At 38.1% G+C, this 117,758-nt stretch overlaps 1 long non-coding RNA gene and 1 pseudogene across 3 annotated transcripts; one reads left to right on the forward strand and one right to left on the reverse strand.

The window, feature by feature from the left end:
* Positions 1–6,364: 6,364 nt before the first annotated feature.
* Positions 6,365–20,577, forward strand: LOC100408828 (inhibitor of growth protein 2-like; annotated as a pseudogene).
* A 22,238-nt stretch (positions 20,578–42,815) lies between these two features.
* On the reverse strand, positions 42,816–116,613 carry LOC118154488 (uncharacterized). 3 transcript variants are annotated; one of them, XR_004744429.3, is made up of 6 exons: positions 116,452–116,613; positions 115,648–115,720; positions 78,578–78,712; positions 63,825–63,894; positions 61,166–61,248; positions 42,816–43,433 (listed from the first exon to the last, which is right to left on the reverse strand). It is a non-coding gene; the product is annotated as an uncharacterized LOC118154488 (long non-coding RNA). The 3 variants fall into 3 exon arrangements; XR_004744430.3 differs by having other exon boundaries at positions 61,166–61,609; XR_013526510.1 differs by lacking the exon at positions 42,816–43,433 and having other exon boundaries at positions 49,906–61,609; positions 78,578–101,853.
* Positions 116,614–117,758: the final 1,145 nt, after the last annotated feature.

Genomic DNA, 117,758 nt, shown 5'->3' on the forward strand with positions numbered 1-117,758 from the left:
CATCTCTCCAAGATCTGTGAAGGGTCAACTGTGGAAGCCTCTCTGGGACATTCTGGGAAACTGCAGTGGCTTACACAGCTTCCCTGGCTTATTGCCAGAATGCCTGGAGAGTCAGGAGGAATACCTCCATCTGTAATATGTTGAATTATAAAGTAAGTAGTTAGGGAGGCTAAGCCTTTTGTTATCTCCCAATCTCCACTCCTGGGCAATCGTGAAGTCATAGGAGTTCATTGGGTTAACTTTCCTGTCCTCCTGGCTGCCACAGTGAACACAGTGGTCATAATCCCCTGGATGGTTCAGGTGAGTCCCTTGTCTTCCAGGATAAGCCTGCCTCCCTGCCTGCAAGGAAAGCCCATCTACTGGGTGATATGGAGATGTCTGCAGCTCCTGCTTAAGCCTCCCTTTACACCTTAATCACATTAAATTCAAGCCTGACTAAAGAATGAGAAACCAAGGGAAATAACATTTATAATGTTAATAATTAGTTATTAATAGATGAATGGGCTGCCTTATACCTATGGCTTACAGTATGGAGAAGAAGTGAAATAATAATACTAAACAAAACAGCAGGATAGAGGGAAAACCTGAAGAAGTGCTTGTTTTGCACTGAATTCCAGGAGGAAAAAATGACTAATGTAAACTACTGAATAGAATCTAATTCTATTCTCTAGGCTGGTATGCAAAAGTCCAAGGTCTGAAAAGCACGCAGGGGATCTACCTTTAAGGTTCTTATTCTGTCCAGGCAAGCTCTCATTATGTGGATGATATGTTAATACCATACTCACATGTCAGGTATAGAAAGCTGAGATGGAGAAGGAAAATGAGCCTGAATTAAACCACCTCAGGATGATAGTATGTTAATACTGTACCCTCTAATTAGGTATAGCAAGCTAAGAGTGAGAGGAAAAGAGCCTGAATTAAGCCACATCAGCACTGAGACCCTTTTCATTGCTATCTCTGTATTTATGTATCATATGTCTAAAAACACAGTCGGAAATACCATACATTTTTCATGGTGCTTCAGAGATTGCTATAGCCAAGGCTCTACCTAAAGCTAAATAAGAAAACATTCTGATTTCCTATTTTTTCAGCTCAAATACCATAGTTGTTTCAGAGGTCATTGAGAAGGAGGGCAGGTATATTTGCATTATGCTTGTGGGTCGGTTGCCAAGCACAGCATCTTTCTGTTGACATAAGAGCCTGCTTTGTCTGATAGCACAGACATCAAAGCCTCCTCATGGAAAAACAACCCCAAATTTGGAAGAGGCTTTTTATAATTTCTAACCATTTCATTACGGTATTAAGGTGCATTAATTGCTTCACAGTCATGTGGATATAGGGTTGTATTCATTGACTTAAGTTGACAACTTCCTTTTTGCTAAAGCTAGTTAGGAAAAAGCACTTTAAATGGGTTTCTAATGATCCCATCAACACTGTGTTTCTTCTGATTGCTAAGTAGCTTCCTTTCCTTTCTTCTCTTTTTAATTCTCAGCTTCCAGTTCCTCTTCATTATGGTTATGAACAGCTGAACTTAGGCTCTGAAGTGTTATTTTCCTAGTCTTCTCAGAAACATGATGACTTTATCAGTGATTATGGACAGAAGGATGAATTGTCGCTGAGCTAGAGGGAGCCAGATACCACTTAGATTCCAACTAAAATGGAAGAATTTCTTTTTGGACCAATGGCAAGAAACTTTCTTAATAAACATGTGGATGGTGCCGTGTTCCAAAAGAAATGGCAAAAACAAAATTACTTAAAAACTTCAAGTTTTATATTTAATGAGTAGCTATTGTATACCAGAAGGAAATGGAAAAGCTACATCTGCCTGAAAAAAGGCACACATTAGAAAGCCAGTAAATCTGGTATTTTAAATCCCTGAATGCCAAGTTGAATTGACTACATCCATGATCTGGTCAGGTGGGAAGTAAACTCCTGTTAAAGATCCTTTTGTTGGCACAGGGTGGGTATCGTATTCACAGAGAGAGCAGATGAGTTTGTGGCCATGTGATACACAGCCCCCACCAGCTGCTATATCTAAACTACCACCAAATACTAAGAGAAAGTAATGCCACAGGCAACCAAGTACTGCAGATGCCCTTGCATTCTCTATTCTGAACCAATTTAGGCAGAGAAGAAGCCCTCAATTAGAGGTCTGCTCGTGGAATTAAATTAGCGGGACTAGCAAGACAGTCAGAGTTGAAACACATGGCCAGTCCCTTTAAGACCTTTATTTTTCATTCTTCTTTGCAGATACAACTAAAAATAAAATTAGTGAAAAGAGCATGACATCTGCTTTATTGAAAGAGTTTCCCATATATCTTTGGAAGAGATTGTTTTTCTAAAACTATACACTTTCTTCCAAGTTTCTATGATATTTACACAGAATCCACTGAGGAGTAAATGTTTTCTAAGAACTTAGGATTTCCTGTCAGAGTTTTAGACAATTCATTGGAACAGCTGTGGACAGAAACCCAGCTACTCCTGTCGTGAATGACCTCCAGTGTTTGGAACGTAAAGAACAAACACTTACTCCAAGAATTGCAGTCCTGGACAGAATATGATCTTTGCTGTGTTTTACCTTCTCATAGCAATTTACTGGAAATTAATTTGGTAGTTAGTGACCACTAGCTATTCTAGAAACTGTAAGTGAATTTTTAATCCAATCAGCACTTCCCAGGACTTACACACACACACACACACACACACACACAGAGAGAGAGAGAGAGAGAGAGAGAGAGAGAGAGAGAGAGAGAGAGAGAAAGAGAGATAAAATACTAATGGATACTAATAAAAGAGTATGGAGATCAGTTTAAATTTAAAACAATGTTCTTCATTTTTTTTCCCCCATGAATGTTTATTTTACCTTTTAGGTCACTGGTTTCCATAAATTCCCTGTGTCTTAGCAGCATGGAGGATATTTTTAAACATAGCTCTTAAGCTGGAGTGTACATTAAATATTTGTTCAGCTGATTAAAACAGTTCTACATTTATTTAATGTTTGAATAGTAAACAATTTATTGAAAACCGAAATGTCTTTTTATACATACACGTATGCTCAAACAGACACACCTCTCAATAAGAGGGGCTTCTGCTATGAGGTCTTTCAACTTAGATACTACTGAGTATAAACAGCCCTGAAGAAACACCATTTTCAGACACAAGTTATCTTCCAGGGAGGGCTGGGCTTCGGGTAGGGCTGGTCCAGGTTTCGGGTGAGCAGCCAGAGTGAATGGGCAGGAGTGACAGTAACAGGGGATGGTGAGTGGCTTAAAACCAAAATAAGAGTTTCATGCTGACAGAGACACTTATCTTAGGGAAAAAAATATATGTGGTCTCAGATATTAAAGACAGCTCAGAGGCAGCCTTCATGGTAACATTCTCTGCCCTTTACCCTGATTCATTAAAACAGAATGTATTTTGACCTCAGATAGATGGAGAAAGGCTGAGATTACTTTGAAGAAGACAAACAAACAGAAGATAAACTTTGCAGCAGCGCTTTTGCTTTATCTCTATGGAGCCTGAGTGAACCAGAGAAGAAATAGCCATGCTGTTTATCCTAGTGTCTACAATCTCCCATCCCAAGGAGATTGTACATATTACCCTATTCATTCTTATCGTATCTCTGCTTAGGAAGGCACGTGTGTTCTCTCAGTACACTCTGTTATCAAGTATGGTGCTGTGGGGTGTATTGGATAAATAAGACTATTAGCTTTTCTCATATATGGACTGTCAACTTTGAGGGTTAAAATGCAGTGTTTTAAAATTACATAATTAAAACAATTACATATATTAAATACATACGTAAATAAATACAAAGAAATATGTATTAATTCTTAAATACATATTTTAAAATTACATAATTTTAAAATTATGTAAATTTTATATGAAGTATATAAGGAGTATAATTTAATATCTTATTACTTGTCAGCTTTTTAAATATTATATAATATTTCAGATTCTTCATTCTGAAGAATGCCATTCATTGTAACATTAATTTGTAAACTCACAGTTAAATGAGGCTCTCATTGGAAGCAGGCAAATATGTGTTCCAGAATAATTATTGATTTATTATGTGACAGCACATTAAAAACAGGTCTTTGAACTAGAAGTCCACTAAAGGAGAAATGGTTCAAACATGAGGCAAAAATAAAGTGGAATATTATGTAGTGCTTAAAAGGAATGAGGTGAATTAACGTGTGTTGACATAAGGGCATGCCTAAGACACATTTTTAATGAAAAAGAAGCAAGTTGTAGAACACTGTGTCTGGTAAATGCCATTTTTTTCTAAAACAGAAGACAAACACATTCGTATGTCTACACACTTTAGAGACGTGGAACATTCTAGAAAAATAAACAAAAGACTGGTAATAAATGGTTACATGTGGAAAGTGAACATGTGGCAGGGTAGAATTTTACCTTTTTACATTATGCTCTCTGACCTATTTGACTTACATACAACTTATAAAATCTATGCAATATAGCTTATAAAATTACTAAAATATGTAAGTAAATTTATATGCTTATAAATTTAAAAAACTAGTTAAAAATAATGTTAATTAGTAAGAAGTTACTTCATATATTGAAATAAGCACCTCTCTTTACAAACAAGTTTCAAAAAGGGCATTTGTTCATGAGTCCAAAGTGACATTATACAGGTGACCAATCTCTAGGTTGGTCAAGGCAGATGGGCTATAGAAATTTTAATTACAGATTTTTGTTGTTTTGGAGTTTTCTTAAAATTCTTCTACAATAATGTTTACAGTTTGGCTTCCTTTGTTTCTCCATCATAAATAAATATAATTAACTTTTTATTGAGCATCCTCAACTCATTGGGGAAGTTAAAATTATTCCATTTTTCCAACACTGCTTAACCATGTTCTTCCCAAATGACCCTAAAGATCCCTTAATAACATTTCGGAAAGCTTGGTGGTTTTCCAGGCCCTTTAATCAAAGTCTGGCTTATAAGTGGTCAGTGTTTGGAAAGGCTACTAAGAAAGAAAGAGATTAGAGAATTCTCAGATTTTATCTTACTTTCTCCCAAGTTTAATGCTACCACTAGCATTAAACATACCCTAACCTGAATTTGTACCAGCCCTTCCCTTTCAAGGACCTGATTCCTATGATACTAAAGTATAGGAAAGACACTGGGGGAAAAGGACACCCATCTCTTCATGTTTATCTGTGGCTGATCTTTTTCTGCAGATTGTTGTTTCTCTGGCCAACACTGGCTGGTCTCAGTGCCAAGTCATCCACATACCTAAGGTGCATGTGTAAGTTTTGGAAGGGCCCTTTGGGGCTCCACACATCTCCTTGTCTTCCTCCACCCTCCACCCATCAACAATCTGCTGTTGTTCACAGTACACACCATAGCTGCTTGCTTCTAGCATTCTGTTTGCCTGTCAGACAGACTTCTCACCCTACAAGATGACCCTGGTCCAGATATCTTCTTCAGTGTCCACTAAACTCAGAGGAAACTTCAGCCTCTTTGCCGATCCCAATAATGGGAAGGCTGTCTGCTCCCCTACCTCCCCTCCTCTTCATCCTCTCATCTGTCAATTCATGTTTCCCTAGTTTAGCAAAATAAAGGGCAGAGCAGCAAGTCCACTACATAGGCCATGTCTATAGGAGAATGATGTACAGGGTCCTGTCTTTGAAGGCATCCCCATTCATTTTAAGTGATTTTCTTTGAGGATTGTTCATTTGGCTTTAAGAAAGCAGAAAAAAAAAAAAACAAAAAAAACTTCTTAACAAAAAACATAGTATTCACAAGACTGCTCCCACCACTGATTCTCATAATTTTCTCTTTTCCCCTGCTTTCTTTCCCCCTGCTTTTTCCTTAAATTTGCAGGTAGGAGAATGGGAGCTGGGGTGAAGGATGAGGTTGTAGCACCCAGTATTTTTTAGGTGACTCTTAGAAAGGTCTGGTAGCTGGGTGGCCCCACTTATTGATGAGTCATTTAAAATTTTAAATTCCATGTAAAACGTGGAATTGTTAGCTTTTCTTTGTCTTTAGCTTTGAACTCCAGCTAATTAAAAAGTCCCATTCAACATGCATTTACATTCATGTTACAAGACACTCCTTCAGGATCAAGACAGCGGCCAGGACTTAAATGTTCATAAGCAATTGGCATTGCCATCTAATGGTGCTAGGAAGAGTCATGCCTTTGGTGCATAGCATTGCTCACATCCATGACAATTTGTAAATTAAAACCTTTGTAATTTGAAAGAGAGTAACTTCTACACTTCTTTATTCAATGGACTATTATGCCAGCTCCTGCCCACGTTGCAGGAGTTGGAGATGAATGAGAGGGATAAAGTGAAGCCATTTTGTCCTTAAGAAGCATAATATCGGCGGGCCTGGAGCATGGCTGATAGCGAGAGGGGCAATAGCGTGCCGGCTGCTGAGGAAGGAATCGGGGCGGTACTGGGCGTTGGTTGGGCTCTAGCAGAGTCCGAGTCGGTAGTTGCAGCATGTTTGTGGCGATGTTTCCAGTCTCCCCCAACCAGTGAGTCAGGATGGGGATCGGCAGTTCGGCCGGTTGCGGATCCTGGCTCCGCAAACGTTAAAGGAAATTGATGATGTCTATGAAAAATATAAGAAAGAAGATGATTTTTAAACCAGAAAAAACGTCTGCAGCAGCTTCTCCAGAGAGCACTCATTAATAGTCAAGAATTAGGAGATGAAAAATCCAGATTGTTACACAAATGCTCGAACTGGTGGAAAACTGGGCAAGGCAAATGGAGTTACATTCACAGTGTTTCCCAGATCCTGCGGAAAGTGAAAGAGCCTCAGATAAAGCACAGGTGGATTCCAGCCAACCGGAAAGATCTTCAAGAAGACCCCGCAGGCAGCAGACCAGTGAAAGCCGTGATTTATGTCACATGACAAACGCGATTGAAGACTGTGGTGATCAGCCACCTAAAGAAAAGAAATCCAAATCAGCAAAGAAAAAGAAACGCTCCAAGGCCAAACAGGAAAGGGAAGCTTCACCTGTTGAGTTTGCCATAGATCCTAATGAAGGTACATACTGCTTATGCAACCAAGTGTCTTATGGGGAGATGATAGGATGTGACAGCGAACAGTGTCCAATTGAATGGTTTCACTTTTCATGTGTTTCACTTACCTATAAACCAAAGGGGAAATAGTATTGCCCAAAGTGCAGGGGAGATAATGAGAAAACAATGGACAAAAGTACTGAACAGACAAAAAGGATGGAAGATCTAGGTAGTAAAGGCCATCCACATCAGGATTATTTGTTTTTTCTATAATTTGTTTACTTTGAGAAAATGTTTTAGGATAAACGCATAAGACTATGCAATAATTTTTGATCATTAATATTAATGGTGTATTAAAAGTTGTTGTACTTTGTCTGTGACCTTAATTTTCTGCACTGAATTACCAAATATTTTAAACCAGGTAGTCTTTGGATCACCTGATGAAAGGAGCAGGGAACAGGAAGAAGAGGGTGGTATAAACATTATTAAAAAATTCACAAACCATGCCTATTTCATTTTCACTTAAAACCGCAGTGCTATATTTTGCGTAAACACAAAAGTTTCACTAGCATTTTAGTTCTACATGCTTAAAAAATTTTTAGATATAGTAGGATTTCTCTGTAAGCTTCAAATGATCTTGGGTACTTTAAAATACAAATACTATGCCATTTGAGCTCCTTTTTCCCTGGCCCTGTTTATTTATAGCTTGTTCCTCTCTAGTTTTCCAAGGAACTGGAAATACAAGTAATTTGGGATTCCAGTGGAATAATAATGCACTCTATGAGAGTACTTGCTGCTGTCTTTTCCTTAGTAGTATTTTGATACACTGTCAGTAGCCCATTTGTAAATGCCTTGCTGCTACTTTGTAGATATATTTAATCTAGTGCTTAATAAGGGAGTTGTTTTGTGTTTTGTTTTAATTGGGACAGGTAAGAGTAGTTAGGATACCAAAAACGCAGCCATTGGCTTACATTGGCAAACTTTGGGTTATGGTTCAAAGTTGAACAATTTAAAAATGCATTAATAGTATTTTCCATGTGACCCACTGCCAGGATGCTTAGCCACAGGCTTTCAGTGGAAAAGGGCATATAGTAGTCTTTACATATTGCCTTTATGTCAGAGAGTTGTTTTAAATGGTTTTGCTAGTGGTTATAGTTTATTTCTGTCCCAATCAGTAACTATACATTATTTTAAATATTAACTTCTGGTATTGGTGCTGTTTGATGTTTTCACATTTAATGAACTCATTTCATTATAGCAATGCAATTAATAATGTATTTGTAAATTGAATTTTTCCACGATTCTGATATTTTAAGGGTAAGCTGCTTGATGGATATATGTCCATATGTTTAGAGAAGTTTTGGTTTTGGGGGGCAGCAAACTGAGTAGTTCTCTAAATCTGTGTGTAACATATGTTGTATTCCTCATTTCTTCCTGATCTGATGATCTTGATTTCTTTTTGATTAACATGAAAAATCCTGTATGCTTGTTTCGGGGGGGCGGGAAGAAAAAAAGCTTTTTTCTCTTCTAAAAAAAAAAAAAGAAGCATAATATCAAGTCACCTGTTGTGTGTTGTTTTACAAAGCAAAGGAGTAAATGTTGAGGGGATGCAGAGTAGGGGAGCAACCCGAATCTGTGGAAGTAGATATGTAGGACTTTAATAGAGCAAGTGAGTTTGGTTGGTGTTTGGAAAGGCTACTAAGAAAGAGATTAGACCATCAGTTTTTAAATGTGTTTGGTAGCACCTACACCTATACAGGGATCTCAAGTTATCACTGTAAAATGGCAAAGAGAGCAATGGGGACCTCAAGAGACAAAGATGAGAGCTGTTTAAACAGAATAGTTCTACCCTTACCCATTTTACATAATCAATTTCTAGCTACAATTCCATTTTCTGAAAGTCTTTGCAGGTTTTAAAATGTGGAAACTAGGCCGGGCACGGTGGCTCATGCCTGGAATTCCAGCACTTTGGGAGGCCAAGGTGGGCGGATCATGAGGTCAGGAGTTTGAGACCAGCCTGGCCAATACAGTGAAACCCTGTCTCAACTAAAAGTACAAAAAGTAGCCAGGCATGGTGGCATGCGCCTGTAGTCCAAGTTACTTGGGAGGCTGAGGCAGGAGGATAGCTTGAACCCGGGAGGCAGAGGTTGCAGTGAGCTGAGGCTGCACCATTGGATTCCAACCTGGGTGACAGAGCAAGACTCAGTCTAAAAAATAAAAAAAAGGTGGAAACCACTGGGTTATGGGATAGAAAGGCACTAGATGCACAGCATAGGGTGTATGTGCAGATAGATTAGTCGGGTTCTGAGCATCACATGCAGGAATAATGAAATGAGGGGAAGAGCTGGGGGGTGGTGAGGGGGGAAAGTAAATTGACAAAAAACTTGAATGACTGTTTTGATTTGAAAAATTACACCACTGAAGGATTTTGCACAAAGAATTAGAAAAGTAATATTTAAGGAAGATTATTCTGGTTGTACATGACATGTCTGTTTGAATGTATGTGTCTGTATGTGCAAACATGGGTCACAGTGGGGACTCAGTCTGTAATCTTCCCATTGCAGCAGATATTAATGGTAAAAATCAGGAAACCAAACCAGTAGCTCTAACTTCCTCTCTGTTCTGTCTCTTGAGTATATATAGTTTCTTACCAAGGTGAATCCCTAAAGCTGCCTTGCCCTGAGTCATGTCTTCTAGAACAGGATGTCTCACTTTCTAGAACTCCTCAAGCGGGTCTGAGACAAGGACTCCTTCTCTCCTCTAGAATGGCCAGTTGCCCCACCTCCTTCTTACCTGCACTCCCTTAGAAAGGGGGCTATGTTATAAAAACAGGAAATCTTTTCAGGCTATAACCAAAATGAGCTGCTTAAAGTAATCTCATTGCTGCCAAATGTTCAGCAAAGCCTAAAACAGTGTTTAGGAGGAACCTTACCCAATCCCTCAAGTAATGATGTCAAAAACCACAGGATGCTGTGAGCTTCGCCACAGGGAGCCTTCTGACACATTTTGGCAGATGGCAGTGTACACGCTTCTTTTGTGCACAATGCGTCTCTAAATTAAATATGATTTTTCAAAAGCAATTCTCTTAAAGAGGGATAGAGTGAAGAAAACCTCACACGTAATGCAGCTGTAGACGGCCTTATGTTTACATAAGCCAAGAGGAAATTAAAAGTCGCGGTGCTATGGTATGTTTTTAAATAAGTCTTATGAATGTTAAATACTGAGAAAAATTAAGTTTTCACCTTCTACTGAGGGGGAGAATTCTCTGAGGCCTGGAGAACTAGCAACCTAGAATTTTAACACCATCTTATATCATTAGAATGATGAAATGACCATCCCCCAATTTGATCTGTGAATAAAATAGTTCAAGTATATGCTTATTATATTTTGTTAATTACACATGCTTTTTGTTCATGCACAGAATTTAAAATAATGAGAAATCTTTGCCTATGAATTCAGCTTCAGCCATTAATCCAAAGTCTCAAAATAGAGCTTAGTGCTTGGGTATGCAAGAGCTGACTGACAACTAGGTCTTATAATGGCTAATTCTGTCAACAACCAGATGTTTCAGAAAAAATGTTGACATTTCAAAAATTGTTGTTCCACTGAGTCAACCAAAGTGACTGGCAGTTTGGTTTTCACAGACCCAGCACACACCTTTCTATTGAGAGTCTGTATTTTTATGTATTTATTTATTTATTTATTTTTGAGCATTATGGATCAACAAAGACACACATGTCATCCTCTGAAATGTCCTTGGTCCCAACACTTATCCACTGTGTTTCTTGTGTCGCCTCATTTGCATTCTGAAACATGATACCTGTTTCCCACTGACTTTGCCAAGGTAATCTGAAAAGATTATGCATTTCAAGAGCTAAACACAAGTTGTTAGCTCAAAATCTCTGCCATTCCTCTATTTAACAAATGCATTCCGTGCAAGATACTGTCCTAGGACCTCTAGGAAAGGAACAGGAGTAGAAATCCTGACTCCCAGTTTAGATTAATTTAGAATTTGGCAGGGGGGGTGCGGTGGGAAGGTGATGGATGTAGAGCTATGCATAGAATTCAGAAAGAAACTGGAAAGTGCTCTGATGTAATATCAACAGTCAACATTTATTGCATATTCTCTATGGAACAGATATTTGGCTAAATGTTTTATATGCATTATCTCACTTGATCATATCAATACCACCACAAGATCAATTTTATTTTACTAATTTTATAGAAGCAGAAACCATGACTTAGAAAGTTTAAGAAAGTTTCTAGGTGTCACACAGCTATAATAATCAGAGGCTGAGCTAGTACTTAAGTCCAGATCTTTACATTTTAAAGGCCTTTGCTCATAATCAACACACTTTACTTTTTCCAGTGTCTCCTTATATGTACGTTTGCTATGGTATTCAGTGGCGGCAGTAAGTACTTCAGACTTGGGAGAAGATAAAAGTTTAAGAAGTAGTATTTGGCCTAAGTTCTGCAGGATTGGTATAAAGGAAGGAGAGAAGATACATTTAAAAAGAAGAAACAATGGGAGCAAAAATATGGAGCCAGGAAATGTAGGGTTTGCATTGGATAGCTGGAGAACAGCATCCCTGAAACAACGTCTCTCAGATCTTCTAATTTATCTGACTGTAGCATCCTGAACTGTTAGCCAATCATGCAAAAGCTTTCAGTTGCTCAGTCATACTGGGAACTATATGTGTGTAGGTGTGTGTGTATATATATGAGTGTGTGTGTGTGTATTCCTTCTTGGCCAATTAACAAATTTGACTGGAGAAAAATGGTTTGGCTTTTGCTGGCAGGTGGTCCAGAATATTCCACCATCAATGCATACGCCACATGACCACAATTTCTTAGAAAATGAATTTAGGCCCACTAAAAAAGAAATGAAATGAAAAACCAAACAATGAAGTGTGAACATTAGCCTCCCTTTGCAATCACTTTTTGCTTCTATGGCTAAGGTCTTTTACTTTGGCATGGTGCAGTAGCTTCCTTTCCTTCTTATCACTTGCTGTTAGAATTAGGACATGCTGTTTTCTACGTGAATTTAAATATAAAAAATATTATTTTCCTATGTATTAATGTCTAAGAGGATGGATGATTGGTGGCGTTTCCATCTAATATATCTTCAAAATGCAATGTAAACTTGCCTTGGCAAAAACAAAAATACCTTAGACTTCAAAGCAGAACTCACTGGTTACAGCTTATCACCTCTGATCCTTTGGCTTTTCCTTGCTTCATATGTCTTTGGAATTTTCTCCAATTGCCACACAGATCTTAATCAGAGATGGCATTATTCTGTTTCCCAAAAAGGTAACGAGTCACATGATGAGGATGACATAGGCCCCAAAACAGGGTCTTCCCTTTAAGTAAACTTAAACAAAAAAATTATAATTTTAAAATGCACAAGCAATTTTTTTTTAAGTAATTAGGGCTTCTTTAGCCTTGCCTCACTCTGAATGCCTCTACTGAGCCGGCACCTCTGAGAAATCATGAGGTTGGGAGATTTCCCCCTGTGACAGAAGACTCCACACGCATGGTTGTCCTCTGCTTTCATTCTTAGTACATGCAAATGAGAGATCATTTTGAACCTGAGATTGGCACACGATGTCACCTGTTCAGTTTAACCTAATAGGTAGAAAAGTTATTTCCCTTCATATGTAAAAACAAAAAAGAAGGCATAAGAAAAGTCCTGCGTGCAAAGCAGAATGCATGGATAAGACCTTCCCTTGTCCTCATATACAATGTGAGAGACTGCTGTGAATGTCTGGGAAGGTCTGTCCCCTAAAGTCGAAACTTAATCAGAACCTGATTCTGAACATTCAAAAGCCGCAACAAATTCTGTGCTGGGTCTATAGGGTACTCTGGAGTAATTGGAATTGGGAGGTTATTCAGAAAATCAAGGTTATGAGAAAATGAATTGTTAGATAAATTCATAAGTGTCTTCTTGCTAGTAACTCCTAACTGAAATAATTTTTATGGTCTTGGAGCATGCTCAGAAAGGTATCCATAGAAGCTAAGAATGTTACGTGAAAGTACAGGACGGTTCAGATGACATGGAAAAGACCTTGCTTCCCCATTCAGTATCACTTGCCCCATGGCATTACGTGAGAGAGCCTCTGTATGGGATAGGATAGTTTTCTCATTCCACAGTTTTTAACACAGAGGATGAATTACAAGAAAAGAAGATGGCTAGTATATGACGTTTTGGTGAAGAGATGAATGGGCAGATCATTGAATCAGGGAGTAATTGGTAAAAGGAGATGATTCTAGAAGTGTCCTGTGGCATGCGGTTAAAAGTTCAAGAGTGTGTATAACTGAAAAGGGTGGGGAAATACTGTCAAAAAATCTCCAGTAAAATACAAGTTCTACCAGAGTTGAGTGTGGAGTGAGAAGTTGGATCCAAACGTCGGTCTCCCAAGGAAAGGAATTTATGATGATGTGGGCTCCATGTCTAAGCCTTTTTCTTTTTTTTTTGAGACGGAGCTCCCTCTTGTTACCCAGGCTGGAGTGCAATGGCGCGATCGCAGCTCACCTCAACCTCCGCCTCCTGGGTTCAGGCAATTCTCCTGCCTCAGCCTCCTGAGTAGCTGGAATTACAGGCACGCACCACCATGCCCAGCTAATTTTTTGTATTTTTAGTAGAGACAGGGTTTCACCATGTTGACCAGGATGGTCTCGATCTATTGACCTCGTGATCCACCTGCTTCAGCCTCCCAAAGTACTGGGATTACAGGTGTGAGCCACCGCGCCCGGACTAAGCCTTTTCTTGGGGGAAATTGTTCTGTGGGAGCTGAAGACTTGGATTTTAGGTCATGTTGGGAAGATCTCTGTCTGAACGTTCTTTGCAAAGAAAGGAAACAAGAAGGGCTATCTCTTATGTCTAAAGAAAAGACAGCATTTGGGGATGAGACCCTCTAGCAGCATTGAGGTCTCTCCAAGACCTACTATAGCATGGAAGGTGAAGTTGGAATAGAGATTCACTGTCCTGGAGATTCCAGAAGTCTGAGCAAAGGTGAAGGGGTTTTTGTCTGGGTTTTCTTTGGTTTTGTTTTTGTTTTTTCTGATTGTCCCTCCTTCTCAAACTTAATTCTGAATTCCAAGATTTTAAATTGTTTCACTATGCATGTTATATAATTTAAGGGATTGAGGTTGATTATTTTACTTTCTCGTTTTTATTTCACAGATGAAAACTTTTAAAAAGTCCTCTACCCTATTTAGTCTTGTTCCTTGTCTGATTGTTAGGGAATATAGTCTTTATAGTCAAATACGAGGTACAAGAATCTTCACTAAAATACGAAAGAACATGGGAAAGAAAACAGGAAGATCCTAAAATAAACATCAACAAAGTTTTCATCTAAAATTAAAGCTAGCACACAAGAGAAAGTGGAAAAAAGGTGGACAGTTTTGGAAAATACCTGACTTCTTCTGAAAAGTCCTGATTTTTAATGTGCACAAAAGGGAAGGTCTGAGAGTGGACTAATTCTAGCAAAGTCTGAGCACCCTATAAGATTTCCATAGTTCCCTATTTAGTTTGAATCTCAGAAAATAGGCACTTATAATGAAAACATGCACAGACTCTTAACTATAACGCTGCTAGCAGGCATTGCTATAAAGCAAGACAATTTAGCAATAATGGGTGAGTAGGAAGAAAATTAAGTAGTTTGCTGAGGTACAAAAAAGAAAAAAACCCTAAGCCAGAACATATTTGGCTTCATGTTCAACTTTAAATGCAAAGTCAGTTCATTAGTGTAATTTAACCTTTTCATAAGCCTCTCAATGATAAATTCCATTAATGCATTGGAAATGCCAGCTGTTAAGAATAGCCCATGACTATGAGAGGTACTGAAAAGAGTGGGTTGGACTATGATTTCTTCCTGCCTCCTCCAGTTCAGCAAAAATGAGTGGATGGTAGGTTTTTACCTTTCTTGTCCACAGTAAACGTCCTCATTCCACTCCATTCAGCCTGAGCCTTAGGGCAAGACAGGGTTTGCAGCCATTTACTACAATAATAGCAAGACAATTTAGCAGTAATGGATAAGTAGGGAGCAAATTAAGCCATTTGCTGAGATACAGAAATGAAGCCAGAAAATATTTGGCCTCATGTTAGCTTCAAATTCACAGTCAATTCATTAGTGTAATTTAGTCCTGCATAAGCATTTGAGTGATAAATTCTACTAATACATTTGAAATGCCAGCTGTAAGAATAACTCATTGAGTGTTGAGTAAAATTAAAAGATGGGCAAGAATAAATCCTTCATTTTCGTCTCATATGGGAAGATTTATGAAGGCCTTTGAGAAGAAGCATCTGTCTGCTTGTTGTAAATTGAGAGTATTAAGGGAAAACACTGGAATATTTTGGTTACATTAGCGAGAGGAATGTATTAACTCAAATGCTTTTGAGATATTTCCCTGTGGGGTTGATGATTTCTCTTGGTGAAGAACATGTGAACTTTTAGCATACATGTCTTGCTTGGGAACAAGGCCACAGTACAAACAATATTAAATGGTATTTCGAGGAGTGGTTTCTAAGAAATCAGTCACGTGGAATGATGGTGACTTTTTATTCCATATGGATATAGTTTTTTCTATGCTTGTGAGTGTTCTCTTTCAAGCCTTCAGAGGCTCCAAAGATTTAGAACAGGTATAAGAAACAATGAACCCATATTTCACTTCCTTAGAAAGAATAATAATAATAATAATGATAATTCATTTCATCAATTTGCTCAGTAGTTTCTCTCACAGGTATCTTCAAATTGTATGCCGTCATAACAAAATAAAAGGAAAAGAAGTAAATTTTCTGAAACAACTATTACACACTAGAAGATTTGTACAAAGTAGCTCAGTTTTTCTCCAAAATTTTTCTTAAACATGTTGTATTCCCAGTTTTTAGAAGAGGAAACTGGAAAATAATCTTCCCAAGGCAACAGCTAATCAGCAGTAAAACTGGGATATAAACCTAAGTATACCTGAGTCCAAGGAGTGAGATTCCAACAGAGGTTTGCTGACAGGGGTGAGTGTGTGATACCTAAAACTGACTCATGAAAATAGGCTTCTGGCTGCATGCTGTGTGGAGTGACCAGCTCTACTCTGATCCTCTGGTGCTTCTCTCCTTGTCAATGTGCTAGTGTTGGTCACAGCTGTGTTCTTAAACTCTTCCTGCACTGAATTGTCATCCCTGGCTACAGACCCTGGAACTGACGTTTTTCTATCCTCAACTCTGCTTTAGGTTTGCAGGAAATGTGCATTAATATATATGCTTCCCAGTTCTACCCTTGGGCCCAGACAATTCTACTACTCAGAGGTTCATGCTATATAGAAGGTACAGTTCCGGCCTACCTCTGTTCTTGACCCTGTCTATTGGGGATGCCAGACTTGGTGAATAAAGATCTAGACATCTAGTTAAGTTCTAATTTCAAACAAGTTTTTAAAAGTGTAAGCATGGGCTGGGCGTGGTGGCTCACTCCTGTAATCCTAGCACTTTGGGAGGCTGAGGCAAGTGGATCACAAGGTCAGGCATTTGAGACAAGCCTGGACAACATAGAGAAACCCCGTCTCTACTAAAAATACAAAAAAGTAGCCGGGCATGGTGGCAGGTGTCTGTAATCCCACCTACTCAAGAGGCTGAGGAAGGAAAATCACTTGAACCTGGGAAGCAGAGGTTGCAGTGAGCCAAGATCGTGCCACTGCACTCCAACCTGGACAATGATGTGAGACTCCATCTTAAAAACAAAAACCAAAAAAGAAAAAGAGAAAAGAAAAAAAAAAGCGTAAGTATGTCCCATGCAATATTTGGGACATACTTATACTAAAATTGCATTTATTACTTACCTAAAATTCAAAGGTAGTGGGGCACCCTGTATCTTTTCTGGTTAGTCTGAGCCCTGCCATGAGTCAGAAATGTGAAGCTATGTAACCAAGGATTTAACCACACTCAATGAAAGGATTACCCTTTGGCCTGATCTCTGTGGAAGTGATTTCAGGGAAGAGTGTCATTTTTTGCTTGGGGACCTTCAGACTCCATGGACAATCTAACAACGTGTTTTATGAACAGGGCTTCGTGTTGCATGTTTTCTGCTCTATCTCCAGAGGAGACTAAAGATATCAACTGTGCCTCTAGGGGAGTTCAAGACTAAAGTTCAGTTATGTGAGCAAAGATGTATGTCACTGAACTCCCAGAAAAAGTCTGAGTACCAAGGCTTGGGGAGATTTCCCAGTTGGCAGCACTCTGTGCATACTGTCAAACACCTTTCATGACTGAGGGGAGTTAACGCTGTTTATGATTCCATGGGGAGAGGAAAACTGGAAGTTCTACATTTGGAAGCATCCTGAACCCTGCCCCATGCATCTCTTCCCTTGGCTACTTTTAGTTGATCTTCTTCCTCGTAATAAACCAAAACCTTGAGTATAACAGCTTTCAGTGCATTCTGTGAGCCCTTCTAGTATATTATCAAAACTGGGGGTGATCTCAGAATGCCTGAAATTGTAGTTGGTATGAGAAGTAACAGCAATGTTCTGATACCAAGTTAGAGGGCTTCCTCTAACTTCTCAGAGTTAGATGGCTGCCCTTCCTGAGTCTACCATCTAGATCGTACTACAAGTACTGGGATTCTGGAATTCCCTGCCCAGAGGGCCCTGAGCATGCTTCCCAAGCTTGTCTGAGCCTCTTTCCCAGAACTATTCAAGGGTGAACAATGCCACTGATATGCCACACCTCGCCTGGAGAATGGCTAAACCGCGGCTGATGGGGTCAGTAGATGTGGTCAGCATGTGCAGGCCTGTGTGTCCACATGCATGTATGTGAAGACCTTTCTCTTGCAGAACTGATCTGGGGTGAGAAGAGGAAGTGGGAGGGCCACAGGGGCCTTTCATTTGTACTTTCTGCCCTAGTCCTACTTAAAGAGTGAGGTGGGCCTCATCTTGCCCTCCCTTGCCCTAATTCAATTTAGAGCTTGTCCTCACTTTCTGTTTTTCTTCTCCAGCTTGGCATGGCAGTAGTAAGAGACTTAAAATGAGGTTCAGGTGGGGCCATGTAATTTCAGAACATACTCTTATTGAACAAGACACAACTTCAGTCTCATCTCCAGCTCCTCACTTGAGGGTATCAAACTAACCTATACAAAATGGTCTGGATTCTAAGATGCCATCCATCATAAAATCTACCTCTGCATTAGCAGCACCTTTTGTTGGTAGGGGAAAAACAATTTCTTACTAAAGTCAATGCATTTATTGATTGAAAGACACATTTTGGACTTCAGAAACTTCAAAATATTAAACAATGTTAACATGGAGGAGCTTTGGTATATATAGCATTAACATACTTCCATGTCACTGGAGAGTTTAAAACTTTTGCCACCCTTTGTCTCATTTAATTCCCATGCTGACTATTGTGGAGGCAGCTGGACCACCACAGCACATTCATTGTCTTCTCCCCCACTGGCACCAGGGATCTCCCTCTACTTTTTCTTTTCCCTTTGTCTCAGTATCTCGATTACTGAGACCTGTCTGTGACCTGAGAATAGGCATAGAATAACTGGTTTTCTCATTCCTCCTTAACAATTTTTAACACAGAGGATGAATTACAAGAAAAGAAGATGGCTAGTATATGAAGTTTTGGTGGAGAGATGAATGGGCAGATCATTGAATCAGGGAGCAATTGGTAGAGGGAGATGAGTCTAGAAGTGTCCTGTGGCATGCAGTTAAAAGTTCAAAAGTGTGTATAACTGAAAAGGGTGGGGAAATACTGTGAAATCATCTCTGCTAAAATACAAGTTCTACCAGAGTTGAGTGTGGAGTGAGAAGTTGGATCCAAGCATCAGTCTGCCACTGAAAGGAATTTGTGATGATGCAGCCTCCACCTCTAAGTCTTTTTCTTGTGGGAAATTGTTCTGCGGGAGGTGAAGAGTACTTGGGTTTTAGGCCATGTAGGGAAGATCTCTGAACCACCACCAACACAGCCTGGACTTGCACTTCCTTTGGTCTTGGCACCTATGATTGGCAGAAAAAGAAGCCATGGGCAGGGGGTACCATATGACTGAAATGGGTCTGGGCTTGGTACAGGGAAAAAAGGAAAAATTGGACATTAACATAGGAAAGAGCTGTGATGCCTTGCTTGAAACGGAAAGACAAGGGCCTCCACCATGTCTGCAGGTGAGAGGAGGGGTTTGGATACAGGGAGAATGGGAAACATGGGACTTTGGAGAAGCCACTTTATTCTCTGAACCTTGGCTGTCTGCTGTACAGAGTGGCACTAATGATTCCTACATTGTGGGGTTTCTGGACTACTAAATGAGACAATATGTATAAAAGTTTTCACCCATAATCTGGCACATGAGCTCATTAATTTTACCTGTTACATTAAGTTTGAGCTTAGTAGAGTTCCTAACTTAGTAGACACTCAATCAGTCCATGGCAGCTCTAATTATGATTATTGCCAACTCTTCCTCAGAAGTAGCTCTGAGCAGAGTCCTTCTTGGTGTCACTTAGAGGACAGAGAAAATGCAAGGAGGAATGAGTCAGAGACAATGCTGATACAGAGCATTTTTGCATAAACGGAGCCCGGAGTTTTTCTAGGGAAAAGAAAGAAGGGTGTGGACCTTCCTGGCTGTGCCTGGCACCCATAGAGCTGAAGCCTGGGGAACAGCGTCTGGCTCCATCCATAAACTGTCCATCAGGAAAGATGTGAAGCTGCTATGTCTCCCTGCTTTCTGCCCCACCTCCTCTTGTCTCCCATTGTGGTAGGAATAGAAGTGCTTAGAAAGCCATGGAAGGGCCTTGTGTCATCTTCAGAGAACTGAGGACAGGAGGAAGCAGCCCCTGCCTGTGGCCTGAGAGCAGAGAGAACAATGTGAAACCACGAAGAGTAGGGGTGAAAGAGACACAGGCAGCAGGACAGCTCCCTGGAAGCCAGTGAAAAAGGGGTGGCTGGGAAGCCACTCATTCCTAAGGAGGGTCTCATGGACTGACCTGTGCTCAAGGTACTCTTAGTAGCCAGAATCATTAGACAGAGAAGAATTAGAGCAAGGGTCATAGGGGTAGACAGGACAATTGGGGGGATCTGAAGTGTTCTGCTGCCATCATCACTCCTCCTGTCCCGGGAAGAGAAATGACGTGGCCGTCCCACATAGGATACACACATTATTTACCCCAAATCACCAATCATAAGCCACCCTGGCTGGATTTTATACACTTTCTATGAAAGCCTGAGCATTCAACCACTATTAGTATTAATGATTCTATGGGAAAAATGTTTTCTGACTCTCCCATTTTCTCATTTCCTCATTGACCAAGACATGAATTTCTAAAATGCAAACCATGCTCAGAAAGGAGATGGTTAATGCTGTTTACCTGAGTAGAAAAAGATGACTAGTGTCTGCTCTTTTGTTTCAGACACAAAAGCAAGTGAGGCCTTGGAACCAGAGCAAAGAGGGCCCCAAGTGCAGGCCGCACAGAGCAGGTGGTGACCCTGGAATGCTCAGTGTCCCTGGGAACATTCCCACTTTAAGTTGGACAGACCTTAATCTGCGCCAGCATTCGCATGTTAATGTCTCCCCTATTCATGCTCTCTTCCCGTTTGGTTGGTAAAGGCCTCTCTTTCCTGTAGCCATTTACCATGGTTTCCAGGGAATATCCACCCTGTTTCCAGGATAACTCCCTCCTCTATAAAGCCACATAGATTTTTCTCAACTCTGAACTCCTGCAACAAACAGGAGTCCACACTGTAAATTTTTTAGTTTTATTTTTCAAGGAAACATATATTGATGCTTTCTGAACTTGACTATTGTTATTTCAATGATATTGTCAAGTTTTAAGGGCAAGGACTGTCTTATGCTTTTGTATCTCCCAGTGCACTTTTCAATGCTTAGACTCAAGAATGTTCCTGCAGATGCATGGTTTGCTCACACGTTGACAGACAACAGTGACTGCCACCTGATTAAACTTAACCACAACCACCGCCATCATCACTGCGCACAACTCCACTGTCACCGCCTGGGATCACCACTGGTACTGGAAGTTTTGTACAGCAGTTCAAAGTTTACTAAGTGTTTTCACCTGCAGTATCACGACCACAGCATAGGGGAGATATTACTTATTATCCCATTTACAGGTGCTAAAATGAAAGATAACAAGGATCAGGTGACTTTCTATGTGATAGAGCTATAAGCTGAAATCTTTTTAGGTGCTCCCAGAACACACATGTCTGTATATTTGTGAGCATAAAGCAGTGAGATTGTTTTAAAACAAACACTTAAAAGTGTTGTTCCAATTATGTAATAAACCTCCTCAATTTTGAGTGGTGTAAAACACAGCTGTTTTCTTATGCTTCCAATTCTGTCGGTCAGGAATTTGTCAGGGCACAGTAGGGCTGGTTTGTCTCGGTGCCGTGAAACTGAGGCTTCACCTGGGTGAATCATATGCCTAGGGCCATATGGTTGAGGCCTTGTTTTTTTTTTTTCTTTATAAAACAGATCCTTGAATAATGTTGTTTCATTCTAAGTGCTTTTGTTATAACGATAATGAGGAAAATAATAACCAATTCCCTGCTGGGGCCACTGTCTGTGTGGAGTCTGCACATTCTCTCCATGCTTTCTCTAGGTACACTGGTTTCCAACCACATCCCAAAGGTGTGCATGCTAGGTGAACTGGTGTGTCTAAATGATTCCAGACTGGGTGTGGGTGTGGGATGTGGGTGTGAACATGCCCTCAGATGGAATGACAACTTGTCCAGGGTGGGTTCCTGCCTCATGCCCAAACTGCCAGGATGGACTCGTCACCCGTGACTCTGAACTAGAATACTAAATGTATGTAGAGCTCACATTTACTTCAATGATTAATATTAGAAGTGTTTTGGTCTTTATTTAGAAGTTTGATGTTTTTTTTAACCAGAAATATGCCGCAGATCTTGACTTCTGCTTATATCAATTAGTCTACAGTATAAATTAGTTTTGGAGTATGTTGTTTTCTTAAAGATACAGTTTCTAAGAACCTGTTGATGGTGTTAAGTGAGGACTTACTATGCATGGACAGAGCAGACCAGTGTAGGAGCTGACTATGCAAAGGTACAAATAGGGGTAGTGTCATTCATCAAGAAGACATCTGTGGAGATCAGCTACCAGTTATTCCAATTACATACTAAAATCACAAGTCATACATGTGTAGCCTGCCCCTGTGACTTGCTGAAAACATTACTGGAAATAATGAAGAATGTCCAAAAATCCAAACCAGACCTCTTTCCTTGCACAACTCTTTAGGTAAGAAAATCTGTAATTTACGCCTGCAGTTGCCCCTTTTTGGCACTAGTGGGTAGGCCTAAGTCAATAAGGCAAAAAACTGTTTCAGTTGGTCCTGAAGATTACAGAAGTTTCAGAATAGACAAATTAATGTAGCAAAAGCACTAGCTTCCATGTGACTAAATTTTCGTTTGTGTTTTTCTGTGTTTTTGTTAAGTAATAAAAGTAAGACAGAATAGATGAAGCAATTGAATTTCCTTGGAAGTTTGTATTTGACTTTTATAAGTGTATGGTGGTATCTACAGTAGTGTATTTTTTTAAAAATAACTAAAGTGAGTGACTGAAGAGGTGATTTGGAGTCCTAGCAAAAACAATGGACTCCAGTTTGCTACAGCAAATATTTATTGAGCAGCTACTGACATCAAGCACAGTGCCAGCCATTGGATGTATTGGACAGCAAGTCAGACATAGTATCAGCCCTTATTATCTAGTGAGGAGAACAAAACAGGCAATTAAAATGTAATGTCACACATATTATGACTGAGCAAGTACAAGGAGATGTCAGAGCACAAAGGAGGGAGCTGTTGCCCAGGCTCAGTTGTTGATAGAAAAAGAGAACCTTTTTTTCTTAAAGTCTCTACTTAAAAAAAATTGTGATGGAATATATAGAATGTAAAATTTACCGTCTTCACTACTTTAGACATACAATTTAATGGCATTGAGTACATTCAGGATGTGCACCTGTCACCGCTATCCACTTTTAGAACTCTCATCATCCCGCGTAGAAACTCCGCTCCCATGAAAAAATAACTTTCATTCCTTCCTCCTCCCAGCCCCTGGTAGTTTGTTTTCTACTTTTCTGTCTCTATAAATGTATCTACTCTGGACAGCTCATATAAGTAGAATCATACAATATTTGTCATTTTATGTTTGCTTACTTAGTATAATATGTCTAAGGTTCACCTATGTTTCAGCATGTATCAGAATTTCATTTCTTTTTATGACTAAATAGAATTCCATTGTATGTGTGTGTGTGCCCCTATGTTCATGATAGCTGTGTCCCTTAAAATTCATGTATTGGAAACATAATCCCCAATGCAACAGTGTGTGTGGCCTTCTAAGACTCTGTGTGTGTGTGTGCATGTGTGTGTGTGTATGTATGAGTGTCACAGTTTTTTTTTTCATTAATCTGTTAATGGGCATAGACTTTGGAATTGTTTCCACAATTTTACTATTGTGAATAATACTGGTATAAACATTGGTCTGTTTGAGTCTCCTCTTAAAATTCTTTCAGATATATATATATATATATGAATGAAAATCCTAAATCACATGAAAATTCCTAGCTTAACTTTTTGAGAAATAGTGGATATAACATTTTAAATTCCAATCAGCAATGAACAAAGGTTATAATTTCTCCAATCCTTGCCAATACTTGTTTTTCATTTTTTTAATAATAGATATCCTATTAGATGTGAAGTGATATCTCTTTGTAGTTCTGATTTGCATTCCCCTAATGACTAGTGATGTTAAATATGTTTTATGTGCTTATAAGCTATTAACATTTATATATCTTCTGTGGAAAAGTGGCTATTCAAGGCCTTTACACCTTTTTAAACTGGGTTGCTTTTTTTTGAAGTTATTTATATATTCTGGGTATTAATCACTTATCAAATATGTGATTTTCTTTATTTTTTTCTTTTTGAGACAGAGTCTTGCTCTGTCGCCAGGGTCCAGGCACCAGGCTGGAGTGCAGTGGCCCGATCTGGGCTCACTGCAACCTCAGCCTCCCAGGTTCAAGCAATTCTCCTGCCTCAGCCTCCCAAGTAGCTGGGACTATACACATGCGCCACCATGCCCAGCTAATTTTTATATTTTAGTAGAAACGGGGTTTCACTATGTTGGCCAGGATGGTCTCAATCTCTTGACCTCGTGATCTGCCCACCTTGGCCTTCCAAAGTGCTGGGATTACAGGCGTGAGCCACTGTGCCAGTCCAAATATATGATTTTCAAATGTTTTCTCCTATTCTGTGGATTGACTTTTTACTCTGTTGATAATGTCTTTGATGCACAGCATTTGTTAATTTTCATGAAGTCCAATTTGTTTATTTTTTTCTTTTGTAGCCTGTCCATTGGTGTCATATCCAAAAAATAACTGCCAAGTTCAATGCTGTGAATCTTTGCCATAGGTTTTCTTCTTAGAGTGTATTAGTCTGTTTTGCATTGCTATGGAGGAATACCTGACACTGGGTAATTTATAAAGAAGGGAATTTTATTTGGCTCATGGTTCTTCAGGCTATACAAGCATAGCACCTGCATCTGCTTGGCTTCTGGTGAGGCCTCAGGAGGCTTTTATTCATGGCAGAAGGCAGAGGGGAGCAGATGTGTCACATGGCAAGAGAGAAAGTAAGAGAGATCAAATAATTTTCCTCAAAGGTGTCAACACCATTCAATGAGGAAAAGACAGTCTTTTTTTTAACAAATATTGCCAAGAAAACTAGATAGCAACATGCAAATTAATAAAGTTGGATCCCAACCTAACACCACTCAAAATGGATCAAAGATTTAAATGTGAAACACAGAACTGTAAATCTATTTGACGTAGGTTGGAAGTTTGTTCTCTTCAGGGCTCATGTGGAAATGTGAGCTCCCCTGGGAGCAGTGGCTCATGCCTGTAATCCCAGCAATTTGGGAGGCTGAGGTAGGAAGATTTCTAGAGCTCAGGAATACAAAACCTGCCCGAGCAATATGGTGAAACCCTGTCTTAAAAAAAAGCATGCAAAAATTAGCTGGGTGTGGTGTGTGCCTGTGGTTCCAGCTACTCGGGAGGCTGAGGTGGGAGGATTGTTCAAGTCCAGGAGGTCAAGGCCACAGTGAGCCTAGGTAGCACCACTGCACTCCAGCCTGGATGACAGAGGAAACTCTGTCTCAAAAATACATAAATAGATAAAAGAGAAATGTGATCCCCAGTGTTGGAGGTGGGGTCTAATGGGAGGTTTTGTGGTCATGAGGGTAGATCCTTTATGAATGGCTTGGTGCCTGCCCTGTGGTAATTATTACCATGATATCTGATTATTGAAGAGTCTGGGACCTCCCTACTCTGTTTCATCAGGGTTTATTTCTAGAATTTCTATTTTATTCCATTGATATATATGTCTGTCTTTATGATAGTACCTTGCTGTTTTGATTACTGTAGGTTTGTTGTAAGTTCTTTTTTTTTTTTTTTTTTTCTTTTCTGGAGATGAAGTTGCACTCTTGTTGCCCAGGCTGGAGTGCAATGGTGCAATCTTGGTTCACTGCAACCTCTGCCTCCTGGGTTTAAGCAGTTCTCCTGCCATCAGGAACTGTGAGTCTTTTAGCTTTGTTTTTTTGTTGGTGATATAACTTATTAATTTTGAGATTTCTTAATTTTGAGATTTTATGTGAAGTTTAGGATGAGCTTTTCTATTTCTGCCAAAAAAAAATGTCATTGGGATTTTGATAGGAATTCAACTGAATATAGATAAATTTGGGTAGAATTTACATTTTAAGAATATTGTCTTCCAAACCATTAAAATGGTATATGTTTCTATTTATTCATGTCTTTTTAAATTTCTCTCATTAAAGTTTTATTTTTTATTGTACAAATTCTTACATTTTTGGCTAATTCCTAAGTATTTTATTCTTTACAATATTGTCAGAAGTGGAATAATTTTCATAATTTTCTTTTCATATTGTTCATTGTTAGTGTATAGAAATGCAACCAATTTTTGTGTGTAGATTTTGTTTCTTGTTACTTTGGTGAATTCACTTGTTCTAATAGTGTTTTTGTGGAATATTTATGGTTTTCTATGTACAAGATGATATTATCTGCAAACAGAAATAATTACTTATTTCTTTCTAATTTGTATGGCTTTTATTTCTTTTTCATGACTAATTGCTCTGGCTAGAACTTCAGTGACTGTGGAGGTGGCAATAGTGGGCATCCCCGCTTTTTTGTTCTTGATCTTAGAGAAACAGCTCAGTCTTTCACCATTGAGTATCATGCTCTTTATGAATTTTTCATATTTTTCATGCTGAGGAAGTTTCCTTCTATTCTTAATTATTGAATATTTTTATTATGAATTGGTGTTGAGTTTTGTAGAAAGCATTTTCTGCATCAATTGAGATAACTGTACCTTGTAGTTTTTTTCTTCATTATATTGATATGGTATATTGTATTCATTAATTTTTATATGTGGAACCACTCTTTCATTCCAGGAATAAAATCTGCTTGGTCATGGTGTGTAATCCTTTTAATATGTCACTGAATTAAGTTTGCAAATATTTTGTTGAGAATTTTTACATTAGCATTCATAAGAAATATTTTTCTGTGTTTTTTTTTTTCCTTGCAATATCTTCATCAGGCTTTTAGTATAAGGGTAATACTAACTTCATAGAATGAGTTAGGAAGTATTCCCACTCCTTTAGTATTCTTGGATAAATTTAAGAAGGATTGTGTTAATTACCTTCAATAGCTTAGGAGAATTCACCAGTGAAATCCTCTGGTCCTGGGCTTTTCTTTGTTGGAAACTTTTCGATATTGATTTTATCTCCTTATTAGTGATAGGTATGTACAGATTTTTCATTCCTTTATGAATCAGTTTTGGTAGGTTGTGTGTTTCTAGGAATTTGTCACATTTTATCTAGGTTGTCCAATTTGTTGGTGTACAGCTATTCATTGTATCCCCATATCATCCTTTTTATCTCTGTAAAATTGGTAGAAATATTCCTGTTTCATTTTTTATTTTATTAATTTCAGACTTTGCTCTTTTATTCTGAGTATATGTATTAAAGTTTTGTTGATTTTGTTGATTTTTCAAAGACTCAACTTCTGGTTTTATTGATTTTTTTCTATTGCTTTTCTATATTTTTTATCTCTGCTCTAATTTGTTTTATTTCCTTCTGTTAACTTTGGATTTACTTTGCTTTTTTTCCAAGTTCCTTATGTTATGATATTCAGATCCTTTTTTTTTTCAGAATGTTAAATTTATTCAGCTTTTACATTTTGATATTAACTCCCTTTTCTTTTGTGTTTTTAAGTTAGTCTCCAGTAAGACAAGGGAGAAATACATTTTAAACTGTTTACTTTGTTAAAAAAATTCATTTTTAGCTATTAATTTCCTTCTTAATACTTTTTTTTTTAAAATGGAGTCTCACTCTGCTGCCAGGCTGGAGTACAATAACACAATTTCAGCTCACTGCAACCTCCTCCTCCCGAGCATGCCGGAGCCTTCCAAGTAGTTGGGATTACAGGCACGTGCCACCATGACTGTCTAATTTTTTGTGTTTTAGCAGAGACAGGGTCTCACCATGCTGGCCAGGATGGTCTCTATCTCCTGACCTCATGATCCATTCACCTTAGCTGGGATTACAAGTGTGAGCCACCGCACCCAGCCTTAACACTTCTTATATTGCATCCTATAAACTTTGATATATTTATGTTTCAATTTTTATTCATCATAAGATATTTTCTCACTTTGCTTGTGATTTTCTATTTAAAAACATTGGTTGTTTTAGAATGCATTGTTATTTTCTACACATTTCTGGATTTTCCAGTTTTCCTTTTGCTTTTGATTTCTAGTTTTGTTCCACTGTGACTGGAAAAGATATTTAATATATGATTTTTATTTTTTTTAAGTTACTAAGATTTGATTTTGTGTTCTAACATATGGTTTCTCTTGGAGAATGTTCTATTGCACTTGAGAAGAACTTGCCTTTTTCTGTTGTTGGGTGCAGTGTTCTGTATGCCTATTAAGTTTAACTGGTTTATTGTGTTGTTCAGTCCATTTTTTATTGATTTATTTTGCTGCCTGTTCTATTTCTTATTAAATTTGGTATATTTAAATCTCCAACTATAATTGTAGAATTGTTTATTTCTCTCTTCAAGTTTATCAGTTTGCTTTATGTATTTGGAGTGCTCTGCTGTTTGGTGTATATATGTTTATAGTTGTAGGTCTTTTTAATTAGTCAACCTCTTTTTCAATACATAGTATCTATGTATTTTGTAAATTTTTTGACTAAAAATTTATTTTGCCTGATATTAGTTTAATAACCAGGTCTTTTTGTTACTATTTTCAGTACTGTATTTTTTCATCCTTCCACTTCAACCTATTCATATTTGTAACTTTACATCTAAATGGGTCTCTTACAGACACTGCTGCATCATGCTGTTTTGTCCATTCTGGTAATTTCTATCTTTTCAACTGATATTTTAATCCATTTACATTAAAAGTGAATACTGACAGGGAAGGATATACTTTTGCAATTTTCTCATTTGTATTCTGTATATCTTGTGGTTTTTGCTTCTAATTTTCTCCGATACAGCCTTCCTTTTTAGTTATATTTTTTAAGTGACATATTTTTATTACCCTCTCATTTCCATTTGTATCTATTCTACAGATAATTTCTTTGTAGCTACCATGGCAATTCCATATAACATCCTAACGTTATAGCAATCTAATTTGAATTGATAACAACTTAACTTCAATTGCATAGAAAACCCTACTGCTATACCACCCTAATCCCCTGTTATGGTATTAATGTTACAAATTTACATCTTCATATGTTCTGTGCAAAATTATATCTATGTATAATTATTTCTAGGCATTTGTTTTTTAAGTACTGCAGAAAATAAAAATTGGAATTATAAGCCAAAATAATAAAAGCCAAACTAGTGGCTTTTATATTTGCCCATGCATTTACCTTTACCTTTATCAGAGATCTTTATTTCTTTATATGGCCTCAAGTTACTCTCTAGCATCCTTTCATTTCAATTTAAAGGACTCCTTTTTGTGTTTCTTACAAGGCAGGTCTAATGACAATAAACTCTCTCAGCTTTTGTTTATCTGGTATTGTCTTAATTTCTACCTTATTTTGAAGGGTAGTTTTGTCAGATATACAATTATTGGTTGACTGTTTTTTTGTTTTTTTTCTTTCAGCTCCTTAAATATGCCACTGCCTTCTGGACTCAAACATTTCTGATGAGAAGTTGGCTGATAATCTTACCAAGAGAAGGTAAAGATCTTTTTTTTTATGTGACTAATTTCCCCTCTCTTGCTGCTTTAAAGACTCCATCTTTGGTTTTTGTTTTTGACAGTCAATTATAATGTATCCTCTTGCTGGTCTCTTTAAGATGATCATACTTGCAGTTTGTTGTGCTTCTCGAATTTGTAGATTCATGTCTTTTATCCAACTTTGGAAGCTTCTGGTCATAATTTCTGCAAATATTCTTTCTACCATGCTCTCTCTCATTTCTTTTTCTGAAATTACCATCATAATGCATATATTGGTCAACTTAATGTTTTCTTACAACTCCCTTTGGCACTGTTCATTTTTCTTTATTATTTTTCTTTCTGTTTCTGAGACTTCATAATTTTAATTTTCTTGTCTTCAAGTTGGATGGCTACTTTTCTCTCTGCTCAAATCCTATATTGAATATCTCTGTTGAATTTTTAATGTCAGTTATTATATTTTTCATATCCAGAATTTCTGTTTTATTCTTTTTTATACTTTCTATCTTTTTGTTGATATTCTCATTTTATTCCTACATTGCTTTTCTGATTTCATTTAGGTCTTTGTTCATGTTGTCCTTTAGCTTTTTTTTGCATATTTACAATAGCTGTTTTAAAGCTATTGTTTAGTAAGTTTGGTGTCTGGATTTCCTCATGGATAATTTCTGCCAGTTTATTTTGTTATTTTGAATGAGCTGTGAGTTCCTGTTTCTTGTATGCCTTATAACATTTTTAGTGAAAATTGGGTAGTTAACTATTTAAGATGGAAAACTTTGGAAATTAGATTTTCCCTCTTTTCCATATGCTCTTTTTAAAAATTGTTGAGGGCTGTAGTAGTTCATTGGTTTTGAAACTTTTCCAAATGATTTTTGAAAATACTATTTTTTAATTATGCATAATCATTGAAGTGTCTGTGTTCAGCACATGTCGGGACAGAGATTTTCTTGAATGCCAGAAACTCTTCTAGTCTTTACAGATTTGGTCTGTGCTGATAAACTCCTTCAACAATTAGCTAGGTTTGTTATGAGTCTAGGGATCTTTCTGAGGTTAAAGTTTAAGGTCTTTATGGCCTTTTTGAGCATACTCCTTGTCTGGATATGTGTGACTTTCTAAATTCCCCCATACACATTATTGCTTTTGAATGTCTTAATTTCCCAAAGCTACTCACTTCACCTTCTCTTTTGGGCCCAAGATAATCTACTATATGTCTCTCTATATAATCTCTTGCTCCAGGTATCTGTAGGTACATAGTCACCTTGCAGGTTTTATAAGCAGTACCCACCACGTTTTCTGCCTAAATTTCAGGTTGAGTGAAACAGAGATAAGCACCTTGCATCAACCTTTTAGATATTCCCCAGACAAGTGAGACTAGAAGTATGCAAATTTACAAATAAGTTCTGCTGTGTTCCCTCCAGTTTGAGGTTGGGAACTGAAAATTAATATGCTGCTTGAAGACCAAAAACATTGCCATACTGGTGGAAAAGAGGAATGGAACAAGGACAAATTAAATACCACAAAATTTTCTTTCCATTTTAAAGATGGCTTTTTCTTGATTAGGCATTAACTTGTTAGCTGTGAATCTTTGACCACATTCCAGAGCTTCTTAAAGGTGGTCTCAGTTTCTCCTTGGGTTTTTTGATGTGTTTGTTAAAGAATGAGAGATTGGAACCTCCTTGTCTACCATTTTGCTGACATGACTTGAAAAGATCAAAGCTCTACTTTAAGATACTAGTTTTGGAGCTGACCTTACCCACTGCATCTAGACCAGGTGAATTCCTATTCCCAAAGATACGTTCTAAAGTTTTCTACTTTTAAAACTGGTTCAAAAATGGTTTCCATAACATTAAGAAAATTTGATGCATTGGAATGATAGTTTTTTGTTTAGATTTTCTAACATTTCTTTTTCAAAAGTGAACATGAACCACTGTAGCTTACTGGTATTGTCATTATTATCAACACTGTTGGTATTTAACTTGTTACTAATTACTTTATAATTATAGATCCCTCCCAATAAATCTGGAAACTGCTTTTAAACACATAACTGAATTTTAATATCAGTGCATTTCAGACTTTCCATTCTATTATTCTTTGACTATCTATAGTTATATTTTTCTAGATAAATGAAGATGACTTTATTCCATACCTCCTAAACTCTGTTTGGATAGAGCTAAATTCTTTTCAACTTTTCTGAAATCAGTCATAAAAATAAATGTTCCCATGATTCATTCTCCTTAAAAATGTCTTTCAAAGATCTCTAGCAGAATTTTATATATGTAGACTTAGCAAAAAAATAAGAGATTTGATCAAAAATTTTTTCCTCACTTTGCATTTAATAAAGTATCTCTCTTTCAAACCATTGTTCAAAGACATAAAGAAATGGTAAGAAGAGTCATAGGTTCTGAAAGCATCCTCCTTTATCTTTTTAGGAAGCCAAGTTTCATTGAAGAAGAGAAGGCAAAGATCTAAAGCTATCTATATTCATAGGGGCACCCAACCAGGCCAGGTGAGATAAAAAGCAGAATGAGGGGTAGATTTCTGGAGTTTTGATATGAGGTTAAAGAAGAATACAAATCTTGTGGCTTAAAGAATATTCTCTCTAATTTTGTACTGTGCAAGATTTTATAGAAACTGATTTACAATACAGAATTATCTGATACTTCCTAATTTCAACAATGCAGCTAGGGCTGATTCTTGGGGAAGCAAAGTAGATACAATGCACAGTCGCCCTAAATTTATCTTCCCTTACTGGGGCCCTGAGGCTGCTTTTTAATAAATGGCTCCTTGCTTGGGTACCAGGTGCATTTGCTCAAGGCACTTCCAAAGATTTCACCCACCTCACATTAGTCAGCAGCTTACTATGAGAGAAATCTTCACTTTGCCTCACTGAAGGATTATTCAGCCTTATAAAACACAACACATCTCCCATTCTCAGTAGGACATTTAATTAGTCCCCATTGATTTACCAAGAAAAACAGTTTGTAAGATTTTTTTTTGGCTTTTAATCGTGGCTTTAGGATATCCACCTACTTATTGATATTTTGAGAATTTTCATTCCAGTTCCATTCCAAGTTTTCAGAGTAGAAGAGTACAGAAATAAAAAATTTCTTCAGGTAATTGAGCAGTACTTTTCAACCATTCATGTGGTATAAACTGAACTACCCACTAGAGAGACTGGGGAGAAGTAGGAAGGGGATCCTTTGCAGAGCAGGGTGTGCACAGAGTGCTGTGTGTGCACAGTCACTCAGGATTGCTTCAGAGAGGCTTCCAGGGAAACCCTGCTGTTAACCTGCAGTTATGGCACCTCTCAGCATGTTCTTTAAAGGGTGGCTTTCCTTATCCGTAGGCTCTATCTGAATATGGCTTAATTTATGGACTGGATTCCAAAGCAAAAAAGAAAATATTTGTCCATGGGTAAAAGCTGATCTTCAACTTCATTTTACTTAGGCTTCATGCAATTAGACTAATACCTACATTTTACCATTTAGGGAAAAAATACACCTCTAAAGTTTTTAGTAATAACACACCTAGCTGGACTAAATCCTAAAAAAGCTTTTCTCTTCCTCGCCTTCCAACATGTTTTGTTTCCAAATTCATATACAGTAGAAATTTATTAACTACTCCTCTGTGCCAGGAGATTTTCTAAATTATCTTAATATTTGCAATTATTCTTTGAAGTAGATATTACTAGTCTTTTTATAACACCAAATTCAGTTGCTAGCACATAGTAGAATCTCAATATATACCAAATAAAGAAAAGATAAAAAGATGAATGAATGAATTTACAATTGAGCTTAGATAGAGCTAACTGACTTGTTGATAACTATAAAACTAGTAAGTTGAAGAGTCTGTATTTTAGGTAAAAAAATGGTGGTGCTGAAGCGCATATTGCAGACCTGATTTAAGCCAGTTTGTTCATTTTTTTTTAGTTATTTGGTATATACAAGTAGCTTCCAATGGTATAAGTATGTGAGGCTATTGTTTTCTTACAGATTGTATTTACTGATGAAATCAGGTCCTAAGAATAAACTCTGCCATGCTTACAAAACACGTTTATAATCAAGTGGGTAGAACAGCAGTCAGTTGTCGTACAACCATTTATTGGAAGCTTAGTTGTACCTCCTTCTTGTCCTGTTAGACATTCTGACAAACACCTTACTCGTAAGATGAAACTTCAAGGCAAGTGCAGCAAATATTTTGACAGGAGAATAACTAATCTACCAGCTGGATCAAGGAACAGAATCATCTATTAAGTGGTGAACACAGGACTATGGAAGTTTCAGATGGTGGGGTGAAGTTACTGTCTACAGCTTTCTGTTTGTCATTCACAAGAGGGTAAAGATGGCTGTACAGCTGGTCAGCCAACTGCTCCTAAACCGCCTAGAGTGTGGCAAATGTATGACCTCATTGTTCTATACCGGCTGCTCCATTTACCAGAAAATGCTAAAGCCACCCCCAGATATAGTCATCCCTGAAAAAAGACCACAGCTGAGATGCTGGCTTCCTAGCTGGGAGCCTTTGAGGGTGCCCTCCCCTTTGGCACATCTGCTGGAAAATGACTGTTCCTTGGACTGTAGCTGTTTCTCAACCATCATCTACTTTGCTATCCCTATGTTACCCTGGAAATGGGAATAACCCAGAGTAGAAGAAACTACCAGGGTCTCCAAGCTCCTTCTCTTCCTCAAGTGCATTTATTTCTGGATAACTGGTCCTGATGGAAATCCTCAGGGTGACCACCTTCGTCCTTTTTCTATACACATGATATGTAGGGCTAGTGATTTGAACTCCCTAAGCAAGGCACGCAGTCTTCAAACCTGACCTGGTTGAGAACTGTGTCATCTTGTTCTCAACTCTATTTCTTTACCCTTCAACCAACAGAGAAGATGCCAGCACTCTCCAATGAAACACTTGGTGTTCTGTGTCTTAATGATACATTTATTTCAAACAACTTTTAAGTGCTTGCCATTGGCCAGACACTGTGTCGTAGCTCAGAACTAGGTCACTGTACAAAAAAATTAAAGACATTAGGTGTTGCAAAATAAGAAGGGCAGGTTGTTAGGAATGAACCCATACCTCTAGTGCTCTATGACCTTTGATTCCCTGAGAATTTCCTTCCAGATGCCTGAGGAAGATGTGCAAGTGCTTTCAGGATATATGGTTGTGTTTTTAAATTCCAGATGGTCCATATTACCCACCATGGTCTCTAGCTACCGTAGAATTGGACTCAGTCTTGGAACTCTCTGAAAGTAGTTCACTTGCAAATTATATTTGTGAATGTAAACATAAAAAAGACAAAGCACAACATGATCTGATGGTAGCAAACAGATAATATATGACACATTTATAGATTATTGATAGAATAATAATAATGTGAAGCCTTGAGGGTCAGGCCAGCTTTTTTTGTTTTTACTTTATCATCTGTCAGTCTCTCATATAAATGACACAATACCTATTTAACCAAAATGTCAGTTTTACCTTGCTTTGTCCTTCCAAGTTCATGGTTGTAAACCACCTGGAGAAAAACAAAGCATAATGGAAAGAACTGGGGCTTTGAGTTTAGGCATGCCTAAACTAAATGGTAGCTAAATGGCTACTAGCTTTGCCATTTAGTAGCACTGTAACTTTGAACATTTGCAGTTGGGAATAAATTTAATCTACATATTACAGGATGGTCCCGGCCTCAAAAGCTACTGTATGAAAAGACCCCTGCAAGCTGTTGGATATATACTAAAAGCTGCTAGCCATACAGCTTCTATTATTTTCTACCACATCATGGTATATTGTGTTGCTATAAGCCACTGTTTCCTGGTAAGGTTACTTTACATTTTTCCAAATAAGAGATTCAGGTATATATGTGAAGATTTCTGATCATGTGACAGCTGGTATCTACCAAGCTGTCCATCTTCATGAGATAGAGAACAGGAAGCATAACTCACTGGAGTCTGCAGCTGCCAAGCCACTCATGGATTACCCACCTTTTTATGCAGATAAATGCCGTGACAGATCAGTTATTAAATATAAAGTACATGGTGCCATATAAATCTCTGTTTCCCATTGCTCTCTCCTGGGATGAGCTGACACATGAGATGGGTTTAGAAAATTAAAGGCTGGGAAAGGGTAAATGTAGAAGGCTAGCTCTTGGCTTTATACATGGATGATTGATGAGCTAGGGAGAGGCTTAAAGCAGAGAAGAGAGTGTGTGGAGATCAGAGAACACCTACCTGGAGAGAGATCCAGATTAGGAAGGAAGGCCAGAGGAGCCTGGAAATCTGAGAAGAACTGTGTTTGACAAAGCATTTTCTAGTCTACGAACACCACTACTCTCAGTTAATAGCTGCAAGGTTTCTGGTGGTAATCTTTCAAAAGCAATTTTTGTATTTGTGTTTATACTAATCATTACTTTTTCTGTTCTAAGTAACAGAAACCAAATTAAAATGGCTTTAAAACAGGGATGTTGGTAGATATTGGTGATAAAATTTATTAGTTCAGGTAACGAAATATTCCAGGCTGCATCTAAATGTTCAAACTATGATATGAGGCATCATTTCTCTGCCTTTTACTTCTGAGTTGGCCAGTGAGGGGCCAAAGATGGGCACTAACAATTCTAGGATGCCTTTCCCCGACCCTAGCAACACCAGTAGGGAGTTCCTTCTTCATGATGTCGCTGGAGATCATTCTAATTAGTTGTGCTCACACTTCAACTGATCTCTTCAGTCAGACTTGGGTCTGTGGTCAACTAGGCTCAGTTCCAACTGAAGCACAGGCCTGAAGGGTGGTGGTGAGAGGAAGAGATACATTTTCTTATTATGATGGCTGTTCAGCAAGCAACAACAAAAGCTGTCTGCCTCAGGAGTGCGATTGCCTTTAGCCATATGGAGAAAGGGAACAAATTTGGGCAATTAAAATTCTCCATGATATACGTCCCTCGTCCACTTGGAAGGCTAGATGACCCCTTAAAAACATCACTTTCCCCCTTCCCTTCCCTCCTTCCTTTCTTTCCCTCCTTTCCTCATTCCTCTCTTCTTCCCTCCCTTCCTCCCCTCCTCCCTCCCTTCATCCCTTCCTCCCTTGACATTGGCCAAACATGTGCTATGTTCCAGGTATGGTGTTGAGTAATGGGAATACAAATGAGTAAAGATATTGTCTCTGACCTTCAGGAATTGTAGAAGTTTTCTCAGGTCCATATCAACCCTGAAAAACGTATTTGCTTGGAGTCCTTTGACCTAAATGTGAGATTCTTACAGTGCCTAGGGAAGTTGAGTAAATGACTAGAGAGCAATTCCTATATGAATCCTGTGACATGTTCTGGGCTTCAGAAGAATTTTTTAGCTTTCTTTATGTGGAGAGTCCTTAACCATAGAACTATGGCCTGCTCGACTCTCATACCTTAGGCTGTAGTGCAAATTTTTAATCACATGGTAATTGAAAATAGTTTCTTTCATATACAAGTTAATGGCAATCATTATTTCCTATTGGTTGCAAGGGCCCAAATGTTACTAAAAGTGCGCTGTATGGTGTAAAGCAAGCTTTTCTGGGGTTACTTAGGTAATTAAAATCCCAAATTATACTTGTTATATGAAACAAAAAAGTATGATAAAATGCATTCATTAGGCAAATAAGGAATGCAAGCCCTTAGTAGTAACTGAGTACCTACTAAGTGACTTAGTAGTAATACTAACTGAGGCAGCCTTGTGAGCTGAAGGCTTAAGCAAAGTACTACTGGGAAAAACTCTCCCCTCTTCATGTTAGTCTTGGAGAATTTCATGCAGACGACAGAATTTTCTGACTCCATTTAATTTTGTAACTTCTCATATTTGAACTCATATTGGTTAAATGTGTCACCTTCATTTGTATCTGTGCTGTGTTAGAATGACATTTGACACTATCATCAGAGATGAGAGACAGACTGGTAGTATGAAAGGACAAAGAAAGACAACCTGGATCTTTTCTAATTGTAGCCAAGATACTATCTCTAAGACAACAGGGCAAGACACCTGACCTTGACTTTTATGAGCCTCTGTTTTCTTTTCTACAGAATGAGGGGAGCAGTCTCTCCAGTTAGCCAGTGCTGTTCAATGGAGCTTTCAGAGATGTTGGAAGTGTTCTGATTTGTGCTGCCCAATACAACAGCCATGAGCCATATGTGGCTTGGGACTAGCTAGTATGACAAGAAAACGGAATTTTTTATATTGCTTGATTTAAATTATTTTAAATTTTAACATAAATAGACCCACATGGCTAGCACTTACCATACTGGACTGCAGAGAAAAGAATTCCTAGAGTTCTAACCAACTCCCAAATTCTGGGATTTTAAAACTAGCGTACATGTGAGATGTGTTAACTCTAGGTTTTTCTGCATAAAAGTCCTTTTAAGCATCAAAATCCATTCTGTGTTCTCAAACACTGAAGTTTCCATTCAGCTTTCCAATTTAGCTGAAAGATGAGCAAAGGTACGTGTAAACAGAAAAGCTCCCAGGGGAATGAGCAGCATCTCAATAGGGCTCTTGTCAGTTGAGCATTCCAGCAGACTCCTAGAATATATTACCCTTGTGAACTATTCTCCTGCAAAGGCAGCTGAAGACACTCTCAAATATTGCTGGGAGGCTGGAGCCTTCTTCCCAGTCTTTCCTGATGCAGGCTCTTGTTTCCAGCTCATGAGGCACACATACCTATAGTGGGACTGTACCTGTATCTGCACGAAACATGATGACATGGAGATTTAAAATCACTGGTTCACTGACCTAATAGAGACATCCCAGCCATGTATGGCAAGATCCTTAAAGCCAGACAAGAGTAAAAAGACAGATGGGAATTGCCACATTGCCTCGGATTATGTGTATGCAGGTAAGCACTTGATCCAGTTTGCCAGCTGGCAAGTGTGAATTTAAATTGGTCAGCATGCTGTTCTGTTCTGAGAGTTTGAGGCTCTCCTAAATTATCATCCCTAGGACTGCTGCATTCATAGCAGCTAGAAGAGCTGAAGGAGCTGAATTATATGTTGAGCTCTGGTTAGGTTATTCCCTGAGCAGCAGACCAGCTTTCTCCAAGTCTGCTTTATGCTTCAATGCTCAACCCATGAGCCCACATAGCTTAATGTGTAGAAAGTTACCTTGAGGGAATCACCTGGCACAAAGATTTGGTAACACCTACAAGTTGCCAATTGTTCTTTCTATCTTTTCCCCTAAAAGATTCAGACATATGCAACAGTGAAGCCAAGAAGAAGGAATGGAGGCTTTAGAGGCAGCCTGCTGAGTGACCACCCAAGGTCTCACATAGATGCCAGCCTGTCATCCTCAGAGTTCTGAGCAGCACAGAGGATCACAGGAAGCAACATGGTGAACTGCAGTGCTCTCACTTTATTCAATGCCATAAATGTCATGGACAAAGACACTTATAAGTGGCATCAGACTGAATAAGTGTTGACCCCTAGCTCAGAAGTTGTGCTGAAACTCCTCCAGGGTTGGCATTTGAGGAATTCTGTCAGGACTGGCTCCCAGTAGGGAAGCTCTCTACATCTGGGCACCCAATTATTGTCCTAAGATGTATTTTATTTCCCCTCTTCTCATATCTGGTGGCATTCAAATGGTTATCAGTCATCTATTCCACAAATATTATTGCTGACACTACCAGTTCCAGGAACTGTTTTGGCAGCAAATCAAACAAGCCTTTTTGAAGCCTATATTTTGATGAAGAGGGTGGGGTGCAGGTGAAACAGCAAATAAATAAATATTTAACAGGTTGGGTAGTAGAAAGTGTGCCAGAAAGAAAAGTGGCACAGTGAGGATGATAATAAATGAGGGGTTGCTATTTTTTATGTTAGTCAGGGCAGAATTATCTCTCATAAGAAAACATTTGGATACACATCAGATGGAAGTGAGAGAATAAACTATTTTATTAAATGGGGGAAAAGTGTTATAGGCAGAGGGAATACCTAGTGCGAAGGCTCAGAGGCAGGAGGATGTTTAGTGAGAATGAAGAGCTGCAATGAGACAATGTGGCTGGAGAGGTGTGGGTGGGGGCAAGTTAGAGAAGGTGAAATAGGAGTGTGGGTATTGGTCCATTCTCACATTGCTATAAAGACATACCCAACACTGGGTAATTTACACTTAAAAGAGGTGTAGTTAGCTCACAGTTCTGCAGGCTGCACAGGCATCTTTACGGAGTAAAAGCTTCTGGGAAGAACTCAGGAAACTGACAATCGAGGTAGGTGAAGGGGAAGCAAGCACGTTTTACATGGCTGGTGGGAAGAAGAGAGCAAAGGGAGGAGTGCTATACACTTTTAAAGCAAGCAGATCTTGGGAGAACTCTATCACAACACAGCACGGGGAGGATGCTGCTAACCCATTAGAAACCACCCTCATGATCCAATCACCACCCACCGGGCCCCTGCTCCAACACTGGGGATTACAATTTGACATGAAATTTGGGCGGGAACACAAATGCAAACCATAAGTATATATTCTTGTGTGTGCATGTCTGTTGAGTATGTGTTGAATGTGGGTCTATGTGTTGAGTGTATGTGCTGAGTGTATATATTTTCTGAGTATGTGTATGTACATATGAACATGTATGCATGTTCTCTACACATGTGTGTAGAGAGTGTGTGGTATATGTGTGTTGAATATATGTATGTGTTGAGTGTGTATAAATGTGTGTACATGTGCATGTGTGTAGTGTGTATATGTGTGTTGTGTATGTGTGTTGAGTGTGTTTGTGTATGTGTGTGTATGCATATGCGTATGTGTGTTCAGGGAAGAATGTGTAGGGGCTTACAGGCCATTGCAAAGAATTTGGCTTTTACTCTGAATGAGACAGGAAACACTGGAAGATTTTGAATATGGAACTGGTTATGTCATAACTTAATAATGTTTCACTCTGGCTTCTACATGAAGTGCAGTCTATACAGGGATAAAAGGGGAAGTGACAACCAGTAGGGGTAGCATAAGTTGTCAGAGTCTGGATGTATTTTAAAGGTAGAGCTAACAGGATTTCCTGAAGAATTGGTTGTGAGGTGTGAGAAAATAAGAGGATTCAAAGACAATCTAGGGCTATTGTGAAAATAATTTTTTACTGCTCCATCTTTGTAGATCTTAACAGAAGGAATGGCAGAAGTTTGCCTAAATAAGGTACATGGGCAGATGTCTAGGGCTTTCCACAACTGTTTTAGCAAAGAAGAAGCATCCATCAAGTCAATTTTTCTGATCCAGCAAACAGCACAGGTCTGGGAGTCAAAAAGACTGGTAGTGCATAGCCTCTCAACCACCCATTACCTTCCCTGACACATTTATCTATACTGGATCTCCACTGATTCATCATACAGGAATGCCTAAAGAATTAAATGAGGTAAGTAAAGTACCAAAGATAGGGTCTGGCATGTAATCAGCATTTAGTACAGCCATACCTACAAAAACTAATTTCTATTATCATGCATTACAAATTATACAATGTATAAAATCAGAGCAATGAGCACATTATTTTTTATGTTGGTATCAGCTTATGTTTATAAAAAGCTGAGTTTTGCTCTCCCCTTTCTGAGCCCCTAGAGAGTGAGAGGGTGAAGGAGGTGAAGAGTAGTACCCACCAGGACAAAAAATAACTCTTAAATAAAACTATTTTTTATCTCCCTTTATAGCGGTGCAGCTGCAGCCTGGGAGCTCACATCAGAGTCTATCATAAAGCAGCTTTATTAAAAATAACAATAATAATGAAAGGATCCAGGTTAATTCCAGCTATTGACCCTGTGGGTAGCACTTATACAGGCAAAAGAGAATGCTTTTCAATGCTGGTATTGATTTTCATGTATAACTCCCTCCTCACCAAATCCTCTTCTCACTGCAGCCAGCATAAAAGTAATCATTCTCTTTATAATCATTCCTTCAAGTGAGACCCCAAGCCAATTGTAGAAGAAAGAAAAAAAGTCTGGAAGGAGAGCCCTGCAGCATATCGAAGTATCTCCTTTTATGAGCAATGACTTCGAATGGCTCCAAACCCAAAAAGCTAAGTGCCCTGAAAACAGGTGAGACGTGGCAAATGCATCAGTAAGGCTGACTTTCTGCAAAATCCATTAAGGGTGTGTTATGCGGAATGGATTGTTCTGTAGCTGAAGGAGCCTTGGAATGGAGTGAATGGAATCACCTCATCTGTCTCTCTCTCTCTCTCTCTCCTTATTTCTCTCTCCGTCTCTCTCTCTCCTTCCGTATCTATCATCTATCTATCATCTATCTATCTATCTATCTATCTATCTATCTATCTATCTATCTATCATCTATCTATCTATCTATCTATCTATCTATCTATCTATCTATCATCTATCTCTCCCTCCTCCACCCCAAACACAGAAACACAAAGCTCAGCTTGCCCCACTTTTCTCCCCACCCAGACTCTGTTTTACACCTCAATGGGCCACATCTTCATGTGTATGGACACTCCAGCCCTTTTGTCCAAGTTCATTCCAAAGCCCCTCACCGTCTCAACTGGCACCCACCATCAGGGCAACCCTTGAGCCTGGGGATGCGCACTCACTCCCACAGCCTGGTATGTACTGTGGGACACTCCAGCCCTGGGAGCAGGTCCATGTTTTAGGGCTGAGAATTTCTGGTTCCTGGAATGCTCAGAGAATGATCTTGAACTACACCATGCAATACAGTAGCCACTAGCCACAGATGGCTATTGAGCTCTTGAAATGTGGTTGATCCGAATTGAGATGTGCTGTTAAAGTAAAATATACATTGGAATTAGAATACTTAGAACCAAAAAAAAAATAGAATCTAAAATATCCCAATTTTCATATTGATTTCATTATAAAATTACATTGGATAGGTTGCTAAACTTAAGTTCTTTAGTTTCTTTATGCTTTTCTCATGGCTACTACAACATTTCAAATCACATGTGGCTCACATTATGTTTGTATTGGACAGAGCTAGTCTAGACCAGTGGCTCGCAAAGTGTGATCCTCAAACCAGCAGCATCGGCATCACCTAGGAACTTACCAAAATGCAAATTCTGAGGCCCACCCCCTATTTACTGAATCAGAGCTCTGGGCCCAGCCATCAGCTTCTGATCAAGCCTCCCAAGTGATGGCAATGCAAACCTTTAGTCTAGAAGTGAGAGTGCAACTATATGTAGAGAATTGCAGAGAAAGAACCAGAGCTGGACCCTCAGAAGATTCAGTGCCCCCTCCATCCAGTTCCACACCAAGGGCAGTTCTAGTTCTGCCCTTAGCCCTCCCCACCAGTGCCTGCCTTTGGTTGTCCTACTACCTCCAAGGAGATGTATTTATTCAACGGGTTCAGTCACCTCGCTAAACAAAATCACTCGCTTAGGTCGGCAAATATTGACTCAAGCTGTTACGCTTTTATGTATTTCAGCAACTCCCAATTTCGAGGGCTCAGCAAGCAAACAAGAACAGGTACAGGAAGTGATTGTGGTGTTCGGGGCCCCTGTCTGTTTTTGTGCAGCTGATGCCTGTTGGCCACTGTGTGAGGCTGGTTACTAATGACCTTGTAAAGGAGCACTCTGCAGTTGATAAGCCAAAGGCTTTAATAGAATACAAATGCATTTTACGTTTCCACTTGAAGAGTTTATTTTAATTGTGTTTTGAAATATACTGTACCCTAAAGGCCTCTCTTTACCCAGCAATGTACATCCTCAAAATAAAACCCTGCAAAGAATGGAATGCATAATGGGGTGCCGTGTAATGGGCAGTTTTGAATTCAGTTTGAAGGAGGGCTGCTGGCATTCTTCTGCATATATTTAAATAGATCTCAGCAGCTTAGGAGGAAGAAAAGGATCTGTGAACTCATCATATGTGGGTGTAAAGAATTGGACAGTGTTGGAAATTCCTTACAGCCTTTTGTGTTTTCTTTAACTAGCCTCTTGGTTCAATTTTAATGATGAGAATAGAAAGTTTTTTAGAATTTCTGATGCTAGCTAGAATGCTGGGGGGTATAGCCAGAGGTATGAGACTTCATCACGCACAGGGTTGGGAGATGGATGTGAGAGGTATGGGGGGAAGGGTTTGTCAGCCTCAGAATTGTAGAATTGCGGGAAAGAGACGAAAGAACAGATAAGGCAGAGGAAAGCTGGGGTTCCCAAAGCCTTGTTCATTTTCCATTCCTCTTCTTTTCTCTCTTTCTTCATCCCTCCTTTTCCCCTTCTGAAATAGTATGCAGGCAGAGAACCACTGAAAGGAAAAAGGAAGAAAATTGACCCCCTGAATAAATCAAGTGCACTGTCTCCCCCTACTTCAGGCACATGTTCTTGCAAACACATCCTTACATATCACACATAGCATGCTCAGGAGGTAATGAATGCACACATACATTTGAGATATGTGAGAAGATTCTTTAGCTCCAAATCTAGAGCAAAATATCAAAGAACATTGTTGCCAAAGTGACACTGACCCTGAAACCATTCAAAGATTGGTGCTTTTGGGTTTCCTGTTTAAAGTAATCATTAGTGGGATGACTAATCAACTAACAGAAGGCACCGAGTAAGCACCATAAATACTACCATTATGGCTGCTTCTGTAGGGAAGACTTGTACACTGAAAGCACTCTGTGATTGGAAGATCCGCTTTCCTTTTTTTTTTCTGTCATTTAGACCTCAGTGATGTGATCAAAGCAGCACAATCATAATTAACCCAGTGCTTATTTTCAGTCATTTTTAAAAAATTATAAAGTAGATAATTTACATAGGATGCACCCCTCAGTAAGTTAATACTGAGAGCTCTTAGAAACCATTTCTCTCTTTCTCCTTGCTCTGCCTGTCTCTTTTTCTGTGAGTTTTTCTTCCTTGACATTTCAAATGAAACCTGGTGATGAAACAAAGTTCAGTTCACTGACCAGCTGATCTGCTGCCTAGGGATGACCCATGATTTTGTTACTGAGAGCATGTGCTAGTTGCCAGAGCTTCGACAGGAAACGCAGTTCCAAGCCACGGCCCCACTGATTTGCCCTGATTTTAGATAGCAGTCTGTGTTTTCTCAGTGCATGGTTTTGGAGGGTCCTGGGGTCCAAAGGCCCAAATAGATTAATCTGGGATGCTGAACTAAACATTCTGGGTTCAAGTCTCATCTGGGGTGCAAACACACTTTTCTAGTAGAACTGAGCCTTATGACAATTCTTTAGCCCCAGATGCTTCTATTTGAGGGAATTCAAAACAACACATTAAGTATTATGTTGAGACTCTTAAGTTACATGGATATGGATGCAGGAATTTTCTCTTCAAACTGTGATAGTTACAGACAAAAAATAATTTGAGGTAGGACTGATTCAGTCATAAATATAAGCTAAAAACCATATCCACATGATGGGTCACTTCTATAGTCAAGTTCTTCAAAGTGTCATCCCGAGACTTGTGAAACGTGGAAATTCTCATTCCCATTCCCAGTTACTGAGTCAGAATCTCCAGGGTGGGACCCACCAACTGAAGGTTAAAGTCTGAAAAACATGACTCTGGGCCAAGAGCCAGAAATTAATATTTTGTTGTTGTTGCCTTTTATTTTTCTTCCTAGATTTATGTATGTTTTCCCTCAAAGTGAAAAGAATTTTATTTAATTATAAAATCATTTATGTTCATTGTAAAAAATTTCTGATAAAGGAAAGGTTAGATAAGTTAAAAATCACCAGTAATCCCACTACTCAAAGATAACTATTGATCAACGCTATCATTTTTATTTATTGTATGTGAATAGAGACCACTCTGTGAGCAGAGGTGCTGCTTTCATAGAACTGTAAGTTGTTAACGTCATGAGGGAACCTGGAGGTTATGTGGGCCCCACTCCCTTCCATATACGGAGGAAAACTGAGTAATTAGCTCTTCATTTATATCAGGGGACAGGTCCTCCTAGTGCCCCAGCATAAATTAACCTAATAGGTGTCCCTACCAGTCTCTCCATTAGATTGAGAATGAAGCATCAGGACCACCTGTCTAAAGGGCTGGTATTCTAGAATAGAACTCTGTGTAGTTTCAAATCTCAAAGAAGCCTAAATAATGTGGGTACCTAATAAGCCTAATAATTTTCCCTTTGGGAGGAAAACAAACAGGTAAAGAAAGTGTTCAAGACCCGTTGATATTACTTCTCCATCCTGGTGAAGTAGGCTACATAATAACTACCATCCATTAGTCAGCTCTCAGTGCAGTATATATAATGGGAAGGCCATTTGTTCATCCACCCAGTCAATGCTTTAACACATTTTTTTTTGGAACATTTAGTTTGAGCCAGATATTACTACTCTAGGATAGTGTATTGGCAAGAAGAAAAATGTACAAATTAGGTGTATCATTTAAATAAACTTGAGCTTCCTTAAAAATAGTCTTATCTCTGGTGTTTTATCTGAGGCTGGGTTTTGTGAGGCTAACAAATCGTATGCCTCTTCCTTCAGTTTTAACGGCAGGTCACCAGATAAACTTAATAAGAATATTCCATCTCTTATTAAGGTGCCCAATATTTGGAGATTATTTTTTAATGAAATATCTTGTTATCATTGTCATATAACTGATGACCTTTCAAATGGAAAGCAAATGTAAATACAGGGACAGGAAATCAGTATACTTCTTTGTAAGACAGAAGAAAGAAAAGACATGCAATAAAGAACAGCAGGGTGGGAAAGTTCTGTGTAATGTCAATTACAGTTTCTGAATGGTGACTTTTAGTTTACCATATATTTTCCCATCATATGCACCATCCCATTTGCTCTTCAGAGTGTTACACTGCCACATACAGCAGCTGACGCTGTTACCCACAGCACTGGTGTGCTGGTGAAAAGTTAGCCAGTGGGTCAACACATGGTGAACCAACAGCATTCAACAAATGGAAGGTATTTATGTTAAGATCAGGATGTGTGTATTCTAGTAGAACACTTTGTGCTCCTCATAGCAAGGGCATCTAATGCCTAGAAGTAAACTTTCAGGGAAGTATTCAGCTCTGGGAAACAAAATGATCTGCCCAAAAACTTAAAAAAAATTTCTTTTTTTAAGAATAAGTGACTTTTTAGGTTATAAGGCTCCATGCCCTTAATTTATTGATGAGTAAATGGAGACTTAGAGAGGTTACATGGCTTACCCAAGGACTGGAAGCTGCGATGCCTGTAGTATTGTTTTTAGTACAACCGTATCTTGCCCAGAGACCTTAGAAAGCATGTCCACATATTATCCCTCTTTAGTCAGTGTTAAAGTTTACCTTAAACTGTGCCTTATGTTTAATACAAGGATCCAACAATTAGATGATAGTGGCAGATATGAGGTTGACTGACAGGAACCTCAGGGTATATATCGAAAAAATAATGTACTCCCCACATACTTGGTAAGCCCACTTAAACTGAGGCTTGAGATTGAAGTGGAAATTCAGGTGGGGTATAGGGTAGGGGTGGGGAAGCTGAGGGCAAGTGAGAACATTTCTGGAAATGGCAGCTGAAGGGACTTTCATAGAAATTGTTGGGTCAATTGACCTCAAAGCAAAAATTAATAATTGATTTTTGCAAGAAAACCATAACTATTGCTGGACCTCTTTACAATAGAACACAAGTTTACTATTTAACATTTTATCCCAGTTCCTAATGTATTGTTAAGACAAGGCAAGGAAAATGGTTTATAAACATATTCCACTAGGAAATGTCTAGACAGCTGTTTTTGTTCTTTTCCTCCTCTCCTTTCCAGTCATCCAAGCTTTGAATGTGAGAAAGAGATGGAAGACCTTCAAACAATAGGCCAAATAAATGTCTTTCACATTCTGGAAGGAAAAAAATGGGTCTCAGGGGACCAGTAAACTGAGTCCAAGTCGGCCTGGAATAGCCACAATACTTTTTGTTCTCTGGACTCCTCATGGTCCCTATCATATTATTTCACTGGCCTTGAAAACAAGTTCTGTGACATTCTGGGGGCCTTTATTTTTTATGGAGATTTACTGCATCCAATGCAAACCTCCTCCAGGGCTCAGGGAGATCTCAGCAGCAAGGAATACAGAACCGCTCAAATCAGGACTAGATGGGGACTTTGAAGATACGGTAAACTGTGTTTTCTTGTTGACAAAATAATCTGAAGCTTTTGTTGTGTGTTTCCATAAGAGACTTCTCAGGCATAAATCAACATGGCAGCAACAACTCCACAAGAATAAGAAACGATAAGTATAGTTTTCAGCACCCCGTAACCACTCATTACATTTATTTCCCAGTTTTCTTTGTTATGCCTTTCCTGTTCAAATCCAAGCCAGCACATTTTTGGCTTCCCAGCTGAAGCAGGAGGCACTGCCAATCAGCAGGAAATATAATACAGATAAGATTCCTATAAACTCTTTTGAACTGGTAAAATAGCTGGATAGGAAATGGATGTTAAATTGTTTACATTTGGCATGAGAAGAAAACGTTCCATTTTTAAATTCAAAGCCTCTGCACCTTTGTAAATGAAAACAAATCACATGGGTCATGTAGTGTTCCACTCTGTAAAAGCCAACAAGCAACTGATAAAAGCTTTTGTAAATCACTAACTTTATCTGGGACTTGCTCAAAAGAGTCATTGCCCAGATTAATATGATGCGGCCCATACTCTCAGTCTCTAGAAAAACTGCACATCAACAGCTGGCTCCCAGCATCCTCTGAGGAGTGTTCTACAAATAGTGGCAAGTTGCTTACATGGGGGTCCAGAAAGCTTTGGGGGAGATGCCTATGCATTCTTATTTTTTACCTTTCTTATTTTAAAAATCTTATGAAGGTATGACAGCATGAGGAATTCAAATGTGTGGTCTGAGGACATTAGCACTGCGAAAAAGCTTTCATCTTGGCAAACATTGGTGCACCCGGCTGGGTTGAAGTGATAAAATCAGTTTGTGAAAATAGAAACTAATTTTAAAAAATGGACTGTTCAATTTCAGGAAACAACCAAGTAGCTTATCCCAGAGAACAAATTCCTGCTTTGTCTGAATTTCTGTATGTTTTTGCCATTTAATCTTATTTCATATAAGCATAGTCTCGACCGTAAATGATGTAAAAATTGTTCAGAATGTGTTAAGCGAAAATAGTTAATAGTTAAGTGGAAATAATTACAAAGCTGAATTAGAGGCAGATGACTGGTCAGTAAGTCTTTTGTCATGGATGGGATGGAAAGCCTGGAATACTTCATCACTGTGGCCACCCATGTGATCAATCTATGTTTTTGTGTCGTGGTCAAGTATATTTTAGAGTCAACCATATGGACCAAGGAAAGGGGACAGACAGCAGGACTACGGTTACATGAAGTTACATACTGGCCTGAATTTTACATTGATAAACCATCTGGTTCTTATTACTAGAACAATGCTGGCTTCAGAATGAGGCAGATAGAGAAATCTCTATGGAAATCTGTGCATCTTTTTAGAACCCTTAGAGCTCTTCTGGGAGGGATATTTTATTCATCCATTCATTCCATAGGGAATATCCTGAGCTGCAATTAGGAATGTGAGACTAAAGATAGCTATCTTCATCAATGTTGACTTCTCATTTATACCCAACTAATTTAATAATTTGTGAATCAGACGATTATTTTCCTTCAAATTATAGGGTAGGTCCAATTTTTTGAAATTTCAAAATGGTGAAGCTTGCATAGGCAGCAGAGGGAGATGTAAGCACCCTGTATTAAGGGCCTTCCTTCATAGCCATTCTCCTGCCATGCTGCATCTGATTACTCCTTTTCAGAAGATGACTCATTGGCAAGATGATACCCAGCCAGTTCCCCTGTCTCGACTTGGTTTTGTAATCATTCCAGAAAGAAGGTTTGAGACCAGACACTTGTCTCTCCTTGCCACCTATTGAGCTTCTTCTAGCCAGGCACCCCACAGATTTCAAACAAGCGCTGGGCATGGAGCAAAGTCAAGGAATCAGAACATGGATGAGTCTCTGGCCTTCTGAGTGATCCTGAAAGGATACTTTAAAGTCAATAGGCTCAACGCAAAAATCAAAAGGAAGCCTGTGAACACATGGAAAAGTGAGGATCATTTTCTTTAAAGTGAACTTCACTGGCATTCCCCAGTGACTCAAGAGCTGTTGGCAGCCCTCAGGTTTGCTGATACTGCCACAGCCTGGCGGTATCTATTGCTGAGATGAAAGAGCCTGGTGTTACATTAAAATAATGATCATGTGAATGCCCAAATTTGATAGCACTGATGGGGCATCATTTTGCATGTTCGGAGAAGTAACTAACACTCATAAACTAATAGTTCTGTTTAATACTTGAACAAGTTTTACACCTGAACTGAACACAAGCTCCCATTAGCACCAATGATTTGTATTTATTGCACATGTACAAAAGTAATAAACAAATTGAACTTCTGCTATTGAAATTCAAGACAAAGGAATCACCAGACATGTTGGAGAGATAAAGGTGCTCTGAAAGGCTCATTTTTACAAGGATGAGACATGAAACCATATCTCCATCAAGGTTTGGAGGATTTCATGGAACCAGGGCTTAGCAAAGCTTGGAAAATGGTGAGGGTGGTATAAGGTAGATGGGTGAAGTAGTTCCTACCCAGAATTTGCAGAGGGGTCTCTTGAGAGGAACAGCAACAAGCAAACACTTGGTTTTTAACTAAATTATTAACAAACAAATCCCAGTTTGAAAGTTCATTAAAAATGATCATCTGGGATCCCCAGCACTGATGCAATCAAGTCCAATTTATTACTGGAAAGTACTGGGTCAGGGAGAGTACCAGGGATGCATGGCTTCTCCTTTTCATATTTAATTACGGTATTTTATCGAAACAGAGGCTGTACTCCAGTGATAGACATTTGGGGCATTTGCTGATAGAATGAATAGAGCATTATCATACCATAGCTGTACTAATGATGCTTGGCATTGAGTTTAATAAAGGTGAGTGGATAACAGGTGTTTTCCTGATGAGGTGATGGCTTCTATGAATCAGGCAAAATGTGCTGAGGCTGGGTTTGTGGCCTTTTCCTGGTAATTTTAGTTTATTGCCAGCATTAGAACAATAGCTCTTTATAATTTTAATCTGATTTGGATGTTGCAGTAGAATGCTGCCTCTGAAGTTTGTTCTCAGAGACTTTTCTTCTTCAAAGTGTATCCCTCCGGGATAGCTGTTAACTGTCTTAGTCTTGGATCCTTAAGAAGAGGACCCTGAGACAAGGGTATACATATAAGTAGATTATTTGGAAAGCAATCCTAGATAGGATTGCCAGATTTGGAAAATAAAAATGCAGGGGTTAAGATACACTTGAATTTCAGATAAACAATTTTTAGTATGTTATACTCCATGCAGTATTTGTGGTATACACTAAAAACCAAACTAAACAAAACAAAACTTGTCATTACATGAAATTCAAGTTTAGTTGGGTATCCTTTATTTCATCTGGCAACCACAGTCCCAGGAAGCTAAAAGACTAGAGATGAGATGAGCAAGGAAAGGAGACCAATGCAAGGTAAATTAATGAGCAAGTTACTGCTGTGTGCAGTTCCCAGTTCCTCTGGGGACTGTGGGAAACCATATAGAATATACTTCAGAGTTTTCCTGTCTGGGGACAATGGAAGTTTGGGGCATGTACTCACCATCTCCTTTCATCATTGCTTAAGGGTTGATCCAAGGGCTGTAAGTCTCCCCAGCCTTTCTACTTTCCCTAGTAAGGTGGGGCCAGAGTTGGAGTGAGAAGCACATTCCTGCAGTCACAGAAAACCCTTGGCAGGTAATTGTAGGTACTTGCAGTAGAACAGTTGCAGGTAATAGCAAATGTGGGAACTTGCATAAAAAGGGATATGAGCAAACTCCTGATAGAGCCTTGTTTAGTGACTTTGGGCAACTCGTGGCATCTCTTTTTGTTTACATCCTCAACTCTTGCATTTCTTTCTAGAGGCTCTTTCTTGAGGATGGTGAGTTACTGATATGGTCTTCAGGAGAAGCTGCCAGTGTTCCCAGCATGGGGCAAGGAGGTGGGGCTGCTGTTCACCCAGTTTTCCATACTATCATTGCTCCAGAAACTTTTGAAAACCCTGCTTCTGTGAGAGGTATTCTATTCTTCTGTCAGTTCATTGGAGCCTAAAACAAGGTTCATAGTCTTCCATCGGCTATGTGTCTTAAAATCCTCTTAAGCAATTTCAGCACCTGCATGGATAGGGGAGACCCTGATACCCAGGACTCCTCCTCCAGAGACATTTACTACTACTTCACCTCAGCCATCTATTCCCTGGAACACACACTGCACTGAGTCATCTGGAACCACTTCCCTACCCAGGGTAAAGTTGCCTGCTGCCTCCACCAAGTCTTATCTTTAATCTCTCTCAGTGAGTCCACTTTAGATTTTCTCTTTGACCCCACTAAGACTTGGAATGCAATGAATCCGTCTACCAATCCCACCCAGACTTCACTGTTTTCCAACCAGGTGAGAGACTGCATGCCTCACTTATGTCTTTAAAGTAGTTTTTCACTTGTGATTCTTCTAACCTGCCAGCCTAATAAAACCCCCACACTCAGTCATCCATGTCTCCATTTCCTCTATGTCTGGGCTATGGAGTCCTATTGCACAATATCATAGGATTATAGAAATGATGCCTCTAAAAAGTCATAATCGTTTTTTATTTTGAGACAGAGTTTCACCCAGTCACCCAGATTGGAGTGCAATGGCATGATCTTGGCTCACTGCAACCTCTGCCTCCTGTGTTTAAGCAATTCTCCCCCCACAGCCTCCTGAGTAGCTGGGATTAAAAGTCATGATCTTAAGTGCACCCTCAATGTTCCTGGCAATCTTCTATTTCCTAATGTGTTCTCTATCTCTGGATTTTTCTAGCAACTGTTTCCAACTTTCCTGAAATCTTCTATCTCTTTCATACAACCCTCCCTATCTGTATATCCTCAGTCCTTCAATTTCTTCCTCACTCTTAGGATGTAATTTTACCCTTTGCTTCCTACTTCAATAAGAAAATAGTAACCACTGGATAAAAATTCTCACGTTCTTGCCATTAAAATCACATATTTTCCATACTCATCTTTTCTTCTGAAGCAAATGGAAGAAGGGTTCTGCTTCTTCCTGTAGTTCATCCTTTGACATGTCCTATGCATTTCATTACCTTCCATCTTCTCTGGGATCCCAATTACATCATTTTCCTTCATCTCAAACTCTCTTTTTCTACTGGCTTCTATCTATCGACTTCTTTTCATTTTATATGCTTTGACTAACATATCCCATACTGTCCATCAACTGTTTAAATGCTCAAGTCTCCTATTTTATGAAAAATATTTTCTTTATGATTGCTTTCCCAGTCATACTTTTTGAAAAAACTGCCTACACCTGATGTCTTTACCTCTTCAACATCCATTTGCTACTAAGCTCACTGAAGTATCATTTCTGCCTCTACTGATCAATTAAAATGGCCATTGTCTAAAGTCACCAGTGAAATCCTAGGTTCTCCATCAAGTAGATACTTTTTAGTATTATCTTACTTGAATTCTTGGGAGCATTTGTAAAGGTGGACCAGCTTCTACTTTTTGAATGCTCACTTCCCTTGACTTTCTGATCCTGTGCCCTTTTGAGCCTCTTTCTTTTTCCATATTTTCTCAATTTCCTTGTGATCTTTTATACCTATAGTTTCCCTGTGAATGTTAAAGCTCCTCAATTCTCAGTCATAGACATATTCTTATGCCACACTCTCTTTTCCTGGGTATCTTCCATGGTTTTAATTCTTATCTATGAATAGCTTTCTTTGAAGATTTTAATTATCTGATATATGAATAATTTCCAGATCTTAGCTATGGGTGTTTTCCACTTGATTGTCCCATAGCTAACTCAAAATTAACATGCCAGCTAAAATAATCATTTGTCCTTTACACCTGTTTCTCCTCTTCTATTCCCTATATCAGTAAATGACACTATCTTTCACCTAATTGTTCTAACAAAATATCTGGGTGTCCCATTTTCAACTTCTCTCTCTCCTCCATCTCTCCTCTCACATCTCATTATTCAATCACTCATTGTCTTTGACCAGTTTACATCCATAATATCTCTTAAATTTCTGAACCACTGTCATCACCGTTGCTTTAGTTCTGGTTCACCCTTATCACTAAAGTGTTTTCCTTCCTCTTGCTTGATCCCCTATAAATACTCTGACTCCATAATTTAAGTTTGACTATGAATAGATTTCAAGCCCCAACACTCTCGTTTTCCTTTCTATCCCACATCTGGCCAGACTGAAATAAAGGGCAGGCGCTCCCTCGTTTGGTGCTGGTGGGAACTTGCATAGAACCCTTAACCTGGTCCCACTTCATAGCCAGAGAAAAGCCAAACCACTCTCTCTTCCCTGCTCTTTTAAGCCATTTTTGGTCATCCTTTGGAGTGTGCTCTGCTCTCCTCAGGAAGCTGTGTCAGGTGAATAACAAATCACTTTATACCCCCTTGGCGCACGTGTGTTGTCATCAGTCTTGACATTGAACCAAATGTCAACGGTCATTCTTCCTCTGCTGGTTAAGCACAACCCTCTTCAAGTGGGCCATGTGCTTTTGACTTCTGTTGCTCCCTGCACTTACATCAGTCTCTTCTTATCACCCTTTCTACCTGCTTTGATCATTTCATTTGGGAAGCCTGGTATGTTCCTTTCTCAGCCTTGCCCCTGTCTGGTTTAGGTATGCCACCCATGTCCTCTGAACGTACCGTCTCACTCAGCCTTGTCATGAAGACACGATAACATGGGAGTCATGTACTACGCCAAACCATAAGCTCTAGAATAAAAGAGGCAATAGGTCTGATCAGTTCAGAGTTGAGATATAACAAATAGGAACAAGATCCTATGGAAAGCTCAGCTGTGAGACAATACATTGTATAGTAATGATACTCAATGAGCCAGGCTGTGGTGGAGAAAGAGCTGGAGTCCTGATGCGCAGGTAAAGCATGAGTAATGAAGAGCTCATCATATTTCTTGCTTCCTTTAATTTTATACCTCCATAGAACTGTCCCCCCAACATTGAACAGCTTAAAAACTTGTCAAAATACTCATAATATTTTTGAAAAGATGAAGATGCAGATTAAGAATGCAGGGAATCATTGTATCTAATGCTTGGGATAAGGAATTCAGCACGGTGTTTAGCTCTGAGTTCCCTGGCAACTAACACAAAAAGGAAAATCCAATGTGTCATAATTCTTATTATTTGAATTATTTAAAATACCAGATGTTCAGAAAGCATGTGTTTGTGGCAGTACATTCTGAAAATAAAAACAAAAAGCAACCAATAAACACATCATGGATCATGGATTGTTACAAAATGAACATTAATGCCACAGTGGAAAATGCCTCCTCAAGACAATGAGCACCAAAATATTCTTTCAACTGGTTATATTTAGAAGTATTTTTTCCATTTTGAGATTACAAAACTATCAAGTCATAGGCACAGAACCAGAATGAGAAGAATACAGACTTGATACTTAATTCCCCTCTGCTGGACATTTCTCTCTGTTACATGGTGGTCCAAAACAGCATAGATCCAGATCTTATTGGAGGGATTGGGGTGCTATCTATCACTTCAACACATTGCTTTAGTCCATAAAATTCCTGGAGGCAGAGCTATCTTTATGAGCCATCACACAGTTTTAGTAGGACATTTGAGGTTGGACTAAGTCCATGTTTGGCTGCTTATATTAAATTGTCATTCCAAAATTGGGTGTATTTCAACAGGGCTGGCATGGGGCACTCTCATCTTTGCTATCACGAAGTCAATGACCCAGACCTGTCTCTGCATTTATGGTGCCATATCCACCCTATTGTTCACCCATGGTTAATGTCATGAAAGCTGGCTCAGTGGAAAAATGAGTGCCTGAAGTATTTGGCCACTGTATTCTAAATTCAGATTATTTATAAACCAATGCATTTTTTATTCAAAAGTTGTTTTCACACAGAATTGTTGTTTGGATTGATCTTATTTATAAATTTTCATATTGGTTCTGTAGTTAGGCTGAAATAGGGGGAGATGTTCCAGGATGCCAGGTGAAAGGCCAAGATAAGTAGGCTATCATAGCAACCAGAAAATAATTAAAACCTCAAAAGGTTTTCAGCTACATCTTCCCTGATCTTTCAAAAACTAACATTAACCAGTCTTAAGTGAGTGATGGAACTATAAACTCTGCTTTATTAAGCACATGCCCCATGGTTTCTGATGACAAGCCAGACTCTAGACTATGGCCTGCCAGCCCCTTGCAGAAGACTGCTTTTTAAATCCATGTCACATCTCCAGATGTGTCTGCAATTCACAAACCTCGACAGCTGCCCCTCTAATTATGATCCAGCCCAGCTGTGGCCAGGGTCTACCAAAGCCATTTATGCTCCTGTTATTATGAAATGAGTTTGCACTTTCAACATGGAGGAAATAGAAACAATTTCATGTAAACCACAGTTGATGTAACTATTGCTAAAAAGCAACAATACCTCCCCTACCCACGTTGAACTCTCAGTTCTGTGTATGACTCCAAATATGTACATTTCCTGCTAGCATTCCTCTTTAGCTGGCCAATAAAAAAATTCCCTCAATGTCCTGCTGTGAGTTCCACATCACTGCAACAAAACACAAATTCACCATCCCTCTTGGAAACCAGTTCTAGCTTCAGATATTGACTCCCTCCACTTTGTTTTTCAAGAACCATATCACTGTCTTTAGAGCTGGGTGAATTCCCTTTATGCTCCGCTCTCTGTAAGCAGGAGTATATAAAACCCTACTTCTACCTGCAATTCTGAGATAAGTTAGTCCCTTACTAATATAGAAGAAAACATCTAAGCAACTTTCTGGTTGGGGCAAAGGCTTCTTCAATGTCTTAGTCTGTTTTGTGGTGCTATAACAAAAATACCTGAGACTGGGTAATTACAAAGAACAGAAATTTATTTTCTCAGAGTTCTGGAGATTGGGAAGTCCAAGCTCAACATGCCAGCATCTGGTGAAGGCCTTCTTGTTGCATCATCACATGGCAGAGGAGCAGAAGACAGCAAACCCACTCCCTAAAGCCTTTTTCATAACAGCATAATCCATTTATGAGAGCACAGCCATCATGACCCAGACATCCACCAAAAGTACCTCCCCACAACATTACTATACTGGGGATCAAGTTCCTAATACATGAAGTTTGGGAGACAGATTAAGACCATACCAGTCAATATTTGGCAGAATCAGATAAGTACATTTAGCCTCACTGACAACTTCGTGTTCAGCTTCTATACACACTTTCCCACTCCCACTATATAATTCAAAATAAAAACAGTACTAACCCTTTTAAAAAACTATTATGTAAGTACTCCTACAGCATTTTTTTCAGTGATAAATACTTCCATATTTATTAATGTTAAATTTCCACTTTTTTCTTTTTTTTTTTTTTCTTTCTTTTCTTGGTGCTCCTCCAGATTTACACGCTCCCTAAGAAAAGACTTCATCTGCCTTTGTGAGGATCTCCAGTTGGCAGTATCAATGGCTCCTTAAGGCTGGGCATCCACATCTGTTGGTGCTCTCTTAATTGAATTCCAGCCTTCCCTGCTCACCAGACGCTTGTTGTTTGCTGCTATTTAGGCTGCAGGTCTGAATTATGATCTTAGAGTCCATTCCAAACTCCTCGTCTTGACCATTGATCTGTACCTTTTCCTTTCTCTTGGCCCCTGGTTCTCTGCTGGTTCCAACTCACAGCTTTGCTCTGATCTGCAATGACTAGGCTCACCTCAGTTCCCATCTGCTTATCTGGACCCTTAATCATTTCTGACTGTGAGTTCCTGGATCTTCTCAGAACCCTCAACTCTGGCTCCCATATCTGACAACCACCACTCCCAGATGCCCCCCAAAATCCTTATTTGAAACCTAGGAGTCATCTTTGATATTGTTCTTCTTTGTCCAGAATCACTTGCACAACACTCTTGGCTTCTCATAATATCTCTAGAGATCACTGTTTTCATGGGAGATTCCTGTTATAATTTCTTTTTTGAGATGGAATCTCACTCTGTCACCAGGCCTGGAGTGCAGTGGCATGATCTCAACTTACTGCAATCTCTGCCTCCCATGTTCAAGCCATTCTCTTGCCTCAGCCTCCTAAGTAGCTGAGATTACAGATGCACACCACCATGCCTGGCTAATTTTTTTTATTTTTTAGTATAGATGAGTTTTCACCATGTTGGGCAGGCTGGTCTCAAACTATTGACCTCAGGTAACCTGCCCGCCTTGGCCATCCAAAGTGCTGGGATTATAGCCATGAGCCACCGCACCCAGACTCCTATTAAAATTAAAATTGGACTAGTCCAGTCCTGTGTCAGTCCCTACTATTTCTCATACATCTGAGTCATGATTACCAGATTAATCTTCTGGGAAATACTATTTTGATTGTAAGAACCCACAAATCAAGTACATGTCTATATTCTTTTTTGTTGGCAAAATAAATTGCAAACTCTACACATAGCAATTTAGAAATAAGCCCAAACCTATTTTTTCCCACCAATATTTACCAATACTATTTATCTTATTCAGCTGGCCAACATACCATCCCTAAGATATGCTTCAAGCATCTGTACCACTCAGCTTGTTCATACTGCTCTCCTTTTCTAAAATACTTCATGCTACTGGCAGCATGGTTTTGAGTAAGTTAGATAGCCCATTAAGAGCTCCAGAGTACTACTCTGTAAAATGAAGTTATGAGACAATACAGTTTCTTTTTCTTTTCTTTTATTGGGCTGGAGTGCAGCGGTGCTATCTCGACTCACTGCAACCTCTGCCTCCCAGGTTCAGGCTATTCTCCTGCCTCAGCCTCCAGAGCAGCTGGGATTACAGGTGCATGCCACCAAGCCTGGCTAATTTTTGTATTTTTAGTTAGAGACAAGGTTTTGTCATGTTGCCCAGGCTTGTCTCAAACTCCTGACCCCAAGTGATCCACCTGCCTCTGCCTCCCAAAGTGCTGGAATTATAAGCGTGAACCACCGCACCCAGCCAGACAAGATGGTTCCTAAAATCCTTTCCAGCTTAGAAGTCCATGATTCAGAGGTAGCATTCTATCCTCATCTATATGCTTCAAGACTTCCAAGTTATTAATGAAGCCGCCTTTGTCTGCTTTCACCCACACTGAGTAATTCTTTCCTTGACTGTATTTTGCCCATTCTTTCTACTGTTCACTTGGCCCAGAAACATATTCCTTCTCATATTCCTGTTTAACTTGTCATGCTTCTGTATTTTCTCTTTAATTCCTGAATCATGGGACCCAAGTATCCCATCATCACCTTATAGTAGTGAGCACCCTATCATCATCCATTGATGGATGTTGAGTGAATCAAATCATTAGTGAAAGTTGCCGGAAAAATAAATTGGAAACACATAGGTACCGCAAGGGGACTCGTTAAATGTACTCTCACTGGTCTAATTGCATTTAATTAAGTCCCTTGGGGTATAATTGCCCCTTAGGCCATGTCATCCAAGGTCAATGTGACTCATTTTAATCAGAACTTCTCCTAGGGGTGATGGTGCAATTATACAGAATTTGAGGACTTGCATCTATGATTTGGTTGGGGCATCATTTTAATTTTGTGTCTGAAACATCTGAATTCTCAAGTGTAGGAAGAAGACTTTGTAAATTAGGCCAAACAACAGCCATTAAGGCCTATTCAAACAGTCAGTCCAGATTTCCTCCCTTGCTTTGGGCTTTCTTCTCAGAAGCCCTAGACTCAGGTCGGATGACATAATGACCTTGGACAAACTGGGTGTGGGAGGTAACTGAGGCTAAAGTGATGTAGTGCTTTTAATAAGTATGGTTGAGCTTTTTTATCTAAGAATGTACAGTAAAATAAATTACTGTGTGGTACCCCTGAGTCACCACAGTGGCATTAGCCTCTGGACACATTAACCAAGAAACTCATAAATATAATAGACTGATATTTAGATTTTACTTTTTGGACATGTTTTTTAATTATTACAATTATGGGCTGTGTCTTGAATCCATAGACATCTGTTCTTTGATGCCAAGTATATAGATTTCATGATCAAAGAAAATATTTGTAGGAATTGTGGTACAACTCTTGTCCATTTTGTCCCTCAAGTCTCCAGGAAATGTTTAAGTTGATTTAAAGATTTATCACAGCTTTTTATTACTTACTGACAAAATCTGTTTTATGTAGAAGTAAGTGAAGATTGTTGTCACTGTGTAGTTATTATAAAAAGGAACTGGGCCACTCATTGAAGAACAAAATAAAGTTTGGAAACTAGGGATATGAATTCTTTTTATTTGGAGTTGATGTGGAAGAAGGTGTTGGGATGGTGATACACAGGTTAGAAAAGATGGGTCAGAGGGAGGGGAAGAGTCACGGCACCCAGATTAGAATCTGGGCTTCATCCCTATTCTGCCCTTAACTCAGTCTTTAACCTTGAGTTCATCATTGATGTTTCTTTACCTTAATTTCTTCAACTACAAAATGGTAATCATAACTATCTACTTTTACTGAATTATTAGAATATTTTTTGAGATAATTTTTAAAGACAAAGAAAGTAAATTGCTATACATGTTTAACCTACTAGTATTAATTCTTTCTAGCTGCATTGAGAGCTGTTCTTTGAACCACTTGGAAATAGCCCATTTCAATCTCATTTTTATCTACCCAGTTTCAAAACCTAGTCATTTGACATATAAAGATAATAATAACAGCTGCTCTAAGTACAGTGTTGAGACACTGGCTGGTGATTCCATGATTCCTATTATCAAATGCATATGAAACTTCTGATATATACTAAGCACCTATAAACAAGATAGAACACATTTAATTCATTTGCTTGTATCAAGAGCCAAATATAAAAGGTCTTATTCTAGCTTTTTTGATGATACCTGACCTCACCGTTTTTAGAATGGGAAGAATTCAATTCATTATTAAAAGAGTTATTTTCTATGTGCAATTACTATCTCTAGGATGTCTCAATAATACAAAAGGGGTAATGAAAACAACAAAACAGAAATGAATAAGGATTAGAGTTTTCAACCCTGGACTAAAATCTGAAAAATATCAGCCATAGCATAGTAAGTAACAGAAGTAACCTTAAGGTCTGAATTAATCTAGGGATGGCATTAAAGAACAGCCATCAGCTTCAAATAATATCATCATGGTTGGTCCTGGTATTAATAGTTTTGCCAAGACTGTGCTGAGAAAACATGACTAAAAACCTTGGCTCAGTGGTTAGATGGGTGACCCTGGGCATGTGAGTTAGGTTGGCAGGGGTGTAAATGGTATAGATAATATATCTATCTCTGGTGTAAATGGTAGAGATTTGTACTAGATAATTTCCAAGAGTTTTTGAGATGCTTTGTTGGAAGTATCATGTAATATATCAAATAAAGCCATATCTCTGAATAGAACCAGGCACTGCTCATCATTCCTCCTCCTTTTCTGAGTTACCTTCACCAATACCTCTTTACTTTATAGGTACCATACTCCCTTCAAAGCCACCTACCTGGATGTTCACATATGAAGAATTATGTAGCATATATTAGATGCTTAGCATGTACAACCTTATAATATTGTTCCATTTTATTTTATGATTTTCCATTTCTCTGGGATTTCTGGCACTTAACTAAAGGTTTTGCATACAGAAGGCATTTAATGGATAATAATGAGCATATAATAAAGTAGAATGTATATCTCATCAACCTAGAGAGGCAGTCACTATGCATTGGAAGGATAAAGACTGTGGGAGATGATGGGGAAAGAACGGTTCTTGTCAATAGACACAATTTGTTTGCTATCCTTGCTTTCCCATATACTACATGACCATGGGCAAATTACTTGATTGCTTGGAATAATTTTTACTCCACTTATCAAATGGAAAAAAAATATTTTAGAGGGTATATGTACATATTTGTTACATGGAAATATTGTGTGATGCTGAGGTTTGCAGTATGGATCTTGTCACCCTGGTAGTGAACATAGTATCCAATAGGTAGTTTTTTAACCTACCTTCTCTCCTTCCATTCTCTAGTAGTCCACAGTGTCTGTTTTTCCCATATTTACATTCATGTGTTCTGCATCCTCTAAACAACCTTTGAGGAAGGGGGGAAATTGCCAGGGATGAAGAAATGAGAGGTAACCAAGGTGAGCAGGTATTCAAGATATCAGCTTAGTAGTATTCAAACACTAGAGAGTTTTGATCACTCTAGAGCTGAAAAATTGCATCTTATATAGTTGTGAACAGAAAGGATTATTAATGGCTTTTAAATCAAACTTGGAGCCGAGAAGAAGATGCTGAGTTCCAAATCTCATCACATCAAATGCATACAGGAAGCTGAAACTATTTTCTTTCTTTCTTTTCTCCCTGTTCCAGATGCTTGACTAACCAGGCCTAGGTTTCTCAGCAGAAACATTTATTGATCCTTTCCTTGGTGGATCCAGGTTTCATGGGGCCTGAAATTAGGAAATTTTGGAGGTTCTATATAAAGAAAATAATGTGCAAGTATATTTCTAAGACTAGCTATAAAATAAATATGTTTTAGAATAAGAAATCACAAATTTTAGAAAGCTCAAAATTGCACCCATATTACAAAATCCAGAAAAAAAGTTTAAAAAAATGCCAATGAACTACACACACCTCTTCTCTCCCACATTTTTTGCCATGTATGCTTTCATTACTAATAACATAACTATGATTTTGTAATTTTTTCAATAAAAATAGAAGCAATGGAGTTTCTTTTAGCATAATTAATCATCCTAAGTCATGTTTTTTGTTACTGATAGCAAGGATTCATTCAAATTCACAACTTTTTATTTACAATTCCATATAACATTTCAGAATTATTAGAGAGAACATTCTTTGAATCTTTTTCATATGTAAACAGAAAGATTTTAGGGCATTTTACATTTCTTTGTGTGTAACTAATATTAAATACTTGTCACTTATGAGTTTATCAGTGTCCTTGTAGTCATGGCATATTATTAGTTTTACATTATCTTTGTTGTCATTTCATTGGAAACCAACATGTATGCTGGATTATAAGAATGGCTACATTTTTAAAAATCCATGCCTTTTGGTAGAATCCTTCCACAAAACTTAGCCATGGGACTTACTTTGATAAAATATTACCAAGCATTATTTAAGCTGAGTCTTAAAAAGCATTTGGATTTAGGACTTGTTCCTGCTTGCTGTCATTGGAAACAGTGAAATGGCCATCATGAGAATAAGTACTGACCTGTTTTCAAAATAATGAGAACTGTGGCCTAGTCATTGTGTACTGCTAGTTGATGGCCAGTCAACTGCCAAACTTGCAAAGGAGGATATTCCAATCACCAGCCTCCAGATGATGCCCCCCTCCTCAAGCCCAGCTTACTGCAGACCTGTGAATGTGATTGGCCAAGACTAGAAGAAGAGTTGCCCAGCTGAGCCCAGCCCAAATCACCAAATATTGAATAGTTAGCTAAATAAATTGCTGTTTTAAGCCAGGAGATGGCAAACATTTTCTGTAAAGACCCAGATAATAAATATATTAGGTTTTGTGGGCCACCTGCTGTCTTTGTTACATTTCTTTTCCTTCTCCTTCTCTTTCTCCTCCTCTAACTCCTCCTCTTTCTCCTCTTCTTCCTCCTACTTCTCTTTAAAAATATAAAAACTATTCTTAGCTCATGGAACATAAAAATACATGCTACAGGCCAGATTTGATCCATAGGGTGTAGGGTAAACTATTAACTTTAGAGGAAGTTTGTTACATAGCAAAAGGTAATTGATAAAGCAAATAATATAAATATTTTCCCAAATGTATTCGTATGATTTATTTTTCTTCATTACTGGATTCACAACAATCCCAGGGCCTGATCATTCCTTCTATTCAAAATGTATCTCATCAACTTAGTGAATTTTTGTTTTTGGTATGGCATGAAAATCCTTGGCATGGTATGAATATCTACACATGGAGTTGACTGAATCTCACATGAAACCCAACTGTCTCCCAAGTTTAACTATCACTTGGCTATAACCCAAAAATCCTTATGGGTACTCCAATACTGCTCATCAAGGGGGAAGTGTGTTAGAGGTAAAATGAGAGTGAAAAGAGACAGCAGACTTAATCGATTATAGTTATAATATATTTCCCCATAAATTAAAATAATATGTATGAGCACGTTAGGAATCCTTCCAGGGATAGAGTGCATACAAATGATGGGACATGCTACTTCAGTGTTATTAGCTTCTCTACAAATCTACCTCTGTAACTTTCAGACCATTTAAATCACATTGGAGGAAGTGCACATGAGCTCAAGTGGGTAAGAGACACTTATTTCCCAATTCCACTAAGAGATAGATTTTATCTACAAAAATGGCAGCCTTCTCCCTGAGTTATCAGTGGTAAAAGTATTTTTAGTGTAAGTAAATTGACTGTATATGCACCATAGTCTCCATGAGAAACAAGTACAGCTAAATATTTCCATGTGTTTTTCCCCAACTTTAATATATGAGCCACATTTTTAACTTTAAAGCATCTACTTTTAAAATTTTCATTTCATAATATATTCTTGGAATTTCATTCATCAACTTCATCTATCTGCTATCTGTTTGTAACACAGGTCATAGATGATACAAAAAATTATGTCTTTGTAAAATTATTCCCACAATTTAAATGTTATTACTTACCAAAAACTCTTTACTGGTCAACAATGTGAAAGTGCTTCCCCTTGGCCAGGTTAATTTAAAATAATGTGGTCTGGGAAAAAAAAAATAAGTTTCCATGAGATTTTTCTTATCTCTGTTTCCCATCTGGCTTGCTGTTATAAACATTTAATCCAGAGTTTGCTGCCAATGTTTCCCAGAAAGCCTTATAATTGCTTAGAATTTGTATGAACAGTTCCAGTCTGGTGCACAATTAGGGATGCACTATAAAATTTTCATTGCTTGATTTAGTTGAAATTATAAGATGGATAGGGAACAGTAACACCCATAGTTGTAGACCATAAAAATGACTACTAGAAATTTGCAAATAATAATACCAATAGATTAAATTTTGATGGGTAGTTTTAAGCCCCCAAACAAAGAAATCTTACGTCCAAACATAGATCTAGAATAATTAGAGACTTTATATCGAAAAAATAAGTTGAAATTTAACATTGTACAAGGTTCAAGAGGAAAAGAGGGAAGAAAGACTCATTGCCCTGTGCTTTCTTTAGTGCAAATATATACTGATTCCTGTAAGAAGCAATCTTTTTCTCTGGCCCCCTGTATTTAAGGAAACAGAGGTAATAGTGACAAAAGGTGATTGGTATCAATACACTGCCAAGATTTTGCAGATTAATCCAATTGGCATTTATTTCTGAAATAAGCTAATTGTGCAAAAGTCCTTTCTAAAGGACTTTTTGTCATGCTGTGGAGTATAATTTCCACTGTTTCTATAGTTCTTGAGGCTCCCAAATTTCTCTACCATTGGCCATGCCATTAGAATATATTCATTAATTTAAAAGAATGGTAGTTGGTCTGTGCCAGCAAGTGTCTGTGAGTGTTTATGTTGCCAACATCTAATTGAAAAGTATACAGTCCCACACTTGCAGTTCAAATGTTTCAGCGCTGTGTGCATATAAAATTAAAAGAATAACACTGCTGGGCTCTTGGCCTAAAAATGCACTTGAGTGGAGGAGCCAGGTGAAATGTAGATAATCCAAACAGAGGTGAACTGGAATTTCAGAAACCTTGCTATGGAAGGCCTGCTGTGAGAGAACCACTGTTCAAAGTGAGAAAATGCATTAGCTGTTAAATCTATTGGTGTAGAAAAGCCAATGTCAGCAACTCACTATCACATATCCAAAAATGTTATCTATCTGTCTATCATCTCTATCTATCTATCATCTATCTATCTATCTATCTATCTATCTATCTATCTATCTATCTATCTATCTATCTATCTACTTATCTTCTCACCTACCTAATTACCTAATGAATAGAGACATTATCAGGGGCTCTACTGGTTGGTCCATCTACAGGAAAGAGGACTCAGGGGAGAAACTAGGCTATCTAGGGAGTGTAGAGTTTCCAGAGCAAGATGAAACTCACACTGAATTTATAATGGAACCTGGAGACATACAGTAGTCACATTTTGGCTCAAGAAGTCATTTAAACACCAAACTTCCAAGCCCCGAGGACTGAGGATGTTTCTAGAACTCTGTACAAAGTAAATATTGCTATTTACATGTTGGACACTTCTATTTATATGCTGGACACTCTATTACTTAATTCTCCATGAATATTTGTGTACATCCTACATCTTGCATGCATCAAACTTGATAGTTGTTTTTTTTTTAGACGCTGTATAGAAGATCATGAGTTTCATAGAGTCTCCTTTTTCCTGTGCAGTGGTGTGATCTCAGCTCACTGTAAGCTTTGCCTCCCTGGTTTAAGCAATTCTCCTGCCTCAGCCTCCCTGGTGGCTAGGATTACAGGTGCCCACCACTGTGCCTGGATAATTTTTTGTATTTTTAGTAGAGATAGTGTTTCACCATGTTGGCCAGGCTGATCTGAAACTTCTGATCTCAGGGCCTCCCAAAGTGCTGGGATTATAGGGAGCCACCATGCCCAGCCCAAACTTGATAGTTTTATACCATCTTTCTGTTGAGGTAAAAATGGCATAGTCCTGTGCCATTCTACCCTGATTTTAGTGACTATGGTGAGAAGAACAAGGTTTTCTCCTTGGTTCAATTTCAAGCAATAAAGAAAAATACATTGTGAGCAGATTCACACAATCCTAACTCTGCTATTTAATACCTGATTGATATTAAACAATTCACAGTCAACGATTTGCAATCTTGTGAGCCTCAGTATCTTCATTGTAAAATTCAGCCTAATGGCTCTAACCCACCATGCGGATTATTCTGACAATCCAATAAGTAATGATTTCTCTTTCCTGGTACTTTTCTCTCTCCAGATTAATTGCATAGAGGAGTACAGATAACAACTTGCATCTATTTTTCTTTTTCTTTTAAATTCAACCTCATGCTTTCATGTCAGGCAATTCTGTCATTATTTATTGTGCTGTATATAAGATCACAAGTTTCATAGAGTCTCCTTTTTCTTGTAAAGTGAAAAAACAGTAATTACATCAAAGAGTTGTTAGAATTATTAAACAAGATTGTATGTGTATATGTCTGTATGTATACATGTGTGTATGTACATGTATATACCTATGTATATACTTTGTACAGTGAGGCAGTATGTTGCTTAATAAATACTAATAGTACTTGTGATTATTGATTTTTTATATGTATAAGGTTATAAACATTAAAGGTGGCAATGTGTTAGAAGAGAATATACATGTTTGAGTGGCTCAGGGAATAAAATGTTTCCCATGTTTGGAAAGAGGCTTATGATTTTCCATGTATTATCCAGAAAACTGGTGGCTGTAAAGACACATCTCAAACTTGGCTTACACCAAAAGCCAAAACACTTGGAACATATTGTCACCTACATTGTAAATTAGTAGATTAGAAACCTTGGGTTAATTTCTAATCTTCTCTTCCTTCTTTTCACTGGTGAAAACATATTTAAAAAACTTTAATATACTACTATCCTGTGAAGCAAATGTGGTCAAAATCAGAGATATGGACCTCACCTATAAGAAAGTAACTACACAATTCCAAACTTCCTTTCCATTCCCTTCCCTTCTTGTGAACCTATTGAACTGCCAGTTAGTATGAAAGTTAAAGTGTGAGAAACCACAAAAATGTCTCAGACCCCTTTATACCAAGCTCTAGAAATGTACTTGGAGATGAAGATAACCATAAAATGAGGACAACATTGTGAAGTTTCTCAAGCCCACTTGTCCACAGAAAGGACTGATTGTGAAGGTATTCTTAATGTTCCCTCTCAAGTTTCCTCTTCAAAGGATTGAAGCTAAATCTAGCTTGTGACTTTAGAAATCTCAGGCGTTTTCTTGCTTTGTCATAAACTTCTTCAAGAAGCATTTCTGCACTGAGTTTCTGTAGAGAAAGGTGGTGTCTGTGACTTTAAATGTGAGGCATATCCAGTGTTGGAGTAATTCAGTCATTGATTCTGCCCCTTTGAAAATGTTAGTAAAGGATCTAAAGTAATAGCATAGTATTTGTCCCCAAGAAAAACAACCTGGTCTGTACAATCGCCTCATAGAAGCTGCTTATTAGCACGTTTGAATTCACTGCCCAGGGGAATAACATCTAGAAATCCCTGAAAGGATTTTGGAGTGACACTGCCAAGGCATCCTGGGAACTATTGCTGAGTCCCTTCCAGTTCACACTTGATCTCTTGAACACACTGTTTAACCTCTCTGTATTTAGCCTGAGAAAGCTGAATTGCAGGGCCCATAATATTTGTAACTCAAGTCCCCAAATAGGGTGTTAAAGAGATGAATGAAGCAGTTTCCAAGAAGCTTGGAGGTCTGGAATGAAAATATGCTGAAACAGAGCACAAAGCTAAGTCCTGATCAGTCTGCATACAGCACATATACAGAACATAGATGCTCATCGTCTGATTTGTTCCCAGCGTAGAGAGCATCTGAGCATCAGTTGACTTTATCTTCTACAGCATGTGTTTAGGTGGGTAAATCAGTGTGAATGCACAGGGTTACTGCAACTGACTGTTTCAGTCTGTGCTGTTCATTCATAGCGTAACATGTTTTTAAAGATGCAGACTGCTGTAACTCCCGCATCCCTCTGCTATGTATTGCCACTTGCTTTTAAGATACTAAGTACCTTTTCCCTTTCATTCTTGAATTCTGGCGCCATTTTATCATAGCTTTCCTCTGATTTGAAAAAAAAAAAATTTAATACTATTAAGTATATGCACCTTTAATGTCATTTAAAAATATAAAGTCAAAAGTGAGAATGAGGGAAATCAATCGGATTAAAAAGTATTAAAGGTCAATGCTATTTAACCCACATTATATTATATTAGTTTGATCCTTAGAAGAAATTTTGATGACAATCACTAGATCAAGTTAGGAAGTTATATTAATGCTAATGCCTGTTTATAGGCCTTTAGGATAAAGGTATATTAATTGGCTTCCTGTTTTAGTAACATCCTGAGGCAGACCTATTTAAAAACTCCTCTTTAATAAAAAGTAATCATGTGCCTAATTCTCTTTCCTTAGTGCACATCTTTGCCTCCCTCTTGTCTGCTCATGCCCAACATAAGCACACAGACATGCCCATGGAAATAGTTATTAGGCAGGGACGGGTTATTAAAATGGAACAGATAGAGGTCCATGTCAAGATGTAGCTGCCAAAAAGTATCCTTACTGGTAGGGCCTCCCTTACTGACTGCCCCTAAAATTCCTAGCTGACTCATTCCTTATGTAAGAAATTGAAGACTGTCAAAATGCGAACATTTATAAATGTGGCAATACTGATATCTCAGAAGTCAAGGGAATGAAAAGGAATGGAGATCAGTTTTGATAAAGGGAACAGGAGAGGTATGTCTGTAAAACGGGAGGCTACTAAGCTGTCATGTGAGTAAAGAAAGAGGGGGCTTCTGGACAGTAAGCTAATAACAATATAGCAGTGCAAATACAGAAATGATGATGGAAGGCCGGGCACGGTGGCTCAAGCCTGTAATCCCAGCACTTTGGGAGGCCGAGGCGGGTGGATCACGAGGTCAACAGATCGAGACCATCCTGGTCAACATGGTGAAACCCCGTCTCTACTCAAAATGCAAAAAATTAGCTGGGCATGGTGGCGCATGCCTGTAATCCCAGCTACTTGGGAGGCTGAGGCAGGAGAATTGCCTGAACCCAGGAGGTGGAGGTTGCGGTGAGCCGAGATTGCGCCATTGCACTCCAGCCTGGGTAACAAGAGTGAAACTTTGCCTCAGAACAAAAAGAAATGATGATGGAAATCCAAAATTATAGTGGAGAGGTCCACCACCATGGTGACAAGGCCTAATATTATGTCACATTGGAAAGCTAAGGGAGTACAAATATTCTATGTGTTGAAGAGATCCACTCAAATGAATCTTAATAACTTCATCCAAATATGTGTAGGGATCCCTGCCACTAGAATGCTAAACATGAGACTGGTTGACAAGTTGATGTGAGTCTCTAGAAGAAATTAAAGCCTCAGGCACGGTGGCTCATGTCTACAATTCCAGCACTTTGGGATGCCAAAGCGGCCAGATCACTTGAGGTCAGGAGTTGAAGACCAGCCTGGTCAACATGGTGAAAATCGGTCTCTACAAAAAAAAAAAAAAAAAAAAAAAAATTAGCCAGGTGTGGTAGCAGATCCCTATCATCCCACTTACTTGGGAGGCGGTGGAGTTGCAGTGAGCTGCGATTGCACCACTGCTCTCCAGCCTGGGGAACACAGCAAGACTCCATTTCAAAAGAAAGCTATGGGCCTCATCTATAAGAGAGTAACTACACAATAAAAAAGAAAGATATTAAAGCACCACAGATGTTAAGTTGGATTAAAAATATGGGGCCAGTGTTTTGAACTATAATTCTACGACTTGATAACATTTTTGATGGCTGACTTAAATTATGTATACTTAGATTCAAATGTAAATGAAAAATAGTATTTATTTTGCATCTATCAAGAGCTTTGTATTCTCTATGTTCCCTTATTTAGATGTCTTAATGATTCTGTGAGGCACTTATCTTCATTTATCAGATGAAGAAACTGAGCCTTGGTGACAATGAATAAATTGGCTGGGACTTGTACTCAGCTAGTAGATGTTATCACCACAATCTAAAACTAGGTTTTTCTGGCTTCCAAGTCCATGGCCTTTTTACTAAACATCCCCAATCAGAGGAACTAAGCTCTGTCCCAGGCTTATGGTGCACTGATTCAACAAGTATTCACAATTTCCAAGCGCTGTCAGTACAAAGCATCCCTGCAGGGGAGGAAGCTAAGTGCAGAAGATAGTGAGCATATGCCATGAGTCTTTGAGACATACTATGCTGTGGTGGCGTGGAACTCTTCTGTTACTGAGTCACTGTAATCAACTGTTTTTTTCCAGTCACTGCATCAAAATGCAAAAGTACCAATGGACATTCTTCACCCTGGTTCAACATTTCTTCTGCCAGGTGCTTACCCACAGAACCAAGAATAAGAGATAAAAATTTTTTAAATATTTAGAAACCCTCCAAAATGAAAAGAGAAGATTAAGGGCTTTATAAAATATAAATGTTTCCTCATTGGTGACAGCCCTGCCACTATTAAACATTGATATATTAGTCCCCAAGACATTTACTGCCATCTGTTGGAAAATTAGTAGAATGAATACATTAATCTAAGATGACCACAAACATATACGTCATCACATAGCATATATGACCACAACATATATGTTACACATTGTGTAACAATCTACAACATACACGGATGCAAACCAGAAGACTTCAAGCAGGGATAATCATGCTTAAAATAAGCCTGACAGACAATATTATTAACACTGTTTTTCATTGATAATTTATTCAACTAGATAATAGAGACTTGAGGAAATGAAAAGTAAGAAAGATAGGTCTAATTGTCACATAATGTATTCAATAATTCATTTATACAGAAAATATTTATCAAGTGTCTATAATGAGTCAAGCTTTATACTGGGATCTAGTTATGGTGCAATGAATAAATAACCCAGACAAAATTATCTCCCCTTACAGAGTTTGTGTGGGGAAAAATAACAAAAACATTTAGATAAATATATCATGTATGAGAGAGTAATAATTGCTAAAGATAAAAAGTCAAGGATAAGAAATACAAAAATGCTGGGTGATAGGTAGTTTGAGAAAAAAACTCAGGAAATTCACACAGCGGGGAATAGTTTCAGTCATTATTAGCTATAGTGAAAGGCCTTATCATATGCAGGCATCAAACAGTCTTCAAAAGAATATTACCTTAGTAATGGGGCTATATTGGCTCTAAACCAAAGGCTGCTCTGACCTGCCCTAACAAAGTTCAAAACAAAGACTCAAAAGAATGCAACTAATCCCAAGTAACTTGACTTTATACCAGAATAAAATCCAATATGATTTTAAAAAGACAAAATTCAGCAGACAGCAATAAAAATTTCAAAATGTCTCATATCCAATCAAGAACAATTAGTTTTGTAAAGGAGGAAAATTTATCCAAAACCAAAAAAAAATTAATAAAAGCAGATTTAAAACATCAGAGATAATAACATTAGCAGACAAAGACATTGAGACAGCCATTACAAGTATACGCAGTGTATTTAAGAAAATAGATGAATATATAAGAACCAAGAGAAAAGCAATGGTAGATATTTTTAGATGGTATTGAAAGTAGATTTGACATTATAAAAGAAATAATTGATAAATTTAAAGATATAAAAATAAGTGAAGTACAGAGAGAAAAAAGAAAAATAAAGATCAGAGTATCAGTGTCCTGAGAAAATATCAAATAGTCTAACATTTGTATAATTGGTGTCCTAGAAGGGTGATGTGTAGAAAAAGATACTAATAAAATAAATGACCTAACATTTTCCAAATTTGATGAAAACTATAAAATTCCCTGTATTGGGTTGAATAGTGTATCTCCCTCCCAAACTCAGGCAACACACACAACAAATTCGTGTCTATCCAGAATCTGTGATAATGACCTTACTTGAAAATAGGGTTTTTGCAGATATAATCAAGTTAAGAAGACGTAAATTAATCTGTACCCTAATCTAGTGACTTGTGTCCTTATAAGAACAAGAAAATTTGGTCACAGATATAGATGAAGAGGCCATGTGAATACACAAAAAGATATTGGAATAAGGTACCTACAAGCCAAGGAACACTAAAGAATTTCTGGGAACCATCAGAATCTAGAAAAGACAAGGAAGGAGTCTTCCCTAGACCCTTCACAGGGAGCATGGCCCTGCCAACATTTTCATTTCAGACTTCTATAACCATGAAATTATAAATTTTTGTTATTTTAAGCCATGTAGATTGTGGTCATTTGTTAGTGGCCCTAGGAAAACTGATATACCCAGGGACCCAAGAATCTCAATGGATCCCAGAATACATAATTAAAAAATCATGCTGAGAACTATCATAACTAATTTTAAAAAATAAACTTATGGGTCTATGACAAAGAGACTTAGGAATCACCCTGAAAGGGCCCCAAAAGCTCAAAGTTAGAATGATTTGAGTAATAACATGAATAATGTAGTTTTGAATTCTAACCTAAAGCATAAATAAAATATCCACAAATTTATACTGATATACCACATAGTTTACTAAATAAATTAGACTAGATAAATCTCCTGTACAGAAGAATTCCAAATAATTTGTGTACATATTGCCCCCTACAAACAGTAACTTAAGTAGTAGCAGTGCCCTCAAATTTGAAGATATTTTTACTGAGTAAAACATTTTTGATTACTTTAAAAACAAATAAAATATTTGCTTAAGACAAAAACATCTGAAAGAATTCATCACCATTATGTCTACACTACAAAAAATGTTAATGTTAATGCTAATTCTTTAGGCAGAAGAAACTGACACCACATCATAAAGGAATGAAGAATGCCAAAAAATGGCAACAACTGGGTAAGTGTAAGAGATATTTTTCTTTCTTTTTTTTATTTTTTATTTTTATTGCATTTTAGGTTTTGGGATACATGTGAAGAACAATGCAAGATTGTTGCATAGGTACACACACGGCAGCATGATTTGCTGCCTTCCTCCCCTTCACCTATATCTGGCATTTCTCCCCATTCCAAGAGATATTTTTCTTTTTAGGTGTTGGGGGGACAGAGTTTTGCTCTTTTTGTCCAGGCTAGAGTGCAATGGTGCAATCTTGGGTCACTGCGACCTCTGCCTTTTGGGTTCAAGTGATTTTCCTGCCACAGCTTCCTGAATAGCTGGGATTACAAGTGCATGCCACCACACCTGGCTAATTTTGTATTTTTAGTAGAGATAGGGTTTCACCATGTGGGCCAGGCCAGGTCTTGAACTCCTGACCTCAGGTGATCTTCCAGCCTTCCAAAGTGCTGGGATTACAGGTGTGAGCACCTGCACCGTGCCTTTTTTATTTTCCTTTCCTTTTTTTTAGATGGAGTCTCGCTCTGTCACCCAGGCTGGAGTACAGTAGTGTGATCTTGACTCACTGCACCTCTGCCTCCCAGGTTCAAGTGATTTTCCTGCCTCAGCCTCCCAAGTAGCTGGACCTACAGGCATGTGCAAACACGCCCAGCTAATTTTTGTATTTTTTAGTAGATATGGGGTTTCGCCATATTGGCCAGGCTGGTCTCAAACTCCTGACTTGAGGTGATCCATTCACCTCAGCCTCTCAAAGGTCTGGGATTACAGGCATGAACCACTGCACCTAGCTATTTTTCTTACTTTTAATATATTTTTTGAAATTTAATATCTGTTTAAAGCCAAAATAATATTACTAAATTTTGGAATTTAAAATATATGTAAAAAATTTATAATCATAATAACACAAATGATGGGGAGGTTGGCAAAACTTTACTTTTTTGGGTTTCTGATATTATATGTGAAGTAGTTTTAACATAGGCCATGATAAATTAAAGAGGCACATTTTAAACTCTGGAACAACATGGGTTAAAAATAAAACAAATAAAAAATAACAAAACAATAAAAACTAAAGAGATATAACTAATAAGCTAAGAGGGGAGAGAAAATTGAATAATTAAAGAAAAATTTCAACTACTTTAAATGAATTAGAAGAGAAAAAGAAAAATCAGTTGAGAATACTAGAACACAATTACCAAGAGTGTACCTTTATGTCAAACCATATCAACGATTAACTGAAATTTTATAGTTAAAAACTTCATTTAGTAGCCAAAAACTGTCAGATTGGATAAAAAGCAAGATCCAACTATATGCTGTATTAGAAGACATGTGCTGACATAAATAAGTTCAAAATAAAAGAACCATAAAAGATATTCCATGTTAATAGTAATCAAAAGAAATTGGGAGTGGCTATAATAACATCAGACAAGGTAGACTACAGAGAAAGGAATAGTATAGATAAGAGAAGAATACTGCATAACTATAAAAGGATAAATTTTTCAAGACGAACTAAAAATTTTCAAAATACTTGAAGCATTTGGTTTGGTTCCAAGTCTTTGCTATTGTAAATAGTGCTGCAATAAACATATGTGTGTATGCCTCTTTATAGTAGAATGATTTAAATCCTTTGGCTATATACCCAGTAATGGGATTTCTGGGTCACATGGCATTTCTGGTTCTAGATCCTTGAGGAATCACCACACTGTCTTCCACAATGGTTGAACTAATTTACACTCTCATCAACAGAATAAAAACATCCCTGCTTCTCCACATCTTCACCAGCATCTGTTGTTTCCAGACTTTGTAATGATTGTCATTCTAACCAGTATGAGATGGTATCTCACTGTGGTTTTGATCTGCATTTCTCTAATGATCAGTGATGATGAGCTTTTTTTCATATGTTTGTTGGCTGCATGGATGTCTTCTTTTGAGAAGTGTCTGTTCATATCCTTTGCCCACTTTTTAATGGAGTTGTTTGCAAAATTTTTTTCCCATTCTGTATGTCTCCTGTTCACTCTGATGACAGTTTCTTTTGCTGAGCAGAAGCTCTTTAATTAAATAGATTGGATAAAGAAAATGTGGCACATATACACCAGGGAATATTATGCAACCATATAAAAGAATGAGTTCATGTCCTTTGCAGGGACATGGATGAAACTAGAAACCATCATCCTCAGCAAACTAACACAGGAACAGAAAACCAAACACTGCATGTTCTCATTCATAATTGAGAGTTGAACAATGAGAACATGTGGACATAGGGAGAGAAACATCACACATGGGAGCCTGTTGTGGGGCTGGGGAAAAGGAGAGGGGGAGGATTAGGACAAATAAATAAGGCATGCAAGGCTTAAAACCTAGATGATAGGTTGATAGGCGCAGCAAACCACCATGGCACATGTATACCTATGTAACAAACCTGTACATTCAGAACATTTATCCCAGAATATAAAGTAAAATAAAAAAATACATAAAGCAAAATCTGAGAATTTAAAAGTGATACAGACAAATTCATAATTATACTTTGCTATTTTAATATTTCTTTATAACTGATAGAATAAGGAGACACAAAATCAGTTTAGAACACTTGAAAAACTCTAAAACGACTTGACCTAATCAATATTTATTGAACATTCCATTAACAACAGAATACATATAGAACATTCATCAAAGAGACATGTCTTAATAAACTGAAGAGATTTGAAATAATACTATGTATATTACCTGTTTACAGTAAAGTTACCCTAGAAATCACTACCAGAGAAACCTCTGAAAAAAACCAAAATATGTGGAAACTAAGTAACATACTTCTAAGTATGTCATGGATTAAAAAAGAAATCAAAGGGGAAATTTAAAGGGACTCTGAAAGGAATAAATATAAAAACACAATATACCAAAATTTGTAGGATGCAGCTAAATCAGCGCTTAAAGGGACATTCATAGCATTAAATGCTTATATTAGAAAACAAAGAATTCTCAAATCAATGATGTAAGCTTTCCTCTTAAGAAACTAGAAAAGATGAGCAATTAAACCAAAAGTAAGTAAGCATAAAGAAATAATAATAGTAGAAATTGATTAAGTAGTAAATACCAATTGGATAATACAGTCAATCACCCAAAGCTCTGCTCAGTGGGAGAGAAAATTATGATTTTCTCATTATTGTCTTTCAGAGTAACCTCTGAGTGGGACTATCATCCATCACTCTGCCCAACCACCATTTGAGAACCAAACTTAACCACTTTCCTCCTCCACCAACTAAATGTAAGAATTATTCTCCCAGTGTGGTCACAGGTGTGAGCTGACAGAAAGGCAGTCACAACAAAACTGGTCAATTACATGGAATTATGGAGTACGTCTCCATGTGGCTTATTTGTGCCCTCCAGCCCTGTTCCTACTCAGCACCAGATACACCAATATTGGTTTACAAAGGATTGCTGCTAGACATTCCTAATACTATGAATTTATGGGATTGACAAAATCCAGCTCATGATGAAAAATTTTAGCCACTTTTTCACTTGACATCCTATGGTTAGATGCTCCATTTTTATGAGAGTATTTTACATCAAGAGCTGTCTTTTGAATTATGTATAATTCTCTGCTGCATATGGCATGGCCTCATGCCAGAACTCTAGCTGTCTATGTTATGATTTTCCCACTGAGATTTGTCATAAACTCCACACAGCTTCTTTTTCCACCATAAATATTTCCAATTCCCTAGGATTTGCCAAGTCCTATGGTTTAAGAAGTAGGGCTGCTTGCACCACAGCATGGACCTGCTGCAAAGCCTTCCTGCTCTGGACCCTACTCAAAACTGGCAGCTTTTTATGTCATCCAGTATATGAATCAAAGCCATATTGCTAAACGTAAAAAGCACTCTGCCTCCAGAACTAGAGGAGGCTTACTAGGGATGGCACTTTCTTATTAGTAGCAGAAAATTTAAGATGTAACAATTTATCCTTTATAATAAAGAGAAATTTCCACCATACCTTCGACACAAGCTACCAAAACTTCACTGATGGGGTGGACTCATATTTATATGGAGTATCTCCCACACTTTGGTATTCATGTGTTTTTATTTCTTACCAAGGCTCAATGTCCGGTGGTCAGGAGAGAAAGTGGAGGTAGGTCTTGAAGTGGGAATGACAGACCTTAATAGTGGGGAGTAGGCTACTTTTGCAGGCCCAGAGGGTTCAGAGGTACTGGGCTTGCAAGATTATTGAATGCATTGACCAAATGTCTCATCCAAAGCCTCAGGGCTCCACTCCTTTCTATCAGGGTCCTCACCTTTGTGGGATCTCCCCAGAAACATTGCTGGGCCTGGAAATTCAAAATTCTCTGGAGTTCTTATAATTTCTTATTTATTTATATTTATAAGATATAAGTTATCTTATAATTAAATTCTAGGACCAATCTTTATGTATTCCACTCTCCAGCACCAGAAGAGGATTTTTAATTGTTGCTCTGGAAGTCCTCTACATTTTCAGACTTTTGCCTTGCATTGGTGGTTAACCACCTCAGTCTTCCATCGTCTTTCTCCACCGCATACATTGTACCCAGCAACAGCCATCTAATCCCATTGTCCTTTTTCATTACTATTCCCTTTGAACTTCTCAAATGCCTGAGATATTGAGTCCACCAATGCATTTCCTTACTCCCACACTCCATCTCAGTTTACCACTAGCGAAAGCTGTAATATTTGCACCACTACTGCATGCCGCAGCTTCCGGAACTCTGCCTATAACAATGGGTTCTCATTGATAGCTAGGAAGTGACCCATCTCCCAAGTTTGGTTTTAGAGTCTGCCTCCATTGACCAATCCTCACACTAACTTTTCTAGTTCAGGTTCCCTGAAAACACTGTTATGGATAGAAATCTGAATGTGGGAAATGCATGTTTTCAGGAACTACACTTGTAAGTGAATAAGGATTGGGCAGAGGGAGAAGATAAACTATCATAGAGTCACAACAGAGACCTCAATCAGTAACGAGGAGTGTTCTGAAGCTGGGGTGGCCCTTCATAGATCTCCTGGGACAAGGGGGGAAGGCTTTTGTGCCTCCACAATAGCCAGTCTTTGAACATGGGCTGTTTCCAGGGAGGAAGCATAACCTTGGGTGAGGCTGCTCAGGGAACTCCTTTCCACAAAGGGCAATTCCCCTGTGAGCTATTAGCAGGCAACTTGGAAACTCTTAAAACGAACGCCTCAGTCTCAAAGGAAGGGGGTGATTTGGGTAGGCCTCCACAGCACCCACCACAATATCCAAATGCCTGGAAATGCCTAAAGCACATAATTATAGGTCTAAGACCTCAACTCTGAAAGCACAAACAGTTCTGCCTAACTGAAAAAACAACTAAACTTAGACACATTAGATTGGTGTAAGGCAGTAAATCAAGCAACTGGACAGGGAGATGAGAGTTAAATTGTTAAGTTAATTCAGATTCGGGGAGTAATAAAGCCAAAATCAGGTGCGCAGATGAACAGGGGGGCCCCTTGATTCACTGACTGGCATTACTTCACTGAACTAAAAAGGTGTTTCTTTTCTCCAGTCATTTGCTTGACTATTCTATCAAATAAATCTGTTATATTCTATCTCCTGAATATAACCTAAGTATCTTCTGGGTGTCCTAAGAAAGCTATAAAAAATGGAACAATATTAGCATAATAAATTCTGTTTTACAACTTTCACTCTGTTTTGTTGCTTGTTCGTCCTGAGTTCCCTGAAGTAGTCTTGTAATTATTTCTAGAAAGTTCCAGAACAGTCTCATATATTGATCTAGTCAATCAACAGGCCTACCTGCCATGCTTTTACTTTACTTTTTAGTCCTTTCTGGTATGGCCTATGGCCAAGCCCCACAATGCTTCTGAAAACCAGTTAAATATTAATAACTTACCATTACTCCTGTGGTCCATCATGGTGTAGCTTTTGCTGTTCCACTGCCCCACTGGGTACCTGTGATGCATGCACTAGAGATGGCAGTCTGGTTCCTTGTAGAAGTAGAAACAAGGTGTTTCCCCATTTTGTGTCCCTACATGATTGGAATAAAAGCAGTATTACTTTTGTATCCATGCATCTTAGAGTGAACACTGCTTTCCCTTCTCTTTCAGCCCATGGTCCCTCTTGACCAATGAGAGGCCATTCACTGTAACTTAGAAAATAATAAACTCTAGCCGGGCATGGTAGCAGCATGCCTGTAATCTCAGTTACCTGGTGAGGCAGGAGAATCATTTGAACCCGGGAGGTAGAGGTTGCAGTGAGCCGAGACTGTGCCTCTGCACTCCAGGCTGAGGGCAAGACTTCGTTACAAACAAACAAACAATAAACTCTAGGACCAATCCTGTGTTGCCTTCCCTTCTTTCTCTATCTCTATGTGGTGGGCAAAATAATGGAGCCCAAAGATTTCCATATCCTAAACCCTAGAATCTGTAAATATGTATGTTACATGGGAGGGAGGATTTAAGTTTGCAGATGAAATTAAGGTTACTGATCAGCTGACCTTAAATTGGGATTATCCACGATTATCTAGATAGGCCAGTAAACATGAATGAGGAGGCAGAAGAGGCATAGTCAGAGAAGGAAATGTGAGGATGAACACAGAGATTGGACTGAAAAAAAAAAATGCCCTCTTTGCAGATGGAAGGGGGCCATAAGCCAAAGAATGAGGGCAGCATCTAGAAGCTGGAAAAGGCAAAGGGAAAAAATCCCTCCTAGAGCTTCCAGGGGAACAGAGCATTGCCAAATACCTTGGCTTTACCCATGTCAGACCCATTTCAGACTGTTGACTTCAGAACTATAAGATCAATTTGGGCCGGGCGCGGTGGCTCAAGCCTGTAATCCCAGCACTTTGGGAGGCCGGGGCAGGTGGATCAAGAGGTCAACAGATCGAGACCATGCTGGTCAACATGGTGAAACCCCGTCTCTACTAAAAATACAAAAAATTAGCTGGGCATGGTGGCGCGTGCCTGTAATCCCAACCACTCAGGAGGCTGAGGCAGGAGAATTGCCTGAACCCAGGAGGCGGAGGTTGCGGTGAGCCGAGATCGCGCCATTGCACCCCAGCCTGGGTAACAAGAACGAAACTCCGTCTCAAAAAAAAAAAAAAGATCACTTTGTTTTAAGCCAACAAGTTCATGTGATTTGTTATGTTAGCAATAACATACTCTGACTCCAACTCTTAACTATTCCTATCAACAACATCCTCAGGCAAATCGATGCCTGCTAATGGTTGTGGTGAGCCCACCCCACTAGCCTGCCTAATGTGTCCAGACTGCTGAGTTCCCCCCATCTTCAAGGGAAATAGGTCCCCATCTTGTGAGAGTTCTGTCTTTTTACTAATCCACATCTCCATTACCATCAAATAAGCCGATGGAAGAGGTAGGGCCTGGAAGATTCATGTGTTAAAATTACTCTAGGTAAAATCCTTCTGATATAAAACAAATCTTCAGAGGTAAAGATTGGGGAGTTGAATAAACTGTACAATTATGTAAATTTTTTGGTACAATATGTGTGACAATAGGAACTAAAAGTTAAGGAAAAAAAAAAAAAAAACAGTCCAGTGATTGAATGTATATAGGAGCAGAAAATCGTTTCTTATGGAATTTTCTAACCCAAGAATCTGTAACTTATTTTTTGCATTTATGTTTAACATGACAAGGCAAGTTCTCAAAACCACATGGTAGATGGCTTGCTAAGTCACTAGGTAAAGGTATATATCATATATATCAGAAAAGCAGCTATGAAAATGCTTGATGATGAGAGGCTAAAGAATTAAGAGAAAGAAACCACTAATTTGAATAACATAGTAAAGAAAAGTAAGTTGACTTTTCTTTTTTAAATGTACACAGGATCTCAAAATAAAAGAAACACGTTGGAAAACACTTCTTATATTTGCTGAATCTTTTCATTAGTAAATTATTTGATGTCAACCCACAGAACTGTTCACATGCAGAACAAAAAAGACAAAACAAGTAAAACATTTTGAATTTTAAAAATTGCTCTTTTGTTTCAGTAAATATTTGTTGATTAAATTGTTTTTGCCTTTATAAGCCTATATTATGTGTGGTTTTCACTAAATAAATCAATGCAAATATTTTGTGAGGGCCTATACTTCTAAACAGCACAGATTTTAATCTAGCTTCTGGTTTGTTCTAAGCTGTATTTTTCAAACTTCAGCAATTCAAATACTACCTTTATGATTTTTGTCATATCTGCATAAGATTGTAGTAGCACTAATATTTTACTTAAGGAAATTAACTTTGTTTACTTAAATTTATGTTGAAGGAAAAGTATATATTACTAACAGAAATGAAAAAAAGTATCACTTGCTGGAAGTAGAGAGCATTGACAAATAAAACTGGAATAAAAATAACCAAAACATTTGCCCGTTGGAGTTTTGAGCTTGAGGATTGTTCTTTTTGTTGTTGTTAAAGTGGGTAATTAGCAGGCACTGAAGGTGCGAAAGACATACAATCCTTAGCTAATACTTGTTTCCCTTTAAGTTGACCAGAAGGATTGAAAGAAAGGTAAAAAGGAAATATTATCACTATGTGATTCAATGTACTTTATTATCATGTCTGAATGCTAAATAAAATGGCTTGGGAACATCAGGGATTTTGAAAATACCATTTAAAACCATTTAATTTTGCTTTCTGAATTGGTTTGTGCCATTGTCACCTATCACTGCTACTATGCTGCATAGACTTTTTCTCTATCTGAGAGAAAGATCTTTATCAAGCACCTATCTTTTACTACTTCAGAAGGCTCATATCTCTGCATTTAATTTCTAGCCCCATGTGTGCCATCTAATACAAGGCAACTCAACTCCAGTTCTTTGTCTTCTGACAAGACTGCCAGGATAAATTCAAGCTATGGCAGCAGTCATATATGAGGAATCACTATAGTCTTCCTACTGGCACATGCCATCATTTTTTTATCCAATTCTGTTCTGGTCTTTTTAACTAACTCTAGCTTGCCCATACAAACTCAAAGTGGGCACTCAGGCATTACTAGTCTAGGATTCACTTGGAACCACTCATACTTGTCTACTCTAGTTTCTTGCTACTCCAACTGTAGTCCAGTTGGACTGGAAGCATTGCATTACCTGGGAGTTTGCTAGAAATGTAGATTCTCAGTTTCTCCCACAGTCCTACTAAATCCGAATCTGTATTTTAAGAAGATCCCTCCCGCTCCCTTGGTGATTTTTATGCATGTTGAAGTCTGACAGGCACTGGTCAGCCTTCTCCATTTCCACTTCTCTGTATATCCTGGTTTGTCAGCTACTTCTCTCTACAGGCCTCTCCTTACCCTTGGACTTCTCTACCTCTTACTCAATGGTCCTCAAACTTGGTTGCATGCTGGAATCATCTGATGAGTTTTGTTTTAAAATTGTGATTGCTGTTCTCCACCTCCAGATTGTTTTTAATTATAAGTAGTGCCTAAATTTTAATTGCCCAGGTGATTCTAATGTGATGTCAATATTGCTATATATTGAATGAATGGTGGTTTGGACTCCTGGCACTGGGTGTCTGGCTCCACAAACCATTCTAGTAGTAGGGTGCATCTACCTTGACGTAACAAGTTAGGCCCAGTTGAACTTCTCTTGATGTTCTATATTAAGGACAAATAATTGATCGATTTCCTCCTCCAGTCTATGGGCAGAAACTCATATGGCTAATGCAGCAACAGTAGCAACATTATGCTTTTTCACTGCTCATCAAAACCAACTCTATCATTGTAAGAATATAAGTTTCAGTCTTAACAGATTTAATATCTGTTTAGGGTTCATTCTCTGTCTAAAAAATAATTTTAGCCACATAAATGATATAGCTTTTATAGAAACTGTAGACCTCAAGCCAAAAGGAAAGAATTTTGTCATTGTAAATTTTAGACCTATCCATAATGTGCTCATATAACCTAACAGTGGGAAAAAATCTGTTTAGGAACAAACAAGGGAGTTTGTTTTAGAACAATGTGCTTCATACAAACCTCATTTCAGTAACTCCTAATAACCCATCTATGTATTTGTCCCCACTGCAGCTTGGATCTGACTATGTACTCAGATGAATTTGGTCTCCATTGGAAGCCTTTATAAAACATGTGCCACAGAAAGTGTCAGCCATGACCAAATGTCATATATGCTGCTCCTATCTACCTCTACCTCACCCCCAAGAATCTGTTACTCATGTCTCTAGCCAAATTCCAATATCTAGTTGTATAGACCCTTAGCCTTGTGGTTTTTGTCAATTCCTGTTTAGTCCTTCTTCTGAATTCCTTATGCTTTGTTTTACAGATTTTCATCCAGGGCCATTGAATAACAATGATCACTAATTGCTAGATATTGCTAAGGAAATGCTAAATATCCAAATGTCACCCTATTTCCTCTTCACAGTAACCTTACTCTGATTTCACAGATAAGGAATCTGAGACATAGAGAGATTTATGTAACTTTTTGTATTAGTTTTGGCAAATTATGCTGTGGTAACAAATAACCCCAAATTTCAGTTGCCAACAAGACAAGCTCATAATAAATATCATTTGTAGGTCTGTGGTTTGGTCCTGGCACTTTGCACAAGGCACCTTTACTCTGAGATCCAGGCTGAAGGAGTTGACCCTCTCTGCAAAATGCTGTTTTCATAGCAGGGGGAAAAGAACAGTGAAAAAAAAATCATGGATTGATTCTTAAATCTTCTTTTTGGACTTGGTTTTTGTCACCTTTACTCATATTCACTTATCTAAGCCAGTCATATGGCCAAGCCTGAAATTAGTGCCTGCAGTGGGAACTCCTGAACAGAACCTCTGAAGAGATGACTTATTTATAGACAGAGTCTCGCTCTGTTGACCAGGCTGGAGTGCAGTGGTGCAATCTTGGCTCACTGCAACCTCCGCCTCCTGGTTTCAAGTGATACTCCTGCTTCAGCCTACTGAGTAACTGTGACTACAGGCGGACGCCACCATGCCCGGCTAATTTTTGTATTTTTAGTAGAAACAAGGTTTCACTATGTTTGCCAGGATGGTCTCAATCTCCTGACCTTCTGATCCACCTGCCTTGGCCTCCGAAAGTGCCGGGCTAACAGGTGTGAAAAGCTCGTATTTTAAACAAATTATACAAACACAGTTGCTCAGTCTCATAGTCAGAAAAAGGCAAAACTGGGGTTTGAATACAGCTCTAATAACTCTCAGCACTGCAGTGATGCTTCCATTTTGCTTTCTCCACTTGGCTGATTTTGAGTATTTAACACCTAGCATATCAAACTATACAATCCTTACATGCTCCTTCCTGATTTAGCTGTTCTCCCTGTATATAACTTCTGGTCTGAGTGAACTACAATCTTGACAAATATTTCTTCAACATAGCTGAACTGTAGGTTCCTGCTTTCCGATCAGCTTGGTAAGCCTGGGGTAAGTGTGAATCTATTTTCCAGCTCCTGTTCCACATATCAAATAAAGGTACTCCTATCTTCAAAATGATGGATACAGATAGCTTCTTTACTGATGCAGGAAAATTCACAGGGACCAAATTTTAGCAATGTGGCCTTAAACCCTGAAGAACTATATTTAAACTTGGACAAGAAACATTTTATGATGGTTTCCAACCAGAAATGAATCCTTTCTTGTGGTGGTTAAACGTGCTCTACAGGAAGTCTTGTTTATTGCTGATCTCAGGGAAGTGAATTAGTAAGGTTCTGTCAACACACTCGGATCACTTCAGAGTGGGTTAGCCCTCCAAAATCTACCCACTCATGTCATCTTTCACCACTTAAAAAGAGAGGCCACAGATTTAAAACTTCTTGTCTCTTGCCAATGTGAGGCAACTACAGAATCTTCTATGCTTTATTTCCAAACAGAAAATAAAATATACTTTGCTATGAGAAGATCTAGTTTTAATCATGTATTAATGATCATTGTAGGCTGAATTCTTCCCTTGTAGGCTGAATTCTTCCCTTGTAGGCAGTAATTTGGACCCTTTTTAAAAATCAGCATTTGCAAAAGCTATCTTATAACTTAAAAGTAGAGTTCATTTTTCACAGAATGTTATTGGAAAGGAAAATAAATAGGTAGTATAAAACTATCTTTATTACAATCTCTTTGCAAAGTATGACCTCATTGTATTGCCCTTTAAGAAACTGTGTTTACTTTCTTCAGTATACACATCCAACTAGTCTCTGAGGGGTCATTTCTATAGTTAGCAATATACTAAGCTTTATGGTCTATTAGAGACAATGAAAGTAAGACAGAATTGTATAAATAAAAGCTTAATTTATAGAGTTTTAAACTTGAAACAAGGCTTTCTCTCCAACAAAGCAGTTATTTCCATGCTAACTTGCCTCCCAATAAGCTCTGGTGAACGTAGTAGGATTGAATATGTCACAATCATCTCAATATATTGTTTTCATTGGATAGTTGACATATGTGAAATCATGATGAGGCATAAAAAATCACAGTTAATGTTTTTCAATATTCTTTTTTATGCTTTTCAAATGTTTACAAAAAGACATTTTCGGGGCCCCAAAGCTAGAATAAGACTTTTATTAGAATGCAAGAATCATAATGTGGGTGTTCTTCATAGGTGCTTTCTATGAAATTTCATCATGTATTTTTGTGTAAATAAAACAGAGAAAATGAAAACTGGAAAATGTGGTTCTGACCAAAGAATGATCTTCAGTTTCCTCCAAATTTAAGGCTTCATTCTTACCCAATACTTAACAAAAAGCAGTGCCTATTTCAACTTGGTAATCGTGGCTTGACTCCTGTGGCAGCTTTATAATTTTCTGTACAAGTAGCAATCACTGCGGTAGTTTTGACTAAATGACTACCGATAGGCCTTCTCTTGAATGAAATGACAAATATTCACTGAAAAAATTCAAGTAGACACTGTAAACTTGGAAAACTTCTAGGGTTAATGTGCTCCAAATGGCATTATGTGTTGGTAATAGCAATGATCTACAACTCCAACTTTAGAATCTACTTTCTATAGAGGGAAGAAACTGTTTTCTTTGACTAAAAATGATGGAGAGGGGGAGTTTTAAAAAATTTATTGTAAGGAAGCAGTTTAGAGAAGCTTAAAACTTGAGTACTTGTGGAAAGTACGGTGTGTATATGTAGGCTGATATGTATACCAGCACCAGGAAAACCATCTTGAAAAGAGACATAGAAGACCAGGCAATTGTGCCTTCCTCCTTTTCAGTTCCCACCACTCATTCTATTTGTTGTATGACTAAGAACTTGTTTTCTTTGAACAACAACAAGAAAAAATGATTTAGGCATTCAGGAAAACATCACAAATCGTATTTTAATTTCTATGATCTAATTGCTAAGACAATTGTATCCCTAAAGAATAATACTCTGTGCATTAGCTATATCATCTTCATTTCAGTTTTTCATCCTTGCATGATGAGACACCAGCGGGGCAGATTCAAAATAATCAAGCATAAAGAAGCTGCAGCCTACTTCCAAAATACATATTTACAATTTAAAAATAAACAAAACGTAACTTTTGCAATTACTAGGTTTCAGATATATACTCTATGTTTTACTTGGAAAAACAACAGAATTCTTCAAATATCTACATATTGGGTGGTTCTAGAGACTTCTGTTTATTTATTTTCAGTTGACAAATTAATATTGTATATATTTACTGTATAATATATAACAACATGAGGTTTTGGTATATGTACATACATTGGAGAATGACTAAATCAAGCTAATTGTTCTAGACAGACTTTTGATCTTAGCAAATCCTAAAATGATGCTGATTGTAGATTAAGAGTTCAAAGGAATGCAGTGCATGGGAAATTAATTTATGCCAGTGATATTGAAACAAATTATTTGCCTTTGAAGTTTGGGGGCTTTACTAATACAAAGATAAAATATAGCGGTTACTACCTTATTTGTACACCATAGAATAAACATTCACTTTGGGTTGGATGTAAAGAGTTTTTTGCACTAAAGCATAATCACATTGGAAATTTATATAATGATACTCTATCAACAATTAAAAAAAATTAAGTCAACAAATTTTAGAAAACAAGCATTGGAGGACACAAGTTTTCACTTTGCTGTTAACTGGCTGTATGATTTAAGTGTTGATTTCAGGTGAACAAACCTACCTCAGTTTTATTTCCAATCTATAATGGAAGTTAGTTAATTCTAGAAATAATTTGGATTTTGTTACTGCAAGTCCTGTGGAGGCATAGTTAGGAATTAAACAGAGGCCTAAAATCGCCATAAAAATAGAGTGTGTTAAGTCAGCTAATTAAGAATAAATGGGAGATTTTCAGTATATCTTTCTTTAATGGCAGCAAGAAAGGCAAGGTAAAGAGTGTAGAAGGCAAGGTAGGATTGGCAAGGGTCTAGTCTAATATGGGAAGAAAAGAGAAGAGCTTCTCACAGATGTCACCATAGTCTTAAAGGAATGTCAGCTGAAGAATTTATTGTAGACAACATCCTTTTTTCCCTAACATTGTCACTCTGAGAGCATGTGGCATCCAGCAGAGGACATTGTCACTCTGAGAGCATGTGGCATCCAGCAGAGGACATTGTCACTCTGAGAGCACATGGCATCCAGCAGAGGAGAGAGTGCCAAAACTGCACGTTCACACTGATATAACCCTTGGAGTTTACAAACCATGCCCTCATGTTAGCCTACTGTTTCTTTTCAGTATTTTAATGGCTGAGGCAGGGAATGAATGCAGTGGTTAAGCACATGGACTTTAGAGTCAGACAGTCTTGGGTTCAAATACTGTTCCATCCTCTTATCTGAACTTACTCTGGACAGTCCATTCCTTTAACAAAGATGTGTTGAATCTGCTATGCTGTGCACTGAGAATATAGAAGACAGGCAATAAATAAGTAAATGATGATTTTAGATTGATAAGGGCTCTCAAAAATCAAATATGGCTATGAAAAAGAGTAATAAAGCCTGGCTAAATGGGATGGGGTTTCAGGAAAAGCTAAGGAGGCAGCATTTGAGCTAAGATAGATGAGAAGATGGGGCCAGCCATGAAAGATCGATTGGAAGAATGCTCCCAGAAGAAAAAAACTGAAAATGCAAATGTCCTGTGGCAGGGAAGTGCTTACCTGGGCCAGGAAAAGCAATTCAGCTAATGCCCCTGAGTGCTGGGAAAGAAGGGGAACAGAGTGTGTGATAAATTCAAAGAGGTAATTAGTGGATAGATCCTGTGGGGCTTATAAGACATAAGAGGACATTTAGATTAGATTTTTCTCTATGCAGTTAAACCACTGCAGGGGTGGGGGTTGCAAAGGGTATGACAGTATTGATGATTTTAGAAGATCACCATTAATATTCCAACAAAGTAGATTGATGAACAGTGAGAGTGGAGGCAAGGATTCCAGTTCTGAGGCTATTTTAGTTTTTGAGTTTCTAGCCCTGGGTTTCACATTTGTAAAACGGGAATAATAATAGGTACATCATAGGGTAGATGTAAAAATTAAATGTGAAAAGATAAATAGGCAAATATGCAACTCTGACAAATAGTGATCATTCAATAAACAGAAGTTGTCATTGCCCCCCATATATATGTAAGAAAACTGACTCTCTTAGAGCTTACATGACATTGTCAAGGTCAGATATCCAAAATCCATAGATGACTGGAGCTTGAATCCAAGTTGTAGAATTGCAAAATTAGTGTAAGTCTACATTCACATAATTAAAAAAGGAGAGAGTTCAATTCAACAATTGCTTTTGAGACATAGAAAGAATGTGCCAGCACTTTCCTAGGATGTGAGGTTGCCAAGGCCTCTTCCAAGAAGGTCAAAGTGTAATAGGAGTGACAGATATGAACATGAACAATTTTGAATGAAAAATGAAAATTATAGAAATAGATGCCTCTCACAGAGAGGATTTTACATAATAAAGAATAGCTAAGTTTTGAGGTGTAATAAATGTTTACCAGAAAGATGCAAGGCATCAAGAACAGCTCAGGAGAGGTCACGGGATGAGAAGCAGCCTGTCACATGTGGCAAACTCTGAGTGATTTAGAATTATTGGTGTAAACAGCATATAAAGGAAGAAGGAGGAGTTGAGGTTGGGAGAAAAGGATCAGGGGTGAAATAATGACCAACAGGAAGGATTACATAGTTGAAAGTAAAAGCTATGACATTTATAGGCTGAAAACGAGTAGGATATGTAGACTGCCAGGGAGAAGGTGGCAATAGTGTCATTAAGTAAGTAGGAATTTACAGAAGTTAAACTTGCTGCCTGATTTATACTGCCTCATATGAGCATGAGCACTCAGAGCACATGGTGTACATAGGTGGAGATGCAAACTTTGCTGGATTAAGTGCCTTATTTATGGTCACTTAGACAGCAAATAAAAGAACCAGGAGGAGAGCCTAGATTGCCTACCTATAGTTCAAGCTCCATCTATTGACTACATTTCCATTATTCCATGTGCTCTATGTAATAGTAAAGATGGTTGAGAAAGAGCTAGAAGCAGAACAAAGCAGAAGAGATGGGTGACAGGACACTGAAGGCACAAAGGAAGATAAAGAGAAGGCAGAAGGAAAAGCAAAGAAATCAGCATCTGTCTAGATAATACTTGGATATAGGTTAAGGTTGGGGAATTGAGAACAGAACAACATAGTGCCTGGAGGACAGTAGAGACACAAAGACTTTAAGAAGTAGGAAAGGAGGGAGGGAGGAAAGGTGAGACATTGGCAAAAAGGAAGAGGGAGAAGGCCTGGGAAAGGACAGGAGAGAAAGGCAGAAGGAGAAGGGAAGATATACTGGCAAACAAGTTATGGGGGAGATTATGGCCAGTGTATTTGGATGACTATGCCTGGAGAAAATGTCTCTCTGAATAGGAAAACAGGGACATGAAACTCTGAGTTGGTAAGCGCCGGTGATAATTCATAGCAGTTACAACAGTGTGGCTGACATGGTTTGGAGCTGGAGAAGACTGGAAGAAATTTTCCTCTCCATTGCTTCCCATCTCTCACAGCACTCAGGAACATTGGCTGAACTCTGTCCTTTCTTGACATGATTGTATTTCGTAAACCTCAAATAAAGACACATAACCTGATTTAAAAATAAAAGAAAAACTTTGCTGCCACTTCCACGTAGAAAAGATAATACAAAAATGTAGCTAGTTGTCATTTTAGAGTATTCTCATGATAATATGACTATAGTAATAAAGAATAGTTGAAATTGGCCGGGCGCAGTAGCTCATGCCTGTAATCCCAGTACTTTGGGAGGCCGAGGTGGGTGGATCACAAGGTCAAGAGATCGAGACCATCCTGGTCAACATGATGAAACCCGTTTCTACTAAAATACAAAAATTAGCTGGGCATGGTGGTGCATGCCTGTAGTAGCTACTAAGGAGGCTGAGGCAGGAGAATTGCTTGAACCCAGGAGGCGGAGGTTGCAGTGAGCCGAGATCACACCATTGCACTCCAGCCTGGGCAACAAGAGCGAAACTCCATCTCAAAAAAAAAAAAAAAAAAAAAATAGTTGAAATTGAGATATCTCAGAAATTCCAAAAAAATGTGGTAATAACAATTAATCCTTTTTGAGTGCCAAGCATTGTCCTAAGAGCTTAAGTCATTCAATACTCTCCACAACTCCGTGAAGTAAATTCTTTCATAAACTCCACATAATAGATAAGAAATCGGTGGCACAATGAGGTTGAGTAACTCCTCAAGGTCATAAAAATAGCAAATGGCAGAACTGGACCTACATTTTGTGGTTTCCAACTACTACATGAAATTCCCAAAGGGCTTCATTACATTTCTTTCAGTTCTGTTTGATGGCAATGTTATCTCAAAGAATTTTGGAACAGAAAGGTTATGAGTTTTACAGGTTCTGTTAATTTAATCTACCATTTAAAATATTTATATATAGGTAAGTTAAACATTATGAACCATTAGATAACTTAGGCAAAGAGATTTGAGATCTTCATAGGGAGCTGACATGAATAGTTCTCACTCCCTCTTTCAAAATGAAAAATATCTTGCCAAACAAAGGTGAAAAGTCCCAAGCCAAACACTAAAGTAGGTAGTATTTCTTTCTGTGTTGCTCTATGAAATATTGGCAGCCAGACATATTTCTCAACCCTAGAAGACATAAATCTTTCCAAGGGAAACCAAATTTCTTTGGTTTATCTGCCAAACTATGACTTCAGCCTTGAATCTCATCTCAGAAAACTCTAAACACACTTTTCCTCCCCTGTGTTTAATTTTAAGCATATCTTCCCTTCCCAAAGAGCATTTTCTTTCTTTTCGGTGGCTGTCTCTCACCCTATCTTATCCTGTGTGCCAACCTGTGAGTGCTGACCTGCTGAGAGATGGGCTGTCTAAGCCAATTCAAGCCCTCTGCACTCCCACCTCATGCCCATGCCCCTCTGTTCTTCTTTCCTCTACTTTATATGTTTTTCTTTTTACTAACAGTCTTGGCTTTCAATTCACATTCCCTTGAAGGTTGATGATTTCACTCCGTAAGTCTTTTTTCCCTGGACCTGCTGCTGTCTCTGTCATCATAGTGCCTGTTGACTTCTTACTTTCTGCCTATATGGCAAAGGATTCACAGGTTTCATTTAAAAATAGTTTTAAATCACTCTTTCAGTAACCAAAGGCTAATTGACTAGATTGACTCTTGAGCAATTAGATTGATATAAATATGCAAACATATCTGAAGCTATATGTGCTTTAGGGTGAAGAGAATTAAGGTTCCTAAATGTGGAAGGGATGATGTTCATACTCCAGAAATTGAGATCAGCATGATACCTCTGTGTATTCACATGAAGGAGACAGTAGGGTGTAGGGAAATACGCACTGGGCTGAGAGACAGGAGATCAGGTCCTAGTCTAAGTTCTGACTCAAGGCAAACCCGCTGTGTGACACTGGGAAGAAAGCTACACCATCATTCACTCTGGGTGTCCTTTTGTTCATGTCAGATAAAGCACCAGACTAGGTAGATTCTAAACCTGCATAAACCTTAGACTCTCTTGAACACTCTGGAGTTTCACAACAGAAATAGAAAGTAGGGCTTCAACAAAGACATACTTAATGAGAACCCTCACAAATAAAGCCCTAGAATCTGAATATATGGTTTTATTTAGCCACCCCAGTCTAGGTTTAAGTACCAGCATCAGGAGACCTTTTGATTTGCTAAATTAGCATGTCCTTCATGTTTCATCAGTATTTCGCAGGCAGGGTGTATTATAAAACAGGAACACTCACTGCTATCCACTAGAATAATGCTTCAGAAATGGCTAGTGCTGAACTGAGCAACAGAGAGAGCCAGAGAACTCTGTCCTTTCTTGACATGATTGTATTTCGTAAACCTCAAATAAAGACACATATTGCTTGTTGCTCTGGACTAGTTTATGAACTTGTTGCTCTGGACTAGTTTATCAGTTGCTTGGATGGTCAAGGATTATCGTACAGCAAGTAACAGCAACAATCCCTCCTCCTATATGATTTTTCTGTCTTAATATACTGTAATCACAATCATTTTCAGGGCTACTCCTAAAAATAGATGCATTACTTTGACGTAACTGTGATATATATTTTATATAGCTATATTATATAGCTCTGATCTGACCAGGTCTACTTTTACCTTAAAGATACTTGTCACATCCTTTCCATGAAGATTATATTCATGGCTCTTGGTGTTTTATTGGTATATGAAAGTGCCATGAGAGGAACCACCTAAAGTTGCCGTTCATAAGAGCCAGGTGAGAACAAGGCCTTTCAGGATCTGGGCATTTGTTGACCTCATTTCTTTACCACCAAGAATCCTTTTCATGTTAAAAAATATATATATGTGATTTTTTGGGGGGTAATTATTTATCTGATTCTTGCATAATTGCCCCACTTTAATTATTGTCTTCCTTTCTTCACATGTTCTTCCATCTATTTCCTTTATCAGCTGATTCTGCCATCATTCCCACAAAAAGCAGTGTATTTTGGCCGGTGGGGTACCAAGAGGCGTGATGCAAGCAGAGGCTTCAAATGTGCTTCCACTCTTATACTTTTCCATAGGAAAAGCCTCTCCCATGTAGCCACCACGATGCTGCCTGGGACCCAGAAGGAATGTGTATGGATAGCACACCTTTCCCATCTGCCCCACATCCTTAAGCAGAGCCACACACCTGGGCCCAGCTTACAACAACAGTTCACCAGCCAAACTGCAGGTGGGAAATAAATTAGCATGATTTAAAGCCATTGAGTTTTGGAGTGGTTTGTTACACTGCAATAACTGATTGATTCCGTTTGTCAGTCAAGGTTTTCTGCCTTTCCCTGGCCAATAGGGAACATGTGATCCAATCTAGGCCAATCAGATCTTTTTCCCAGAATTACAAAAGGCTGATGAAGAATAGAAACTGCCTCATCCCAGCAATCAGCCATTCCCTAAAATATCTATTTATTAGTTCCTGATACATGGATCACTGAGGCTCTCCCTGTACCTGTTCTTCCCATGTTTGTTCAGCAAGCATCCCTCATGCTTTGTCGGTTTTTCATATCTTTCTAATGAAGGTTTCTTATATCACTCCCTTATGTTCTCATGTATATTTATATTCCAAACAATTGTTTTTTATTTAAATTAGAGTCTTTTCTAATGCTTGCAACCATAAAATCTTAACTGTTACTGAGGGCCTCAAAGGGAAGTAAAGGAAGTAAAGGGTATCAAAAGGAAAAGGGTGTCAGTCACACAAATGGGGTGACATATATATGTGTATATATATACATATATATGTATGCATACATATATGTGTGTGTGTGTGTGTGTATACTTACATACCATATTTACTTTATTCACTTGTTGGTTGATGAGCATTTAGGCTGGTTCCATGTTTTTGCAATTGTGAATTGTGAATTGTGCTGCCATAAACATGCATGCAAATGTCCTTTGCATATAATGCCCTTTATTCCTCTTCATAGATAACCAGTAGCAGGGCTGTTGGGTCAAATGGTTGTTCTACAGGAATCTTCATACTGTTTCCCATAGTGGTTATACTAGTTTTACATTCCCACAAGCAGTGTAGGAGTGCTCCCTTTTCACCAAACTCATGTCAATATCCACTATTTTATTATTATTTTTTAATTATGGCCAGTCTGATAGGAGTAAGGTGGCAGTTCACTGTGGTTTTAATTTGCATTTCCCTGAAAATTAGTGATGTTGAGCCCTTTTTCATTTGTTTGTTGACCATTTGTATATCTTCTTTTAATAATTGTTTATTCATGTCCTTTGCCCACTCTTTGATTCTTTGATGGGGTTATTATTTTTTTTCTTGCTGATTTATTTGAGTTCCTTGTAGATTCTGGATATTAGTCTTTTGTCAGGTGCACAGATTGAGACAATATTCTCCTACTTTGTGGGTTGTCTGTTTATTCTTCTATTTTTTTTTTTTTTTTTTTTTTTTTTGCTGTGCAGAAGCTTTTTAATTTAATTATGTCTGATCTACTTATCTTTGTTTTTGTTGCTCTTAGTTTTGGATTCTTGGTCATGAACTCTTTGCCTAAATCAATGTCTAGAAGAGTTTTTCCAATGTTATCTTCCGTAATTTTTGCAGTTTCAGGTCTTAGATTGAAGTCTTTGATCCATCTTGAGTTGATTTTCATATAAGGTAAGGTTTCATTCTTCTACATGTGGGTTGCCAATTATTCCAGCACTATTTGTTAAATAGGGTGTGATTTCCTCATGTTATGCTTTTGTTTGCTTTCTTGAAAGTCAGTTGGTTGTTGGTATTTGGCTTTATTTCTGGGTTTACTATTCTGCTCCATTGTTCTATGTGCCTATATTTTTACCAGTAACATGCTGTTTTGGTAACCAAAGCCCTGTGGTATAGTTTGAAGTTGAGTAATGTGATGCCTCCAAATTTGTTCTTTTTGCTTTGTCTTACTTTGGCTATGTGGGGTCTTCTTTGGTTCCATACAAATTTTAGAATGTTTTTTTCTAGTTCTATAAAGAATGGTGATGATATTTAGATGGGAATAGCATTGACTTTGTAGATGGCTTTTGTCAGTATGGCCATTTTCACAATGTTGATTCTACCCAATCATGAGCATTCAGTGTGTCTATTTCTTGGTATCATCTGTGATTTCTTTCATCAATGTTTTGTAGTTGTTTTTGTATGGATCTTTCACCTCCTTGGTTTTTTTCTTAGTATTTTATTTTTTTTGCAACTGTTGTAAAATGGGCTGAGTTTCTGATTCTATTCTCAGGTTGGTAGTTGTTGGTATATAGCAGTGCTACTAATTTGTGTGCATTAATTTTGTATTCTGAAACTTTACTGAATTCATTTATCAGATCTTGAAGCTTTTTGAATGAGTCTTTAGGGTTTCCTAGGTATATGATCAAATTATTGGCAAACAGTGACAGTTTGACTTTTTCTTTACTGGTCTGGATGCCCTTTATTTCTTTCTCTTGTCTGATTTCTCTGGCAAGGACTTTCAGTACTATTTGAATAGAAGTGGTAAAAGTAGGCATCCTTGTCTTGTTCCAGTTCTCAGGTGGAATGCCTTAAAGTTTTCTCCATTCAGTCAAATGTTGGCTGTGGGTTTGCAATAGATGGCTTTTATTACCAAGATGCATATCCCGTCTATGCCAATTTTGCTGAGGATTTTAATCACACAGGGATGCTGGATTTTGTCAAATGCTTTTTCTGCATCTATTATGATAATCATATGATTTGTCTTTAATTCTGTTTATGTGATGTTTCACATTTATTGACTTATTTTTGTTAATCCAGTCCTGCATCCCTGGTATGAAACCCACTTGATCATGGTGGATTATTTTTTGATATGCTGTTGGATTCAGTTAGCTAGTATTTTGTTGAGGATTTTTACATCTATGTTCATCAGGGATGTTGGTTTGTAGTTTTCTCTTTCTGTTATGCCATTTCCTGATTTTGGAATTAGGGTGATACTGGCTTCATAAAATGATTAAAGGAGGATTCGCTTTTTCTATCTTTTGCAATAGTTTCAGTAATACTGGTACCAATTCTTCCTTGAATGCCTCATAGAATTCAGCTGTGAATCCATCTCATCCTGAAACTTTTTGTTAGCAATTTTTTTTATTACTGTTTCAATCTCGCTACTTGTTATTGGTCTGTCAGAGTTTCTATTTCCACCTAATTTAATCTAAGAGGGTGATATATTTCCAGTAATATATCCATCTCCTTAGATTTTCTAGGTTGTGCATGTAAAGGTGTTCACAGCAGACTTGAATGATCTTTTGTATTTCTATGATATTTGTTATAATGTCTTCCATTTCATTTCTAATTGAGCTTATGTTGATCTTATCTCTTCTTTTCTTGGTTCATCTCACTAATGATCTATTGATTTTGTTTATCTTTTAAAAGAACCAGCTTTTGTTTCATTTTTCTTTTGTATTTTTTTTTGTTTTCTTGTTTAATTTTATTTAGTTCTGCGCTGAACCTTTTTTTCTTTTTTTTTGAGACAGAGTCGCATTCCATCACCAGGTGCCAGGCTAGAGTATAGCGGCATGACCTCAGCTCACTGCAACCTCCGCCTCCCAGGTTCAAGCAATTCTCCTGGCTCAGCCTCCTGAGTAGCTGGGACTACAGGCGCATGTCACCATGCCCAGCTAATATTTTTGTTTTTTTAGTAAGATGGGGTTTCACCATGTTGGCCAGGATGGTCACGATCTCTTGACCTTGTGATTCGCCTACCTTGGCCTCCCAAAGTGTTGGGATTACAAGCGTGAGCCATCATGCCCAGCCTGAACTTTTTTTTCTTCTACTGAGTATGGGTTTGGTTTGTTCTTGTTTCTCCAGCGCCTTGAGGTGTGACCTTAGATTGTCTATTTGTGCTCTTTCAGATTTTTTGATGTAAGCATTTATTACTATGAACTTTCCTCTTAGCAGTGCTTTTGCTGTGTCCCAAGAATAGTGCTCTGTCACTATTCTTGTTCAGTTCAAATACTTTTTAAATTTTCATCTTGATTTCATTGTTACCCAAAGATCATTCAGGATCAGATTATTTATTTTTCATATATTTGTATAATTTTGAGGGTTCCTTTTGGAATTAATTTCCAGTGTCATTCAACTGTGGTCTTAGAAGATAATTGATATAATTTTGATTTTCTTAAGTTTATTGAGACTTGTTTTGGAACCTATCATATCATCTATCTTGGAGAATGTTTCATGTGCTGATGAAAAGATGTTTATTTTGCAGTTGTTGGGGAGAATATTCTGTAAATAGTGGCTAAGTTCATTTGTTTTGGGTTATAGTGTAAGCCCCATTGTTTCTTTGTTGACTTTCTGTCTTGAGGGCCTGTCTAGTGCTGTCAGTGGAGTGTTCAATCCCCACATTTTTATTATGTTGCCATCTATCTAATTTCTTAGGTCAGGCAGTAATTGTTATAAATTTGGGAGCTTTAGTGTTAGGTGCACATTTATTTAGGATTGTGATATTTTCCTGTTGGACTAATATTTTATCATATAATGTCCCTCTTTGTCTTTTTTAACTGTTGTTGCTTTAAAGTCTCTTTTGTCTAATATAAGAATAGCTAATAATCCTGCTTTCTTTTGGTGTCCCTTTGCATAGAATAACATTTTCCACCCATTTACCTTAAGTTTATGTGAATCCTTATGTGTTAGGTGAGTTTCTTGAGGCCAGCAGATATGCAGTTGATAGATTCCTATCCATTCTGCCACTCTGTATCTTTTAAGTGGAACATTTAGGTCATTTACATTTAACATTAGTATTGAGATAAGAGGTGCTACTCTATTCATCATGCTAGTTGTTGCCTGAATATCTTGTTTTTTTTGTTTTATTCTTTGTGTTATGATTTTATAGGCCCTGTGAAATTTATCTTTAAGGAGGCTCTATTTTGGTGCATTTTAAGGTTTGTTTCAAGATTTAGAACTCCTTTTATCATTTCCTATAGTGTTGGCTTGGTAGTGGCAAATACTCTCAGCATTTATTTGTCTAAAAAAGACTTTATTGCTCCTTCATTTATGAAGCTTAGTTTTGCTGGATACAACATTCTTTGTTTGTTTGTTGTTAATTATTTTGTTTGAAGAGGCTGAACATAAAACTCCAATCTTTTCTGGCTTGTAGGATTTCTACTGAGAAATTTGCTGTTAATCTGATAGGTTTTGCTTTATAGCTTACCCAAAACTTTTGCCTCACAGTTCTTAAGATTTTTTCTTTTGTTTTGACTTTAGATAACTTTATCACTATGTTCCTGGGTGATGATCTTTTTGTGATAAATTTCTCAGGTTTTCATTGATCTTCTTGTATTTGATGTCTAGATTTCTAGCAAGGCCAGGGAAGTTTCCCTCGATGATTTCATCCAGCATCTTTTTTTTTTTTTTAAAGAAAGGAAGAGAAAGAGAAAATGGGGAGAGAGAACAGGAGTCTTGCTCTATTGCCCAGGCTGGAATGCAATCTAGAAATAGGTATTAGAAACCTCTTTTATGCTGATGATTGTGCTTAACAGCAGAGACAGGAAGGAATAAGAAAAGAAAATAACAAACAGCCAACCAATATTTCATTTAAATCTGTGAAATGCTGTGCAAATGCTGAAGAGTGATTTGCTTCCATTTATGTGGTCACTTTCAAAATAGGTGTAATGTCATACTACAAAAAAATGTATGTTCTGTGGACCTGGGGTGTAGAATTCTATAAATATTCACTGAGTTTACTTGTTCGAGGTCTGAGTTCAAATCATAAATGTCTCTGTTAATTTTCTATCTAATTGATTTGTCGAATATTAACAATGTGGTGTCAAAGTCTCCCACTATTAGTAAGGGAGTCCAAGTCTCTTTATAAGTCATTGAAAACTTGTCTTATATATCTGGGTGCCCCTATATTGGGTACATATATATTTATGATCATTGACTCCTATTGTTGCATTGATCTTTTTATCATTATGTAATGTCCTTCTTTGTTTCTTTTAGTCTTGGTTACTATTGTAGTCTATTTTGTCAGAGACGAAAGTTACAACTCCTGTTTTTTTTGTTTGTTTGTTTTGTTTTTCTTTCCTCTCCATTTGATTGGTGAGTCTTCCTCCAACCTTTTGTTTTGAGTCTTTGTTGTCCTTGCTTATGAGATGGATCTGGATACAGAGTGCCGATGTGTTTTGACTTTTTAATTCAGTTTATGTGTCTGTGTCTTTGATTGGGGCATCTAATTCATTTAAATTCAGGATTAATATTGATATTTGTGAGTTTAATATTGTCATTTAATGCTGGCTGGCTATTTTGCCCATTAGTTGATATAAATACTTCATTATGGAGATACTCTTTATCTTTTGGTAAGTTTTTGGGATGACTGATACTGGTTGTTCCTTTCTGTGTGTAGTGCTTCTTTCAGAAGCTCTTATAAAGCAGGCCTGGTGGTGATGAAATCTCTGAGTGCTTGCTTGTTCGTGAAAAATTTTATTTTTCCTTCATTTATAAAGCTTAGTTTGGCTGGATATGAGATTCTGGGTTGAAAATTCTTTTCTTTGAGGATATTGAATATTAACCCCACTCTCTTCTAGCTTGTAGGGTTTCTGCTAAGAGATCTGCTGTAAGTCTGATAGGCTTCCCTTTATGGGTAACCTGACCTTTCTCTCTAGCTGCCCTTAGAATTTTCTCTTTTATTTCAACCCTGGTGAATCTAACAATTATGTGTCTTGGGGTTGCTCTACTTGAGGAATATCTTTGTGGTGTTCTCTGTATTATGTGGAGATGAGTATTGTCCCACCTTACTAGGTTAGGGAAGTTTTCCTGAATAATATCCTGAAGAATACTTTCCAGCTTGGATTCATTCTCTTCATGACATTCAGGTACACCTATCAAACGTAAATTAGGTCTTTCCACATAGACCCATATTTCCTGGAGGCTTTGCTCATTCCTTTTTACTTTTACTTCTCTAATCTTGTCTTCTCATTTCATTTCATTAAGTTGGTCTTCGACCTCTGATATCCTTTCTTCTGCTTGATCAATTCGAGTGTTAAAACGTGTGCATACTTCTCAGAGTTCTCGTATAGCATTCTTCAGTTCCATTAATTCACTTATATTCTTCTCTAAATTGTCTATTCTCGTTAGAATTTTGTCAAATCTTTTTTCAAAGTTCTTAGTTTCTTTACATTGGGCTAGAACATGTTCTTTTAACTCACAGAAGTTTCTTATTATCCATCTTCTGAAGCCTAATTCTGTTATTGGAATGCGCTCATTTTCCATCAGGCCTTGTTCCCCTGTTGATGAGGAACTGTGATCCTCTTTAGAGGGAGAGGCATTCTGATTTTGAGTATTCTCAGCCTTTTTACGCTGGTTTCTTACCATTGTTGTAAATTTATCCACCTGTCGTCTTTGTAATTACCAACTTTTAAATTAGGTCTCTTAGTGGACGTCCAACTTGTTAATTCCCAGGGTTGAAATGTGAGCAACCCACTGCGCTGGCTAAAACAGCGGCATCAAGATTCTTGGTGCTCTTCTGTCTGGGAGTCTCCCGTCTGGCTTCCCTCCTGAATCCCTTCTTCAATCAGCTCCAAACATCAGCCAAAAGGGGAACCAGTCCCGTTTACTCTGCACCAAGAACTGCTGCGCTGGGGCACCGGCAAAACCGCAGAGCCGGCTGCAAGAGACATGCTGGCGACCTGCAGGGCTCCTCTGCTGGGAATCTCCTAGTCCTTGTGCAAGAAAGATTCGTCTGAAAGTGTGGTGTCCTCTTGTTCTCTGTGCTTTCACTGGGAGCAACAAGCCTGAGCTGCTAGTGGTCAGCCATCTTGGATCTCTCCTCATCCAGGATCTTTTCCAAACTTTTAGATTTTTCTTCTGCCTCAGAATACCAATTGTTCTTAGGTTTGGCCATTTAACATAATTTCAAATTTCTTGGAGGCTTTATTTATTTTAAGACAGAGTCTTACTCTATCACCCAGGCTTTAGAGCAGTGCTTTGATCTTGGCTCACTGCAACATCTGCCTCCCAGGTTCAAGCAATTCTCATGCCTCAGCCACCTGAGTAGCTGGAATTCCAGGCATGTGCCACCACACCCAGCTATGTTTTATATTTTTAGTAGAGACAGTTTTGCCATGTTGACCAGGCTGGTCTTGAACTCCTAAGCTCAAGTGATCTGCCTGTCTCAGCCTCCCAAAGTACTAGGACTATGGGCATGACCTACCACATCTAGCCTTTTTTAAAGATTATTTTTGTTTGTCTTTGTCTGATTGGGTTAATTCAAAAGCCTTGTCTCCAAGCTCTGAAGTTCTTTCTTCTACTTGTTAGATTCTATTGTTGAAACTTTCCAGTACATTTTGTATTTTTCTAAGTATATCTTTCATTTCCAGAAGTTGTGATTGTTTTCTTTTTCTCTGGAGCATTTTTCATCCATATCCTATATTGTCTTTAAATCTCTTTATGTTGCTTTTCACCTTTCCCTGCTATCTCTTTGAGAAGCTTAATAATCAACATTCTGAATTTTTTATCAGGTAATTCAGAGATTTATTCTTGGTTAGGATCCACTGTTGCAGAGCTAGTGTCGTCTTTTGGCGGTGTTACAGAAACTTGTTTTGTCATATTACCAATGTTACTTTTCTGATTCCTTCTCATTTGTGTAGTCTATTTCAGTGGAAAAGTCTGGAACTCAATGATTGCTGTTCAGATTCTTTTTTCCCATGGGCTGGTCTCTTGATGTAGTATACTCTCCCTTCCCCTACAGATGGGTCTTCCTGCAAGCCTGACTGCAGCGATTGTTGTTGCTCTTCTGGGTCTAGCCAACCAGCAGAGCTACCAGGCTCTGGGCTGGTGCTGAGGAATGTCTGCAAAGAGTCCTATGATGTGATCCATCTTCAGGTCTACCAGCCATGGAACCAGCACCTGCTCTGGTGTAAGTGGCAGGGAAGTGAAGTAGACTGACAGAGTCCTTGGTTGTAGATATGTTTAGTGCGTTGGCTTTCTTGGATGCTGATTCTGCTAGCAGTAAAGTTGTCATGTAGACAGATTCAGGACCACTGGTTAGCCAGGATGTTGTAGGTAGTAGAATTAGCTGTTGTTTTCTCCTTCCTTGGAGCAGGGTTGTTCTGCCATGAGTTGCTGTAATGTCCTGAGTTGGTGATTGGCCTCCAGCCAGGAGGTGGTGTTTGCAAGAGAGTGCCAGAGATTTTTGCATGTCTTGCGGAATTTGCAGTGGCCAGCTGTTTCTTTCAAAGGATCTGTGAATTATTTTGATTTTCCTAGTCTGCTCCTGTGTTGCTTCCTGGAACAAAAGTTGATAGTGTGAGTCTCCACATGCTATTCTGTCCTGTCCAAGTGCGAGCTGCACGTCAGCCCTGTCCCTATCCACCATCTTCCTAGAACTGCCCTACAACTTGCTTCCATGAATCTTGAAAAAATCTTGGCCTAACTCACAACATGAAGCATGTTTGTTACCTATCTTTTCCTAGCCTGTTTCTCACATTAAACATACATTTGTCATGAAACAGAGATTCTGAATGTTTTTCTTGTAAATTGTTATTAATGAGCAGATCTATTTAAGTAAAAATATTCTGAATTCTTATATAGAATTTCAGAAAACAAAAAATTCAGTGTCCTGCTTAGAAGCAACTCTTATTTTTTTAATGTCTTTTCTACAATAACTCTGAAACTCAAGAGGTGAAGAAGACATGTTCTATCTTGACAGTCCTGTTGGTTGTTGAGATTAGGAAAGCCTTGAATGTCACCTGAAATTATACTCTACATTTGTTAATATTAGAAAAGCATTGTTTTTTCCATTTACATTTTCCTTCTGCCACAGCCTCAGGTTAAAGCAGTAACATAAGTTTAATTATGTTAACTGAAATAAGCCAGTCACAGAAGGACAAATACTGCATGATTCCATGCATACATATGAGGTAGGTAAAACAGTCAAACTCATAGAAATGGAGAGTGGAATGTTGGCTGCCAGTGGAAAGGAGAAATGGGGAGGTGCTGTTCAACAGATATAGTTTTAGTTGTTCAAGGTGAGTAAGTTCTAGAGATCTGCTGTATATTGTGCCCTTAGTTAACCACACTGCATTGTACCCTAAACATTTTGCTGAAGTTAGATCTCATGTTACATGTTCTCACCATCAATCAATCAATCAATCAATCAATCACAGAATGGGGCAGAAGGTGATCTGGATCTTCCTGTATATTTAAACTTTACTTATGAATGGGGCAGACACTGAGAGTGAGCATTTATAATTCAGATATTACGTAACTTTTTAGAGTGCTGAATATGTGCCATCAAAAATGTGCAGGGTGATAGGCCCTGACAGATGTTAAACATTCTTTCTCATCAGAATCATGAATCTTTGTTCCATGAATCATGAAAAAAAGACTGCCTAAGATCTTTGAAATGAATATGCAACAGAAAACAAATTTATCACAATCAAAAAGTGACTCAAAGGAAATAAACTTCTAGAAGGGAAAAAATAAAAGCTGCTGCCAGACTGCATGCCACACCCATAAACTGTTGCACAGCTGTTACTATCTCCCATGATGATATATTGCCAAACCTAAAACCAAGGTATTCCCAGGGTGATATGCCAAATTCCTTACCCAGGCATTCCTATAGATTCTGTGCATTACGAAAAAGAGGAAACTTGGTTTCTCTCCAAGGACAAAGAGTTTGTAGAAAAGAGAAATTTTTAAGGCATGTGTCTGCTGCCAGAGCTCTAGGCAGAGGTAGTATCCTTGGGAATTCTTGACCTTCCAAAAGACTCTTTGGGATTGTGTTGACAGCTTATCTTCAGAACACAAAGGGAGTGTCTGGGAAATACAAAAACCATCAATAAGTAGCTATTGAGAAAATGAAAAATGTGGTAACAAAATGGAGTAATTTTGTTCAGAAGATCTAAAGTTTGCTTTTACTCCATAGAGTGTATAAAAACAGTGTAAATTAAATTCTCAGGCAATCACTAGACGACTTCTTTTTGCATTCTCTGAACGAGTTGTGAATTTCAGGTACAGTATATACCAGTCAGTCCCACAATTTGCATCAGAATTATTTGATGAATATTCTTGTTACCTTGTGAAGCTAAGAAAGATAATTTATATTTCAGTTGCAAACAAGTGTGCAGAAATGGATGGATCCTACAATAACACCACAACCATAGATATTTGAGCTACCTCACTGAACAAATCTTTATTAAGCTTAATATCTGTTATGTGTCATGTTCTGTGATAAACAATGGGGGCCCACAGATAAATAAAATATTAGCCCTTCCTTATGGGTCTTATTCCCTAGTGAAGAGGAATTCCAGAGTTTAAATGTAATAAATGGATTGTTTTCAATTCTATAATGGAGATATAGGGAAGGCTTCTGACTCACATACTCAACTGCTTTCTTGGAAATATGCCACATGGTTATGACTATAGTCTTAAGATTCACACTGAGTTGGACTTGCATCTCAACTCCACCTCTTACAAACTGAGTGACTTGGCACGTTATGCAGTTTCTATGAGCTTCTGTTTTATTGACTTTAAAATGAGGACAAAAATCATAGTTACTTCACAGGTTGTTGTGAGAAGTAGTTGAGACCATACATGTAAAAAAAAAAACCTTGCACAGAGTAAACCTCCAGTAAATATTAGCTCAGATTATTACTGTATTCCAGGCTAACACTTGGGTGTGCAGAGATGAATAATTTACAATCACTGCCATTAAGGATCTTGCAAGAGTAAGAGACATCCCCCTCTGTAAATAGCTCTATTCAGAGAGATTCCATTGTTCTCTCCTTTAAGAAAACATTGAGTATTTCTCTTTGCCACATCATGATCTTTGATGAGAATCTTACATTTTATAGGCACCTTACAAAAAATATGATATATAATAAATTATGAAATTCTGTCTTATATTAATACAATTATAAATAAATGATAAAACATATATACAGCCTTATATATAATGGCCCTAATTAGCTGAGATAAGACAGAGGAGGAATAGTATGAATTCCTAAATTTTCTCTTCAGATATAAAGTTTCATTTCTTTCTTTCTTTGTTTAGTTTAGTAGTGAGGTAAAACATACATACTATACAGTATGCAAGTCTTTTATGTACAGTTCAATAAGTTTTACTTATGTGCACACCTACTGACCACTTCCCAGATCAAACACCCTTTCACATGCCCCCTTCCAATCATTACTTCCTCACCAAATGGAACCACTCTTTTGATATCTATCTATCTATCTATCTATCTATCTATCTATCTATCTATCTATCTATCTTTCCAGTTTCAGAATGTTATGTAAGTAGAATCAAATATGTACACATTTATCTCTGCTCTCTCATTCAACATTATGTGATATCCATTCAGGTTGCAGGTTGTAGCACTCTTCTTTTTCATTATGTCAGATTCTTTTGGTGATTTTCTATGGGCACGTTAATTTTATCTACATATAATACCAGTTGTAGTTTTTTCTACACTTCTGATCCTTATTTATTTTTTTTTCTTATCTTATTGCACTGGATAGAACATTCAGTATAATAGTAAATAGAAGAAGTAAAAGCAAGACATTCTTATTCTCAGTTATAGAAAGAAAGCTTCTAGTTATTTATTTTAATATTTATTGCCATTAAATATTATTTTTGTATAGATTTGTGGTAAGTACTCTGGCACATTAAGAATACCAACTATTTTATTCTGAAGCATTCTTATCCTTACGAAATCCTTTTTAAAAATCTGTTGTGATAGGCCAGGAATGGTGGCTCACACCTGTAATCCCAGCACTTTGGGAGGCCAAGGCAGGTGGATCACAAGGTTAAGAGATTGTGACCATCCTGGCCAACATGGTGAAACCCTGTCTCTACTAAAAATACAAAAATTAGCTGGGAATGGTGGTACATGCCTGTAGTTCCAGCTACTCAGGAGGCTGAGGCAGGAGAATCACTCAAACCCGGAGTCAGAGGTTGCAATGAGCCAAGATCATGCCACTGCACTCCAGTCTGGCAACAGAGCAAGACTCCATCTCAAAAAAAAGAATCTGTTGTAATCACCATATTAGATTCTCTCCCACTTTTTTTAGAATAATAAATAATATTTATTTCTTTTTCTATTATTACATCAATTTTGTACAGCTGGAATAAAGCCTACCTGGACACAATGTATAGTTCTTTTTTTGTATTCCTTGGTAGCATTTACTAATTTTTTATTTTAAAATTTTGCATCTATTTTAAAGAGAGATCTTGGCTATTACCACCAATAAATTTTAATAATGTCCTCTGGTGTTAAGGTCATGCTGGCCTTATAAAATGAACCACAGCAGTTCTTAGAGGGAAATTTATAGGTCAAAATGCAAAATTATATAGAAATTTATAGATCAAATGAAATTTATAGGTCAAAATATCTACATATATCAGAACAGAATAAAGCCTGAAAATCAAAGATGTAAATGACCATATAAGGAACTAGCAAATAAACACATATTTAAAGTCATAGAAGAAATAAAATATTTAAGAGATGTAATCTATGAAACAGAAAACAAAATAAAGTAGAAACATAAAGTGGGCCAAAGTTTACTCTTGAAAAACAATAAAATTGATAAACCTCTATAAAGAGTGATAGGAACAAAATAGAACAATGTCACAAATTATTATAATATGAAAATAAAAGAGAATATTCCTACAAAGTACACTTTTAAAAAATGTAAATATATAATTTTAAATATTATACCAATAATTTTAAAATTCAGAAGAAATGGACAAATTCCTTTTTAAAATTATCAAAATTGATGAAATAATCTAATTTTTTCATATTGTTGATGAATTGACTATAAATCTAAAATTTTCTTGCAAAGAGTATTTCATGCCTAGATAAATCCTCTGGTGAATTTATTGCAAACATATAAAAAAGAAATCACACTATAGAAGAGTCAGCCATAATTTTAATGTTGCTCCTTTAAAAGTCATGTATATTTTTTCCCATAGATGCTTTTAAGATTTGCTCTTTGTTTTTAGCTTTCAACAGTTTTACTATGATGTGTCTAGGTATGATGTTCTTTGATTCGCTCTGCTTTTGATTCATAGATATGCTTGAATCAGCGGACTTCCAACAATTTTGGATAATTCTAGGCTATGATCTCTTCAGAGAATCTTCTCTCCCTTTCTATCTCATTTCTTTTTCTGGACTCCAATTACACATAAGTTTAATCTTTTTACTGTGTACCTTATATCTCCTATGGTTTTAAAGTAACTCTCTGTGTTTCTTGTCTCTCTTTGTCTCTGTCCTTTTCTTTCTCTCCTTCAATCTAAACATTTCTACTAACCTTTCTTCTTATATATGAATCCTTTTTATATTATTCTAATCTGCTGTTAAATACATTAATTATAAATATTTCTATTTTGTTATTTTTATAGTTTCTCAATTTGCTGTGTAATTATCCACCTTTCCTCCCTATTTTTCTTGAATACATTAATCATAATTATTTTAGAGTTCATATCATGTAGTCCCAACAGCTGCATCACTTATAGATCTACTCTCTACTTTTTGTAGATTTGGTTATTTTTCCTGGCATCCTGGCAGTCTTTGAATGAATGCTAAATAATGTGTATGAAAATCCTAGTGGTCCTAGGTAATGTTATCTACCCTAGAGAGAATTTCGTTTTTATTTGTCACACATTAGAATACAAGTATTTCTCCTTGATCCAGTAAAGACTAGTCTATTTCTGGTTTTCTAGCACTCCTACAGAGTAAGCTTTCAGGGTTTGCCACAAAACTCCAAGAGTATTTATTAAGTCCCTTAGCAAATCTCAAAGCTGTGATAATCTCTGCTTAGCTTTTTAATGGTTGCTTTATACTTATTTTCAAAGACTCTTGCCCTGCTTAATTACTGATTGGTGGTCACAAAATGTCTTGAGAGGAAATTTCCCTCAGAATGTAGGTCTCACTTTTCTATGGTTCTCTTTTCTTGTAGGAGGGGGTGAATTGGGAGTGCCAACGTGGCAAAGGAGATGGAGCAGTTGGGAGGTGTGAAATTTGAAAGCTCTGCTTCCTTTATCAGCCAGGAGGCTAGTATCCTGGGGCGAGTTCTCATTCCTGTTCACCGCTGCCTGGAAATGAACTCAGTGCTGTTGGGGGACTGGCCTTTTGGCCTGCTTAGGAGCTGGTGAGGCCTGTAACTGCCGGTTTTCCCTCACTTCCCTGGCAACCTTCAGGACATAGCAGAGGCAGCCATAATCCCCCTGGGAACATTACTCCATTGGCCTGGGCACCATGCCCCCATCCTTCACAGCAGCCATAGCAAGCCTCATCCAAGGAGAGTCTGAGCTCAGACACATCTAACCCTGCCCCAACCTGATGATCTTTCTCTACTCACTGTGGTATCCAGAAGACAAAAGACATAATCTCTTGGGAACTCTCAGGCCCCACCCTCTGCCTGATCCTTCCTATGTTACTGCAGCTGATACTCTCTTGAAAGCCCCATCTCCTGGCAGGAGGCCAACCAGCACAACACTAGTGCAATAAGCAAAACTACAAACCAAATACCCTCACAGGGTCCATTTCACTCCTTTGCCATCTCCTCTGGAGCAGTTGCTGGTATCCATGGCTGAGAGAAATGAAGACTGTTCACATCATAAGACTGTGCAGACACCCACCAGTACCAGCCTGGTGCCTGGTAGCTCTGCAGAGTGGCTAGATCCAGAAGAGAAATAACAATTACTACAGTTTAGATCTCACGAAGCTACATCCATAGGGGAAGTGGGAGAACACTACATTAAGGGACCACCCTGTGGGACCAAATAATCTGAACAGCAGCCTTTGAATCCCAGATCTTCCCTCTGACATAGTCTACCCAAATTAGAAGGAACCAGAAACATGATTCTGGTAATATGACAAGACAAGGCTCTTTAACACCCCTAAAAGATCACACTAGCTCACCAGCAACTCTAAACCAAGAAGAAATCCCTGAATTGCCAAAGAATTCAGAAGGTTGATTATTAAGCTAATCAAGGAGGCAGCAAAGAAAGGTGAAGTCCAATTTAATAAAATAAAAAGAAATGCAATATATGAAGGGAAAAGTCTTCAGTGAAATACATAGCATAAATAAGAAATAATCACAACTTCTGGAAATCAAGGACACACTTAGAGAAATGCAAAATGCCCTGGAACATCTCAGCAATAAACTGGAACAAGAAGAAGAAAATTTCAGGGCTCAAAAACAAGGTTTTCAAATTAACACAATCTGTCAAAAACAAAGAAAAATAAATAAAAAAAAAACACAAGAAAGCCTCCAAGAAGTTTGGGACTATGTTAAGTGTTCAAACCTAAGGATAATTGGTGTTCCAGAGGAATAAGAGAAATCTAAAAGTCTGGAAAACAGATTTGAGGAAATAATCAAGAAAAATTTCCCCAGCCTTGCTTGAGATCTAGATATCCAAACAAGAAGCTCAATGAACACCTGGAAAATTCATTGCAAAAATATCAATTGCCTAGGCACATAGTTATCAGGTTATCTAAAGTCAAGCACCAGGTAACCTATAAAGGAAAGCCTATCAGATTAACAGATTTCTCAGCAGACACTGTACAAACTAGAAGGGATTGGTGCTCTATCTTCAGCTTCCTTAAACAAAACAATTGTTAGTTAACAATTTTGTATCCAGTAAAACTAAGCTTCATAAATGAAGGAAAGATATAGTCTTTTTCAGAAAATCAAATACTGAGATAATTTGCCCCTACCAAGCCAGCATTGCAAGAACTGTTAAAAGGAACTCTAAATCTTGAAACAAATCCTCAAATACACCAAAATATAAACTCTGTAAAGCATACATCTCACCTATATGACAAAAACACATTGCATAAAAAACAAGGTATTCAGACAACAAATAGCACAATGAATAGAACAATACCTCACATCTCAATACTAATATTAAATATAAATGGCCCAAATGCTCCACTTAAAAGACACAGAATGGCAGGATGGATAAGAATCTACCAACCAAGTATCTGCTGCCTTATCTAACAAAGAAAGACTCACATAAACTTAGGGTAAAGGGATGGGAAAAGATATTCTATGTAAATAGACACCAAAAGCAAGCAGGCATAGCTATTCTTATATTAGAAAAAACAAACTTTAAAGCAACAGCAGTTAAAAATGACAAAGAGGGACATTCTGTAATGATAAAAGGATATGTCCAGTGGGAATATATCACAATCCTAAATACATATGCACATAACACTGGAGCCCCCAAATTTATAAAACATTATTACCAGACCTAAGAAATGAGATAGAAACACAACAGACTTTAATACTTCACTGACAGCACTAGACAGGTCATCAAGACAGAAAGTCAACAAAGAAACAATGGAGTTAAACTTTGCCTTAGAACAAATGGACTTAACAGATATTTACAGAACCTTTTACTCAACAACTACAGAATATATATTCTATTCATCAGCACATAAAACATACTCCAAGACAGACTAGATAGACTATATGATGGGCCACAAAACAAGTCTCAATAAATTTAAGAAAACTGAAATTCTATCAGGTACTTTCTTAGACCACCATGAATAAAAACTGGAAATTGACTATAGAAGCAACCTTCAAAACCATGCAAATATGTGGGAAATTAAATAATCTACTCCTGAATGATTGTTAAGCCAACATTGAAATCAAGATGGAAATTAAAAAATTCTTTGAACTGAATGATGATAGTGACACAATCTACCATAACCTCATGGATATAGCAAAGGCAGTGCTAAGAGAAAAGTTTATAGCATTAAATGCTTACATCAACCAGTCTGAAAGAGCACAGACAATCAAGCTCACATCTCAAGGAACTAGAGAAACAAGAATAAATGAAACACAAACACAGCAAAGAAAAGAAATAACAAAGATTAAAGCAGAACTAAATGAAATTGAAACACACACACACACACAAATACAAAAGATAAACAACACAATAAATTGGTTCTTTGAAAAGACAAATAAAATTGATAGACCATTGGTGAGATTAACCATGAAAAGAAGAGAGAAAATCCAAATAAGCTCAATTAGAAATGAAATGGGAGGTATTATCACTGATATCATAGAAATAAAAGAAAGATCATTCAAGGCTACTATGAACACCTTTATACACATAAACTAGAAACCCTAGAGGAGACAGATACATTCCTGGAAACATAAAGTCCTCTTAGATTAAACCAGGAAGAAATAAAAACTCTCAACAGACCAATAACAAGCAGTGAGACTTAAACAGTAATTTAAAAATTTCCAACAAAAAAGGTCCAAAACATTGATGAAAAAAAACATAAAAAACACAAACAAATGGAAAAACATCCCATGCTCATGGATGGATAGAATCAATATTGTGATACTTACCATACTGCCAAAAGCAATCTACAACTTCAATGCAATTCCCATCAAAATATCATCATTCTTCACAGAATTAGAAAAAACAATCCTAAAATTAATGCAGAACCAAAAGAGTCCACATCACTGAAGCAAGACTGAACAGAAAGAATGAATCTGGAGGCATTAACTATACTCTAAGGCCAAATTATACTATAAGGCCATGGTCACCAAAGCAGTATGGTACTGGTATATCAATTAGCACATAGACCAATGGCAGAATTGAGAACCCAGAAATAAAGCCAAATACCTACAACCAACTGATTTTTGACATTGCAAACCAAAACATAAAGTGGGGGGAAAAAGCCCTGTTCAATAAATTGTGCTGGGGTAACTGGCAAGCCATATGTAAAAGAATGAAACTGGATCCTCATCTCTCACCTTATATAAAAATCAACTCCAGCTGAATCAAGAACTTACATCTAAGACATGAAACCATAAACATTCTAGAAGATAATATCAAAAAACTTTTCTAGACATTGGCTTAGGCAAAGACGTCATGACCAAAAACCAAAAAGAAAATGCAACAAAAACAAAGATATATAGAAGGGATTTAATTAAACTAAAAAGATTCTGCACAGCAAAAGGAACAGCAGAGTAAACAGATCAGCCACATAGTGGGAGAAAATCTTCACAATCTATACATTTGACAAAGGACTAATATCCAGAATCTACAAAGAACTCAAGTAAATAAGCAAGAAAAATACAAACAATCCCATCAAAGCTAAGGACATAAACAGACAATTCTCAAAAGAAGATACACAAAGGCCAACATATATGAATAAAATGCTCAACATCACTAATTATCAGGGAAATGCAAATAAAAACCACAATGCAATATGATGTCATTCCTGCAAGAATGATCATACTTAAAAAGTTACAAGGTAATATATGTTGGCATGGATGTGGTGAAAAGGGAACATCTTTACACTGCTGGTGGGAATGCAAACTAGTACAACTACTGTGGAAAATTGTGTGGAGATTCCTTAATGAACAAAAGTAGAACTATCATTTGGTCCAGCAGTCCCATTACTGGGGGTATCTACTCAGAGGAAAAGAAGTCATTATTAAAGGAAATAACAAAGATTGGAGCAGAACTAAAACAAACTGAAACAGAAAACAAAATACAAAAGATGAAACAAAAATCTGGTTCGTGGAAAAGATAAATAAAATTGATAGACCATTACCAAGATTAACCATGAAAAGAAGAGAGAAGATCCAAATAAGCTTAATTAGAAATGAAACGGGAGGTATTATAACTGATACCACAGAAAAATAAAAGATACTCACACATTACATATTTATAGCAGAACAATTCATAACTGCAAAAATAATGGAACCAGCCCTAATGCCCATCAATCAATGAGTGGGTAAAGAAGTTTTGGGTATATATAGCACAGATACTACTCAGACATAAAAAGGAACAAAATAAAGGCATTTACAGTAACCTGGATGGATCATTATTCTAAGTGAAGTAACTCAGGAATGGAAAACCAAACATCTTACATTCTCACTCATAAGTGGAATCTAAGCTATGAAGACGCAAAGGTGTAAGAATTTGACATTGGACTTTGTGGACTCTGGGGAAAAGGTAGGCGGGGCATGAGGGATAAAAGACTACACATTGAGTCCAGCGTATACTGCTCAGGTGATGGGTGCACCAAAATCTCAGAAATCACCATGTATTCATGTAAGCAAACACCATCTGTTCACCAAAAACTGAATGAAATAAAAGTAAATAAACAAATAATTTTTAAAAGATTGGTAGGCATATTGCTCATCACCAGCCATTCTGTTATAGCAAAATATGTAGAGTGGCAGTCTGTGGCAAAGTCCATTACCATGTGGCAGTGCTTCTGTTGCTCTATACATGCCTAATGCCCAACTAGTAACAGTAATACTAACAGTAATGTTAGTAATACTCTTTTCCTGACACACATCATGCTGCAGGAAAACACCAATGACAGACTGAAAATTTCCTCTATCATGCATTTTGAATAATTAGCAGGAAAAAAAATCACTTTTCATCAATGTACATTCCACATATTAGTCAAGACCTGATTCAGATCTAACATACCAATGATTTTGCCGATTGAAAAGCAAAATATCTCCCAGAACACACACATTGTATTCATTTAATAGTCCATGATATACAACTGTCCTATGATAGGGAAGTTTAGCCAATGATTATTATGCTTTCATTCTAAACTCACTATTTGTTATTAACTTTGAAGCTAGTTTTACCAGCTTACTTAGAAAAAGTATGACTTGCACCTATACAATAGTACCCCTAATCTGAGGTTTGACTTTCTGCAATTTCAGTATCCTGTGATCAACCATGGTCCAAAAATAGTCAATGGAAAATTCCAGAAATAAACAATTCATGAGTTGCAAATTGAATGACATTCTGAGTTATGTGATGTAATTTTGTGCCATTTTGTTCTGTCTTACCTGGTACATGGATCGTCCCTTTGTCCAGTGTATCCACACTGTCTATGCCACTCACCCATTAGTCACCTAGAAGCCATCTCAGTTATCAGACTAAGAAAAAACATAGTAGGCCGGGCGCGGTGGCTCACGCCTGTAATCCCAGCACTTTGGGAGGCCGAGGTGGGTGGATCACGAGGTCAAGACATCGAGACCATCCAGGTCGAAATGGTGAAACCCCGTCTCTACTGAAGATACAAAAAATTAGCTGGGCATGGTGGCGCGTGCCTGTAATCCCAGCTATTCGGAAGGCTGAGGCAGGAGAATTGCCTGAACCCAGGAGGCGGAGGTTGTGGTGAGCCGACATCGCGCCACTGCACTTCAGCCTGGGTAACAACAGCGAAACTCCGTCTCAAAAAAAAAAAAAAAAAAAAAGAAAAGAAAAGAAAAAGAAAAAACATAGTATACGTAGACTTCCGTGCTCTGGTGTTAGGCATCCACTGGGCGTTTTAGGACAACGGGATTCCTAAGGGGACTCAAAGGAGGGGGCTCCTTTTGTTGCAAGGAATGTAAACTTGTAAATCATGCCTTGGTAGTTTTATATTTCCACTTGTGTTGGCAATAAAATCCAGCAATTAATTATTATTTAAGTATTTCTATAGAAAAATATCATTTTTAAAGCCTGAGAAGTACATAGTACTTGCATGCAAAGCTCTGATGGTCTCATGCCACTATTTAATCAAGTTTTATAAAAGGCAATTTACTACATACTAGGGTCAAAATGATCATTGGCCTTATTAAATAAACTGTTTCTGTGTTTATATTTGGATTTCCTATTTTCACTTTAATATATAAACAGCTTCTAGCTGTTTTTCTCTTGTCTAAGCATACACATAATCACATTCTAAATTCATTCTGAATCCTGGTCACTAAAGATGATTATAGTGGTGGTATATTTATGTCAATACTTTTATAACTGTCTTTATGTTTTCATAAACTACTTTTGTGCGATTGCTCTTTTTATAAAATTAGAAATTGAATGATAAATTCCAAGAGTGACAATGCAAAAAGTCAAATGTAACAAATGCAAATGGTAACATGCTAATAATGTGAAAATAAGTTGACCTAAGTGCACTGCATCCCATTAACTGAATGGAAGCAGAGACCTGATAAGCAGAGTTCTTGCAGCATGTAGGCCACTTTCAGGATGCTAATGACTATTAAAACCATAGCATACTTCAGTGAGAATTACATTTAATCTTATGTTTTAAGTGTGTTAAATATTTGTGAATGAAGGCTTTTAAGTTTTCTTTTTCTTCTGAAATTCATAAACTATTTGTCCCAAAGCCACCAGAGGACAGGAGTGATTTATGGACCACGCTTTAAGAAACACTGCTTTGTGTTATGCTGTGGTCTTCGAAACTGAACCCAAAACTTTCACAACCCATCTAGCCAGTTTTAGGACCCATGAAAATCTAATTAGTAATTCAGTTCAAAGTGCCCCATTTCCTAGCTTGCTCTATTACAAATTTTAAAAAAAGTTTTGCCCAAAACAATTATGAAAGTTATGGCTAGCATTTTCTGAGACTTAAATTTAGATCTCAGAGTTCCCCTTTATTTTTTGATTCGTTCTTGGGCTTACAATTACCCCACGTACTAACAACACTTTTAAACAGAGGAACCTAGTGAAGGGAGCAGCTTCACTAAAGGATTTCTGGATACTGAAGTTCCAGGGATATCTTCTCTGCAATGCAGAGCTTTTAGTAAAAGAATAATATGTGAAAAGTCAGAACATTTACTTCAGGAGCATAGCTACAAGCTGGGAAGGTGTATGAGTTGGGTCCCAGACACTAGAGCTTGTTTTCCTGACATTTGTAAAATTTTTCAGTTTTATCATATTGCCTGAAATGAACAAATGAAACGAAAAGATTCTTTGGGGCTGATTTCCATGCTACTTTAAGGTGCAAATAGCCTGAAATGCCTATGAGGTCATTCATACCTTATTGCAAATTATTTTGATGATCTGGAATTCCTTATGATGACAACAATGCATTTTGATTAAGATGAGTGAAGCATCCCATACTTGATAATGAAAAAGGACAGTTTCATAATAAAACAGTTTAGGAAAACATGAAACTGCGAGGACTTGCAAGGTGACTATGAGAAAGTGAGGAAAAAAAATATAGATGAGTTTCTAGAAGAGGGTACCAAACCAACTTTGTCTCTTTCAAGTTGTTGCTTGGGATAACCTTACCAGTAATGCGAGAAGTAACTTTTTTTCCCCTTCTTCTCATTCCTTCATTCTTTGGGCTCATATTCCTAGGCTCCTATAAAATGGCAGACAGGTTTGCATTTTATAACACAAAGGGTTTTTTTTCCCCCCCTAATGTAATACTTTATATTATAGGCTACATTATGGGTTAAAAAGTTTTTGGGAGGCCGGGCTCGGTGGCTCAAGCCTGTAATCCCAGCACTTTGGGAGGCCGAGGCGGGTGGATCACGAGGTCAAGAGACCGAGACCATCCTGGTCAACATGGTGAAACCCCGTCTCTACTAAAAATACAAAAAATTAGCTGGGCTTGGTGGCACGTGCCTGTAATCCCAGCTACACGGGAGGCTGAGGCAGGAGAATTGCCTGAACCCAGGAGGCATGAATCGCTTGAACCTGGGAGGCAGAGGTTGCAATGAGCTGAGGTCGCACAATTGCACTCCAGCCTTAGCAACAGAGCAAAACTTGTCTCAAAAAAAAAAAAAAAAAAAAAGTTTTGTGAGAACCTGTTCCCCATATATAACATTCCTTCTACCAGAAATCACAAATTGAATTCCAAACAACTGGATTGTAAATACATATTTGATAGGAAAGATTTCAGACGCGAGGCACCACCCAGCGAGCTTAACCCTGCCTGGGGGGTGGGGCCACGCCCAGGGGCGAGGCTTTATCCAGGGACCCGGCCTTCCAGGGACCCGGCCTTCCAGGGACCCAGCCTTCCAGGGACCCGGCCTTCCTGGAACCGCTGTTGGGCCTCCTCACCGCAGCGGTGTAGGCCACGAATCTCACCTCAGGCTTCTGGATTCTGTCTCCATCGTTTCCCGAAGACAAGAGCTGAGATTTGCTTTAACAATATGGTCCTGGAAAAGGTTTCTGGTCACCGAGTGCCCTTCCTCCCTACCCTGACTGAAGTATCCTTCCCTTCGTCCGCCATTTTCAGCTTAAGGGCCCGCGCGTCTCGCGACCCGGGATCCCCAGCCCAACTCCAACGCCTCGGAAACTGCTCGGAGTCCTGAGGGCGGCGCTGCAAGGATACTCGATGGAACTCGGTGGAGAGAATTAGAGTAACAACACTGACAGCTCATTAAGGCTTCACTTTGCATTGGCTGCCTGGCTTTGTATGAGTAATCTAATCTGAATCTCAGATTTCTCGGTTTTTTTTTTTTTTTGAGATGGAGTTTCGCTCTTGTTACCCAGGCTGGAGTGCAATGGCGCGATCTCCGCTCACCGCAACCTCCGCCTCCTGGGTTCAGGCAATTCTCCTGCCTCAGCCTCCTGAGTAGCTGGGATTACAGGCAAGCGCCACCATGCCCAGCTAATTTTTTGTATTTTTAGTAGAGACGGGGTTTCACCATGTTGGCCAGGATGGTCTCGGTCTCTTGACCTCGTGATCCACCCGCCTCAGCCTCCCAAAGTGCTGGGATTACAGGCTTGAGCCACCGCGCCCCGCCAGATTTCTCGTATTTTGTGGGGAGATACTAATCTCTGCTAGTAGCGTTGGCCTGAGTACTGCAATGAACTAGTAAAGAGCTTCGTTCGGTTAAGGGCCAAAGTTAAGGAACGGGCCAAGGTCTCTGATGCAGTTACAGCATGGGCTTTGTCAGACACTAGAGACCCCAGAGGAAATGCCTGCGCTGGACAGAAGGACAGGGTAAAATGCCAAATGCTGGTCCATACATAACATTAAGAGATCATCATCCCTCTCTGTAGGATCCGTAACTGGAAGAAGGATGCTCTCTCTACATTTGTTGTTTTTCAGAGGCGTCAACAAGTGCTTTAATCCCCTTCGCCCAGGGACCCAGAAGTGAGTCCATTAGGAACGGTGGGTGGGAACCCCAGGTAAAGGACTACCAAGGCGCAGTGCCAATGGACGGAGATTACGTGTTCTCCTGAGAGTGTAGGCAACCATTTGTCATGCCTTTCAAGATCCAGGACAGGAAGACAGGAGGTTCCCCAGCAGAGAGGGCTGCAGGCTTTTGCAGGACAGAAAATCTCAGGTAACTGTCTTTAATTACACAAATATTAATATATTCATGCATTTATCGACAGCCTACTACGTGTCTGTGTTTCTTGTTAGGAATATCGCCATGTTTGCC

The sequence above is a fragment of the Callithrix jacchus genome, chromosome 1 (genome assembly GCF_049354715.1).
Source record: "Callithrix jacchus isolate 240 chromosome 1, calJac240_pri, whole genome shotgun sequence".
Taxonomy (NCBI): Eukaryota; Metazoa; Chordata; class Mammalia; order Primates; family Cebidae; genus Callithrix; species Callithrix jacchus.